We start from the raw sequence: 109,125 nt of genomic DNA, 5'->3' as shown, positions 1-109,125 counted from the left end.
AAGAGAAGAGAAGAGAAGAGAAGGAGGGGAGAAGGGGAGGTGAGAGGAGAAGAAGAGGAGAGGAGAGGAGAGAAGAGAAGAGAAGAGAAGAGAAGAGAAGGGGAAGGGGAAGGGGGAGGGGAGGAGAGGAGAGGAGAGAAGAGAAGAGAAGGAGAGGAGGGGAAGGGGAATGGGAGGTGAGAGGAGAAGAAGAGAAGAGAAGGAGGGGGAAGGGGAGGGGAGAGGAGAAGAAGAGAAGAGAAGAGAGGAGGGGATGGGAGGGGAGGGGAGGGGAGAGAGACACTTATGTTTATAGGGGCCTTGGGCACCTCTCTGCCCATAGACTTGATGCTGAGTGCCAGGAGGCGGTTTCTTCTCCCCTGAAGCCTGGGACTTCCAGATATGGGAGATGGGAGTAAACCTGCACCCAAAACCTGGGCTCAGCAAAGGGAAAGAATTGGCCTAAATCATTTACGTGGAGAGCTCTGGGCCCAGGATCAAACCCTGAGGTACCGCACTGCATGTGTCCTTCCAGGTAGTCGTAGTTCCATTGAGGACTACACGCTGGGTGCAGTCAGTCAGCCAATTGCACCTGGTGGTGGTACTCTCCATTCCTTGTTTTTAGATGTCCCTCAGGCAGCTGGCCGAGGTCTAGATGATATTGTAACTCCAGATGAAGGGCAGGATATGATATGGGGAGCAGTAAAATGATGGCATGTAATTAATTCAGTATACCTTCTGAGCAGATGCTGGGTCAATTGTGGCTGCTGAGTGAGGAGGACCTGTGTATGGAATCTCTACAACGGTGTATGTCTGCCTTCTCTTGATCTCTCATAGGCTGAGTGAAACAGAGAGATACAAATATTATATTACGTCATGCCCCCACATATATGTCACATGTTTTCAGTCCCTCCTTTGCATGAAACCTGAGAGGGGAAAATGCTTGGCTGGTGGGTGCTCTATTCTCCTCCCCTCCTCTTGCAATTAGGGCTTTGGAGGCAGCTCGGCATGCAGACCTTAACTGGTGATTAGCCATTAGGGCAAACCCCATCCCGAAGTCCCAACCCTGTTGAGGGGGGTCTCCAAAACAGTGGTGCTCACCAGGTAGGGAGGGGCCAGCTTCAGGACAGGAAAGTCCCTCTCCTTAGAGGCCCCAGTTATGAACTGCCACGGAGTGAAATAGGCTGTTGAAATACCCAATCTCTGTTCACTGAGATGGTCACACAGAAAAGCCTTGTCCTGCCATTATGAAGGACCCCTTTCTGGGACCCCTTCTCAGCAGTTGGCTCTTGATCGGTTTCCTTTGGAAAGGTTGCCAAGAAAGTGCCAGGAGGCAACACTGGTTCAGACATACACACTCCAGAAAAGAACACACCCATGTCCCCATTGGTTTGACAGATGTGCTCCATCACTGGAGGCTTTTAAGAAGAGGCTGGACAGCCGTTTGTCCCGAACGGAATACGATCTCCTGCTCGAGCAGCAGGTTGGACTAGAAGATCTCCAAGGTCTCTCCCCAACTCTGTTAAACCGTTACTGACACTGTCCGGCTTGTTAAGCAGCCTTTGGAATGCCTTCAACCAAACAGCTGGAGCTCTTTTTGAAGGTTTCTGAGGCTCCTTCCCAGCGGAATGGTGACTTGGAGGGATGGTCAGTTGGCCAAACCTTGTCCTTGGCTTCACCTGGAAGGAGCTTCGTGATGAACTGTCCCTGGGCGATGCTTCACCTGGGGACCTGACCCGTCGGCCTAATTTGTTAGGAAAGGAAGAACATCAACTCAAGAACAAAAGGTCTTCCCCCCCCCCAAGAATTTCTCCAGCTTAACCCAGCTTTTCCCACCTGACGTGCTCCAGATGTGTTGGATGTACAAGTTCCAGGATTCTTACTGAGGCTTCTGGAAGTTGTAAACTAATATTTTGGCAGCTGACAGGTGTTTTTTTTTAAACCCTTTTCAAGGTATGTTTTTTTTTCTTTTCCTTTCAAAAAGCTCATGGCCACCCACTGTGCCAAGTTATGAAACAGGCCTAATCAGAAGAGTTTGCTGTGCAAATCTCCTGGTTTTGCGGTGTGTGTTTTAATTAAAAACAAAAACACAACTCAGCTTTCTCTTTATCCTCCCTTACAAGAGAAACTCAGAAGGGAGTTTTAGGGAACATTTGGAAACATTTTTTCAAAGTGATTCAAAATACTTAATGTAAACAGTCTTTACACGGGTCTGAAGCAGACAATCTGATTTTTGAAAGCACAAATACTCAGAGTATAAAAACAAGTCAATCAACCCACCAAACCTCTCCCCCCCCCCACCCCAGAACGCTATTAAAACATTCATCAGGCACAAACTGATCTAAGAACTGTAATTCTGAACAAATCCAAGTCTTTGGTTTAGGAACTCACCACTTGTTAAGACGAGTTGCATAATAACAAGTAATGGTTGTGATATCCTTGTGGATTCAGCTGGAGACATGACGTCCCTCGGCTTCCCAAGAGCTGCTTTTGTTTGTGTTGGGTAGCTCACATTTGTCTCTGCAAAACAAAACTTTGCGTGGTTTGAAAAATGTCCTTTAGCAGAAGATATACAAAAGATAACTGTCTGCTCAGTTCAAGAACCCAGACTTATTTAAATGACTTTCGTCTGTTCTTCTTCTTCTTTTTTTGTTAAAGCCACTTTCAGCCTCCGTCTGTCTAGCTTTAGAGTTGACCCCCAAGCAGGCAAAATGTTATCTTTCTGCAACAGAGCATTCGAGATGCTGAATCTGCATCCCATGATTCTTCTTTCCAGTGTTTGGCAAGTACAATCCTCCCAGCCGTCACCTTGTGAAAGACTAGCACCCCAAGTTGTTTTTCAATTGGCTTGTCAATCGTACCTAAAAGAAAAGCTTCTGGTGTCATTAATATTTGTATCTTAGATATTTTTTGCATTGTCTTTTGTTATGTTTATCTAGTATGTTTTCAACTATTTGCAAAGACCACCGCATGTGATAAAATGAACCTGGATTTTGATGACATTTCCAGCACTTATTAGAAATCCATTTATACATTTTCGCTGGTCTATCTGTGGGGGTCAAGTACCAACGATACATCATTGTGTAAAAGTTTTCTTTCAAACTGTAATTTAATGTGAATTTTAGACCTTGGAGGTCTTCTAGTCCAACCCCCTGCTCAAGCAGGATTCCCTATGCCATTCCAGTCAAGTGGCTGTCCAGTCTATTCTTAAAAGCCTTGCAGTGATGGAGCACCCACAACCTCTGGAGGCAAGTCATTTCACTGACTAATTGTTCTCAGGAAATTTCTTGCTTAGTTCTAGGTTGCTTCTTTCCTTGATTAGTTTCTATCCATTGTTTCTTGTTCTGCCTTTAGGTGCTTTGGAGAATAGGTTGACACACACACACACCCTTCTGTGAAAGCCCTTCAAATATTGGAACACTGTTATCATGTCACCCCAGTCCTTCTTTTCACTAGACAAGACATACCCAGTTCCTGAAACTGTTCTTCATATGTTTTAGCTTATGTACATGGGCTTGACTGAAGGAAATTCTACATTAATTTGCATCCCTCTGCTTCACGTTATTCTGCATCTCACATTATCTCCATTGGTGAAGTGTCTGCAGATGCATTGCTATGCAGTGAAACGGTACCACCATAACAGTGGTGTTTGCGGTCTGCTTTTTCAGTATTCGTCACAGTTCATCTCCAACCTCTGTCCCTGAACCCAAGACACAGGAGCCGGCCCCTGGCATCCTCCATCTCATTGGCCCTGAGCCAGTGTTAACAATTACAGTTGCAGATGGGTTAGTTCACTTGCCAAGATTTGTGTGTGCAAAAATGCTGTTGGCAAGTACGACAACTGAAAATGATTTATGCAAGTGTTGAATGTGATTGTGAAGATGGTAACATGCATTTTGCAAGACACTTAATTGAAGAAACACCCAAGCAGTTGTAAATGAATGAATAATCTGCTATTCACTTTGTAGAGTTCCATATTTATATTCTGGAGCATCCAGGAGGGTTCAAAAAGTCAAAATGACTGGGTGGATCTTTGATCCCATGGCCAAGGCTGCCATCTTGACTTTGTTAGACCCCCCCACCCCACCCCTTCCCCATGGATTGCTTATCACAGGGCTGGTGGCTAGATCAGAGGACCTCCCAGGATTGCCAGCACTCCTGAAAAAATGGATGGCAAAGCTCCTTTTGTGCCATCTGGGACAGACGTGTTTGAGCGTAGCAGTCAAGGAATGGAAGCATAGGTTTTTCAGACAATCTCTGAAGAAATCCAGACTATTCTCATTTTTATATTGAGGGTTGGGAACCTTATGCGCTGGCAAGTGACTCATACTTACTGTAGTTGGTCACCAACCTCTCCAAGGAAGCAGGCAAGTATTTTTTTTTTGTTATCTGATGTTCTGGGAAACTTGCATCATTCCATGCCATAATGACCGAAGCTCATTTTCCCAGGGCATCTGCAGAGCGGGATGGGACACCTTGCTACAGCCAAGAAGAATAGAATAATAATAGAATAGAATAGAATAGAATAGAATAGAATAGAATAGAATAGAATAGAATAGAATAGAATAGAATAGAATAGAATAGAATAGAATAGGAGAGGAGAGGAGAGGAGAGGAGAGGAGAGGAGAGGAGAAGAGAAGAGAAGAGAAGAGAAGAGAAGAGAAGAGAAGAGAAGAGAAGAGAAGCGAAGCGAAGAGAAGAGAAGAGAAGAGAAGAGAAGAGAAGAGAAGAGAAGATGGAAGGGACCTTGGAGGTCTTCTAGTCCAGCCCCCTGCTCAAGCAGGAGAACCTACTACCAGTCCCCAAATCATTGTTGTTGCACTCTTTCTAGTCTTCTGTTGCTCCAATTTTAACATTCTAAAAGGTAAAGAATAGAATTTAGAATGGAATGGAATGGAATAGAATAGAATAGAAAATGGAAGGGAAGAGAAGAGTTGGAAGGGACCTTGGAGGTCTTCTAGTCCAACCCCCTGCTTGCATTGACAAGCAAAGTCAATGGGAGAAGCCAGATTCACTTAATGAGCACATGATTCACTTAATAACTGCTGTGATTTGCTTAATAACCATGTCCAAAAAGTTCATAAAATTGGTTGTGACTCACTTAATACCCCCCTTTCTTAGAGGTGGAAATTCTGGTCCCAGTTATGGCTGTTACTACCCGTAGGAGAGCTGCTGTCTCCATATAAAAGAGAAAACCTCCCCATGAGAAATGGTTAGAGAAGGTCATTTGTTTCCTCAAAATTGGTCACCCATCCGATTATTTGGCCCAGAAGTTGGAGGGAAACATCTGAAAAGTGATTTGCAGCTTGGAGCATAATGAATTCTTCTGTGCGCTCTCCTGACCAATAGGCATTTGTAGTGTGTGTGTGTGTGTGTGTGTGTCACAAGTTGTGTTCTCACACCAAGGTTGTGAAATCTGAAGAGCTTTCACTAAAAGCTTTGCCTTGGGACATGGAGCCTTTGGACGGAGTGCCTGGTTGGGTTTCCCCATTTCCTGGGGTGCAATAGCAGAACCTGACCATGATTGGTAGAGAAGAGCTGTAGGAGATCCCCAAAAGGACCCATCAACTTCGTCCTTGTTCTCCCCAGATGTTGCCTGCTGGTAGCTTCTTGCTCTACGCAACGGGAGAAATTCCCAAATTAAGGTGGGTCTTTTTTCCAGGGACACCTAAGGAGGTCTCATCTGAAAGGGTGGCAAGACACACATATTTCAACACAAGGGTAGCGAAGAGCACAGAAAGGGTTCAGCTGCTGTGCCAGTTAGCTTGCCCACCCAACAGCTGAGGTTGCACTCATGGGCATTGTAGTTTGGCTTTCTTTTAGTGCAGGGGTAGGCAACCTTGGCTGTTTTATGACTTGTGGACTTCAACTCCCAGAATTCCTGAGCCAGCCATGCTGAGGGAAAAGGGAGAGGTTTCCAAGCTGAGCCATGCTGGCTCAGGAATTCTGGGAGTTGAAGTCCACCAGTCATAAAAGAGCCAAGGTTGCCTAGCCCTGTCTTAGTGCATAATGGACAGTGGATAATCTACCACCCAGAGGCCTTACACACACACACACCAGCTCTGTATTTGCAGTCCTCTACATGCTGACTCCAGGCCACCAACACTGAATGGCCTAATGCTCACATGTCCTCATCCCAATCTTTAAAAATCCAAACTGGGGGAATGCAATAGGAAGCCGATGGAGCAGAACTGTCCTGCTCCCAAACCCCTGAAGAAGCTAAAAACAACAGGTCAAAATATTTCTCTCAACCTTTTTGAGAATATCAACTCACTGGGGTTCCTTCTGTAGCCCTGCTGAAGGTTGAAATGTTGAAAGGTGGCCTCCGAAGGGTGGCAAATCGGTCTCGACACCCACTGCTTCCTTTAAACTATTGTATAGCAATCGCAATAGCACTTAGACTTATATACTGCTCTATAGTGCTTTACAACACTCTATAAGTGGTTTACAGAGTCAGTGAATTGCCCCCAACAATCTGGGTCTCCATTTAACTGACCTCGGAAGGATGGAAGGCTGAGTCAACCTTGAGCCGATCAAGATCGAACTGCTAGATGTAGGCAGAGTTAGCCTGCAATGCCGCATTCTAATCACTGGGCCACCACAGCTTGGTAGGAAGAAAAAGAGGGAGGGAGGGAGGGAGGGAGGGAAGAAGGAATAGCAATAGCACTTAGACATATGTACCTCTTCACATTGCTATACAGCACTAAATGGTTTACAGAGTCAGCCTGTTGCCCCCCACAATCCTCATTTTACTGTTCTTGGAAGGATGGAAGGCTGAGTCAACCTTGAGTCAGTCAGGATCCAACTCCTGGCAGTCGGCAGTTAGCCTGCAATACTGCATTCTGACCACTGCATCACTGGGGCAGTAAGTGTAAACAGGGCAGTAAAAAGTAAACCCAGTCATACCATATTACCATATTAATTTGTACAATTTGATAGCTAATCAAGGATTCCTTTGGACTTCTTTAATTCATTCCACTGGAACAGAGGCTCCCAGATTATTCCTTGATATGCATCCTAATCAAAATCTTTTCTACTATGTATGCCATCCGCAAGACCAATACTAATAAGCATTTTCTTCTACTGGCATTTACAGGGCTCCAAAATTATATAAAAATGATTTATATGGCCAGAATCCCATCAAATGTTAAAATCTTGTGATTTCACCTGAATTCCTGCTGAGATCCCTTAGATCAAATCTTTGGATTTTTTCTTATTAGAAGCACAAGTGGCTTTCTTGACATAATGGGACCCTCTATTCAGTGTTTCTCAACCTTGGCAACTTGAAGATCTGTGGACTTCAACTTCCAGAATTCCCCAGCCAGCATTCCTGGGAGTTGAAGTCCGCACATCTTCAAGTTGCGAAGGTTGAGAAACACTGCTCTATTCAAGAGTAATCTGTTGCCTTTTCCAAATGCTTGTGCCTCTGTGCCAAAGAATTTTTTTCCAGCTTTTGAACATGGAAAGAAATTGGGTTGGAGTAGGAGGCAAGGAATTATTTCAAAATAAATAGAGGCTAGAATTCTAACCACAGAAATGTAATTTGTCCTGAAAAATCAAAATTCTCACATCTATAAAACAACATTTTTTTTCTTACATCACTCCGACCTCAAGGGAGAACAACCTTTTTGGCAGTCTGGAATCCAATGTTATTTGAGTCCAGAAACCAGGTTATCGGGGAAAGTTTCTTGGTTTTGTTTAATGAAACCATGTGAAGTATATTTTATGAATGTACAACACTGTTTCTTGCCAGTGGCAGCCAAGGGATATGTGAACAGATGATGATCATGATCAAAACTGATCCGCTTTACATGTATTACACATGAATCATATGTAAAAAGAAGAGTGATACTGCCATGGCAAGTTTTCAACACATTACACAAAATCAGAGGGAACAATTTTGAGCAACTGTGATCACAAGTAGTTCCAAGTGCAAGGCCTCAGGTGACTCCCCTTTCATTTACCCAGGAAAACCAATGGTACAAAAATGCCATTATTTCATCATAACACAGAGAACACATCATAACACAGAAGAATTAAGAGCAATTGGCCATACATTTAACATTTGACACATATGATGGTCCTAGGAAGCAGAGAAATTGCTCAGAGGAGAAAGGAAAACGAAATGAAAAACCTTTGGAAAGAGCAAGCTTTACACTTCTCTGTGAAAAACAAGTCACGAGGAACATTTAAGCGTTCTTTAAAAAAAATTAAGAGTGTGGCACAATTGGGCTGTGCAGGAATGCAATCAGATTTCACGGAACATGCTTAGATCACGCTGGGATAATTTTTCCTTTGGGAGATGACTGGATCAGAAGGGATTTTCCTGCTGCTAACTGTTGAGATTGAACATTGCAACCCCAGGCATGTATGAAATGTAGGCTAATAGCTAAGCCTCCCTATCAACTTTGGATAAGGCTCTGCTTTTGGTTTCTTGGCTTAACAGGTGCAGCCCAAGGTGTACAGTAAGGACAACCGACTCACAACCCAGAAATACAAGACTGCAAAGGGCAAGATTGAATTGTTCAACCTTTTTTGGTTTGATGGGGTGCTTGAGGAAACTTTTAAAGAGCCTTTTTGCAGAGACTTAAGGCCCTCATGATAGGTTGGAATGCCATCCTGCCTGAGATACGTCTCTGACTTCCATCTGAACTGAGTTCAGAAAGAGGTTTGCAAATCCAGACCTAGAGTGTGTGGTAGGTCCTGCCTCTCTTGATTGTCTTCAGTGTCTCTTAGGATGTTTGGGTGATTTATTTTAATTACATTGCATGACTGTTTTTGTTGAATGCCACCCAGGTTGTTGTAGAGCTGGGTGGCATTATACACACACACATATATACTGTATATTATAATATACATTTTCTTGTCTGGAGAGTTTTAAGGAGCAAAATGAATCCTTTGAGCTTCTATAAGCTTCCCCCTTGCCCTTTCTCTTCCTAAAAGGGGCCAAGCCATTGTGACATCATTGGCAAAAAACCCCTGTTGCCTTCAGCAAAAAAAGGTTGCCTTTTCTACCTTAGGACTTAGAATGCCTGAACGACACTAAATGTCAACAGACTCAAGTTTCATGGCTATATCTTAGAATCCTGAGTAGGAGACAAAATAGAAAACCTGCAGAGATTTTTTTGTTTTGTTTTGAAAACCAAAATCTGGAATCGGTGGATTGTTGGCAAGCTATACAGCAACAGATGGTAGAGATCTTCAACGTGTGTTTCATAACCTGCAAGAGTACAAGGCTGTAAAATATCAGTGTTAAGGGGTGGAAACTAGAGATGTAGAAATGACATGGTTTTACTGCTGGGATAATGTAGGAGAACGCCGTAGAGCGATCAAGAAATTTCAGCCATGTATTGGGTTATTCTCTACTGCAGTTTTGCAACCTCAGCAACAAAGATGTGTGGACTTCAGCTCCCAGAATTTCCCAACCAGCACAGCTGAAGTCCACGTATCTTGAAGCTGCTGATAAACTCTGCTACACTGCCTTGCTCTGTAAGGAATCAAAATATCACCCTTAACTTGATGACACAAACTCGAGAAGGGATGGTGTTCGGCAGTGCCAGACTCATTAACCACTTCTTGCAATTAAACTGTGGACTGCGGCAGATGAGGAGAGAGAAAAATCCTTCCTTTTTGGTCTGTTGAAGACTTGCCTTCTCCAGGCCCCAAGTCAGGTTCTGCCTGTTTTCCTCCAGCTTCAGGAGGAATGGATTAGGGATGAATCCCCGAAAGAGAAGAATGGTTGAAATTTCCATCAGTGGTTCTTTGGGAGATATGAAAACACACCACATTCTTAACTGATGGCTGAACCCCCACATTTAGCATATAGTATAGTGTTTCTCAGGCTGTAGCAGCTTTAAGATGTGTGGACGTCAACTCCCAGAATTCCCCAGCCAGGGAATTGTGGGAGTTGAAGTCCACACACTTCTTAAAGTTGCTAAGGTTGAGAAATGCTAGGTGCCTATAGGACAGGGAGGTCTCCAAACTTGGCAATTTTAAGACCTGCAGACTTCAACAACCAGAATTCCCCAGCCAGCCAACTTTCCTTCTCCACATGAAAGTGAGGTGAAGCGCTGCTGCAGTCAAACTATGATGTACATATATTAAAAGGCAGCTTATGGAGACAAATCAACACCTAAGGACACTTCCACATGCTCCTTCCTCTGAAATAGGATTACAGACTCAGTTTCCTCGTCTGCAGCCCTTGGTGTAAATGCCCGCTTGGTTTTCCCCCCTCTAATTTATGCCTTTTTTGTAGTTTTGGAAAGGACAAATGTATGTCTGCTGTGCAGCAGGCCAGTCTTCAAACCGTTTGGGAGACCTACGTACAAACCTACATATTGTGCCGAGAATAGCTGTTAGCTCAGGGGGCACTGAAGCCATATCCTGTCTCCAACAGAAAGCAACGACATTTCCCCAAAGCCCATGAGTAGGGATTGAGAACAAAGAATAATAAAGTTGGAAGGGACCTTGTAGGTTTTCTAGTCCAACCCCCTGCCAAGCAACAGCCTCTCATTCCAATTGTTCCTCGAAGAGAGGGAGGGAGGGACCCCCACCCCAGCATTTGTGAGCTCTTCCCAGGCCAGTGGGATGTTCTTTGGGTGAAGGACACCATTTCTGATGTTGAGGGACAACCAATTCCAGGTCCTGTTAGAAACAAAACTTTTAACATCTTCCATCCAAGATGACAAATGGATTGTCCAATATATACCGATGAAAGGGCGACCTTGAGTGCCAAGTGGCAGAGCAATTAGCTAAGGATAACGGGTAGGTTGTCATGATGTGGAAATATAAATTAGTGGTGCTTGGCAGACTTTCTTAGGGGAACCAGTTTGGTCTACACAAAGACTGCCTTTCTTGCTCTTTCTTCTTCCATGGTCTTCTCCAATTTAACTTCTCCAGAAGTGTTGGTCTACAGCACCCATGGTGAGTGGAAATAATGTGGCTGTAATCTAACATGACTTGGAAGAAACTGCAAGTGTCTCTGAAAACTGGAAAGGCTAGTACAGAATAGCATTTAATGCTACCAGTAAAAGCATACCATGGACCTTGTTTTACGTTCCTTCCTTAACCAAAAGAAAAAGGGATGAAAGTGAAGAATATCAAAGCAGAGATCTGGCTGTATTGGTGGATTCCTTGTCAGACAGGATCAATCATACACATGACAAATTTGTCTAGAGGCCCCTTAATATATAGCTGAAATGCTTTAACAACAGCCCCTTTAAATCAGGGCTTCCCAACCTTGGCAACCTGAAGATATGTGGACTTCAACTCCCAGAATTCCCCAGCTAGTAAGGACAAGTTGGGCAGAAAAACAACAGGTGAAGAAGACCTAGCCCTTCTTCTTGGGTGAAGTCACCATAGACCCATGGAGCTTCAGGCTTTATGGATACACATGTCCACGTACAGCTACCATATGGTCTCAAGGGAGCAGCCTTCCAACTTGAACCCATGGCTCTGCTTCTTCTTGGATTCTACCCAAGGGCTGTAGACTGTTGTATGAAGGAACATCCTTATGCTAAGATGGTCTTGGACAAATGCCCCGCTGCCACTCCTGTTCAAGGCAAGAAGAGACAATCTTGCTAGGAACACAGATTGTCCTAAGCTACATGCAAATCCAAAGGATGATGTACACGTCATCGTTAAATATGGAACTACATAAACAGAAGAACACTATTTTTGTTTCCTTCCGGCTACCTTTCTTGAAACAATTACAGTGGAGGATCAAGCAAGCCCTGAAATGAAATTCCCCCAAGTAAACAAAACAGAGAATCCAAGACAGCAGCTCAATCTTTTTGATAAGATCCCTCAACTGTATCCAGAAACGAGGAATTATTGCTCCTTTTGAGATACATTTAATATGCAAAAGAAATCAAACAAAGAATTCACAACCCAAAAGAGGAAAAAAAACAAACCCCTTAATATCTAATTGCTTGTTCAGGGACAGATTTTAGGGAGACAGGAGAAAAAGGTTGAACTTGCTAGTTGAAAAGTAAACTTTTCAGAAGAGAATTCAGAATTCAGCTCTTGTCCTTCTGTCTCCGTGACTAATCTACTTCTGAGAATTTGGCAGCTTCACAACTCGCTCCGGATGGAGTTTCCAGTGAATTTAAACTCCTTGTCGGCAAAATAACTAAGTATGGCTGCAGAATCTATTTTGGGGGGAAAGGAGAGAGGAAGTGGTCCAAGGCAATCTATTAAAATGTTATCACAATCATCTATGCATAATCCACTAATGTATTACCTGGAGGAAAAAAAATCACAGCCAGGACATAACCGAGGGAACAATGAAACAATGTTCAGTAGGAAAGAAAGAGGCGAAGGAAACTCAACTTCAACTTGAAAGCCAAGAATTTGACCAGGATTGACTTTAGTTTACCGACAGAGGGATCTTCTGTTATCACAGAAGAGGTTAAGTTCTCCTTTCAAAAGATCTCGGCTTTGGGGGGGGGATCAGAAAACCCTGCTGGTGACAGATGGGTAACCGAGAGAAGTTTACACCACAGCTCCCTCGGTGCTTGGAGCCCCCGGAAGGAGCCCTCCATTTGGGACCATCTCTGAGCCCAACATCTTGTCTTTTCCCGAATCCAACCGTTTCTTCTTGAGCTGATTCTGATGGATGAAGGGAACAAACGCAAGAATGAGGCCTCCAATTATTGGAGGAACGCCAGCAAAGTAGAAGGCAAGCTGGTAATTCCCAAAATGGTCATGAAGGAGTCCTGAAAAAGAAGAAAAGCAGGTAACGTATAACCAAAAGGGAAGGCTTTTGTCAGGAGGCTTCTGCCCTTCCTTTGTAGGATCGTTAACAATTTTGCTTTCTTTTTTTATGCCCAAAGGTAAAGAGGCGGAGGGAGAAGAAAAAGAATTTTGGATTTCAATAATTATGTGGATTTAAACTTTGAAGGAAGGGGTGTGATGGCGCAGCGGCTAAAGGTTTGAGACCCCAGCTCTGCGCAATGGGTGAGCACCCATCACATCCTCAGCTCCTGCCCACCTAGCAGTTTGAAAGCATGCAAATGCGAGTAGATAAATTGGTACCACTTCAGTGGGAAGGTAACAGCGTTCTGTGCGCCTTGGCGTATAGCCATGCTGCCCACATGACCATAGAAATTGTCTTCAGACAATGCTGGCTCCCTCAGCCAAGAAACACAGATGAGCACCATGCCCTAGAGCTGGACACAACGGACAGGGACACCTTTACCTAAACTTTGAAGTGATCATCAAAGAAACCAGGATTCTGCGTTCATGTCTGTTCTCAGCTCCAGGGACCAAGCTCAAAGGATGTTGGTCAGGTCAAGGAAGGACCACCTGAGTCAGAGCAGCTCTTTCTACCCTTTTGACTTCTGACTCCTGTGCTACTAGACTACAACAATCCTCTTGACCAGATGACACATTCACTGACTTAGCTGGCTGAGGAGTGGGTGTTGTAGTCCCACATATAGGAAAGGCTGAACTAAAATGTATCAAGTGGCATTTCGCAACCTCTCAAAAAGCTGTTTTCTGATCTTCACAGCTAAATGGCTCTGACCTTAAGACTTCCCCATTCTTTTTGTATAAGGCTGAGGATGGCAAGAAGGGAAGCGCAGCCAGACATGACGATGTCAAGCTTTGAGCTAGGAAAAGAACAGCTAAGAATCCACTGATTTCAGAAAGGTGAATGAAAAAGGCCTAGGATTTAAAACTTTAACCTAACGCACATGTACACAGAGGGCTTAATTCCAGTGTTCTACAGAAGGTTTATATCACTTCTTTCTTATTTACAATAAAAGCGACTTATCTAACTGGGCTGTATCCTTTAAGCTTCTACAGTTAGTTATTTGATGACAGGCCAGGTTTCAGGAAAAAAAGGAAAATTATTGCTGGTTCTGATATAAAATCTGACAGATGGTGACAATTTGCCATCAACTCCTTGACTCTGAACCGTTTGAAAAATACTGCCCACATTTTAATTGGAGGCATCCTGAACTAAATGATTTTTTAAAAATTCTTCATAGCATCGAGCAGTTCTGAGTCTTGAATTCAGTGTAAAGTCTTTCAATTTTGCTTTTAATGGGCTTTAATAAAAAAAATATCACTAAACGTTACTTATTCCAAATTCAGATGACCGGTTGGGGAGGAAGCAGTCTGGTTTTTAAAGAATACAAATTATTCCCAGAAAAAGAGATACAACTGGCCAAGATCTTTCCAGCTGCAGCACTTCTTCTGAAAATCTTTAGATCTTTTTAATCTGGGAAAATGGACTTTATTGAGCAACATTTGGCTATTTTCTAAGCAGTGTAATAATCTGGGCCTGTTGATCGTTGCCAAATTTAAAAAAAAAATCCAATACTTCAAAATCCAGCCAGCGTTTACACAGTGGCCAACAATATTACTTATTACCACTTACGAACCCCACTACAAGTTTTTTAGATTTTTCTTATACAAGCTGAAGCACAAAGAATGTGACGGAGGCTAGGGTTAGTCTGAGAGATGAATAATTAGTTAACAAATACTTCTGTTGGCTGGTGGGCTAATGCATCCTAACCTCACTTTTAGACATTTTAAGTTTAAGTTTAAGTTTAAGTTTTATTTAATTTGTATACCGCCCTTCTCCTTGGTAGGGACTCAGGGCGGTTCACAGGGCATATATAAAAAGACAATACAAAAATTAAAAAAAGATTAAACCCATGCCCAATTAAAACAGTAATACAAATCTAAAACAACAAATTAAAACCCATAATCCCCCGTCAGGCCAGACCAGCCATTTCAAATAGGTGGGTCTTCAGGCCACGACGGAAAGTTCGGAGGTCTGATGCCGTCCGGAGCTCTACCGGCAGTTGGTTCCATAATGCCGGAGCGCCCACAGAGAAGGCCCTCCCCCTGGGGGCCACCAGTCGGCATTCCTTGACTGGCGGCACCCTGAGGAGGCCCTCTCTGTGGGAACGCACAGGGCGGAGGGGAGTTGATGCCGGCAGCAGGTGGTCCCTGAGGTATCCCGGACCCATGCCATGTAGGGACTTAAAGATCGTAACCAAAACCTTGAACCTCACCCGAAAGACAACTGGTAACCAATGCAGCTCGCGGAGCAAAGGTGTAACATGGGAGTACCGGGAAACTCCCAAGACAACTCTCGCGGCCGCATTCTGTACCAGTTGGAGCCTCCGAGTGGTCTTCAAGGGAAGCCCCATGTAGAGAGCATTACAGTAGTCAAGGCGAGAGGTCACGAGCGCATGAGTGACCGTACACAGGGCATCCCGGTTCAGATAGGGCCGCAACTGGCGCACCAGGCGAACCTGGGCGAAAGCCCCCCTAGTCACGGCCACTATATGATCTTCCAAGGTAAGCCGTGAATCTAGGAGGACTCCCAAGTTGCGAGCCCTATCCACGGGGGCTAACAATTATAAAATACTAGGAATTACATAATTCAAAAGTAATTTACAAACATTATCCAAATCATATATGCATCAACTGAACACTTGGGGCTGCAGACAATCCCAGAATGTTGTGGGTTCTGCCCTTTGAGACCTTGAGCAGTTGAAATGTTAATGGAAGAGAAGGAAAGCTTTGATGACCACTAATTTTAACAAATGAAAATGAAATCAAATTAAGTTTGCTTCTGGCCTCTCCTACTAATTTTTTCAAATACAGCTACTTCAAAGTGAGAAGGGGCACCCCAACCACATTTCCTCCTTCTTCTTGCAACTAAGAACCTGCGAAATGGGTCCATTAGCTCACAGCATCTTATCAACCTCTTTAAATATGGAAAAATCCCAGAGAATCTGACATATCTGGAGGATGGGCGATTTAGGAGGAAGTATTTCTGTATACTGGCTCAATTTAGCTATCACACCAGGAAAATTTGCCTAGAATGTGACAAGAGAGCTGGAGTAATAATTAGCTGTCAAATTAACATCTGAGAACTGGTTTGCATAGTGATAAGCCAAATGAAGCAATGACCATTACTGTTGGGCCTTCAGGAGCCATCCTATCCAGGCAAATGGAAACCCCAAATAGATAAGCCATTCTCTATACATATGGTTTATTCACCCAATACATATTTGTCCATTTAACATTTAGGACAGTGTTATAATGAGTTGGTTGAGCTACTGACTGCTGGCCCAAGTCAAAGAAGCTACAGATCCTGGATTAAAGGTGAGAGCCAACTGTGAGGTTGTCCCTTGTCTACCAACTGTTCATACCTTGCTTGGAGATAAGGACTTTTTTAGACATATTGGAAACATCTTCCTGCCAAAATCATTAAGGTAGAGAATTCTCTCACCTGCAATTGGTGGGCCAGCTGACATGGGAATGGCCATGAGTCCCAGGAGATAGCCAATGGCTTGAGATGCCTCCATGGGCCCAACCAGCTCAAAGGCAATGGGGGCCATAATGGTGATGAAGAGTCCATCACAAAGTCCAAGGAAGAGGCAGACGATGATCACCCCCCAAAAGGCTTGGCACTGTAGCAACATCATGCACATGACACCCAAGGTGATGAAGGACGCAACCTAAAGAGTCAAAACAAGGAAGCTGTTCAGACAACCAGGACAAATGTGGAATTCCCTGAACAAGGGGACTGAGAGGATTAGTGAGTAGCACACTTTATAGGTGATGGATGAAGTGACTCTCTCTCTCTCTCTCTCTCTCTCTCTCCTTCCCTTCCTCCCTCCCTCCCTCATGAAATTACTCAAACTCACAAGGTTTCTGACATTCCATCCGAGATCCCATGTGAAAATGCAACACTTCATCATTCTTGCCTGGGAATACATGTGATTTTGGCATTCTCACCAAGCCATCTCACCACATTTTGGCATCTTCACCTGGAATCACTGAAATTTCACCAAGTTTCCTCCATGGGCTGTTAGGCTTTTAAATGGGACATAATCTTATGCATAATTGACTTGGGAGGCCGGTGTGTGTTGTAGTTGGTTCACATAGTGTGGTGGGATGGAGGGTTTGTTGTCACTGTGTGTTGGGGGGAGAGAGCACAGCGGGAGGCTCAGCTAATCTCAATGTACACATGTTGTACTTTGACAATAAAGGTTTATTTATTTATTTATTTATATTCATTTTTAAATTGAATGACATTCTACAAATGCTATTTCAGGTTGTTGCAGAAACCTTAGCATCTTTGATTAGATAGATAGATAGATAGATAGATAGATGATAGATAGATAGATAGATAGATAGATAGATAGATAGATAGATAGATAGATAGATAGATAGATAGATATGATAGATAAAATGCCTTCCCAATCTCTGGTTAAGAAGAATGAAAACCTTAGGCGACATTCACAGAATATGTTTAGAGAGCATGGTCCACTTTCCAGGCTTTCTAATCTGGCGGGGGGGGACAGGATACCCAAAATCTTTTCATGGATGCTCAGTTCTAGATGAAGTTTGGCTTCACCGTTAGGCAGGACAACCAATAGGTGGAAAACTTACTTTGAGTCTAGAAGTGTGTGGCAATGCCAGGATGATCAATCTTCTTTGTAAGAATATAAATATTGTCTTCCACTTTGATTTTGCTAGGTCTTCCATTCCTAAACCCCTGAACATTTCGCCTCCTTCCCAAGTCTGACAGGTCACCCAACTTTTTTTCCCATTTTTCTCTTCTGTTCTCCCCAAAGGCCACTCCTTGGTAGCAAATTAAGGAGGACATTTTAAGACCTCACAACTGGAGTACTTTAGTTTGTCTCAGGCCCCCAAGGCATTCAAAGACAATGTGCTCTAGATATCTGAGATGCACGGAGAAGGCTCAAGTTGCAGAGAACATGAAGAAATCGACCAAGAGGAGAAAGTTGGAAGGTGACAGCAACTCTTCTGCCATTCCCTCACTCTCAGCAAAGTGCTTGTGTGCAAACGCCATCATAGGGATTCATAAAGAGCCGTTTCCATCTGTTAAGTATATTTTTCTCTATTTAAATCATCTCAAATCTCTGCCATGTTTCCAAGTTTGCAATATACTCTCCTTGGCACTGAATGGAAGGTCAGCTCTAGGCCAAGGCTGGAGTTTGGGAAGGCTGATTTTTTCCCTTCAGACTTTCATAATGTTCACAAATGATTTATTTCTACCATTTTTTTTCCTTAACAAGTTACATAAAATAAGCTGCTTCTTCCAGCCAACAGTAAAGACTCCCATTATGGACTGCTTGCAGAACATCCCAAGGTCAGACCTGACCTAGGGAGTTGGGGCCATGGAATTCAACTATCTGAACCCAAAATGGCTTGGAATAAGATCACTTCTGCTGGGCCTGTAGAAATACTGGGGTACCAAACGTCGATATGCGCCCCTGGGTTGGCTGAAGAGCTACATAATACTGCTTTTTCCTTCCATTTAATCACGTCTGATTCTTGGAGACTGCCTGAACAAACTCTTGCAGTGTTCTTGTTTCAACATTGGTTCATCTTTGCCTGCTTCCTAGGGCCGAGAGAAGACCTGGCTAAGACCACCCATCTGGTTTTGTGCCCAGGCTGGACTAGAAGTCGTGGACTCCTGGTAGGTGGATTGACACCTTAATCACCACACCAAACTGGCTCTTCTACAGTTTTGCATGCTCAGCTTAATTAAGTTTCTTTGCTAATATATTTGGTTATTTATGGTACAGTGGACAGTATAAATTGGAACTTGTGTGAACAAGCTAAATTGGAAGAAGTTCTCTGTATTGTTTCTTTGTGCCCACATCAAAAACTACGTGGTATTCCTGAGCATTAAAAAGATCTTCTGGTCTCCAGGCCTGGCCTTTCCTTCACAGCTGCTTTTGTGAAATATCTTCCTTTTCTCCGAGTTCAAGAAGAGGAAGATGGAGGGGACATCTCTCTAATTTCACCTCTGTAAGAATCCCATGAGGTGGGTTGAGTAGACAATCACCCAGTAAGGTCCGCAGTGACTGTAGGCTACGCCCAGCGTTGTAATCACTCCACCACATTGCCTTCGGAATGAATAAATGAGCCATCTCTTTCGCATGAAGACTAGCCTATTGGACGATCCAATTGTCAATCTTCTCTGGCCTTTTGTGCCACTGAGAAAACAGGCTACAAAATAATATTGCCACAATATTGGGTAACCTGGCAGATCCAAGTAGACTGTGTATGGTTGTGCACCTATTTCATTATTTATTTATTTGTAACATGTATTGGGCGCTTATCTTACCACTCTGTCTGAACATGTGTGAATATGACCAACGTATAGTTACCCTCTTTTCCTTACTACACATTTATTACAATAATTGGTCTTTTAGTTGAAGTCTAGGATTTTCGCAGGGGTCCTTATTCAAACAAAATTGCAAAAAAATTCTTTAAAAAAACCCACCTGGATTTAGGAGAGGGAGAGAAGAACAAGAAAGTGAAGGAAATCTAAGGCATATCTTTGGTCTCCTAGAGGCTGGCCATTTTAGTAAGATGATAATGTTAGTAAGACAATAATATGTAGGGACGTGGTGGCTCAGGGGGTTAGGATGCTTAGCCTGTCGATCAGAAGGTCGGCAGTTTGGCGGGTCGAATCCCGAGTGCCGCGTAACAGAGTGAGCGCCTGTTACTCGTCCTAGCTTCTGCCAACCTAGCAGTTCGAAAGCACGTAAAAATGCAAGTAGAAAAATAGAGACCATTACGGTGGGAAGGTAACAGCGTTCCGTGCGCCTTTGGCGTCCAGTCATGCCGGCCACATGACCACGGAGACGTCCTCGGACAAGTGCTGGCTCTTCGGCTTTGAAACGGAGATGAGCACCGGCCCCTAGAGTCGGAAACGACTAGCACACGTGTGCGGGGGAACCTTTACCTTTAATGTTAATATTCTCTTCTGGCACATTAATATTTCCAAAAGAGTATTTATTTTGTTTCTGTTCCCTTGAGTTCAGAGGCCCATTTCCCAGCAGACAGTGGGCTCTGCTCTGAATTGTTGGAGTAATCAAGAGAACTTTCTACAAAGTTCTGACAGTGTTTCCCGACCTTAACCATTTTAAGATGTGTGGACTTCCCAGAATACCCCAACCAGGAATGGCTGGGGTATTCTGGGAGTTGAAGTCCACATGACTTAAAACAGGCTAAGGTTGGGAAACCCAAACACTATGTTGATTATGCACATTATGTTTGCTCAAACTTTAAAAGTAAGCATGCGTTAGGTCTCCACTGAAATCAGGGCATTATTTTATTTATTTATTTTATTTAGATTTATATACCGCCCCTCTCCAAGGACTCAGGGCGGTGTACAGGGCAATTAAAATGCTATAAACAACACACAGTGTATAAAAATTAAAATAAGATTAAATCAAACTAGCCCTAAACAATAAATACATTCTAAAATTTAAAATTTTTAAAATTTAAACTCTAAAACCCCAATCCCTCAGTCCAGGCCGGCCTGTTCAAACAACCAAGTCTTCAGGTCGCGGCGAAACAAGCGAAGGTCGGGAGCCATCCAGAGCTCAACTGGAAGCTGATTCCAGAGGGCAGGCGCGCCCACAGAGAATGCTCTCCCCCTGGGAGCCGCCAGTCGACATTCCCTGACTGACGGCACCCTGAGGAGACCCTCTCTGTGGGAGCGCAGAGGGCGATGGGAAGTTAACGCCGGCAAGAGGTGCTCCCGTAAATAACCCGGACCCATGCCATTTAGGGCTTTATAGGTCATCACCAGCACCTTGAATCTCACTCGGAAGACAACTGGAAGCCAATGCAGCTCGCGGAGCAGAGGTGTTACATGGGAGTATCGGGAGACCCCCATCACAACTAGCGCGGCTGCATTCGGCACCAGCTGGAGCCTCCGAGTGGTATTCAAGGGCAGCCCCATGTAGAGAGCGTTGCAGTAGTCTATCCGAGAGGTCACGAGCGCATGAGTGACTGTGCGCAGGGCATGCCGGTCCAAATAGGGCCGCAACTGGCGCACCAGGCGAACCTGGGCAAAACCCCCCTAGTCACAGCTCCTATATGATCTTCAAAATTGAGCTGTGAATCAAGGAGGACACCCAAGTTGCGAGCCCTATCTACGGGGGGTAACACCTCACCCCCTATAGATAAAGATGGAATAGAATGGACAACCCGAGATGCCGGTACGCACAGCCACTCAGTCTTGTCGGGATTTAGATGAAGCCTGTTCCTCCCCATCCAGACCCTCACCGCCTCCAGGCAACGGGACATCACGGAGAGGGCATCACTGAGTTGATCTGGGGTGGAAATAAAAAGCTGGGTATCATCAGTGTACTGATGATACCCCACCCCAAAACCACGAATGATCTCGCCCAGTGGCTTCATACAGATGTTGAACAGGAGAGGTGAGAGGACCGACCCCTGAGGGACTCCACAAACGAGAGGCCTCGAGGCCGACCTCTGTCCCCCTGTCAACACCGACTGCGAACGACCCAGAAGGTAGGAGGAGAACCACTGTAAGACAGTGCCTCCCACTCCCAACCCCCTGAGGCGCTGCAGTAAGATACCATGGTCGATGGTATCAAAAGCCGCTGAGAGGTCTAATAGGAGCAACCCTTGTCCCGAGCCCACCAGAGATTGTTCACCAGCGCGACCAATGCCGTCTCCGTGCTGTACCCGGGCCTAAGCCCGATTGGTAGGGGTCCAGATAATCCGCTTCCTCCAGGAACAGAGGAAGCTGATGAGCCACCACACTCTCAACAACCTTCGCTAAAAAGCGAAGGTTGGAGACCAGACGATAGTTATTTAAAATAGCCGGGTCCAGGGCAGGCTTCTTGAGGAGGGGCCTCACCACTGCCTCCTTCAAGGCGGCAGGGAAGCTGCCCTCTCTCAAAGAAGCAGTTATTACTGCCTGGAGCCAGCCTCATGTCCCCTCCCGCCCTGCATGGGTCCAGTAAACAAGTGGTGGAACTCAGCCTCCCCATGATCCTGTCCACTTCTTCCGGAGTCACAGGATCAAATTCTTCCCAAATAATATTCCCAAGACCGCTCGATTCCCCATCGTCAGACTCTGCCCAGTCGGAGTCCAATCCGGCCCGAATCTGAGCGATTTTATCCGCCAGATATTGACTAAATTCCTCGGCACGACCCTGCAGGGGCTCCTCCCTCACCTCCTGGTTCAGGAGGGAGCGAGTCACCCCAAACAGGGCGGCCGGGCGATTATCTGCGGACGCGATGAGGGCAGCGAAGTAATTGGACTTCGCTGCCTCCATCGCTGCGAGATAAGACCTCATGAAGGTTCTTAGTCGCAATCGATCAGAGAGAGGATAAGAGAGAGGATAAAATACATAAGAGAGAGGATAAAATACAAATGCAATTAGAAGCCACTACTTTACATCTTACACCTTCTTTTTAATTTTTTATTTTTCTGTATTTTTTTATTTTATTTGTTTACTACTTATTCACTACGTTTTTTTTTACTTTTCCTTCTCTTTTCAAATATCATTTTTATCTTGAAAAAAGTATTTAATAAAAAATAAATAAATCTGGACATAAGAGCAAACATAATCTGTGTCTTATTATGACCTTAAATAAAGCAAATGTTTGCCCTGCAAAAGGATTCCAGAGCAGAGTTTAAGTGTATTTAGGTTTTCTGCCTTTTAAAAAAAATTATTGGAAGAACTGAGAACACCACAAACTGCTAATTATTTGGATCAAATAATTGGACACACCCATAAGTATGGCTCTGTATTTCATCAGAAAACCTCATTGGCTACACAATTGCCAGATGTTAAGACTAAAATATACAGCAGAAAGCAGTAGCAATACCAATAGCACTTAGTCTTATATACCTCTTCATACCGCTTTATAAGCCTCTCTGAACGGTTTACAAATGTTACCCCCAACCATCTGGGTCTTCATTTTACCCACCTCAGAAAGATGGAAGGCTGAGTGAACCTTGAGCCGGTCAGGATCGAACTCCTGGCAGTAGGCAGACTTAGCCTGCAAATACTGCATTCTCATCACTGCATCACTACAGCTGCTGAAAGCAATACTCTATACCAGAGTTTTTCAAACTTGGCAACTTTTAAGATATCTGCATTTCAACTCCCAGAATTCCCCAGCCAGTGTCACCTGCAGATTTTGTTTGATCAACTGCAATGAAGCAGTTGGATTGAGGTCTTGCAGAGATGCTCCATTTGTGTTTCTCTGGGCATCGAAGCATCTTTGGAGCACGGAATGCCCAGGATGGCACAACCCAAAGGCAGAACCTAAAAAAATGCCACATGGGCAAAGTTCTGCTCCATGAAAAATGGAATCTTCTTCAACAGAATAACAGACTTGGAAGGATCTTGGAGGTCTTTTAGTCCGACTTCCTGCTCAAACAGGAGATCCTACCCCATTTCCCACAAATGGCTGTCCAATCTCTTCTTAAAAGCCTCCAGTGATGGAGCACTCACAACTTCTGGAGGTAAGGAGTTCCACTGGTTAATTGTTCTAACTGGCAGGAAAATTCTCCTTATTTCGAGGTGGGATCTCTCCTTGTTCATTTTCCATCCATTGCTTCTTGTTCTGCCTTCAGGTGCTCTGGAGAATAGGTTGACCCTCTCTTTTTTGTGGCAGCCCCTCAGATATTGGAAGACTGTCATGTCACCCCTAGTTCTTGTTTTCATTAGACTGAGCATACCTAATTTCTGCAACCGTTCTTCAGGTTTTCCCCCCAGCTGCCTCATCTTAAGTCATTTTCCCCAAGGACACATGTGGATGGTGGAGAATGTCTTATACACAGACATGGTGGTGATGACCTATAAAGCCCTACATGGCTTGGGTCCGGGATATCTGAGGGAACACCTGCTGCCGGCATCAAGTTCCCTTCATCCAGTGCGCTCCCACAGGGAGGGTCTTCTCAGGGTGCCACCGGTAAGAGATTGCCGGCGGACGACACCCAGGGATAGGGCCTTCTCAGTGGGGGCGCCTGCCCTTTGGAACCAGCTGCCAGTGGAGCTGAGGACTGCCCCCAACCTCCGTTCATTCCGCCGGGACCTGAAGACCTGGCTCTTCGAGCTCTCTGGCCCAGGCTGAGGATTAATCTTATTTTAACTGGGGTTTTATTTATACAGGGACAAATATAATTTTTTTTAAACTTGTTTTTAACTTTTGTATCTTGGTTTTTAATTACCCTGTAAACCGCCCTGAGTCCTTCGGGAAAGGGCGGTATATAAATGTATAAACAAAAAAAAACATTCAGGAGGAAGTGCAAAGTAATCAATAAATGTGAATTTGAAATAAGCACTCATCTCCTACCTGCAAATAAATCTTCTTCAATCCGGGGATGAGATCACCAATGGGCCCAGAGGCCAGGCGCCCAACTCCCGACATGGCTCCTATGCAAACAAGCACAATCCAGGATTTTTCCTTTTCTTGGAATTCCACTTCTACGAACTTCACCTGGAAAGCGGAAAACAGGCATTGGCCTTGCGTTTGTTCCAACCGGCCTCAGGGCTGCCGATCCCAAATCGGGAGATCCAGTGTGCGACTTGGTAAAAAGAGACATCTGCACACTGCTCCGGTTCGGGGTCATCCCACAAAAAGCAGGAAATGCATAAAAAGGGGACCATAAGCCTTTGTATATTTTTGGAGGGGTAAGGAGTGGGAATTTTAGGCCTGTGCTTTAGGCCTAAAGGCTTCAAAAGCTGGCTGAGTTTTTTATGGGGGTAGTTGAGGAGGTAATGGATAAAATGGGTGGTCTCTGCTTCTGGAAAGTCTAAGAGTGTTTCTCAACCTTAGCAACTTTAAGACATGTGGACTTCAACTCCCAGAATTCCCAGAATTCTCGGAGTTGAAGTCCACAAGTCTTAAAGTTGCCAAGGTTGGGGACCTCTGACTTAGATGATTTGAAATGGCTGCCTATCATTCCGTAAGGGCAGAGAGAGCTATAGGATCACTTTCATAACTGACATTTCAGGATGACCACCTTGGACTTCCGAAGCAGAAGGTCATCAGCCATTGGCCTGGTTTCAGCAGAAGGAACCTCTTGCTCCCATAGCGAGACCACACCTGTGGTGCTGCTGTATTAAAGACCAGCCCCATCACTTCGGGAGCCTCCCTCTGGAGAAGGAAGGGCCTTGAAGGACAGGAAGAGCTGCTCAGAAGATAAGGGTCAGATAAGAGAGGCCAAGAAGCTAACCTGAAACTACTCCAAGTTCATCTGATGATACAAGCAGTCATGACTTACAACCATTTGTTTAGGGACCGTTCAAAGTTACAATGGCACTGAAAAAAAAAGATTTGTGACTGGTCCTTGCATTTGTGACCATCACAGCATCCTCACGGTCATATGATCAAAATTCAGGTGCTCGGCAACTGGCACGTTGTTTACCAAGGTTGCAGTGTCCCAGGGTCACGAGATCTCCATTTGCGACTTTCCCAACTGGCTTCCCATAAGGGGAAGCCGGATTCACTTAATAGCCACACGGTTCACTTAATATCTGCAGTGATGCACTCAACAATCTTGTTAAAAAAAAGTTCGTATAATCGGGCATAACTCAACTGTTTGCTTAGCAATGGAAATTCTGCTCAAAATTGTAATGGTAAGTCGAGGGAGGGTGTCAAGCGCTGGGGAAATTAAATTATTAAATTAAATTAAATTAAATTAAATCGGGAGATTCAGGCAGTTCCAATGAGTGCAAAAGCAAGGTTTAGCTCTCTACAAGAATCTGACCAACTAACAGTCAAGGGAAATGAGCAGGAGATAAGAAAGGCATGCAAGGTGGGATGGATTCTTGTGGGCGTGAAGGGGCTCATGATTGATAAGGTGTTTCACTCCTCCCTCCAGCTCAGCCTGGTCATCTCCTATGGCAGTGGGGAGAAGGGGGGGGGGAGAAAGCACCCTTAGACTTGCAAGGCTCTGTTACTATACCTTTACAATAAAAGTACAGGGGTTCCTTGACTTATGACCACAATTTAGCCCAAAATTGATGTTGCTTAATGAGAAACTTGTTAAGTGAGTTTTGCCCCATTTTACGACTTTTCTTGCCACATTTATTAAGTGAATCCCTGCAATTATTAAATTAGTAACAAAGGTGCTAAGTAAATCTGGTTTCTCCTTTAATTTGATTTGTTACGAGGTCGCCAAAGGGGACCTCGTGACCCCAGGATACCGCAACCGTCATAAATATGAGTCAGTCACCAAGCATCTGAATGTAAACCAGGTGACCCTGGGGATGCTGCAACGGTCGTAAGCGTGAAAAATGGTCAGAGGTTATTTTTTCCTCTGTGCTGTTATAACTTCAAATGGTCACTAAGCGAACTGATGTAAGTCGAGGACTATCTGTAGTTTTGACCTAGGGGGCACCTCTTTCAGATGCTCTGGCATTCTGTTGGAGGGGAGGGGAAGGGGGCTCCAGGGGGAGCATTCTTTGCACACTTCTGCTTTTGCTGTAACTGGGAACGAGGGAGGGGGGAATCATCTGCAGAGATGGGACAGACGCCTCCCGTTCCAAAGTCGCTGCCCCTGAGGATGACCCCGTTATCAGGTCTGCACCTCAGCACTCTCAAAACACCCTTGTGGGCACTCCATGGGCTGCCGGTGAACTGGTCATGGTGTGTGTGTGTGTGTGTGTGTGTGTGTGTTTGGTTTCGAAATAGGAAGAATAGCTTGGTGCTTTGCGCAAGTCCCTTAAGAGCCACCTGACCTTACTGCCACCACTGTCTCTCAGTAAAAGTTCTTTTGATTGACCCCATGGTGTCAAGAGTCGTGCTTTCCTAAGAAGACTAGCCAGGGCCGGTCCTTACAATTGGGTTCTTAGTCTGCTCTCCCTTTTAGGTCTGACGTGGTCTCCTTCCCCCTCCCCCATTTGATGAGGAGCAAGCCCCACCTCCCTTCCCCTTCTCCATCTCACCAGATGCAGGTAAGGGACAAAGTATCCCAGGATGGCAGTAGCTATTCCAAAGGCCCACACTCGGTACGTCTTCCTTCTGAAGACTCGCAAGTTGAAATACTTCCGCATCTGTGACATGCACTGCTGCATCCAGCTCCGGCTGTCTAGCTTGACCTCCCTCTCTTGAGGACTCGAGGCGCAGGGCAATATCGGGCGGAAGGTCAGGGACAAGAAGATCTGAACCAGCATGAAGGCGCTCAGCATCTGGAAGGTGCGAGCGAGGCCAAGGGCCGTCCCCACGATTTTCAGCAGGAACGGGAGACCCACGGAGAAGAGGCAGCTGCCGGTTGTCACCAGTCCGTTGGCCAAACCGAGTCGTCGCTTGAAATAGTGGCCCAGGATGACCAGGGAGGGGTGGAAGGCGAAGGAGCTGCCGCAACCAAAGAGGATTCCGTAGGTGAAGTAGCGGACCTCCAGGGACCTGTGGAAAAGAGAGGACCACAGCAAGGTTTGGTGAGAAATTTTAGTGCTTTACCTTTTAGAAGGTTAAAATTGGAGCAACAGAAGACTCTAGAAAGAGTGCAACAATGATTCGGGGACTGGACGTAGGTTCTCCTGCTTGAGCAGGGGGCTGGACTAGAAGACCTCCAAGGTCCCTTCCAGCTCTATTCTATTCCATTCCATTCCATTCTATCCTACCCAACCCTATTTTTTTTAAAATTCCATTTATATCCCGCCCTTCTCCGAAGACTCAGGGCGGCTTACAAGCTTAGCAGTAGCCTTCATTCTATGTATATGCCTGCTTATTAAGGCTTTCACACACACCCCCAAGCGGCATTATTACAAAGTCAGCTTAATTGCCCCCAACAATCTGGGTCCTCATTTTACCTACCTCGGAAGGATGGAAGGCTGAGTCAACCTTGAGCCTGGTGGGATGCGAACCTGCACTAATTGTAGGCAGCTGGTGTTACTTAAGGAGGCATTAGCCCACTGCTCCACCAAGGCTCTTATTCTACCCTATTCTACCCTATTCTACCCTATTCTACCCTACTCTACCCTACTCTACTCTACCCTATTCTATTCTACTCTACCCTATTCTACCCTACCCTATATCCTACCCTAATTCTATTCTATTCTATTCTATTCTATTCTATTCTGTTCTGTTCTGTTCTGTTCTGTTCTGTTCTACTCTACTCTACTCTACTCTACTCTACTCGTATACTCTATTCTGTTCTAAAGAAGGGTTGCAGGAACTGGGAATGCCGAATCTAATGTCTCTGCTTTTCTTATGCCAACTGCCTGCACTCTTAAATCTTACCAAATTTGATGGGACAACATCTACCACCACTGAACAGTCTGCGGTGCATGGGATTTAAATAGAATCTGAAATTAACACCAAACAACTGCTATGTTTACACAATCCCTCAACTGCAAACAATTTGAACTGAGTTGTTGGCTCTAAAAATTAACCCAATTATGGAGGATTGCACAAACATTGCACGATTTTAAAAATAGAATCACAAGATTATTAATATTTATTTTCATATTATTCCAGGAAATTCTTCAGTTGAGTAATTGAGCTATAATTTAAATCAGAATCGTGTTAACTGTGGTTGAGGAAAGCTGTGGAAAGTTCAAAGAACAGCCAAAGACAAAATGAGAGATATTTTAAAGGGATAAAAATGAACAGTAGAGGAACCCAGTGTTTTGACCAGAGGCATATACTACAAAGGAGAAAATAATGTGAGATAAATGTATTCTTCTCCAAAAAATATTGCTTAACATCCTGATATTTAGAGCACACAGCCAAACCAAGTCAGCAAAGATGATTTGTCTTCATTCCACCTTGTAAGAAAACACGAATCTCCTATTCTTTCTTCAGAAATAAAGCCTTTTATTAATGGTGTCAATTTGGAATAGCATTTATTTTAAATGGATGAAAACGTTTTGGACAGGCCAATGACTGCAATGAGCCAGAGACAGCCAAGCAGGGAAATTCAGAAGAGAATAAGTTGGCTTGAGCCAAACTTGCTGCTGGTAGTCCAATTATTTCCCCAGTTTTCAAATAGACACACGTCCTTTGCAAGGGATAAAGATTTCTAGCCAGACATTTAAAAAAAAAAAGCTTTCTGTGCCTTCTGGGTGAGCCAGATATGTGTGAGCTCCTGTCACCTAAGACTGCCTGAGCTGGGCTACAAAATGCGGACCACGGCCACTTGTAAGAGAATGTGGACCTGGTGGTGGGAAGGGGAAGGCACGAGGAGACTGTGGGAGGTGGGGGTGGACTCAGATGGGGCAAAGAGAAACTACGCAGGATTCTGTTATTCTACCCTGCAAAGAGAGCAGCCTTCCAGGAATCCTTGCCTCTTTCTTGATCTGGCTGACCTCAAAGGGCCGATAGCAGGAAAGGGCAGCCTAAGGGTTGCTCCTGGGGATTTCTGTAGGCCAGCCGTGGTCACCTGATCCTCAGCCCCAGCCAGAGCAGCCCCACCGGAGGCCAGAGGGGCCACCTGGCCTCTTAGTGGTAGGGCAGGCGCCAGGAAGGAAGATTGGGAGGAGGGAGGAGGATGCAGCTTGAATGTCAGGGCAGGGCCACTGAGAAATAAATAAATGAAGAAATAAAGGGAGGGAGGGAGGAAATGGGAAGAGCAAGGGAAGGTAGGAGGGAAGGTAGGAAGGAAGGTAGGAAGGAAGAATTGATATGGGAAATGGGAAGTGCACGGAAGGTAAGGAAGGAAGGAAGGAAGGAAATGGGAAGAGCAAGGAAAGAAGGAAGGAGGGAGGGAGGGAGATGGGAAGTGCAGGGAAGGTAAGAAGGAAGGAAGGAAGGAAATGGGAAGAGCAAGGAAAGAAGGAAGGAAGGAAGGAAGGAAGGAAGGAAGGAGGGAGGGAGATAGGAAGTGCAGGGAAGGAAGGAAGGAAGGAAGGAAGGAAGGAAGGAAGGAAGGAAGGAAGGAAGGAAGGAAGGGAGGGAGGGAGGGAGGGAGGGAGGGAGGGAGGGAGGGAGGGAGGGAGGGAGGGAGGAAGGAAGGGTAAAAACATGGGAAGGAGGGAAGACAGGGAGCCATAGTTTTGAAGCTGAGTGCTTCTGGTGCAAAGAATGTTCCCTTCCAGAAATTCCAGGTGTTGTTGTTGTTGAGTCAGGACATTGCACTGACATTTTATAGAGCTCATCTGCTTATCTGCAGTGATGTCCATCACGAGCACCAAGCCTGGAAGATGTCTACGGTTTGTGGACCTCTGCTTGAAGGACCCTTGATGGGGGGGGGGGAAATGGGGCTTGCTTTGGTTGGAGGGCAAAGGGCTCAGAGACTGGAAGAGCCTTTGGGCCCTTCCACCCGCCCTCTCAGAACCTTACTTGGTGAAGGAACTGGAGAGGAGGCCAATGAAAGCTATGGCAGCTCCTGAGGCAGCGGTGGTCCGGCATCCGATCCGGTCGGTGAAGATGCTGACGATGGGAGAGCAAAAGAAAACCATCCCCATGCCGATGGATCCAACCAAGGCTGCAGGAGGAGAAAAGAAAGGAAAGGGGTGTCATCAACGTGGGTCAGCTTCTGTCAAGGGTCGGGAAGTGAGGGAGAATCCCAGGATGGCTGGTGGCTTGGAGAAGAAAAGCACATCGGATCTGGGACTTGGGAGCAGAAGGAAACGGTGTCTGTTAGGGTCCCCTCCTTGAAAGCTGGACCTGTGAGGTAGTCTAGATGGAGAAAGTGGCCCCCAGGCTCTCCTAGGCCTTTTCCGTGGCTGGGAGTGGACTCAATTCTGAGTCCTGCTTGCCAGTCGAACACCTGCACTGCTATGCCACTTCAAGAGTCCCAAGTCTTTTTTATTCACTTATTTATTTGAACCCTAATTTGCTCGTGAAAAAAGCTTCTCAGCTTTGGCTTTAAAAGAAGCAGCCACTGGCTGTAAATGTGGATTGCTTTATTGCAATTCCGGGATTTCCTCACTGCAAGGTGAATTCCCTTCTTGGTAGAGCCAACTTGGCCCAGATCTCCACAGATCTTCAGTTCACACCCACGCAGTATTGGATCAAAAGAGACAAGCCTTGCCTGATGTTGTGCTTTCCCCTTTCTTTCCATATTCATGAGGAACCCTGAAAACCCCTCCATTTCTCTGGGTGGACAGCCAAAGCGCTTAAAATTTATTTGCAGCCCCTTCCTCAACTGGCTGGGGAGGGGAATCTCACTCCCAGTGCCCTTGACGCTCAGATTTGCTAAAATTTTCATTGCACATGTTTATGTATACAAGCATATCTATGAATATATGCCCTGTTTTTCTTTTTCTTTCTTTCTTTCTTTCTTTCTTTCTTTCTTTCTTTCTTTCTTTCTTTCTTTCTTTCTTTCTTTCTTTCTTTTCCTTTCTGTCTTGCTTTGCTCTCTATCCTTCCTTCCTTCCTTCCTTCCTTCCTTCCTTCCTTCCTTCCTTCCTTCCTTCCTTCCTTCCTTCCTTCCTTCCCTCCCTCCCTCCCTCCCCTTCATGTATTGATTTCATGTTTTCCCTTTTGGATGGGCTCCCAATTAAGTGTTGGGTTTACTGATTTTTCACTGTAACCTTATGGATGGATAGGGAGGATGTTATTCTTCGAAAAAATATATTTTCTTCCAGAATTAAACACTTTTCGGGGGGGGGTGTGTTTGTGTGTTCATTCAGGTCCTGACCAGCTGCAAACTGATCTAGCTTTGAGTAAACCAGCTTAGTTGTGAAAAACAAAAAGAAAAAAAGTACAGGTACCCCTCAGCCAGATTCCTTAACAATGGTGTGATTCACTTAACAGCTGCAGCGATTCCCTTAGCAACCAAGGTCGTAAAACCGGGTGCCACTCACTTAATAACTTGCCTTACCTAGCATCAGAAAATGTGGTCTTAATTGTGGTTCTATGGGTCCGGGACAACCTGTATGGGTCCAGCCATCAATACATCCCAAAATCTCGTGCACAAATGGTTAGTTAAAGGCCTGTGAGAGATATTCACACAACACACTAAGTCAGGTAAGTGATAATCTGAGTTAAAAGGTTTGTACTTGAACGGATTATGTGAACCTGCTAGACCCACTTTTGGATAGTTTATGACTCAGGAGATTATGCAGATTCCCCAAAATGGACAAACCCAAAGGTTTATTTATGCCAAGGATCTTCAAACACGTCCCTTTTATGACTTGTGGACTTCATCTCCCAGAATTCCTCAGCCAGGCATGTGTGCCTAGCTGAGGAATTCTGGGAGTTGAAGTCCACCAGTCATAAAAGGGACAAGTTTGAAGACCCCTGTCTTAAAGCATCCTGGCTGAGGAATTCTGGGAGTTGAAGTCCACCAGTCATAAAAGGGACAAGTTTGAAGACCCCTGTCTTAAAGCATCCTGGCTGAGGAATTCTGGGAGTTGAAGTCCACCAGTCATAAAAGGGACAAGTTTGAAGACCCCTGTCTTAAAGCATCCTGGCTGAGGAATTCTGGGAGTTGAAGTCCACAAGTCATAAAAGGGACAAGTTTGAAGACCCCTGTCTTAAAGCATCCTGGCTGAGGAATTCTGGGAGTTGAAGTCCACCAGTCATAAAAGGGACAAGCTTGAAGACCTCTGGTTCATGCAAACACCAACCTAGGAAGAACCAACCGGTTTGCCAGCAATGCTTCCACTGAACGAGACAACCAAACTTCTGGTGTTTTTTTTTAAAAAAAACTTTATTGGTTTGTTTTTTCCTGAAAGAGAAAAGGGAAAGGAAGTTCTGTGCTTATCCTTCCCCACTGCCCCCCTCAATCCACTGGGGCCTTTGGCTTACCACTCCTGAAGTCTCGACAAAAATATCCCCTTGAAATAACCACTTGTGACAGGACTGCGAGGGCACTTCAAGTGTGATCGTGAGAAAGTGCCTGCTCCAGGGATTTAGCACTTCCCCTCCCCCACCCCAGTACAGGAAGGGGGCACAATGGCTCAAGGGCCCACACATCCTCAGCCCTGGCTGGAAACGGCATCAGCCGTTCCCTTGGGGGGCTTCAGCTAGACAAAGCAACACACCAACATAGGAAGGCACACCTTTGTCGCTCTCTTGTCCGAAGAGGGGCTTTGAAATGTTCCTCGACTTATGGCTGCAAAATGATCCCTAATTCAGCATTTCCCAACCTTAGGAACTTGAAGATGCGTGGACTTCAACTCCCAGAATTCCCCAGCCAGCATAGCTGGCTGGGAAATTCTGGGAGTTGAAGTCCACGCATCTTCAAGTTCCTAAGGTTGGGAAACGCTGCCCTAATTGAGCTGTTGTACGACCACAATTGAGCCCAATGTTCCTGTTGTTAAGTGAGACAGTTGTTAAGTGAATTTTGCCCCCTTTTAATAACCTTTCTTGCCGGAGTTGTTAAGTGAATCGCTGCGCTGGATAAGTTAGTGAGACGGTTGTTAAGCGAATCCTGGCTTCCCCATGGGCTTTGCTTGTCAGAAGGTCGCAAAAGGGGATCACGTGATCCCGGGATGCTGCAGCCGTCATAAGTACATGCCAGTTGCCAAGTGTTTAAATTTTGATCACGTGACCACGGGGATGCGGCAGCGGTCGTAAGTGTGAAAAACGTTGATGTCACTTTTTCAGTGCCGTTGCAACTTCAAAGGGTCACTAAATGAACTGTTGTAAGTCGAGGACTGCCTGGAATCAAGCAATCTTCCTCTGGTGGACTAAGACACCTCGACTGGAAAGAGCAAACGCTGAGCTACCTATCTAGGAAAGTTATTATGGGGTGCCTTCTGAAATGGTCCTGACCTTAGGAGGGATTTGGAGAAATGAACTGCCATCCAGCCAGAAGGAAAAACAACAACAATAATAAACTGCTTCTGCTGAAGCATATTTATTTATTTTATTTTTTTATTTTAATTCCATTTATATCCCGCCCTTCTCCGAAGACTCAGGGCAGCTTACAAGCTTAGCAGTAGCCTTCATTCTATGTATATGCCTGCTTATTAGGGCTTTCACACACACCCCTCCCAAGCGGCATTATTACAAAGTCAGCTTAATTGCCCCCCACAATCTGGGTCCTCATTTTACCTACCTCGGAAGGATGGAAGGCTGAGTCAACCTTGAGCCTGGTGGGACTCGAACCTGCACTAATTGCAGGCAGCTGGTGTTACTTAAGGAGGCATTAGCCCACTGCTCCACCAAGGCTGCATATAATTAGGAAGAGAAATCTGATTGTACAGTTATAGCCATCTTAGTTTTTTTTTATCCCCTCCATGGACACCCCTGCATGTGGTATCACCCTGCTTACTTTATGGCAATGTCGTTATGGGCTTGCAGAAAAGGGACATACCAATTGTCCACCTGGGATGTCTGCAGAAGATGGGGTGGGTGGAAATCAAGAGGATGGACACATTGGTGAGATCAAAGCAATACAATACACATAAAGAAGGACAGAGCTTCAATGACACTTTTGTGGGTGTCATCTTGACCACACCCTACATTCTGCTGTGTCTCATTGCAGGTTGACTTGCTATACACTAAAAGAAGATTTCTAGTTTCAGAGGCCAGCAATTCATTGCCACAATTGTAACACAGCTCATCTCTAACATATGAACTGGAAACTTGATTATTCTTTAGAATTATGACTTTAAAATTCTTGCTCTGCGACGAGTCGGCTTGAGTCCAAAGAAGATTTTGCAAAATTACACCCCACATCTCATTCTTGAGGTGTGGGGTGTAACAGATGAACATGAAGGATTAATGTGAAGGGTATGAAAGACTATTGCAGGATTTCCCAACTTTTAGACACGTGAACTTCAACTCTGGCTGGGGAATTCTGAGAGTCGAAAACCAGGGCTGAAATCAGCAAGAATGCTTCCAAACTGTACCAATATCCCAACTTCTTGCGCCTCAAATGAGTTGGCCAGTGAGTTCAGATGTCCAGTCAAAACAGCATCTGCCCCAAAGGCCTCTTTTCAAAAATGGGGAGAGCATCGTTCAAATGGGAAATGAAGACACTCTTTCAGATGTGCTGTGTCCATCTACAGCCCTCTTCTTTGGAAGACTAGCAAGAAATACTTGGATAAGCTTAGAGTCCGAGCAAAGGAAAAACAGCGTGCTAAAAGTTGAAAACGAGTCAGCTTCCTCCAACTCACATCATTAGACGCACCATTACGCTTGTAGCCGAGAGGGCCGGCACTTGCAGCCGAACTTCTTTGCAGGGCAGAAGTTTGGAGAAGAGGTCCTTTTGAGCAAACATCGACTTGGGAGGCCTCCTGTCCAAGAACCATTTTGAAGCCGCAGCAGGCCGGTGGAATTTAAGTTACAGGAACCTCTTTTTCATCTCTCTGGAAGGGAAATAATGCCCCTCGCTTCTCTGCTCCAAATAAGCCAGGTACTGTGTTTGGCCTGGCAAAGTCAACATTTTCTGGGTTTCATTTCCCACATCTCTAAAAGACAAATACGAGGAAATCTAACTTTCCCTAGAAAGCCAAACTAAGAATGAAGCTGACTTGGATTGCAGTTTCTGGTTTTGTTTTTTAAAATTTAGCTGTTGGAATTGCCACGTGCAACTGAACAAAATTGCCAAACCCCCACCGGGCTGCAGTTAAATGGCAGTGGTTTTTTGTTTTTTTTACAGTTTTACGAAATCCTATCAACTCAATGTTTGTAGTAAATTTCAGAGTCCGATTGTTCTGTCCCAGGCACTCTTTGCTTTTGCTTTTCCATATATTACTGGGGCAGCCAAACAGCCACGATTCCTCTGCACCACACACACTCACAAGTTTTGTGTAAATTTCCAGCCCTCAGTCTAGACCAGTCTATAAAAGCTCGTGATGCCCCAACTGAACTTATTAATCATGGAGGTGCGTTACTTGCTTGCAACAGACTAATAGGTATTTTCTTGCTTCAGTTGCTACAAACTAACATGGTTTTCTTTGTGTTGGCTGCCACAGCCTAACATGGTTTCTTTTGCTTTGGTTGCAACCTACTAACATGACTTCTCTTGGTTTGCTTGTAAATGACTATCATAGTTTTTTTGCAACAGACTAAAATGGTTTCTGTTGCTTTTGCTGCAAGAGACTAACAAAGTATTTCTGGCTTAGGTTGCGATGGATTAACATGGTTTCCTGGACATCAGCTGAGCAGTTCCCTTGAGCATATATACCTAGATCAGGGGTGTCAAACTCAATTTCATTGAGGGCTGCATCAGCATTGTGGTTGCCCTCAAGCGGCTGGGTGGGTGTGGCCAGGGTGGGTGTGGCCTACTGGGTGGGTGTGGCTAGAGTGTGTATGGCCTACTGGGTGGGCGTGGCCAGCTCTACATCGTTCGCATCAAGGGTGCCTATGGGGGCCTGGGCAGGAGTGGGACAGATCTGGGGGTCTCTGGCAGAAGGAGGGTCTCTGGGCCAGGGCCAAGGCAGCGGGGGCCGTTCCCTCACTGTTTCCAGGATGGCTTTGCGGGCCACATGAAACCACTTCGCGGGCCGGATCCGGCCCCCGGGCCTTGTGTTTGACATGTCTGACCTAGATCAATCACATATTATGTTGTACAGACCAGTGGCATTTTCCTTCCACTATTCGAAAACAGACACTGTCAAATAAAAAAGATGTTGAGACTCTGGAAAGAGCGGCAGAGAAGAGTGACAAGAATGATTAGTGGGCTGGAGGTTAAAACATATGAAGAACAGCTAGAGGAACTGGGCATGGCTAGTCTAGTGAAGGACCAGGGGAGACAGGATAGCAATATTCCAATATTAGAGGGGCTGCCACAAAGAAGAGGAGGTCACCCTATTTTCCACAGCACCAGAAAGCAAGACAAGAAACAATGGCTGGAAACTAACCAAGGAGAGAAGCAACCTAGAACTAAGGAGAAATTTCCTAACGGTGAGAACAATTAACCGGTGGAATGCCTTCCCTTCAGAGGTTGTGGGTGCCCCATCGTCGGAGGCTTTTAGGAAGAGACTGTTCAGCCATTTGTCTGAAATGGTATAGACTCTCCTGGACTAGAAGACCTCCAAGGTTCCTTCCAACTATGCTATTCTGTTAAATGGTGGGAAATGGTGCACAATCCAGAGGCATCGTCAAGGAGATGGTTGCCAAAAAAGTTGAGATGGCAGTCCCATCTGACCCATCTAAGCCTTGCCCCCCTGTCACATGCTTGGTGTCCATCAACGGGGGCCAAGGCTCCAGTTGCGTGGATGGTCACCATTTTGAGGCAGCAAAGAAATAAAATGGAAGCTGCAGACCTAACATAAACACCAAAGGGAAAAAACACGATTTCCTTGGCAGACCGTGGCGTGGTTTTCCCTGGACACACAAGTATTGTGCAAGCAGGATTGGAAGAAATCATCCCTATCCTGTTGCTGGCTTAGAAAACTTCAAACCCGGTGGTTGTCCTGTTGTGACATCCTTCCCCCACGGAAAAGGATGCTGTCTTCCTCCCACAGGGAAGTGTGGGAGAGTTGCTTGTCCACTGACATCACTCTCCTGTGGCTGAAGCTTTCTGGACCAGGTGGAGACCAACATGGCTGAAGTCCCAAATCCTGGAAATGTCAAATCCTGGAAATGTCAACACTACAGCCCTGGTATCTTCTTGACAGATGAATGTTCACAGCCGTTATGGTGTTGACATTTCCAGTGATTTCTCTCTCTCTCTCTCTCTCTCTTTCTCTCTCCCCGTGATCAGCTGGATGCTGGCTTGTTCCCAGCTGTGTCTGCAGGAGGGCCAGAAAAGTTAAAATAGTGGCTGCATCTGTGGGACTGAAGCTCACCCTTTGTGGAACCAGAGGTGATTGTGGTGATTTGACAACCCCTTGCCGATGTCCCTGCAAGTGCCTTGGTGGTTAAGTCCGACGGGCAATACATTACAATGTTTCAATTACATGATTGAATGTTATCCTTGTATGGTCCTAAATCTCTATGTAAAATAGTCTTGCAAATCTGCTTGAATATTCAAACATGCCCAGACTAATTGTGGTCCCTTTGTTCATACAATGTGCTCATTTCTGCTCATTTCTCACCAGGTTAGTGAATCAAAAGCAGCAAGCAGCTCTGCCAAAGAACCAAACCAACAGGATGGAGAAGATTCCATTTGCGCATCCCGGATCTGAAGTAAGATTTTTGTTTTCCTCTAGGCACACATGCGAATTTCCAGGCACATGAGGGACCAGGACCTCCTCGAACAATTCAATCAGACCTCTTGGGTGATTTGATCACCTGGTTCGATTGTCGTCCTGCGTTTCGAGCAAAGGAGAGACTCTTTTCCTTGACCACCTAAAGCCATGAATCTATATTGATTTTGTTAAACCCATAAGCCTTTTCTTTTAACAGATCTTCACACACACACACACACACACACACACACACAAATCAATTTTCAGAGTGTTCAGCTGCTGGTTTAGGAAGAGAAGTCCTTAAGTGAGATCAAGGATTATGGCCAATTTATGCTATTCACAGCTATTTCCCATGACACACACACACATACACACACACACACTTCCCACTCCGCCATCAACCAAGAGAAGAAGCTCAACAGGAATGTCATCAGAGTCATCAGAGCGGCTGGAAAAGTCAAAAGGTGTCACTGAAGCTCCATTTGTTTTTACGGGCACCACAGAGCTTGGATTGTTCCACCACGACTTGGTGGCCCACACCTTACAGACATTCCCAACCTTTTCTATATCCCTAACCCCCTAGTACGCTTCTGATATATTCTCACACTCCTTACAAAAGTTTGGAATAACGGTGTATTATGCATATAAACTATAATTTTGAAAAGCCAAGTTTTCACAACCCCTGGGAATATCAATCTCACACCCCTGGTTGGGAACCCCTGCCTTCAACTGAGGTTCAGCCTTCTCCAATCCTGCTTTCTAGCTAAAGGTAACCAATGCTCATCTCTGTTTCAAAAACAATTTGAAAACAATTTGAAAAAAATGTTCAAAAAGAATTCCGTGGTAATGTGGCCAGCATGACTACCTGCTGAGGCACACGGAATTCTGTTACTATCCCACTGAAGGTAAAGGTAAAGGTAAAGGTTCCCCCGCACACGCGTGCTAGTCGTTTCCAACTCTAGGGGCCGGTGCTCATCTCTGTTTCAAAGCCGAAGAGCCAGCGCTTGTCCGAGGATGTCTCCGTGGTCATGTGGCCGGCATGACTAGACGCCAAAGGCGCACGGAACGCTGTTACCTTCCCACCGGAGTGGTCCCTATTTTTCTACTTGCATTTTTACGTGCTTTCGAACTGCTAGTTTGGCAGAAGCTGGGATGAGTAACAGGCGCTCACTCTGCTATGCGGCACTCGGGATTCGACCTGCCAAACTGCCGACCTTCTGATCGACAAGCTCAGCGTCCTAACCCACTGATCCACCGCGTCCTTTATCCCACTGAAGTGGTACCTATTTATCTACTCGCACTTGCACACTTTCGAATCATCAGGTGGGCAGGAGCTGAGACAAGTAACAGGAGCTCACATGGCACTTGGGTCTTGAGCCCCGGCTGTCAGCTTTCCAGACGATAGGCTCAGCGTCTTTAATCGCAAAGCCATTGTGCACCTTTCGCTTTCCAGCTGTTTGGAACCCCTTCTCCTCTCCATGCAACCCTTCAACCCAGTGGCTGGCCACTGGGTAAGACCACAGCTGGAATACTGCATCCAGTTTTGGTCACCACCTTACAAAAAAGAGGTTGAGACTTTGGATAAAGTGCAGAGAAGAACAACTAAGACAGTTAAAGGCCTAAAACGTGAAGAACGGTTACAGGAACTGGGTATGGCTAATCTAGAAAAAAGAAAGGACTAGGGGTGACATGATAGCAGGATTCCAGTATTTGAGGGGCTGCCACAAAGAGGAGGGGGTCAACCTATTTTTCCAAAGCACTCGCAGGCAAGACAAGAAGCAACGGATGGGAACCAATCAAGGAGAGAAGCAAGCTGGAACTAAGGGAAAATTTCCTGACAGTGAGAACAATTAACAGTGGTGCGAGCGGCTTGCCTTCAGAGGTTGTGGGTGCTCCAACACAGGAGGTTTTTAAGGAAAGATTGGACAGCCACCTGTCTGAAATAGTATAGGGTCTCCTGCCTGAGCAGGGGGTTGGACTAGAAGACCTCCAAGGACCCTTGCAGCTCTTTTCTGATTGACTTTGGGAGCTGGGATCTTCCCACTTCTGGATGGCCCCAGGCTGGGGAATATTTAAATATTGAACCCAGCAAATGGATTTTCACAGCGGGCTTGTTACCTAACTTCTGGCTAGCAAAGGCTGCCATAAATCGTCTTGCTCCCTCTTAATTGTAATTGCTCTCTAATGCTCTCAGAAGGTACCGATCAGTGAAGAAATACCACCACAAGGGAAGAAATAGGGAACAGAACATGGGAGGGAATTATTTTTCTTGGCATGATATTAAACACTTCTTCGCATAACGTGAGCCACTTTTATCATCTGCAGGCAACAACAAGGAAATAATGGAACAAAGCATTAGCGGCCCGCTGCAACCTTGCTGGAATTGGCTGCCTGGATGACTCCGAACAGACCCAGCCAATAAAAATAAAAACGCAGTTGGACAAAGACGATGCATTATTTTTGACTTTTGCTTACTCTGTGCTGGTTTTTTTCAGCCATGAACGTCAAAATACATTGCAAATGCAGGAGGAATGAATACAGGTAGTCCTCGAATTACAACAGTTCATTTAATGACTGTTTGAAGTGACAACGGCACTGAAAAAAGAGACTTGTGATTGTTCTTCACACTTACGACCGTTGCAACATCCCCGTGGTCACATGATTGTGCTTGACAACTGGCTCATATTTATGATGGTTAATGTATCCTGGGGTCATGTGACCCCCTTTTGTGACCTTTTGACAAACAAAGTCAATGGGGAAGCCGGATTCACTTAACAACTGTGGCAAGAAAGGTCATAAAATGGGGCAAACCTCACTGAACAAATGTCTCGCTTAGCAACAGGAATTTTGGGCTCAGTTGTGGTCGTATGTCGAGGACTGCCCGTACTTTCCCAAACCCCAAGCTTATATCTAGGTCTTACATACGTTCCCACAGGCGTGATCAGAAACACAACACAGGTAGTCCTTGACTTACGACGACTGTCGGATCAGAATTTCCATGGCTAAGCAAGTGAGTCATGCCCCACGTTACAAGCTTTTCTGCCACGGTTGTTAAGCGAATCGCTGCCGTCGTTAAGTGAATCGCGCAGTCATTAAATGAATCCGGCTTCCCCCGCTGACATTGCCTGTCGGAAGCTGGCTATGAAGGTCACAAAGGTAAGTTTGTAAGGTCACTTAGGACCATTATAGCATCCCCATGGTCATGGGATCAAAGCTTGGATGTTTGGCAGCAGGCATGTATGGTTGCAGCATCCTGGGCGGGGGGGTCACATGATCCTCAGTGCTCACCTGAGCGTGGGGTTTGCTCTCTGTTTAGATACTTGTGGTTTGCCCTTTCAGTGTTGCCTGAAGAATAAACATGCTAAGTAAGCAACAGCCTAATCAGGGCCAAGAACCCTCCAATCAACGCTGGCAGGGCAAGCCGCTTGTATTCCAACAGAGAGCAAAGCCCATTCCTTACTAGCAGTGATGACGTTACCTAGTTGGGTAATGAGATGCCTGCAATAAAATAGCCAAGCTCAGAGAGCACCAAGGACCCCACAGTCCTCGTCGTCCTCCTCCTCCTCCTGTCGACAGACCCTATTCCCTTCTAGCACTGATGACGTTACCTAGTTGGGTAATGAGATGCCTGCAAGAAAACAGCCAAGCTCAGAGAGCACCAAGGACCCCACCGGAGCACAACTTTCGGACAGCCTCCAAGGACCAACATTCCCTTTCCTTGCGACTGAACGAGAAGCCAGGATAACTGCGGACTCCTGGACAGAGGATAGGATAATGGAAATCCTGACATTCCCACAAGGCTGTTGGCCATCTTATCAGAAAGCACACTGCCTCTCTAAGAGTGTTTCTCTAAAGTTCCCTTCTCTTTGGACAGAATTTCTACATTAAAACCTTTTTCAGCAAAGGGAATGAGAAATAGAGAAGAGGCTGCAGGAAATCTGTAGAGAAGAGCCACGAAGATGATCAGGGGACTGAAGATAAAACATATCAAGAACGGTTGCTGGAATTGGACAGATCTAGTTGAATGAAAAGAAGGACTAGGGGAGATGTGATAGCAGTCTTCCAATATTTGAGGGGCTGCCACAAAGAAGAGGGGGAGGGGGTCAAGCTATTCTCAAAAGCACCTGAAGGCAGGACACAAAGCAACGGATGGAAACACATCAAGGAGAGAAGCAACCTAGAACTAAGGAGAAACTTCCTAACAGCGAGGACAATTAGCCAGTGGAACGGCTTGCCTCCAGAAATTGTGGGTGTTCCATCACTGGAGGTTTTTAAGACAAGACTGGCCAGCCACTTGTCTGGAATGATATAGTAGGGAGTCCTACTTGAGCAGAGGGTTGGACTAGAAGACCTCCAAGGTCCCTTCCAAGCCTGTTATTCTATTATCTCTTTTTTTTCCCGCCCCCATTTGCCCTATCTGGGTCTAATCATGCGGGGTTCAAAACCAGAGTGAATATGGGACATACTGTAAATGAAACCGCGCATAATGCTCAGTTCTCTGTTGGCTGTCTTGAGCTCTCCACCTTCTGCTTGGCCCTTTTTCTGGTTTCTGAGGGCTTCCAAAAATCGAAGACAATCCTACCTTGTTCGAGTTCTTATAATGAGCCAAGAAAAGTAGGTCACCGCCGTCATCCACTAAGGCTAAGCTGGAAAACAAGCCCTCTTGCCTAACTTCTCGGCACGCACTTGTTTATTTATTTATTGGGTTTGCAAGGCTGCACAGTTCAAGAATAACACTGGGCAGTGCAGAATTATGAAAAATAGATAAAAACAACCAGGGAGCAGGGTGCAGTGCGACCTAGAAGAACCCAAAGCCAAGGGGCAGAAGGGACCTTAGAGGTGGGTCCATCTTGCTCTGCAGTTCAGAAGTACCAATTCCCGAAGCCTTCTTGAAGTTGACCCCCAAATCTTGGTGAATTCAGGTGAATTCAGGAACACTTTGGGGTCTTTTTCAAAATAGCAGGACAACAGATGGCTTGCTGTTATCTTCTGAAGTTTCCCCCCACCCTAGTTTCCCTGTCTAGCTGGCAAACCTCAGACGTCATGGTAGTCTCCCATCAAAATATGAACCAGGCCAAACTCTGCTTTTGCATCCAGGCTCACACAAGGCCAATTTGCTGTGGGCACCTGCTGGCCACCAAGACGTGTAGGAGAGCTACTGCTCGGACATTCTTGAAGGGGAGAAGGGTCCCCCTGCTTGAGCAGGGGCCTGGACTAGAAGACCTCCAAGGTCCCTTCCAGCTCCATTCCGTTCCATTCCATTCCATTCCATTCCATTCCATTCCATTCCATTCCATTCCATTCCATTCCATTCCATTCCATTCCATTCCATTCCATTCCATTCTATTCTATTCTATTCTATTCTATTCTATTCTATTCTATTCTATTCTATTCTATTCTATTCTATTCTTATTCTATACTCCAGTGGGCAGCTTCTCTCCTTCAGAAGAGAATAACAGAGTTGGAAGGGACCTTGGAGGTCTTCTAGTCCAACCCCCTGCTCAAGCCAGAGACCTTATACCATTTGAGACTGGCTGTCCAGCCTCTTTTTGAAAGCCTCCAGTGATGGAGCACACACAACTTCTGAACTTGTTCCATTGGTTAGGAAATTTTATCCTTAGTTTTAGGTTGCTTCTCTCCTTGGTTAGTTCCAACCACTGTTCCTCTTTTGGTTGACCCCTCCCTCACCTTTGTAGGAGCCCCTCAAATATTGGAAGACTGCCATCACGTCACAGCTAGTCCTTCTTTTCGTTAGACTAGGTAAAGGTAAAGGTTCCCCCGCACATGCGTGCTAGTCGTTTCCGACTCTAGGGGCCGGTGCTCATCTCCGTTTCATAGCCGAAGAGCCAGCGTTTGTCCGAGGACGTCTCCGTGGTCATGTGGCTGGCATGACTAGACGCCAAAGGCGCACGGAACGCTGTTACCTTCCCACCATAGTGGTCCCTATTTTTCTACTTGCATTTTTACGTGCTTTCGAACTGCTAGGTGGGCAGAAGCTGGGACGAGTAACAGGCGCTCACTCTGTTACGCGGCACTCGGGATTCGACCCGCCAAACTGCCGACCTTCTGATCGACAAGCTCAGCGTCCTAACCCACTGAGCCACCGCGTCCCTTCGTTAGACTAGACATACCCAATTCCTGCAACTGTCACACTTCCAACAGAAGCACTCAGGAGAAGAAACTGCCTATCAGGTTGCCAGAATCTTATCTGTTATTTTTTTTTTTATAAAAATGGGGGTAAAAGCGGGACGGGAATCTGACGGGTGCCCAGGTCTAGGGAGTTAGCTGGAAATATCTCAACATACCCAGAGTCGTTTCCATATGAGATGGGTGGTAAATAAATTCAATAAATACACAGATACATACATAGATGGTGGGAAAGTGTTAGAATGTGTGCGCGTGAGAGAGAGAGAAAAAGGAGGAGGGTGAGAGCGAGAGAACGAGAGAAGAAGAGAGAGAACGAGAGACGGAACTCTTTTCAATAAATTATGTTCTGCCTCGTCTTGCCAAATAAGCTAAAAGCAATGATGTTAAATTAATGTTTTCTTCCTCCTGGGAAGGATGAACAATCACAAGGATCATTTGATATTTTAATGGCTTTGGAGCCGGACAAATTGCACTCAGGAGTTTCATTGCGCTGGATCAACAGTCCACATTCCTCTGTAAGCAGCCAGCCTTTCGCCAAAGGCAGGCGGGGCCAAGAGTTGGCCCAGCACCTAATAATTAACTCTTGACTCTGCAAAAAATACTGGCTGTCTGCAGCACATTCCAGAAAGAGTCTCCCAACTTTCTCCCCGCTCCAGCCCTTAAAAAGCAGGGACCCCAGCAGAGAGGGGGCTCGGGGTATGATTAACCGGCTACCTATTGATGGGCAAACTTTGTCAGAGACCAGGAAGAATCACGTATTATTTGCCTCTCTCGGTCCCCGCTCAGTACTGGTGGAAAGTTCAAGGCCTCCAAATTTTGATCTCTGGATTTTCGCTAAAAGGTTCACTGCTCAGCCCGGATCAAATTGGAGCCAATTTGGCCAAAGGGCCGTGTTGACTGACTTAGGATGGAGCAGAGTCCCGGCCCCTTCAAAGGAGACTGTTTGGATCTGACCATCTCCCATTGAAATTAGTTTTGCGGGTGCTGAAGAATTACGTTAGCGGAACGGCTTCGCTCCAGAAGCTGTGGGTGCTCCATCACTGGAGGTTTTCAGGAAGAGACTGGACAACCATTTGTCTGGAATTGTGTGAGGTCTCCTGTTTGAGCAGGGGGCTGGACCAGAAGACCTCTAAGGCAGGGGTCTCCAACCTTGGCAACTTTAAAGACCTGTGGACTTCAACTCCCAGAATTCCTCTTAAAGTTGCCAAGATTGGGGACCCCTGCTCTAAGGTCCCTTCCTTCCCACTCTGTTAATCTCATGCTCTGTGTGATGGATTTTCACACAATTCTGGGTCCCCCTTGTTGAACTGAGAAGCTTCATCGAAGAAAAGAAATAGGCAACATTTGGGGCCAAGGATGAGGAAGGAGTAGGGGAAAAGCTGTCCACTTATTTATTTATTTATTTATTTATTTATTTATTTATTAATGGGATTTATATCCCGCCCTATCTCCCGAAGGACTCAGGGCGGCTAACAACAAAACATATAATAAGTACAGAAATTAAGATAAAAATAAAATTAAAATCATCTGTGCAATAAATTAAAATTAAAAACTAAAAATAAATTAAAAATTGTAAATATAATTAATTAAAATGCCTGTCAGTCTAGGTCAGCCTGGTGGAATAGGAGTGTTTTGAGGCCGCGGTGAAAGGATTGGAGATTTTGGGCCATCCGAAGCTCAGGGGGGAGCTGATTCCATAGGGTTGGCGCTCCCACAGAGAAGGCCCTCCCCCTGGGGGTCGCCAGCCGACATTGCCTAGCTGACGGTACTCTGAGGAGGCCTTCTCTGTGTGAGCGTACTGGGCGATGGGAATTCGTTCCCGGCAGCAGATGGTCCTGCAAGTATCCCGGGCCTAAGCCATGTAGGGCTTTAAAGGTAAGTACCAGCACCTTAAATCTCATGGACTTGGTTGTCGACCTTTACTTACATCTGCTAATGTGGTTTCTGCACAAACCAAAAAAAAAAACAACAACCCAAATGCACCTTCCAACTCGTCCTTGTTGAAGCTTTTAATTTTTACCCAGATCACTAACAGTACCTGCTCAACCCGGGGTGATTTTTTTTTTAATTATAAATCAGTTGAAATTTTGTTAAATGGGAAGCCGCAAACTAAAGGAAATCTCTGTGATGTTGTTAAGGTTGGAAAGAAGAAAACCAGCCAAAACGAAACAAAGGCAGTGGCCAATCGAAAATGCTACATGGGTACATCCATGAAATAAACCGCGGTTGTCTTTATTGTTCCTTCATTTCCATGATATTTATTTTTGGTTCTCAATCTCTGTGGAACAAGGAACTGATTAGAAATGCATGTGCTGCATATGCCCAGAGGGGGGAAAAAAACCTCTATGTCTGTTCACCACAATTGCTAATCCATTTTAAATCTTTCATCTTATTTTTCATTCCAAACTTAAAAATCTGCAACAAAATCTGATCTGGAACAGGTGGATCAAATAAATTCTTGCTGCAAAAAGGAAAGAAGTAAGTAAGTAAGAAGTAAGTAAGTAAGTAAGGAAGGAAGGAAGGAAGGAAGGAAGGGGAAAAAAGAAAAAAGGAAGAAAGGAAGAGGGAAGGAAAGAAGGGAGGGAAGGAGGGAGAGAAGGAAGGAAGGAAAGAAGGAAGGGGGGAAAGGAAGGGAAGACGGAAGGAATAGGGAAAGGAAGAAGGGAGGGAGGGAGGGAGGAAGAAGGGAGGGAGGAAGGGAGGAAGGGAGGAAGGAAGGAAGGAAGAAGGAAGGAAGAAGGGAGGGAGGAAGGAAGGAAGGAAGGAGGAAGGAAGGAAGAAGGAAGGAAGAAGGGAGGGAGGGAGGGAGGGAGGGAGGGAGGAAGGAAGGAAGGAAGGAAGGAAGGAAGGAAGGGAGGGAGGGAGGAAGGAAGGAAGGAAGGAAGGAGGGTCAATTGTTACCCAGAAAAGATGACCCATGCTTAATGTCTAGTTTTATGGTGGAAATTTCATGCCGATTAGCCATGTCTCAAAACATCCCTGAACACTAACACACTAGGTGTTCTAAATGATACCGATGCAAGCAACTCGTTTCATCTGGAACTAAAAATTGGCCTTGCCAATGTACAAAAGTGGCATCATCTTACATCTGTGACTCTACCAAGTGCTTTTCAAACATGATGCAAAAGATTTTACGGCAAAATTAGCTCTTCTTATCCCAAGAAAAGGATATTGTTCCCATTTCGTGGAGACTTGGCCCATTTTGTAGGTCAAGGAGCTGCAGGGGGAGGGGGACATCTGCTGCGTTTGCCCCCCAAATGGCACTGACCTTGGGTGTGGTGGGGGCAGGGCCCGAGCAGAGTCCCACCCCCTCGCAAATATCCGCTCCCTCCAATGCCAAGCGCTCCTTCCTGTTTTTGGAGCAGGCTTTGGGCCAGGATGCCGACCTCCCCCTTGCATATTGTCTCGGGCAGGATAGAAAACCACAGGGCACCTTCCCCTCTTGAGGGCACCAGGCTTGATACGGAGGGCGTGGCGGATGTGGTGACCTCACCAGGAGCCACTTGGGGGATGCGGTGCTGGGAAGACCCAGAGGACGCTGGAAACGCGGAGGGCTGTGAATCCCCCCTCCCCGCAAACTGGGCTGCAGATTCCAAAACAAGGAGGGTGGCCAGATAATGTCCCTTAAGGAGAAGAGCAGGAAAGGCCAGGCAGCAAATGGCAGAGAGGAGCAAGATGGTTAAGGAGGAAAAAGAATCCCTGGCTTTCTGCCCATGTGGACCTGTGGGAGAAAGCTTCTCAAGATCAGAGGAAGACATCGTGGACTGGTGTGTGTGGGGGGGGGGGTCTTTTGACCCCCTGGGAGTTGTTTTAATAATAATAATAATAAACCTTTATTGTCAAAGTACAACATGTGTACATTGAGATTAGCTGAGCCTCCCCCTGTGCTCTCTCTCCCCAACACACAGTGACAACAAACCCTCCATCCCACCACACTATGTGAACCAACTACACCACACACCGGCCTCCCAAGTCAATTCTGCATAAGATTATGTCCCATTTAAAAGCCTAACAGCCCACGGATAAAAGCTATTTTTCAGCCTGTTGGTACGGCTGGCTATATTCCTATATCTCCTACCGGATGGTAGGAGAGTAAAGAGATACCGTCCAGGGTGTGAGTCATCCCTGAGAATCTTCCTCACTCTTCCAAGGCAACGAGCCCTGGTGATGTCATCCAGTGGTGTCAGGGAACAGCCCACAATGTCTTGTGCTGTGCTCACCACCCTCTGTAATACTTTCCTATCCGCGGCTGTCAGACCAGCATACCAAACCACAATACCATACGAGAGGACCCTCTCTATAGTAGACCGGTAAAAGAGGGTCATTAGCTGTTGTTCTACCCTGTTCTTCTGCAAGACCCTAAGAAAGTGAAGCCTCTGTTGGGCCTTTCTGGCCACCTGAGTTGTGTTAACTTTCCAGGTCAGATCTTCACAGAGATCAGAAATTTAAAGGAGGAAACTCTCTCCACACAGTCCTCCCCGATGTAAAGTGGGGCAGGTTCCTCCTTTTTCCTACGGAAGTCTAGCACCATCTCTTTCGTCTTGCCGATGTTTAGGTGCAAGTTGTTGTTACTACACCATATGGATAGTTTTTGTACCTCCGCCCTATATGCTGTCTCATCCCCACCTGTAATAAGACCCACCACAGTCGTATCATCTGCGAACTTGATTATCGCAGTGGATGGGTCAGATGATACACAGTCATATGTGTATAAAGAGTACAGGTAGGGGCTAAGCACACAGCCCTGTGGCGTGCCGGTGCAAAGCTTCAGGGGGGTGGACAAAGCAGACCCGACCCTCACTGTTTGTAACCGGTCCCTAAGAAAGTCTTGAATCCAATTGCAGATGGCGGGGGAGAATTTCAAAATTTTCTTTTTCCCTCAACCAGGGAAATGTGCCAGCCAGGGGCAGGGGTGGGGGGTGGGGGTGGGGGGGTATTCTTGCCTGGAGTCTGCAGATCAAGAATTGGTGAGTCTGTTGAGGCATCAGACATGATTTTGTGAATGGCAACAGGTAACCGGATAAAAATAAGCCCGTTCTCTCCTTGCACTAATGATATCACCTAGCTGAGTTATGAAATGTCTACAAGAAAACCGCCAGGTTCAGAGAGCACCAAGGAGCCAACAGTTTTCCTTCTCCTTCTCCTCCACTCTGCAAAACCCCACTGCCTTCTAGCACTGACAATGTTATCTAGTTGGAATAATGAAATGTCTGCAAGAAAACCGCCAAGCTGGTTGTTATCCTCCTCCTCCTCCTCCTCCTCCTCCTCTGCAAACCCCACTTTCTTCCAGCACTGATGATGTTACCTAGTTTCATAATGAAACATTTGCAAGAAAACAGCCCAGCTCAGAGAGCAGCAAGGACACCAAAGTCCTCCTTCCCTCTCCCCCTCCTTCTGTCTCCACTCCCTTCCAGCACTGATGTTATGATGTAGTTGGGTAATGAAACATCTGCAAGAAAACAATCAAGCTCAGAGAGCACCAAAGACCCCAACGATAAAAACAAAACAACTGGGACGATTATGCAAGATTTAGCAATCCACCCGTGCTTTTCTACCCATTCTTCTGTGGCTGGCTGATGAATGATGCAGCGTGCAGGGCTCTGAAGCCCGTTGGCCAAATCTTTTGCGCTTCAGAGGAAACCTCTGGAAAATCATTTAGCTGGTTGTTGGTTCCCAATTCTCAATCTCTCGATCTGCAGCCGCAAGCAATGACTTCTGGTTGCCAACAGCCCACTCCAAAGACTGTTCTTTTCCACAGCCAAGTAATGCTTCATTAGTGTTTACCTATGACGTAACGCCTTTCATCTTTCCGTTTTGCTTGTACCTGTTGATTGGGTTGCCATGGTGAAGCATCCCCGTCTTTTCCCATGTGGATTTTGGAGACGGGAACAGGATGCTCAGCACTTTTTGCACCAACCTTGAAATTGTGGGAACATTAATCCTATCGTGGCTGTCCCTCGGGGTATGGCATGATTAAGAAAGGTTTTGATCACGCTATTGTGACCGCCATTTTGTTTTGTTTTTTATCACACCCGATAGACACTGGGTGTGGCAAATAAAGGAAACAGGAGCTCCTGTTGACAGCTGGAGTTGAGAACATCAGGACAAAAGCAGGAATGGTTTATCTTTCAGAGTTTTTTTTTATAATTTTATTCGTTTATAACATAAAATATGAAAATATAAAAGCAAATAGTAAGGAACAACGATAGGGAAAGGGGAAAAAGAGAAGTGTGGAAAGGGGTGGGAGAAACAAAAGGCATTGACTTCCGACTCCCTCTGTTGCAGTAAAATAAGGCATTAAGATTGAATCTCAACTTTTTACATTTTTATAGCAGTATGCACTAGCCATTTCTATATCAACAAATCCACCTAATCAGTAAAACCCAAAATCTTATTATCATTTTTTTTCCAACTCAAGCACCAAGTCCAGAAGCGGTTTCCAAGTAGAAACAAAAGTACTTATATTCTTTTCTTTTATCAAAACAGTCAGTTTAGCCATCTCTGCTAATTCCATCAGCTTTTGTAACCATCCGTCCACGGTGGGAATCGAAACATCCTTCCATTTTTGTGCATTGAGCAGTCTTGCTGCCATCACCGTCTACAAAATCAGAGTATCTTTCAGAGTTATTTCTCAACCTTGGCAAGATTAAGAGGTATGGACTTCAGCTCCCAGCTCTGCTGGCTGGGGAATTCTGGGAGTTGAAGTCCACACTTCTCAACCTTGTCAAGGCTGAGAGTCACTGATCTATCATAATGACTTGAGTGGGCACCATTAACCAGCCTTCTAACCCTGCAAAATAACAAATGGAGAATAGCCTGCTTTCAAGACCAAAAGGCATCAGCGGTTTTTAAAGGCATCAGCGTTTTTTTAGTGGATAGGGCAGGATGACCCTGGTTAGTTAAGCTGCCCTTTACTCCAGGGTTCTTCACAGCCAGTTAAATCATTGTCATCATTACAGGAAACCGGTGAACTTCAGTCCAAGTCATTGGCAATCTGATGCCTCTGTCCCCAAATCACCCAGGTTGCACAGCTCAAAACTTCATTTCTGGGGACTGTGCAGGTGGAGCTGCAGCTGGTGGCCAGAGAAGACTTCTAAGGGCTGGGTTTGCATGGTGGGATCTGCTGACCAGCTTTTGGAAACTTTTCAGGCTGGGCTTGCTCCGTCATGCTCCTCTTACGCTAAACCTCCCTTAAACTTCAGGACTCAAGTTGCTTTGATCCAGCATGTCGCTGGCTCAAACAACTAAACAAATCACTCACCTATTAAAAAAGAAAATCTGCCTACCTCTGCTACCAATATTATTTTTAAACAGTTGACGGTAATGTACGCTCATGTAAAAAAATGGATGCAAATCTTACTTTTCCCTTCTTCATTATCCTGGTGGGATAATGCCAAGCGAGCAGGGAATTTTGGATATCACAATTGTAACGCGTCCGAAAAGCATCAAAGGTTTGTACCCTGGGCCTGCTCCAGACTTTCTCCCTGAATCTTAATTTTTACTGTGATGGAAGAGAGAAAGTACCACATGGATGGGAAGTAATATGAGTCTAATTAATACAATGACAAGGTTCAGTCCAACAGTACAACCCCAGCCCTCGAACAATGAAGGATCAAACCGTCCAGAAATAAGCAGCAGACTAGCACTGAGTAGAGTAGCCATGAACTTATTCAGAAGCTGTGACATGTCCATATTTATAAATATCGAAATAATACAAGTCATGGTGCTCCCTTTGACACTCAATGGAAGTTAAGGAGCCATGGTGGCACAGTGGTTAGAATGCAGGCTAACTCTGCCGACTGACAGATGTTCGATCTGGTTCAAGGTTGACTTAGCCTTTCATCCTTCTGAGGTTCGTAAAATGAGGACCCAGATTGTTGGGGGCAATAGGCTAACTCTGTGAACTGCTTAGAGAGGGGCTGTAAAGCACTGTGGAGCAATATATAAGTCTAAGTGCTATTGCTATATATAAGAGCCATAGTGGCACAGTGGCTAGAATGCAGTATTGCAGGCTAACTCTGCCCACTGCCAGGAGTTTGATCATGACAGGCTCAACCTTCCAAGGTCAGTAAAATGAGGACCTAGATTGTTGGGGGCAATAGGCTGACTCTGTAAACTACTTACAGAGTGTTGTAAAGCATTATAGAGCAGTATATAAATCTAAGTGATATTGGTACTGCTAAAATTGGACTCTGAAGAAGTAGGATTGGGGGCAATAGGCTGTCTCTAAACTACTTAGAGAGGACTGTAAAGCACTATGAAGCAGTATATAAGTCTATTGCTATTGCTACCTTCCCTGTCTTCCCCATTTCCTTCCTCCCTCCCTCCCCTTTTTTCTTCCTACCGAGCTGTGGTGCCACAGTGGTTAGAATGCAGTATTGCAGGCTAACTCTGCCGACTGCCAGCAGTTCGATCTTGACCAGTTCAGCCTTCCATCCTTCTGAGGTCAATAAAATGAGGACCCAGGTTGTTGGGGGCAATGTGGGGACTCTGCAAACTACTTAGAGAGGGCTGTAAAGCACTATGAAGCAGTATATCCATCTAAGTGCTATTGCTACTGCTAAAGTTGAACTTTGAAGAAGTAGGATTGGGAAAGTATCAACACTTTTGACTTCTGGTATTGGAGTAGACCAGGGGTGTCAAACTCAATTTCATTGAGGGCCGCATCAGCATTGTGGTTGCCCACAGGGGGGCGGGTGGGCGTGGCCTACTGGGTGGGCGTGGCTAGAGTGCGTATGGCCTACTGGGTGGGCGTGGCCAGCTCTACATGGTTCACATCAAGGGTGCCTATGGGGGCCTGGGCAGGAGTGGGACAGATCTGAGGGTCTCTGGCAGGAGGAGGGTCTCTGGGCCAGGGCCAAGGCAGTGGGGGCTGTTTCCTCACTGTTTCCAGGATGGCTTTGCGGACCACATGAAACCACTTCACGGGCTGCATCCGGCCCCCGGGCCTTGTGTTTGACATGTCTGGAGTAGACTCTTGAGAAAACCATGGACAGCCAAGAAAACAAGCAAATGGATCATCAAATGAATCAACCCAGATTTTTCACTTGAGGCATGAATGACCAGGCTCAAATTACGGACAGTTTGGACAAGGTGGAGACCCAGCTCCCCGGATAAGGTTCTAACCCTGGGAAAGGTGGGGAGAAAGAGGAGAAAAGGATGTCCAAAAGCAAGGTGGATGGACTTGGTTACAGCGTTGATGGACACACTGCCTGAAAATGCGAAATGTTAGAGACGGATCATCATGGAGAATATCCATGTGGTTGTCAAGAGTAATCTTGAGTTGGTGGCTTTTAAATCACTTTTTTCTTAGGATGTTCTCTCTTAGTCTAGCCCTCCACACAGGAAAACAGGAGAAGATAATGCTATACACTTTGCCACCGAATTCTTTCAGGAATGGTAGGAGGAAGCATAAGGGACGGATATACAAAATACATGTCACTGTTCTGTTATGACAATGATGAAAGACCTTTGCAGGTTTGTAAAGCAAAAGAAAACCGACGTAAGGTTATCACCACAATCCCAGTTTCCATTAGCGGCTGCTCCCATTAACAACCAAGTGCCAAATGTGATTGTTAAATGAAGACGACCTGTAAAACAAGGTATATTCCCCTCATCATCTTCTCTTTCTTAACAGATGGTATCCTTCTGTTCAAAACCAGCTAGATTGGGGGTGGGGAACCTTGGCTCTTTTATGACTCATGGACTTCAACTCCCAGAATTCCTGAGCCAGCATGGCTCAGCATGGAAACCTCTCTCTTTCCCCCTCAGCATGGCTGGCTCAGGAATTCTGGGAATTGAAGTCCATGCGTCATAAAGCGGCCTAGGCCTAGGCCAGGGGTAGGCAACCTTGGCTCTTTTATGACTCGTGGACTTCAACTCCCAGAATTCCTGACCCAGCATGGCTCAGCTTGGAAACCTCTCCCTTTCCCCTCAGCGTGGCTGGCTCAGGAATTCTGGGAGTTGAAGTCCACGAGTCATAAAAGAGCCAAGGTTCCCCACCCCTGAACTAGATAATGACATCAATACTTTCCACCTGGCCTGTGCACACACCACCATGTGTTCTTCTTACCAGGAGTGACTCTACTCTCTGGAGAATGACAGCACTTGATAACCCCTAGGCAATAACTCTTAAAGAAAGTGGGTCAATGTGCTTAGTTGCTTAGCACCCTCATGGAGGACTGGTGCCGTGGGAGTAACAGCTACAGTGTTTTATGAGAGCATTACATCCGCCTTCTCCACTGCTACTCGGAGGTGTATTTAAAAGAATAACAAAATGAGTTGGAAGGGACCTTAGAAGTCTTTTAGTCCAACCTCCTGCACAAGCAGGAGACCCTATACCTGACAAGTGCCTGTCCAGTCTCTTCTTGAAAACCTCCAGTGATGGAGCACCCACAACTTCTGAATGCAAATCGTTCCACTGGTTAGTTCAGGGGTCTTCAAACTTGGCCCTTTTATGAATTGTGGACTTCAACTCCCAGAATTCCTCAGCCAGCTTTGCTGGCTGAGGAATTCTGGGAGTTGAAGTCCACAAGTCATAAAAGGGCCAAGTTTGAAGACCCCTGGGTTAGTTGTTCTGACTGCCAGTAAATTTCTCCTTAGTTCTAGGTTGCTTCTCCCTTGGATTAGTTTCCATCCGTTGTTTCTTGTCTTGGTGCTGGTGCTTTGGAAAATAGGTTGACCCCTTATTTCTTTGATGCTCCTTCTTGCCCTCTCCTGCCATCATGCATTCTAAGGATCTAGCTCATTTCCTCAAGCTTAATAATTTAAAGATGTGTGGACTTCAATTCCCAGAATTCCCCAGCCCAGCCATTCCCCAGAATTCTGGGAATTGAAGTCTACCATTTCTTAAAAATGCCGACATTGAGAAATACTGAGCTAGCTGATGTTGAGACTCTAGAAAGAGTGCTGAGAAGAGCAACAAAGATGATTAGGGGATTGGAGGCTAAAGCATATGAAGAACAGATGCTGGAATTGGGTATGTCTAGTTTAATGAAGAGAAGGACTAAGGGTGACATGATATCAATGTTTCAGTATCTCAGGGGCTGCCCCAAAGAAGAGGGAGTCAAGCTATCCTCCAAAGCACCAGCAGCAAGACAAGAAGCAATGGATGAAAAGTAATCAAGGAGAGAAGCAATGTAGAACAAAGGAGAAATTTCGTGACAGAACAATGAATCAGTGGAAGAATTTCCCTTCAGAAGTTGTGAGTGCTTCATCACTTCAAGAAGAGATTGGACAGCCATTTGCCTGGAATAGTACAGGATTTCCTGCCTAAGCAAGGGGTTGGACTAGAAGACCTCCAAGGTCCCTTCCAACTCTGTTATTCGGTTCTGTTCTGTTTGTCTTAATCATCAGTTTCTCCAAATGCTCAGTTCCAGAGAGAGGTCAACGTGTAAGATATTGGCTTTGAACTGAATGCTGTGTGTCTGGTGTAAACAGTTGCACTAACAACTCTTGACTCCTACAATTGGACAGTCACTATTTGCCAAATGAATTATAACTAACGCTTGCTTACAATACCCGCTCTTAATCCTTGGGAGGGTCAAAGTCAGAATCATTTGGATGCTTGCATCCAGCTGGGGCTCGGACTTGATGGCCTCAAGGGCCCCTTCCCACTCTAGACTCCTCTTGGCTTGTGGGAGGGAGCAGTGTTCATCTTACTTCATTAAGACATTGCCATTAATATTTTGCATTTCTTTGACGGGTCCATTCCAGTCTTTTCCACACTTTTCACCTTCCTGAAGCAAGACCCGTTCGCCAGACCTGATTAATAGCTGCAAACATGGACAGTTCTGCCTTTGAAAGTTGCTTGAAATTAAGGTACTTAAATTAATAGCAAATAAAAAAAGAACACGAGATTCCAAGTGAGCCCCATTTTGTATTTTAACTCACACGTAGCTCCAGGAGAGGAGAATGCTTGCCAAGACTGATTTCAAATACCTAAAGGAGATGGTATTCTGAGCATGTGCAATTTCGCATTTTAAACCTGCTTAAATCTAAGCGGGGTGGGGAGGGGAGGACTGCGAACGTTGGCCAGATCTGAAGTCAAGCCCCCATTGCATTTTTGTATTTAGAAAAATGATGGTCAAATCTACTTTTAAAACAAAGGAACTGCTCTTGGGAGCATCCAGAGCTTTGCACGTTAACCTTTCTGAAATAAGAGCAGCCTCAAGTCTGCAAGAAAACATGGTAATTGTGTAGAAAAGGGTAACAGGCCTTTAAAGCAAAGGTTCTCAGATGTTTAGGTCTCAGGACCCCTTTACATCCTTAAACATAATTGAGAATCCCAGATCTGTCTGTCTGTCTGTCTGTCTGTCTGTCTGTCTGTCTGTCTGACTGTCTATCATCTATCTATCTATCTATCTATCTATCTATCTATCTATCTATCTATCTATCTATCTATCATCTATCTATCTATCTATCTATCTATCTATCTATCTATCTATCTATCTATCTATCTATCTATCTATCTATCATCCATCTAGCTATCTAGCCATCAGATCTACAGTGAATATTTATAAACATTTACTGTGTTAGAAATAAAACAACTGAGAAATGATAAAATATCTATTTAGTTGGCTTTGCAGACCCCATGAAAGGCTTTTGGGGACCCCCGAGGTCCCCAGGCCATTCTTTGAGGAGCGTTGTTTTGAAGTATGAATCATAAGATGAGAAGCAGCCATTTACAAGAAAGTAACCGTGGCAGCAGCTGCTAGACGTGTCATTGCAGGAATTGTGCCACTTGCTTTATTATTATATACACAAAAATGCAAAATCACAGCTGGCAGTTGTTTAGCTGCGTTGGTCCTCAGACACATTGTAAACGACATAGTCTATGTGTGGATCCAAGCCATGTAGCTTTTGCAATTAACAGATGGAAATTTAGACCACAATCTTTCGATTTTGATTTTCTGATCTTGATAATTTGTGGTCTTAGAACATACGTAGAATAATAGGCTTGGGAGGGACCGCAGAGATCTTCTAGTCCAACCACCTGCTCAAGCAGGAGACACTATACCAGGGGTGTCCAATCTTGGGAACTGTAAGACTTGTGGACTTCAACTCCCAGAATTCCTCAGCCAGCTGTGCGGAACCCTGGGAGTTGATGTCCACAAGTCTTAAAGTCCCCAAGGTTGGACACCCTTATCCTATACCATGGGTCGGCAACCCGCGGCTCCGGAGCCGCATGCGGCTCTTTGAGCCGTCTCCTGCGGCTCCCAGCTGCCCGGTGCGCGCGCACCTCTTCGAACGGGCAGTGGTGCGCATGCACCTCTCCAAATGGAGAGTGGCACCGCCCGTTTGGAGAGGTGCGCGTGCACCTCCCCAAACCTTTGGAGAGGTGCACGTGCACCTCTGTGCGAACGGGCAGCAGCGCTGCTCTTTGGGAAAGCTGCCGTGGCACGTTTGCAGGCTGCCGAAAGCGGCAGCTCTGCAAACGGGCCGCGGCAGCTTTCCCAACAAACGGCGCCGCTGCCCATTCCGAGAGGTGTACGCGCACCTCTCCGAACGAGTGGAGGTGCGCGCGCACCTCCCCAAACCTTTGGAGAGGTGCGCGTGCACCTCCACGTGAACGGGCAGCGGCACCGCTCTTTGGGAAAGCTGCCGCGGCATGTTTGTAGGCTGCCGAAGGTGGTAGTTCTGCAAACGGGCCGTCGCCGTCGCGCAACTGGGAACCAGTTCCATCACACATAAAAAAAATGGCAACTGCGCGCGTCCGCGCATGCGCAAGAAAAACCCGTTTTGCGCATGCACAAAACGTTTTTTGCGCATGCGCGTGCATGGACGCACGCACGCAGCTCCCACTTTTTTTTATGTGTGATGGAACCGGTTCCCAGTGGCTCTTTTCCTTTTTCAGGTTGCCGACCCCTGTCCTATACCATTCCAGGCAAATGGCTGTCCAGTCTCTTCTTAAAAACCAGTGATACAGCACCCACAACATCTGCAGGCAAGTCATTCCACAGACTGATTGTTTTCACTGCCAGGAAATTTTTATTTAGTTCTAAGTTGGATCCTCTCCAATTCTTTGTCTTCTATTCTTCTGTTCCCTATATTGCCACATCAATTATCCACACGTTCTTCTTTTCAACCACAGCTATATCTGGTCTGTTGAGAGCCAAAATTTCATCTGTCTGCATTTGGAAATCCCACAGTATTTTAACCCACACCATTAGTAGAGAGTGTTTTGTATTAGATTTATTGTATTATTTGTATTAGATCTATTTTGCAATGGTTTAATAAAGCTGAAGAGCCAGCGCTTGTCCGAGGACGTCTCCGTGGTCATGTGGCCGGCATGACTAGACGCCAAAGGCGCATGGAACGCTGTTACCTTCCCACCGGAGTGGTCCCTATTTTTCTACTTGCATTTTTTACTTGCTTTCAAACTGCTAGGTTGGCAGAAGCTGGGACAAGTAACAGGCGCTCACTGTGCTACGCGGCACTCGGGATTCAACCTGCCAAACTGCCGACCACACACACACACACACACACACACACACACACACACACACATATATATATATATATTATAATAAAGGTTGATTTGATTTCACCTGCTCATTTTTGACTATTTGCTCAACTCTACATTCCTGTTCTGTTCCAGCCTACGACCATCCCAGTTTGCTTCAAGGACAACCCCTTTTTTCTTTTTAAATCAATAGGCTGGAAAAACCCCAACCCAAATTTATTTACAGTTCCAAATAATAAAGTCCTTCAAACAAAAAAACCCAGCAGAATATTTTCCTTAACAAAAATCAATTATTCAAACCTCAAACAAGAGTCAAACAGGAAGATTAGCAGGAACAGACCAGGATTTTCTTTGGATTTCTATGAATGGTTCCCTTCAGCAACCAGCACCGCCCACACCTTCCCCTTTTATTAACAGCCCCAAGGCGTGGCTTCTCAATGCCTTCTGCTCCTTTTGCTGAGTTACTTCATAGACTTCCTCTGGTCTGGTCTGCTCAACTGCCTTCTGCTTCTAGCATCTCTAAACAGATTCAGCTGTGACTCCTCTGAGTCTGAACCCTCCTCCTCACACAGCTGAGCCTCATAACAAACACGACTGGATGGGCCAGGCTCTTCCTCTGACTGAAAGTCTTGCAATGCATCAGAGCCTCCCTCCGACACTGAAGGCTCTCCAAACCCCTCCTCCTCCTCCTCCAATCCCTCGGACTCAGCTGCTGGGAGCACAGGCTGACCCAGAATCACAACAGTTCCCGCCAATTTTTCATTATTGACACATGATATGTTATCTATTCAGTTATGTCTGACTCTTGGCAATTTTGTGGGCCAGGTTTCTCCAGGTCTTCTGATCTTGCATTACTTCTTTGAGTTGTTCTATGCTCTGGCATCAGCTTTCAATCAGAATAGAGTTGGAAGGGACCTTGGAGGTTTTCTAGTCCAACCCCCTGCCCTATGCCATTCCAGACCAATGGTTGCTGTCCCATCACTTTTTAAAAGCCTCCAGTGATGGAGCACCCACAACTTCTGGAGGCAAGCTGTTCCACCCGTTAATTGTTCTCACTGTCAGGAAATTTCTCCTTAGTTCTAGACTGCGTCTCTGCTTGGTAAGTTTCCATCCGTTGCTTCGTCTTGCCTGGCATCCAACACCATGTTCTTTGGTGGCCTGATTTCTTTTACTGCTAACTCTTCCCAACACAACTGCTTTCTCCAGCGAATTCCCCTGCATAACATGGCCAAAGTAAGCGAGACACAGTTTTGTGATTATTCCTTCCACTGACATATCTGGTGTTAGGCGTTCCAGTACTTACTTGTTAGTCACCTTTGCTGTCTGAGGCATATGCAGGAGCTTTGATAATTTTTAGAGTATTCCAGTGAATCGTGTTGGCCACTGTGTTGTCATTGTTTATAATCAGTTTGTGTGATCTTGTTGGACAAACGGAGTATGCAAACTATTGTTTCTTCTGCTTCTTTGCACAATCTGCACTTTAAATCTTTTAACTGTTTTTGGTCTTGATTGCATCCATTTGAATAGCTTCCTCTTTGTTGTTATATGCTTCATCTTAGCATTTGATATTTCTGAATAATGATTAGTAAACACCCCTCTTACTTATTGTTTGCTCCCCATTATCTGATGTTCACTGACATCACTGGGAACAAGGTTCCTGCTTTTGCATTAGAATCTACTCAATGTGGTTTGTAAACCATACTTATTGTGCCAATTAGATTCTGATTAAGCAAACAATGGCTTAGGGCAAAGTTGAATCAGGTCTATGTTTACAGAGGTTATCCTTTCTCCCTTTTATTTCAATATTAAAGAAAAATCAAGGTCATGTGCTGACAAAGAGTAAAAGAAAGAAGAAAGAAAAAATAAGGAAAAAAAGAAAGAAGAACGGAATGAAGAAAAAGAAGAAGAAAAGAATTAACAAAAACCATGCAAGTTCTTTTTTTCATTCTTGCAACTGTTCTCATGTTGCCTCCCAAACTACGGAGCTCGATCCAAAGACTAGAAAGTTTGAAGATCTCTTCTTGGGGACTCAGCAATGGAGGGATGGATGAAACAAAGAAGAAGAAGAAGAAGAAGAAGAAGAAGAAGAAGAAGAAGAAGAAGAAGAAGAAGAAGAAGAAGAAGAAGAAGAAGAAGAAGAAGAAGAAGAAGAAGAAGAGGAGGAGGAGGAGGAGGAGGAGGAGGAGGAGGAGGAGGAGGAGGAGGAGGAGGAGGAGGAGGAGGAGGAGGAGAAAATTGTTGGAGAGAGAAACAGCCCAGACTATCACTCCCAAGGAGAAGGAGACAAGAGTAATTTCACTGGCTGCCAGCAATGTGCACAATAACAACAGCCTTCCAGGAGTTCCATAAATAGAGAGGCATGCACCTGTTTAAAACAATAGATGTGTGTGCTCATGGTGCCCGGGGAGAGGTCAAAAAAGTCAAAATGGTCAAAAACAAGTCAGCTTTCGTCAAATGGTTATCCAGCATTTCAAATCCAGGGGTGATTCTTGGACAGAACAGGCAGAGTTAGGGTGACTGTAGGGTGACTGTAACTTCTCCACTGTACCCTTTAGGTTTTACCTCTTCAATTTCTATTTCATAATATTTTCATAAAATCTTCCCCTGAACAGAAACACCAGATCTGGTCAAGTTTTATTTAATAATCCAAAAAATTGTCTGGGGGGATTCCCAGTCATCCCGGTCATAGTTATCTCAAAGATACTTTTTCAAAAGGCAACTGAACTGGTTTTTTTCCAGCAGGAGGAGGAGGAGGAGGAAGAGGAGACATTTTGCTTCTCATCCAGGAAGCTTCATTGGTTCAGCCAGGAACCCACCAACCTTGGTGGAGCAGTGGGCTAATGCCTCCTTAAGTAACACCAGCTGCCTGCAATTAGTGCAGGTTCGCATCCCACCAGGCTCAAGGTTGACTCAGCCTTCCATCCTTCCGAGGTAGGTAAAATGAGGACCCAGATTGTTGGGGGCAATAAGCTGACTTTGTAATAATGCCGCTTGGGGGGGGGGGCGAAAGCCCTAATAAGCAGGCATATACATAGAATGAAGGCTACTGCTAAGCTTGTAAGCCGCCCTGAGTCTTCAGAGAAGGGCGGGATATAAATGGAATTAAAATATAAAAAAAACCCTGCCAGAACCGATGAAACGTCTTGGATGAGAAGCAAAATGTCTTCTTCGTCAAAGAAAAACAGTCCCGTTGCCTTTAGAAAAAGCACCTTTGAGATTTCCATGAAAAGTTTCAACGCAGTCTCCTTATGATGGGCTTTTGCAAAACTGCATTTCAGCAGGTTCTGTACTTTAGAAAAAGGAACACTTCCTACTGTGGCTGGGCCCGAAGCACCAAAATTATGTACTTTGCAATAAAGTAGAACAAAGTCTGCAAACATCCAAGCCAAACATGTTCGAGGTTTTGGCACCGTCTCTCACGGATTGGCGCAAGGAGTCAGGCGCCGTTGATGAATCACGAGAACAGTTTTCCAGGGAGCTGGCAGTGGAAGAAAAGGAAAGGAAAGACCCAAAAGGAGAATGTGGAAAAATCCTGAAAGCCGCTGTTGAAGGGCGAAAGAGGGAACAGCAGCGTCCCCCACATCCTGTCACTGAGAATGCAGGCAGAAGAAAAAGAGTGAAGAATATGAGCCAGCCGTGTGCTGCAGCTGCCAAAAAAGCCAACACAGTGCTAGGCTGCATTAACAGAGGGACAGAATCAAGATCACGTGAAGTACTAATACCACTTTACAATGCTTTGGTAAGGCCACACCTGGAATACTGCATCCAGTTTTGGTCACCACGATGTAAAAAAGATGTCGAGACTCTAGAAAGGGTACAGAGAAGAGCAACAAAGATGATTAGGGGGCTGGAGGCTAAAACGTATAGGGAACGGTTGCTGGAATTGAGTATGTGTAGTTTAATGAAGAGAAGGGTGAGGGGTGACATGATAGCGGTCTTCCAGTATCTCAGGGGCTGCCCCAAAGAAGAGGGAGTCAAGCTATTCTCCAAAGCCCCTGAAGGCAGGACAAAGAGCAATGGATGGAAACTAGTCAAGGAGAGAAGCAACCTAGAACTAAGGAGAAACTTCCTGGCAGTTAGAACAATTAACCAGTGGAACAACCTGCCTCCAGAAGCTCTGAATGCTCCAACACTGGAGGTTTTTAAGAAGAGACTGGCCAGCCATTTGCCTGAAATGGTATAAGGTTTCCTGCCTGAGCAGGGGGTTGGACTAGATGACCTCCAAGGTCCCTTCCAACTTTTTATTATTATTATTATTATTATTATTATTATTATTATTATTATTATTATTATTATTATTATTATTATTATTATTATTATTAATTTCATTTTCTCAGAATGATAAATCAAACAAACACATTTTGTGTTAATACAGGCAGTCCTCGACATACAACTGTTCATTTTTGTGACCGTTCAAAGTTAGAATGGAAAAAGTGACTTTTAGAATGGAATATAGAATCAAATCAAATAAGAGTAGAATAGAATCTGGAAGGGACCTTGGAGATCTTCTAGTCCAGCCCCCTGCTCAAGCAGGAAACCTATATCATTTCAGACTTATGACCGTTTTTCACATTTACAACCACTGCAGCATTCCCCAGAGTCACCTGATCAAAATTTCAACGCTTGGCAACTGACTCACATTTACGACGGTTGCAGTGTGTCCCAGGCACACGTGATCCACTTTGGCGACCTTCTGACAAGCAAAGTAGAGCCTTGGTGGAGCAGTGGGCTAATGCCTCCCTAGGTAACACCAGCTGCCTGCAATTAGTGCAGGTTCGAGTCCCACCAGGCTCAAGGTTGACTCAGCCTTCCATCCTTCCCAGGTAGGTAAAATGAGGACCCAGATTGTTGGGGGCAATTAAGCTGACTTTGTAATAATGCCGCTTGGGGGGGGGGGCGAAAGCCCTAATAAGCAGGCATATACATAGAATGAAGGCTACTGCTAAGCTTGTAAGCCGCCCTGAGTCTTCGGAGAAGGGCGGGATATAAATGGAATTAAAATAAAATAAATAAATAAAATAAACTTGGCAACTGGCACATATTTATGACGGTCACAGCGTAACAGCGTCATGGGAACTACATTTGTGAATTTCTCGGCTGGCTTCCAACAAGCGAAATCCATAGTTGTTAAGCAACTATGGACTAACAATTGTAGTGCTTTGCTTTACAATGGTGGCAAAAACAATTAAAGAATTGAGCATGACTGGCTTAACAAATGTCTTGCTTAGTAATGAAAATTCTGTCTCAATTATAGTCCTAAGTCAAGGACTGCCTATGCTACATTTTCTTCCTCAATATTCCTTGCTTTTAAAAATTTGGATTTTTTGCTGGCGTTTTGGCTTAGCTGCATAGATTCTTCCGTTTCTTTTAAACTTCCAGGTACTAGAAAGGAAGTATTTAACTTTGGAGATGGGAAACAGGGCCCAGGAATTCTACCAACGGGCAGAGAAAACACGCAAAGGAAATAAACTACAGTAGAAATATCAAGCTGGTCTAACCCCTCCCAGTCCAAATGCCCCACTTGTATAAAACAAACTCTTTTGTCTTTGGTGGGAACATTTGCTTCAAGCAGGTTTAGACCGCATTATTCAGCAGGAAACTAAATCTCTCCCAGCCCTTTGCATGCCAGCTTCTCTCTTGAGCTGTTCAACGAAGGCTCTCTAGTCTAGCCGTTAAAATGTAAGCCAACAATTGGACCCTCCTGGTTTGTGACAGCAACAGGCAAGAATTCCCATATATTAAATTTGGGGGCAGGAGTGGAAAACGGGCCCCTCTAATCAGCTTGGTGCGTTAAAAGCTGATTAGGTCTGATGCTAATGATTAAAAAGGGGGGAAAACAGGAGGTGCCATTCAGGAAGGTAGGAACAGAGATTTAGAAAAATGCAAAAAACCAAGTTCCTGAAAGGGGTCAATAACAGAATAATAGAGAAAGGACCTTGGAGGTCATCTAGTCCAACCCCATGCTCAGCCAGAAAGCCCTATACCAGGGGTCAGCAACCTGAAACAGTGAAAGAGCCACTCGGAACCGGTTCCCTCACAAAAGGAAAAACTGGGAGCCGCAAAAAATGTGTGTGCATGTCCGTACATGCGCGCATGCGCAGAACAGGGGTTGACTGAAGAGTGGAGCCAAGGCGAGAGATGCACCTACCCTGCATATTTGAATTGATTGGTTGAACTTTTTTAGTCCCACTGGTTTTTTTTTTGGACTGCACATGGCAGAGGACTGGGAGCCGCAGGAGACGGCTGAAAGAGCCGCATGCGGCTCCGGAGCCGCGGGTTGCAGACCTGTGCCCTATACCATTTCAGACAAATGGTTGTCCAATCTCTCCTTAAAAACTTCCAGTGTTGGAGCACCCACAACCTCTGGAGGCAAGTTGCTCCACTGATTGTTCTCACTGTCAGGAAGTTTCTCCTTGATTCCAGGTGGCTTCTCTCCTTGATCAGTTTCCATCCATTGCTTCTTGTCCTGCCTCCTGTGGCAGCCCCTTAGATTTTCTCCAATTCTGGAGAAAAGCCTACAAAAATTTTACGAGGGGATCCAATATAAATTGACTTTACCCGCAAGTTAAAAGATGTTGCTGTTTTTCCCCACAAATGCAGTCCCAAGTTGTATTTATTCGGCAGTAACCCTTATTTTTGAAAGCTGAACTGTGCAAACCTCATCACCTTGCTCTAAAAAATATTCCTGAATTTAAAAATTGCTTAGTGGGGGTAGCAAGTCTGTTCTAATGAGGAACCTTGGAAATCTAACTTCTTAAGTTTTGTGTTGTTTTTTTTTTAACCTTTAATGCTATATACGGGATATACGGAAAAACAAACAGACTGTCTGCTATAAAACTCTTTCATCTGGAACTTTCCTTTCTGATCTCCAAGGATCACACAAACGTTATTTGCAGGAGAAATGTGCAAAGTTTGCTAAGTGAATTCAAGTACCTCGATGCAAAGAAGTGACCTTGGAGGATTAAAAAAAAAGGAGATGGTGTCCATGATTGTGACTTATGAGCACCATCTTGCCTTCTTTGACCTCTCTGCAGATGTGCCTGCTCCTTTTTTTAAGGCAGCCAAAGTTTTGCCTTGATCCTCGTCCAGATTTACTTGCTTTACGGCAAGGGCGACCCATAGGAAAAAGCCCTCCAAGCATAAAGAATGTGCAGAATACAACTAGTCTTCAAGCTCCATTTTTTATATTCATTGACTTTTTTGACCTTACATGGCAGACCATCCCATGCTGAATTTCTTTGGGACAGTTTGAACAACCCCGACACAATCGAAGAAGATGCAGCCAGGATTCTTGTAAAGAAATCAACATTTTGCACAAATTAATGAGACAGACAGGGGGATGAGAGAGAGAGAGGGAAGGAGAGAGAGGGGGGAGAGAGAGGGAGAGGGAGGGAGAGATTTCATGGACACATCCATGCAGCTTTCTACACGATAGGAGGAAATAGTTTGCTATTCCCTTCTTCCAAGACTTTTTTTTTCTTACATTCCAGCCTTGCTTTCTGCAGACTTGGGATCACCTGTGGGTCTCCGGCCCAGCTATTATCCAGACCTAACCCTAAATAACTTGCTGAGACTGCTGCCACCAGTTGGGCCGAAGAGAAGACTCATTGGCAAGTCAAAGTCAACTCCCTGAGCAGTCTGGAGAGCAAATTAACAGCTTTTTTCATGTCTGGGAAGCAAACTCAAGAGCAAAGGCAGCAGAGACTTCTGCCAACTGGGCTGCAGCCAATGGATGTGCCAGCCACAAGGATTCTGCTCAAGGTCGGAGCATCGACATGCCTGCAGCTCCTGGCCCAGTGCAGCTATAGCAGAGGTCCCCAACCTTTGGGGCGCCAGGGGCCGGTTCCGTGGAGAGAGGTTTTTCTGCGGACCAGAGGGGGCCTGGCTTTGTGTGCTGCCTGCATCCCACAGATGGGGCTTTGCTTGTTTGTGTGGACCGGTTACTGGCAATGCTGCGGCCCGGTACTGGTCCACGGACCGGGGGTTGGGGACCCCTGATTTTCCCACACCAAGAAGGATCTGGATATGTTCAACTGTGTGCCAGATGAGACTCTATCTGTGACGGTGTACAGGCAGTCCTCAACTTAAGACCACAGTTGAGCCCAAAATTTCTATTGTTAAGCGAGACATTTGATAGGTGAGTTTTGCCCCACTTTTCTTGCCACAGTTGTTAAGTGAGCCACTGCAGTTGATAAATTAGTAATAAGTTAGTGAATCTGGCTTCCCCATTGACTTTGCTTGCCAGAAGGGACAAGCTGATCCTGGGACACGGCAACCGTCATAAGTGTAAACCAGTTGGCCAAGCATCTGAATTTTGATCACGTGACCATGGGGATGCTGCAAAGGTTGTAACTGTGAAAAACGGTCATAAGTCGCATTTTCCAGTGCTGTTGTAACGGTCACTGTTAAGTCAAGGACTACCTGTATTGTGTGAATCCAGTTACCACATTGAACAGTTGCCCACTGCCTTCTTCCCCACAACAGAAAGCAAGAGTACCATTGCCATGGATTTTGGGGTACGGTCTACAAATTCATCTAGAAAAAAAATGCAAATCGGAGTAACTAACAGGATTAAAGGCCTGGAGACTAAAACATGCGAAGAACGGTTGCAGGAAATGGGAATGGCCAGTCAAGAGGAAAGAAGGACTAGGGGGGACGTGATAGCAGTATTCTAGTATTTAAGGGGCTGCCACAAAGAAGAGGGGGGTCAGCCTATTCTCCAAAGCACCGGAAGACAAGAGGGCAGGACAAGAAACAATGAATGGAAACTAATCAAGGAGAGAAGCAACCTGGAACTAAGGAGAAACGTCCTAGCAATTAACCAAGGGAACGACTTGCCTCCAGAAGTTGTGGGTGCTCCATCACTGGATGCTTTTAAGAAGAGACTGGACAGCCATTTGTCTGGAATGATATAGGATCTCCTGCTTGAGCAAGGGGTTGGACTAGAAGACCAACCTTTCCAACTTAGTTATTCTGTGATAAGCAAAATATGGGCATGCGCAGAAATGGATAATTCAACTTTGGAATTAAAAAAATAAAGAACAGTCAGAATATTATAAAATCTGGAACAGATTTTACCTATGGTGGGAACAGAAAGGAAGGTCTTAATAGAGGTATACAGGATTATGAACTTAAGCAGCATTAGAATAAGGTGGATGACAAGATTGAAGAAAGTTATTGGCATAAATGTATAAATACGTTTAATGTGCACAATTGTATATAAATGGTATGTAAATAAAATGTATATAACACACAAAAGTGATAGAAGAGAAGAAGGTATGTTAGACCGATAACACCATGTCCAAAGTTTCTAAATATTTTAAACAATAAAATTTGGGGGGAAGAAGAAGAAGAAGAAGAAGAAGAAGAAGAAGAAGAAGAAGAAGAAGAAGAAGAAGAAGAAGAAGAAGAAGAAGAAGAAGAAGAAGAAGAAGAAGAAGAAGAAGAAGAAGAAGAGGAGGAGGAGGAGGAGGAGGAGGAGGAGGAGGAGGAGGAGGAGGAGGAGGAGGAGGAGGAGGAGGAGGGGGAGGAGGAGGGGGAGGAGGAAGAAGAAGAAGAAGAAGAAGAAGAAGAAGAGGAGGAGGAGGAGGAGGAGGAGGAGGAGGAAGAAGAAGAAGAAGAAGAAGAAGAAGAAGAAGAAGAAGAAGAAGAAGAAGAAGAAGAAGAAGAAGAAGAAGAAGAAGAAGAGGAGGAGGAGGAGGAGGAGGAGGAGGAGGAGGAGGAGGAGGAGGAGGAGGAGGAGGAGGAGGGGGAGGAGATTGGACAGCCATCTGTCCAGAATTGTATAGGGTCTTCTGCTTGAGCACAGGGTTGGACTAGAAGACCTCCAAGGTCCCTTCCGGCTCTATTCTGATTGACTGATTTCTGTCCCTATCTATCCCATATCTAGGAGGCTTCCAGGCAGTCGTCCAGGTGCGTCCTACGTGCATTGTGTGCAGATCAGTGTTCCTCCGGGCCACCTGCCCTTGACACATCAAAGCCCCTGTCTAGCCTGATTTGTAAACAAAGGGGGTGATGAGCAAAAGGGCCTCTTCGATCTCCTGGACAGGAAGGAGGTGAGGTGGGTCAGAGTAAACAGAAAGGGGGGGGGTCAACAGGAGCAGGGCTGGAAATGTAACCCAACAGGATGAGGATCTTGCCCGGCATGTCACTCGCTCCACGCCTGCAAAAACCCAAACAGGTCGGCTAAACGGAAGCAGGGGAAAAAAAAATAAACTGCTACTTCAGTCAAAGAGGAAAGGAAGCCAAACAACAAGACACACCCCCCCCGCCACTACCCCAAGGATGGAAAAAAAAATTCAAGATGCAAGAAAGCATCTGGGATACAATTAGTCCTTGATTTACAACCACAACGGAGCCCAAAGGTTGTCCCCAACGTACAACAGCTTGTCTAGTGACTGTTCAAAGTTACGACGTCAGTGAAAAAAGTGACATGACCGTTTCTCGTACTTAGGACCGTTGCAGCGTCCCCAGGGTCACGCGATCAAAATTCAGACGTTTGGCAGCTGACTCATATTGATGACGGTCGCGGTGTCCAGAGGATTCACGTGATTCCCCCTTTGGCGACCTTCTGACTAAAGTTAATGGGGAAAGCCAGACTCACTTAACGTCCGTGTTACAGATTTAGCAATTGCAGTGATTCGCTTAACAACGGTGGCAAGAAAAGTCGTGAAGTGGGGCAAAACTCACTTAAAACATGTCTCACTTGAGCAACATAAATTTTGGGCTCAACTGTGCTCGTAAGTCGAGGACCACGCTATTCCAAATTAGAATGGACTTCAAAAAAGCTACTTACAACCCATCTTTGAAAGTGACGGCTGCTGCCGCTGCCCAAGAAGCCTTGGGACTCCATTTTGGGCAGCTGCCACTGCTTGCCGTGATTTGCAATGTTTTTTACTGTTTTCAGGCAGAAAATGGCTAAAAATCACCTCCTATTGGATATGCTCGATTCAATGAACAATCTCCTGCTTTGCTTAACAACCATGGTGGCTGGCTTTATAACCGTGCTAAAAATAGTAAAATCGAGTCAGGTCATGTGGTGGCCCACGTAACAACTGTAACAATTTACAACAGAAATTTCAGGTTTAATTGCGGGTCGTAAGTCAAGGACGGCTTTCATGCGCAGTTAAGCAAAGTGACTGGTAGAGGCTTTGCTTTCCTTTATCTGCCAATCACAGCGTGGGAGTAGGATTGAGGAAGGGTCTGTTGCAGGAGTCAATTAAGTTCAGAAGAGAGCTGGAAGGGACCTTGGAGATCTTCTAGTCCAACCTTTATACTGGGGTCTCCAACCTTGGGAACTTTAAGACTTGTGGACTTCAATTCCCAGAATTCTCCAGCCAGCACTTGAAGTCCACAAGTCTTAAAGTTCCCAAGGTTGGAGACCCCTGCTCTATACCATTTCAGACACGTGGTTGTCCCGTCTCTTCTTCAAAACCTCCAGTGATGGAGCACCCACAACTTTTGAAGGCCAGCCGTTCCACTGGTTCATTGTCCTCACTGTTAGGAAGTTTCTGCTTAATTTCTTTGGTCAGTTTCCAACCATTGTTTCTTGTCCTGCCCTTTGGTGCTTTGGAGAATAATTTGACCCCCTCTTCTTGGTGGCAGCCCCTCAAATACTAGAATATTGCTATCATGTCCCCCCCTAGTCCTTCTTTTCTCTGGGCTAGCCATTCCCAAATCCTGCAACTGTTCTTCATATGTTTTAGTCTCCAGGCCTTTAATCATCTTAGTTGCTCTTCTCTGCATTTTTTCCAAAGTCTCAACATCTTTTATTCAGTTTGTCATCTTGAGGGTCTTTAACAGAATAACTAAGTTGGAAAGGACTTTAGAGGTCTTCTAGTCCACCCCCTGCTCAAGCAGGAGACCCTATATCATTTCAGATAAAATCACTGTCCAGTCTCTTCTTAAAAGCCTCCAGTGCTGGAGCATCCACAACTTCTGGAGGCAAGTTGTTCCACTAGTGAATTATTCTCACTGTCAGGAAATTTCTCCTTAGTTCTAGCTTGCTTCTCTCCTTGATTAGTTTCCATCTGTTGCTTCTTGTTCTGCCTTCAGGTGCTTTGGAGAATAGGTTGACCCCCCCCACCTCTTCTTTGTGGCAGCCCCTCAAATATTGGAAGACTGCTACTTTGTCACCCCTAGTCCTTCCTTTTTCCCTTCAGACATACCTAATTCCTGCAAATTCTTGCAAATGAGAACAAGCATCCTTCTCATGCTCCAACCCATTCTTTCATACAAAATTGAATAAATCTGAATAAAACAACAGATCAGCATCAGAAGCAGGAATTTTAGGATGTACATTTCCTTTCTTTTTTTTTTGTAAAGGCAGCACATCTTAACCTTCAGATTCCTATCTGCTCTATCCAAGAGGCCGTGAGAAAGGTGCACGATCCCGTTAACCCACCAATTTAGCTTTATGCAAGACCAATTTCTCAACCTTAACAACTTTAAGATGTCTGAACTTCAACTCCCAGAATGCCCCAGCTAGCAGAATTCTGGCTGGAGCATCCTGGGAGTTGAAGTCCAGATATCTGAAGGCTCCCAAAGCTGAGAAACATCATGCTGCTGGCTGAGTAGTCTGTGCTATTCCACAGTTCTGATAAGCCACAGCCAGTCTTCGTTCTGTGGAAGGTCTAAAATGGGACATTGGTGTGTCTTTTGTGTGTGCGTGTGTGTGTGTGCGCATGTGAGAAACATCTGTGAGTCAGTGTTGACTCCTGGCAACTGCCTGCAATTTTCTTGGCAAGTTTTCAGAAGTGGTTTGCCCTTGCCTCCTTCCTAGGGCTGAGAGAGAGTGACTGGCCCAAAGCCACCCAGCTGGCTTCGTGCAAAAATGCAGGAGTAGAACTTCTTGCATTAATCGCTTACTCCAAACTGGCTCTATAAAATAGATGTTGTGGGTGCCCCATCCCTGGAGGCTTTCAAGAAGAGACTGGACCACCCATTTGTCTGAAATGGTACAGACTCTCCAGCTCGAGCAGGGGATTGGACTAGATGACCTCCAGAGACCCTTCCAACTCTGTGATTCCATGTTCTATGTGTACTTGTACTGAACTATCGCAGACCTGGCAAGGAAAGCCCTGGGCTGAAACTCACAGCCAGTCTGAAGGATCAACCCTGGTCTTGGCACGTCCAGTTCTTTGGGAAGACCCCAGCAGATGAAGCTGACCATCAGCCAGAAGAAAAGGTGACCAGCATCAGCCTGACCCCTGACCATGAACCCTGCTTCAGACGCAACTGGTGGCAAAGCAGAACAGACTCTGCAGACCCTGCAGCTGTTCTTGGATGTGACCAGCTCAAGAGGATAAACGCTATTTTAATGTCAGTACAGCTAAGGACTTAAGCCAGGGGTAGGCAACCTTGGCTCTTTTATGAGTCGTGGACTTCAACTCCCAGAATTCCTGAGCCAGCATGGCTCAGCATGGAAACCTCTCCCTTTCCCCTCAGCGTGGCTGGCTCAGGAATTCTGGGAGTTGAAGTCCACGAGTCATCAAAGGGACAAGGTGGCCTACCCCTGACTTAAGGAGATGACACAATCACAGGGAAGGAAAGATCTGCCTCAGCACGGTGGAGCCGTTTTTGGAGCAAGTGGGACAGTCCTAATACAGCCAGTCCTCGGCATACAACAGCTCATTTAATGGCAGTCTGAAGTTACCATGGCACTGAAAATAGGGACTTATGACCCTTTTCACTCTTATGACTGTTGCATTTTCTCGATAGTGACCTAATGATAATTCAGACACTCAGTTAACTGGCTCACATTTATGACGGTCACGGTGTCCCCGGGGTCACGTGATCCCCTTTAGCAACCTTCCGACAAGCGAAGCCCATGGGGAAGCCGGATTCACTTAACAACCCCATTACTAAATTAACAACTGCAGTGATTCACTAAACCGCTGTCGCAAGAAAGGTCGTAAAATGGGCCCAAACTCACTTGCTTAGCAACAGAAACTTTGGGCTGGATTGTAGTCATAGACGGAGGAGTATCTGTACCCAGTTCTTTGTGTCTGCCTTGCCTGTTCAAGCCTTCATCTCCAACAAGAAAACCGATCTTCCAGATGCCTGGCTAAAGTTCACCTCTTTCTCCACTGCAGCTGAAGATCAGATGTTGTTTTCTTAAAGCTGAGGCAGGCAGGGTGCACAGACTTTCTGGACCCAGTTTCAAAACGCTCCACTGAGAACATAACCAGCTCTTGTTTGCTTAGACCGCCCTCATTTCCACTTCAGTTGTGCTCCCTACGGTTGGCCAACCAAATCCTGGGCTACAAGCCTTCTTCCATCTTCCAGCCAAAAAATCTTGTATAGTCCTTGGTTGTGTAAACAGAGGCGTAGAAGCAAAATGAGGTGAAGCATTAGTACTACTTTATAAAGCCTTAGTAGGGCCACACCTGGAATGTTGCATTCAGTTTTGGTCACCACGTTACAAAAAAGATGTTGAGACTTTGGAAAAAGTGCAAAGAAGAGCAACAAAGATGATTTAAAGGCCTGGAGACTAAAACATATGAAGAACGATTGCAGGAATTGGGTATGGCCAGTCTAAAGAAATGAAGGATTAGTGGGGACATGATAGCAGTCTTCCAATATTTGAGGGGCTGCCACAAAGAAGAGGAAGTCAACCTATCTTCCAAAGCACCAGGAGGCAAGACAAAAAACAATGGATGGAAACTAATCAAGGAGAGAAGCAAATTAGAATTAAGGAGAAACTTCCTAACAGGGAGGACAATTAACCGGTGGAACAGCTTTGCCTTCAGAGGTTGTAGGTGTTTCATCACTGGAGCTTTTTAAGAGGAGACTGGACAGTCACTTGTCTGAAATGGTTTAGGGTCTCATACTTGAGCAGGAGGCTGGACTAGAAGACCTCCAAGATCCCTCACAGCTCTATTCTGTTTGATTGATCTCTTGCCACGAGGATCACAGTCTCTTCTGCTTGGATAAATAAGATAGATTCTTTCTTTTTTCTGCTAAAACATGGAGAATAATTGCTGGCTGAAAGTGAGGAACATCACAACGGGTACAGTCTTTCATCATTTGCCAAAAAAAGGCAGGCAGGAATTCATGTTATACATTATTATTATGCAACAATTTCCACGAGTTGGGTTTGCTGTTCAGGGGCTGGAGGACTTTGCTGACTCAAGGTAAGGGGTATGCAACTGGAGTCTCTATCCATCCTCCCACACTTTCCAGACACCCGGGTCTCTGGTCTCTTTGAGCTGTTTTCTGTCTCTAGAAACTTGGTGGGTGAGCATAGAAGGTCTCTCTGTTGGCATGGCTGTGACCAGATGTTGGTCTGTTGTTTCACGGCTGGAGACAAACCACAATGCTGAGAAAGGGAACAGTTGCAGCAGCAGGTTATTGCCCACCTACCCACCCCAAAAGAAAAGAGCCCCACCAGCTTCTTCTCATCTCAAGGAACTGAGGACAAGATGCCGAGCACCCAGCTATGGACTGAATCTGCTTAGGCTGCTTAGGCCTTCTGGAAAGGTCTGACTGCAAAATGCAGGCCTGAATGCAGCTGCAGAACCTCGGCCCCAGAAGAGGTGGACCGGCTGGGTGGGGCTGTTGGTGCTGGAGGTGAGTTAAAACCTACCCAGAAAATAAGACCTGGTGCCACTTTTGGAGGCAAAAAAAAATAAGACCCAGTCTTATTTTTGGAGAAACAGGGTAGGTATGATAATGGTTGTAGCACGGGGATGCCATTTGCGACTTTCCCACCTGGCATCCAATAAGCAAAGTCAATGGGGAAAGCTGGATTCGGTTAATGCCCGTATGATTCACTTACAACTTCAGTGATTCACCTAACAAATGTGGCAAGAAAAATCATAAAATGAGGCAAAACTCACTTAACAAATTTCTCACTTAACAACATAAATTTTGGGCTCAGTTGTGGTCATAAGCCATGGAGCACCTGTATCTGTATATAAAGGGGGGGGGGCAGAAAACCAATGGTTTCTTTTTTTATACATTTTTCTTCCTTCTTTCGATTTCTTTGCTATTTTAGTTCTGATTACATTTGCTCCACTTATCTATTTTCCCTTTAATTAACATGTATAGACACACACCAGAACATAAAGTAAAATAGAATAGATACCGTATTTTAATATTTGGCAATTAGTTTAAATAGCAAAAGGTCTATTATATAACCAAATGTGAATCAAAGTGGTTCTTTTTTTTTAATGTTATACTCAACTTTGGATGAAAAAGCCAAATAATTTTATGCTTATAAAATTGATGTATCCTAAATTATAATTAATACTGATAGAATTTTCTCCTCTTCTCCTTTCTCAATATTCTAAGCTATCTAGGTAATAGAAAGTTAATATTCTTTAATCATATTGTATACGCATCACTCTATTGAAATAATGCAATGTATCAAGATTTATAATACCATAACAAAAAGGAAAGAAAATTCACTAGCTAGCTTTAATAGGATTGACAGTACAGCCATCTATATTTGGGGAGGGTGTCACAAAGACTCCCGACAGAGAATCCTCTCCCCCTGCCCCCCAATCATTCCAGGGCTTTGGCCACTAGTCAATTTGGAGGGGGGGACTGCCAAGGAGAGGACATCTTTAAGGCCACAGAAGAGAAGGAGCAGGAAAGCAGGGCTGGTCAATGTGAAGAACGGTTGCAGGAACTAGGTATATCTATTCCAGGGGTAGGCAACCATACCTCTTTTATGACTTCAACTCCCAGAATTCCTGAGCCAGCATGGAAGAACTATGGCTCCTTTATGACTCGTGGACTTCAACTCCCAGAACTCCTGAGCCAGCCATGCTGAGGGGAAAGGGAGAGGTTTCCAAGCTGAGCCATGCTGGCTCAGGAATTCTGGGAGCCAAAGTCCACAAGTCATGAAAGAGCCAAGGTTGCCTACCCCTGGCCTAGGCCTTAGGCCGCTTTATGACTCATGGACTTCAACTCCCAGAATTCCTCAGCCAGCCATGCTGAGGGGAAAGCCAGAGGTTTCCAAGCTGAGCCATGCTAGCTCAGGAATTCTGGGAGCCGAAGTCCACGAGTCATGAAAGAGCCAAGGTTGCCTACCCCTGGCCTAGGCCTTAGGCCGCTTTATGACTCGCAGACTTTAACTCCCAGAATTCCTGAGCCAGCCATGTTGAGGGGAAAGGCAGAGGTTTCCAAGCTGAGCCATGCTGGCTCAGGAATTCTGGGATTTGAAGTCCACGAGTCATAAAGGAGCCATAGTTCCCCCATGCTGGCTCAGGAATTCTGGGAGTTGAAGTCCACGAGTCATAAAAGAGCCAAGGTTGCCTACCCCTGATTCTAGTCTAATGAAAAGAAGGTCTAGGGGTGACATTATTGCAGACCTCCAATATTTGAGGGCTCCTACAGAGATGAGCAGGTCCAGATATTTACCAAAGCACCTGCAGGCAAGAAAAAGAACCAATGGGTGGAAACTAATCAAGGAGAGTAGCAACTGAGGAGGAATTTCCCAATGCTAGTGTTTTGTCTGCCAGGACAAAGATTCGCGGCAGTGTGCCAGGGACCCATCATTCAAAATGGGGTAGCTTCCCACAACTGTGTTCTCTGGGGGCTTCAAATACTTATGCATAAAATCACTTGTCTTTTGGTGCCCCTAAAAATCTCTGCAACCGTTGGACAATGTTCACTCTCATCTCAAACCAAATTAAGATAAGATAGATAACTTTTGTCATTTTTTTTCTGTGAACACACTGGCACACATTGAAAATCAAATTCTGTTGTCTGCTCTCAAAAGTGTGTGTGTATATATCTATATCTATATATCTATATCTATATACCGTATATCTATATATCTATATATATCTATATATATCTATATATATCTATATATATCTATATCTATATCTATATCTATCTATCTATACACACACACACACACATGCTGTATATATACATATATGTATGTACACACCTACATATATCAGTATATAAGTTCCTGGCTTTGTTGCCAACGCTCCAGCACACCCAAGAGGCAAGAAACACTTAACTCAGTTTATATCAGGCAGAGTTGCCAGGAGACAACTGAGCTAGACCATAAATTTCTATAGTGCATTTAATGAAAGGTTTGTCCCAACATCATGTCACTGTCCTGGTGTTCAGCATTAATTAACTGCTGTTGAACTAAGAGCTCTGTTACCTTCTTCTTAGCAGTATTTCATTAGCTTATATAACAGCTGCTTCACGCTTGGCCTTAAATAAAAATGCATTTTCTTTTTGGCTCCACACAAGATATAAAAAACCCAGCTGTTCTGTTTTGTAAGCCACAGGTTTTGGCATTCTGTTATCTGTGAACCTGGCTGCCCTGGCTTGTTAAAAAACATAGCATGACTTTATGGGATGCATGAGCCAATGGGTTGCTGTCAATGGCTTGCTTTCTCTCTCTCTCTCTCTCTTTCTCTCTTTCTTTCTTTCTTTCTTTCTTTTTCTTTCTTTCTTTCTTTCTTTCTCTTTTCTTATTTTTCTTTATTTTTCTTTTCTTTTCTTTTTTCTCTGTCTCTTTCTTTCTTTCCACCTATCTCCCTCAATGGGGACTATATATTAGTGCCAGCCAGAATTGTAAGAGATAGCAGAGATCTGGCAAATCCTGCACAGGTCAATACATAATGTTAATGAGTTGTAAGTTGTTCAAAATGGGCAACAATTTATTCTTGTAGTTAATTTAAGCAAAAGTGACTGCAGAGGCAGCTTAAGAAAAAAAAATCAAGGCTGAAACCCTACTCCTTTTTATATACACATGTAAAAAGAGAGCATGCTTTAATCCCTTGATTCCAGCAACCATCTTGACTTTCTTTCCAAAATGCAGCCAGGGCTTCTCCTATAGAATACAGGTAGTCCTCAACCTAAGATTGTAATGAAGCCCACCTTATTTAATAACTCCCACCCCTGCTCTCCCCAATGTGGTTGTTAAGCAACTATGGGGGCCAGTAGGAGTGGGGTGGCCCCAAGCCCCCCTCTACCCCTGCGAGAACCCAGCAGGGCAGGATGGAGGGAGATGGGGGGAGAGGCTACAGCTTCCCCGTCGTTGGTCATAAGGGCAAATCTGCCCAAATTTTGTTCATGTGACTGCAAGGGCCCCATCTTCACTATCCAGCTGCAGGCTAAGATGTCTCTTCTCTGACCAGTGCCTTGACAAGCGTATTGTCACATACTATTTACAAGAATGCACATTGCACACTTGACTAGTTAATTGTTCTGCTTCCTGGAAATTCCAAGGAGATATCTAAAGCTCTACACAACTTGGTTGAAATACATAAAATAGCATCATCTTCCATACGTGCCCAAGTTTTTAACATGCTGGAAGAGGTTTTCTCTTCTTTTCTTGGAGAGGGAGAGGGGGAAGGAAGAGGGAGAGGAGGGGAGAGAGGGGGGGAGAGGAGAAAGAGGGAGAGAGAGAGAGGGAGAGAGAGAGAGAGAGATGTTCTGGTGTTTCCTCCCAACCTCTGGCAATCTACCTCTTTCCCTTTCTGTTATAATCAAATATATATGTTGATGCCGGAAGGTTTGGGACTTCTAAACCATTTGCTGATCTGGGCTTTACTTAAAATGCATGCATTTTGAATAGATTTGTTTTGATCCTTCAGTTATTCTACATTTCATTCTGGTTAGCTGCCTAGGATGAAAAAGCAAATAAAGATATTAAAATGAGATGGGCAGCTCTATGAAGATGGTAAATAAATTAACATTAATACAAAAATGTTGGGACCAAGCTTCGTGATCCCAGTTCTCCAAAACAGACTAATATTGTTCTTGGATATGCCCCTACCTGGAACTGCTCACCCTGACCCGTTAAGGGTGTATCTCAGTCCCTCCCCTCCCCCCCAGTTTGCTTATGCCTTTTTCTTCCTGTCCAAACTCCAGCGGCATTTTTCTCATTCTTTAGCTGTAATTTCATGGAAAGGCAACTCTGGGTGGGCTTGAAAAAAAAGAAAAAGATGGACAACGTCTGGCAGCTGTTGGCATTTGAAGAATCGAAACACCCCTTGGCATTTCAAGTGGAGTCGGTGGTTGGAAAGCTTGTCTTAAGCAAAAGATTTTGTGCGATGATTAAAACACAGGGACATAAATGAAGACAGTTACATAAATAACAGGATAACAGAGTTGGAAGGGACTTTGGAGGTCCTCTAGTCCAACCCCACCCCCCACCCCCCGCTCAAGCAGGAGACCCTAGCCTAGGCCATTACAGACAAATGGTTGTCCAATCTTTTCTTGAAAACCTCCATTGATGGGGCACCCACAACTCCAGGAGGCAAACTCTTCCTAATTGTTCTCACTGTCAGGAAATTTCTCCTTACTTCTAGGTTGGTCTCTCTTCAATGATCTTCCACCTATTACTTCTTGTCCTGCCTTCAGGTATTTTGGAGAATGGGTTGACCCGCCTCTTCTCTGTGAGGGTGGTCTTAAATATTGTTGTTACGGTAGTTGTGAAGTCATGTACGACCCATCGCGACCCCATGGACAATGTTCCTCCAGGCCTTCCTGTCCTCTACCATCTTCTGGAGTCCATTTAAACTCACGCCTACTGCTTCAGTGACTCCATCCAGCCACCTCATTCTCTGTCGTCCCCTTCTTCTCCTGCCCTCAATCTTTCCCAGCATTAGGCTCTTCTCCAGTGAGTCCTTCCTTCTCATTAGGTGGCCAAAGTATTTGAGTTTCAGCTTCAGGATCTGGCCTTCTAAAGAGCAGTCAGGGTTGATCTCCTCTAGGACTGACCGGTTTGATCGCCTTGCAGTCCAAGGGACTCGCAGGAGTCTTCTCCAGCACCATAGTTCAAAGGCCTCCATTCTTTGGCGCTCAGCCTTTCTTATGGTCAAACTTTCACTGCCATACATTGCAACTAGGAAGACCATATTGGGCAATTAATTAATTAATCTCTTGCCAATGCTACAGCCTTAAGAAAAGGGCAGCAGAGTAAGCCTGTCACCTGCATTCTTTAGGTGTTCTGAGGACCACAGACTGAAGCTCTTCAACACAGAAACTCTCAATATGCTTCCACGTCCCTGGATCGTCTACAAGACAGGCTAGCTGTTTTCCACAGGTACCGGTTGTCATCAATTTATGGCCACAATTTGGGTCACTCACACACACACACACACACACACTCACACATAGAAAGAAAGTCCAGTTGATTTTTGAAGAAAAAAGCACCTTTGTGGAAACCATGACTGAGAATCTCCACAGATAAATTTGGACCAGAGTTTGTTGCTAAGGAAGGTGGTGGTGAAGGCCTGATTTTACAACCCTTTCGGCCATGGTTATTAAGCAAATCTCTGCATTTGTTAAATGAAGCAGGAGGTCGTTAAATGAATCTGATTTCTCCCATTGACTTTGCTTGTCAGAAGCTGTCTGGGAAGGTTGCAAATGGAGATCACATGACATGGAGACACCGCAATGTTGTCAAGCACCAAGATTTTGATCAAGTGACCGTGGGGATGCTACAACAGTCGTAAATGTGAGGACCGGTCATAAGTCACTCTTTTCAGTGCTGCTATAACATGAAACAGTCACTAAACAAATTATTATAAGCTGAGGACTAATTGTATGCCTCAACCGATCTGAGGTTGACCATCTCCCCCAAAACCGACTCAACTAATCAAAGATTACCCCCAAATGTGGTGTTGGCTACTGGCTTGGCCGGCTTCAAAAAGGGTTGGACCATTTATGTGAATCACTGGATCAATGGCTCTTAGCTTTGATGGCCTGGATCAGGGGTAGGCAACCTCGGCTCTTTTATGACTCATGGACTTCAACTCCTAGAATTCCTCAGTCAGCATAGCTGAGGTCCATGAGTCATAAAAGAGCCGAGGTTGCCTACCCCTGGCCTGGATGATCCAGAGGGGCATTGGTCAAGATTTCTGGAGAGCGAAAGATTTGCTATTCCGTCTATGCTACCTCCTCCTAAATGTCTATGGAGATTCTCAGTCATCCAGGTGGTTTTTCACGAGGCAACTGGACTTGTTTTTCTTTGAAGACGTTTTGCTTCTCATCCAAGAAGCTTCTTCAACTCTGACTGGTTGGTGGGGAACGGCAGGATTTATACTCCTTGCAGACAGCTGGTCACCTGCATTCTTTTAGAGCAGACATGTCAAACACAAGGCCCGGGGGCCGGATCCGGCCTGCCAAGTGGTTTCATGCGGCCCGCAAAGCCATCCTGGAAACAGTGAGGGAACGGCCCCCACTGCCTTGGCCCTGGCCCAGAGACCCTCCTTCTGCCAGAGACCCTCAGATCTGTCCCACTCCAGCCCAGGCCTCCATAGGCACCCTTGATGCGAACGATGTAGAGCTGGCCACGCCCACCCAGTAGGCCATACGCACTCTAGCCACGCCCACCCAGTAGGCCACGCCCACCCTGGCCATACCCACCCGGCCCCTTGAGGGCAACCGCAATGCTGATGCGGCCCTCAATGAAATTGAGTTTGACACTCCTGTTTTAGACAGTGGTTGAAGCCTCCTGGAGGTCTATCTGTGGGTGTGGAGCCTCCTTGGAACTGCTGAAAGGACGGTGTTGTAGACTGGGGATAGACGATGTCGTATCCCTCCCCCCTCTGTTGAGAGAGGGCGGTTCAGTTTTGACCTAGACGGCCTCTTGGGCCCCTCTTTCAAACCACCCGTCCTCTCTGTCCAAAGTGTGGACTTTGCTGTCTTCGAAAGAGTGGCCATTTTTTCACACAACTGTTCCAGCATCTCCATGATTGTGTGATCAAAATTCAGATGCTTGGCAACTGACTCATATTTATGACGGTGTCCCAGGGTCATGTGATCCCCTTTTACGACCTTCTGACAAGCAAAGTCAATGGGGAAGCCAGATTCACTTAACAACCGTGTTACTAACTTAACAACTGCAGTGATTCACTTAACAATTGTGACAAGAAAGATAGTAAAATGGGGCAAAACTCACTTAACAACTGTCTCACTTAGTCAGAGAAATTTTGGGCTCAACTGTGATCACACGTCAAGGGTTACCTGTAATTTTAATGGCATAAAACTTAACAACCATGCTTTTCAGGAAATTAAGGATTCTGTTTAAAGTTGTTGCTGAAATTAAAACAAACTGTGGACTTTTTGCCTGGGAAAAATGATGAACATCAGACAGTTTCTGCAGTGCAATTTTCCCAGAAAGAAATTGTGGTCGATCTGGGGGGTGAGATCCATGGGCCTTTATTCAGCTAGGCTTTCAAAATGGCCATCCTCCCTTCCCACCGTATCATTTAGGGTTTTCTCCGTGTTGGCCACAGAGCCAAAGGATCTCACACAGAAACATCCCAAGGCTGCATTTTGGTTGACCTCTAGAAAGCCAGTATAAACCGTATGAGCTGCGTTCAAAGACTAAATCACAGTGCCTCATTTTGGCAACTTTTTCCATGCCCGGCCTAACTCCCAAGCTGTCAAATGTGAAGTCTCTAAAGATACTTCACTCAACTCAAGAGTTTCCTAACCTTTTTCTTTCTTTATCCAGAAGTGCATATTAGAATGTCCTTCTTTAAACGTCCCTGTTCTGATTGAGTAATGAGCTTGTGGGTCGTTACCCAAACAAAAAACACGTTTACCCAGTTTGGGGTGATATAGCCAGGTTTGGGAAGCACAGACTGGTTTTGGAGACACCCGACCTAAAGGAATTGGATGTCAGCTCATTTTGATCCTGAAAAGAGTGTGCTGCTCAAAACTCTGCACACAGCACTACAGCGTCCTAATTAGTGATATGTCCCCACCTCACTTGATTTTCTTAATTTAGTTCAAACTTTTTTTTTTAATTAATGAGAGGCTAGAATATTACCGTGCATCAACCTGGAAAAGTGTTTCTCAACTTTGGCAACTTTTAAGATGGACTTCAACTCCCAGAATTCCCAGATAGGAAGACAACAAAACTTGTAACCCTTTGGCCCAAAGAAAAGGAAGACCCGCAGTTTTGGTCACCACGATATAAAAAAGATAGACTCTTATCTTTTGAGACTCTAGAAAGAGTGCAGAGAAAAGCAACAGTTAGGGGACGGGAGGTTAAAGCATATAAAGAATGGTTGCAGGAACTAATCTAATGATAAGAAAGACTAGGACTGACATGGTAGCAGTCTTCCAATATTTGAGAGCCTGTCATGGAGGACGGGGTCAACCTATTCTCCAAAGCACTAGAAGACAGGACAAGAATTAACAGATGGAAACTTATCAGCCTGGAACTAAGAAATTTCCTGACAATGAGAACAATTAATCAATGGAAGCATTTGTCTCCAGACGTTGTGGATGCCCCATCACTGGAGCTTTTTAAGAAGAGACTGGACAGCCGTTTGTCTGGAACTGAACAGGGTCTCATGCTTAAGAAAGGGTTGGACTAGATAGAAGACCTCCAAGATTCCTGCCAAATCTGTTATTCTGTATTCTGTAACAGCTGTATAAATAGCTTCTGCTCTTTCGTTTGCTATAAAAGCTTCCCTTATCATGGTGTGTGTTTTTTTAAAGCAAAGGGACGTAAACTGAGAATGGAGACAGGAAGCAGAAGAGACAGTGCTTTTCGTGTCAAAGCAGGTGCCTACAAATATGGTACCCGGGCTTTAGCAGAGACGTTGCACAGCACAACTCCATGGCCTCTGTGTAACAACCAAGTAAGGGCTTTCTGGCATGCAGAACATCTGGGCCTGTATCCTGGCATTCCTGACTCAGTCGTCCAGGTCATAGTTATCCCAAAGGTGTTTTTTTTCCAAGAGGCAGCTGGACATTTTTGGGGTTTTTTTGAAGACATTTCGCTTCCCATCCAAGAAGCTTCTTCAGCTCTGACTGGATGGTGGGGAATGGAAGGATTTATTTTCCTTGCAGACAGCTGGTCACCTGCATTCTTTTAGAGAGTGGTTGAAGCCTCCTGGAGGTCTATCTGTTGAGGGAGGGCTGTTCAGTTTTGACCCAGATGACCTCTTTGACCCCTTTCAAACCAGCGGTCCTCTCTGTCCAAAATGTGGACTTTGCTGTCTTCAAAAGAGCCGCCTTTGTCTTTTAAATGCAGATGACGAACTGCTGAATCTTGTTCCAATGGGTTTGTTCTCCTATGTTGTGCCAAGTGTTTGTGAAGTGGTTTGTTTTGTTTCCCCAATGTACAGATCTGAGTCTTTTGCTTTCTCCAAATGTTTAGGGCAGCTTTATATGCAGGTTTAGCTAGATATCGTATTATCAGGTACACCTTGAGTTATGACTGTAATTGCCTCTATTAATTACGATTGTTAAGTTGCAATGCTCGTATAGCAAGTCATGATGTGACTAGACCTGATTTTATGTCTTTTATTGTGGTGGTTACATGAATGCCATGATCTTTAAGTAAATCCATTGTTTTGCTATTGGACAGGTTTTTTTTTCAAGAAACTGCAAGTAAATGCCAATTTCCAGAAACACTATTGCCAATCGTGATCACATGACTGCAAGACACGGCAAACAGATATAAATGCAGGGCGGTTGCTGAGCCTTCATGATGCAGACCCCTGACCGCAGGGAGGATCCTACCCTGTAACTTTGGAACTGAGTTGAATGTAGCTAGGTGGTGGGGGTGTCCATTGTAACTTTGAACGGTGCCTGTACATAATGGTGAAATGAGCCTCTTGGATCATGGCTGGCTCAGGAATTCTGGGAGCTGAGGTCCACAGTTGCCCCACCCCTGCTCTAGGGGCTTTCAAAAACAATGCATAATCCTGCTTTTCCCAGCCTGTGCCTTCCCAGAGGGGTTGGACTACAACCCCCATCACCCCTCACCGGCCTTGAAGGATATCCGGTGTGAGAAAGCGAGCGTAAACAAAGTCAGAAATAAATCCTGGTGTTTCAATCTGTAGCAGCAAGGAAGGCATCCGTTCCCAGGACAGTAAGGATTTGGGGGTGGAAACTGCCTGAACTGGAGCAGCCCCAGACAGGACAGGATTCTCTGGATTCTTATCGCAGGAACCACCTAAGCGAACATGCAAATGTTGAAATAATCCAAGCCTCCAGGTGAGCCTCAAGAGCTCCTGTTTTACTCCGGCGTTACAGGGAATCCTCAGCTTCCAACCACAATTGAGCCCAACATTTCTGTTGCTAAGTGAGACAGTTGCTAAGTGAGTGAAGAAGACTGTTGAGACTGGGAATCTATGAAAGGGATAAGGATGAAGTGTAGACATTTCATTGCTACGATAGTCCTCGACTTGTGACTGCAGTTGAGCCCAAAATTTATGTTGGTAAGCGAGACAGTTGTGAGTTTTGCCCCATGTTATTACCTTTGTTGCCCACAGCTGTTAAGTGAATCACTGCAGTTATGAAGTCAGTAACATGGTTGTTAAGTGAATCCAGCCTCCCCATTAACTTTGCTTGCCAGAAAGTTGTAAAAGGGGATCACATGACACCCTCCCCCCCAGGACACTGGAACCGTCATAAATACGAGTCAGTGGCCAAGCCTTTGAATTTTATTCACGTGACCATGGCGATGCTGCAATGGTCGTAAATGTGAAAAAACAGTCCTAAGTCCCTGTTGCAACTTTGAACGGTCACTAAACAAACTAATGCAAGTTAAGGACTAACTATGATTTTAGGACATTTGAATAAGTGAAAACCTTGCAAGGATGGAAAAGCTGAATTAGCAGGCCAAAGACCTCCGAGATGATTTCCCCAATCAGGATTGGTAAAAAAAGAATAGGATCTGGACCTATGGTATCCCACGGTGGAAGCTTTCTGGTGCCATCTGATGGCCGGAGAGAGGAACACCCTACTTGCCCAAGAGGCATCAGGGACCAAGATGGAATGTGGAAGGCTCTGAATATCTATCCTGTTGTTAGCTGTCGTGTCCGACCCATCGTGACCCCATGGACAATGTTCCTCCAGGCCTTCCTGTCCTCTACCATCTTCTGGAGTCCATTTAAGCTCAAGATAGATGATAGATACATATATAGATATATAAAATGGATGGAAGATGGATGGATGGATAGAGAGAGAGATAGGTAGAGGGAGAGATGATGGATGGATGGATAGACAGACAGACAGATGATGTTGTTGTTAGTTGTGAAGTCATGTCCAATCCATCGCGACCCTATGGACAATGTTCCTCCAGGCCTTCCTGCCCTCTACCATCTTCTGGAGTCCATCTAAGCTCACGCCTACTGCTTCAGTGACTCCATCCAGCCACCTCATTCTCTGTCGTCCCCTTCTTCTCTTGCAACCTTTCCCAGCATTAGGCTCTTCTCCAGCGAGTCCTTCCTTCTCATTAGGTGGCCAAAGTATTTGAGTTTTAGCTTCAGGATCTGGCCTTCTAAAGAGCACTCAGGGTTGATCTCCTCTAGGACTGACTGGTTTGATCGCCTTGCAGTCCAAGGGACTCGCAGGAGTCTTCTCCAGCACCAGAGTTCAAAGGCCTCCATTCTTTGGCGCTCAGCCTTTCTTATGGTCCATCTATCCTACCTTCCCAAAAACGCCGTGTGCCCATTTTTGACCTCCCAGGAATAAGCATCAATCCACTTACTACCCAATGATGTTCTCACCCATTTAACCATCACACTTCATCGACAGTAGCCAATCCACCTCCAGCATCTCTCTACCGCCCCTTGAGGGTTATCCAAGAAGGGAGACAGCTTACTACAGTTAATTTAGTGACCATTCAGAAGTTACAATGCCACTGGAAAAAGTGACTTATGACCATTTTTCAGACTTACAACTGTTTTTCACGTGATCAAAATTTAGACGCTTGACAACTGACTCATATTTATGATGGTCCCAGCGTCCCGGGGTCACGTGATCCCCTTTTGCGACCTTCTGACAAGCAAAGTCAATGGGGGAAGCCAGATTCACTTAACAACGCTGTTGCTAACTTAACACCTGCAGTGATTCGCTTAACGGCGGTGGCAAGAAAGGTCCCCAAGTTCATTGAACAACTGCCTCACTCAACAATTTTGTGCTCAAGTGTTGTCGTAAGTCGAGGACAAACTGTACAAACTAAAACATACCCACCCATTGCCTTCAAACGTACAAGAGTCCTACAGTATCCACGTCCCACATCGTGAATGTAGATATCTGTCATTTTAATCTCAATTTCCTCTTAGGAGCTCAGGGCAGAGCAGATGACTTTCTGAGTCATCACTTTCTGAGCCTCAGCCTGACAAAGGAGACTCTCGAATGAGCTTCACAGCTAAGTGACTAAGTTTGTTTGCTAGGCCTCCTTAGTCTTTGTTGTCACTCATTTCAATCCACAGGTCAGCAACCTTTCTAAATGCCAACGCACCACCTTTCTGGGATGGGGTGATGCCAAAATAAAGATTTAGAAAGGACTGGGATGATAGCCATCTTGCGCATTCTTCTTTGGAATCTCGTCTGTCCTCCTGCAAGCAAACAGAAATCTTGCCAGGATCAGGTGAAGCACCGGCAATTCTAAACAAGAGTCCATTTGCTCCTAGCAGCAACTGGTGGTGGCTTGCTTAAACCCTGTTACAAAAACTGCATTAATCTTAGAGCGAAGTGATGCCAATGCATATTAATTTGCCTCCGGAGCCTGACAGATTCCACGTTGCACCCCTGACCTTTCCTTAAGAATTCTTTTCATTAAAAACATAAATGGGAAACTGGCTTGCTATGAACCAATTCACCGGCACCCCGAGCTCTTATTTCTTTATAGGAAAGTTTTCAATTTCTCCCCAAATCCCACTATGATGGCCTAAAGCATCCCCAGTGGCTGCTTCCCCTTCTGATAAATAAGTTTTGTAAGTAAGCAATGGCAGCCATTTTGTGACTGCGCCCACGTTCCCCAATGTCAGCTTGGAAAAAAAGCAATCACATGCATATTATTGTGGCATGAAAGCCCTGAGTAATGGCTTAGTAGGCTGCTTGAACTCAGCCAATTGTAATTTATTCAGCTTACATTTCTCTGTGTTTGCATCTGTGTGTATTTGTAAGCCAGGAGGGGGCTAAGCACGGAGCCTTAGCAGCCCAGATTGGCTTAGCAATTCTCACCAAACTGAGAGCTTAGAAACTCATTTTTTTTCTCTCCCTCTTATTACAAAGTGAAAAACCTCTGGCTAGCTGAAAAAGACATCCATTAAAAATACGTAAGAGCTAGAATAAATCAATGCACACGCATAGACAAACCCAATTAAAATGACATTTTCGTTCAGCGAAGCAAGTGCAAAAAAACCCGCTGAGATCATTTTAGAAAAACTACGGTCTCCATCCCATCTCCCCAAGCGTTCCTCATTTTACCACGTTCCAACTGTACCAACTCCGGCCCCGGGGTTGGTTGGCCTCAGCCCCCTCCCTCTGGCCTGCTCCTTCCACCATCAACTCTTGGGTAGGGTGGGTTTTCTGCACCCTGAACCAGTGGAAAAATCTAGAAAAACCAAACGGAGCTCTGCATGCTTTGATCACCCTCTCTCTGAATACCCAGTTTTTCTTGGAGACGGGCTTTCTGCTCTTAAAAGCACACCCAAAGCAATAGGAGTATGTGTATTTCTGTGCGAGCCTACGCCTGTATCTCTGTGTGTCAGTCAAGAGCCAAGCAAACAGCACAAAATGTCAGGCAAGCTCTTCCCACTTTCAAAATCACACACATACGTAATGGCAGAGAAGTTTCTGGGTCCACAAGTGGCAAATGTTTTTTGTTTTTTTTTAAAGGGGTTCGATGGAGACTGGGAAACAGATTTAATACATCTAATTGAGGAAGAATTTTATCTGTTTTTTGGGGGTGAAGAATGATTGGCTTTGGAGACTGGGCTCACCGTACTCAATCAATCAGCAATTGATAGAAGAGATGCTATGAAGAAATAAACCTGGATTAGGGTTAATATTTGGGATGATTGGGGATGGAAGCCATGGTTACTTTTTCTACAAGTTGATTACAATAACAATTTGTCAACAGAGGCTTCTGGAATTTCAATCTTGTCTTTATTACTGTTCACAATTTTTATTGCTTTTGTATTTTTACATAATGTGTTCATATTATTGGTTTTTCTGTTAACCACCTTGTTATTAACATAGCCTATAGATGACAGGCTACCCATTTGTAAGTAGATTTAGTAGCTTAACAATTTGAAATTCTTCTGGCTTGTTTCACAAGGGGTGGGAAACCAACATTGATGTATTATACTAATCAGCATTCAGCTGGAGAGGATGTTATGTCTAAGCTTCTTTTCTTTTTTTAAGACACTTTTTTGGGGTTAATGTCTTTTTTTGTGGCGTGTTTTATTTCCTTTTAAAAATAGTTTGATGGTTTGTATTTTAATCTCCTTTGAACAAACTAAAATTTTCATAAAAACGAAAAGAAAATCACGCAGACAACCGGAGGGGACCTGAAGTGTTAGCAAAAGCTCTTATGGCCTTTTTTGCTCTTTCTGCTTCGTTGGCTTTGAACTGCTGTTGCTTCGGGCAGAGCACTTTAGGAAAAAAAAAGGGTGGGTGCACATAAGAACACCACAAAGGCATATCCAGCATTTTGTTCCTGGCGGGGTGGGGGGGCTGAGAGACCAGAGGCATGTCTGGAAGCAGAAGCAAGAGACTGACTAAAGCCCTTTCCAGCTGTCACTTCCCTGCAATTGGCATTCAAGTTAAACTGAATAGAACAGGATAGAACGGAGTAACGGAGTTGGAAGGGACCTCAGAGGTCTTCTAGTCCAACCCCTTGCCCAGGCAGGAGATGTTATACCAGGGGTCTTCAAACTTGGCCCTTTTATGACTTGTGGACTTCAACTCCCAGAATTCCTCAGCCAGCCATGCTGGCTGTGGAATTCTGGGAGTTGAAGTCCACAAGTCATAAAAGGGCCAAGTTTGAAGACCCCTGTGTTATACCATCCCAGACAAACTGTCCATTTTTGAAACCGTCCAATGATGAAGCACCCCCAACTCACGGAGTAAAATCTCTGCAGCCCACTTTTGGACTGCAGAACCAATTCTGGCTTCTCATCCTGTTTCATCTCAAGTGAAAAAGTCAGGCATGCGTGGGTCTGCAGAGCATGGTCAAAAAAGTCAAGATGGTGGCTACCATGGTTCAATCGAAGCACAGCCTGATTTTTATCACTATCTATCGTTCTATTTCTGATTCTGCACAAACACACCCCACTACGTTGCAATTTATTCATGGCTTGCTTATACTCCTAATAAAATATAACTAATGGCAAGCAACTGCATACCCTTAGCCATTTCATTTCCATTGGCAAATGCCATTGGAAGAGATCAACAACCCAATCAAGGAAATATCAGTTCCCACAAACAATCAAGCAGAAGGAGAAAACCGCATCCCACCAACTCTGACAGGGCAAGTTAGTGTATACAAATAGACAGCGAACCTCACACCCACTGGCAGGTTAATGAAGTGTCTGAAAGCAAACAAACAAGCTCAGAGAGAGTGCCAAGGCCTCCACAGATCTTCATATGCTAAGGATGCACTTTGCTGTAACCTAAGAGGACTTTCTCGATGGAAGGGTCCTAAGCCATGGCATTTGTTCCCTGATGGGTTACAATCTAGCCCTTGAAAGCCATCGTTTATGTGGACCTTGACTTGATAACCAACAACTAACCGCCTCTTCATTCCAGCTGTTCTGTACATTCTCTTGTATCGTGGAGATTTTGCATAATTTAGGATCTCTTTGAACTGTTTTAGGGCAGACAGGTTTTTCAGAGTGAATTGCTTGAATTAGTTTGCATCCTCAATTCTGCCCTCACAACTACCTCCAGAGGTTGTGGCTGCTCTAACTCTGGAAGTTTTCAAGAAGAGACCGGACAACCATTTGTCTGAAATGGAATAGGTTTTCCTGCCTGAGTAGGGGGTTGGACTGGAAGACCTCTAAGGTCCTTCTGTTATTCTGTTATTCAGTTTGTTGATAGCTTCAATGAATAGCGAGAGCTTTCAGGTGCTACATTATTGCGCAACTATACATCACAATAAAACCAATATAAAACCAGACACATCACCAGAAGCCAAAATAACAAGACTACATCTGATTTACTTTGCCAATGTCATGTGTGCAAATTCATTGGAGAAGGCAATGACCCTAGGAATTGTTACTGGGGCAAGAGGTAGGGGCAAGCAAAAAGCTGGCTGGCTCCATACCATCAAAGCTGATACAAAGATGAACATCCAACAACCGGAGAAAGCTACGCTTGACACAGTAGCATGGAGAGCACGTGGCTATAAGCTCACTAAGAGTCGGACATGACTAAATGGTTAAAACAAACAAACAATATCACAATACACACAGCCAGCTGACAATCCTGGTCTCAACTTATCTGAAAAGCCACAATGGCTCTTCTAGCTGAGTGTACAAGAAGGCTTCCTGAAACATCTTTGCAAAAAAATCCAATGTGAGAATATAAGCACTCCTTCCCAAATCTATATTCCCATCAATCCAAAAAAGGGAATTCTTAAAAAAAAAAATCCGGGTGGTTGGTGATTATTTTTAATGAAAAGGTGATTTAGCAGATCAGTTTAAATGGGATTTAACAAAAATTATGACCTCTTAAACATAATCTCAAGGGACGCGGTGGCTCAGTGGGTTAGGACACTGAGCTTGTTGATCAGAAGGTCGGCAGTTTGGCGAGTCGAATCCCGAGTGCCTGTTACTCGTCCCAGCTTCTGCCAACCTAGCAGTTCAAAAGCACGTTAAAAAAAAATGCAAGTAGAAACATAGGGACCACTACGGTGGGAAGGTAACAGCATTCCGTGCGCCTTTGGCGTCTAGTCATGCCGGCCACATGACCACGGAGACATCCTCGGACAAACGCTGGCTCTTCGGCTTTGAAACGGAGATAAGCACCGGCCCCTAGAGTCGGAAACGACTAGCACGCATGTGCGGGGGAACCTTAACCTTTTAAACATAATCTCACCTATGGAAATGACCAAAGATAAGATAACTAAAGGAATTTAGGACTGACCTTGGAGAAAGAGAAAACTGGAGGAGGTCCTACACGGAGACTGAAGGAAGCATGAAAAAGAAACTCAAAATAACAATCTTTGATGAAGCAGAGAGAAATTTAGAAGGCTTTCAAGATTGTGTTACTCTACTCTGCGACAATACACAGCTTTCCTGGAATCACATCTGTTTCTTACCTGCCTACCTTGAAGGGCTGATATTTGGAAATATTTTTATTTGGGGGGGGGGAAATAAGAGAGAGTAAGAAAAGATGAACTTACTGTAATGGAGAAATGCAGGATCTATCACCAGAACAACATTGGCGAAAAATCCATGATAGACAAAGAATTCTGTGATTATAGCCACTCTCAACCAAAGTAGTTTTAGCCTCCCCGAGAAGTACATTTCTTGGACTGGTCTACTCAGTGGAGCTGCTGATACAGAGACTTGTGCCAGAGACTTCTGCCGGTGAGGATGTGGTCAAAAAGATCATGATGACAAATGATAATCAAAGCTCTTCCCCTTTTTCCTTTGTGTGTATTCTTGATAAAATTGCTTCAGTTTCTCTCCTTTCTTGCAAGTAGCTGGTTGGCTTTGTTTAAAATGTAGCCAAATGTAACCAAAAGATAATTAGTGACAAACTTTGTTGGGCTCAAGGCTAGGCAGGGCTGACTTCACCCTTACTTCCCATAATCCTTATCCCATCAAGAGTGAAGGAAAAGCAAGATTATTAGGCCAATCCTAACAATGGCGACTAATTTCTACAGCTGTTTCCAGGTTGGGGTCCTCCAGCTGTGCAGGACCACAGCATTCAATGCACGACCAATGTAGGCAAATGCAGAGAAGCCTAATGTGTTGGATGATGGCCACACTAAGCTTTGCACAACAGGCTGAAATCCATGCTCCAAAACGAGGCCAGCACAGAGCTGATTTGGGTGATAAAAGGGGTGAAAAGGCTGCCTGAAATATCTGAAAGATTTACAAAGGCCATTTCGCTCTGTAACGCCCCCAATATGAAATACAGCCTATATTTTTGATCCAGTGGGGAGGGGAAATTCTTGGGGGAGGGGCATCAAAGTCATGCGTGTGGCTTTTATTACTAACCACTTAATAGAAGTAGCATCCTAGCAGCAAATGAAAAAAGGAAAGAAGTATTTTCAGGCATATAAAGACAGTCCTCAATCTATAGCCATTCATTTAATAACCATTTTAAATTTATGACAGCACTGAAAAAAAAAGTTATTTAGGACTGGTCCTTGCACTTACGACCACTGCAGTGTTGGCCAGCAATCATGTGGCCAAATTCGGGCACTTGGCTAGAGGATATATTTCTGACAGCTGCAACATCCTGGGGTCATGTGATCGCCACTTGAAACCTTCCCAGCTGGCTTCGAACAAGCAAAGTTGGGAGGGGGGGGGCAAATTCACTTAACAACTGGCTTAAGGACCACAACAAAAAGGTTGCAGAATAGGCCACAACTTGTTGAATGAGTGCAATGCTTAGCAAGGGACGTTCTAGTCCCAACTGTAACAGAATAACAGACTATACCAGGAGTAGGCAACCTCGGCTCTTTTATGACTCATGGACTTCAACTCCCAGAATTCCTGAGCCAACCATGCTGGCTCAGGAATTCTGGGAGTTGAAGTCCATGAGTCATATAAGAGCCAGGGTTGCCTACCCCTGGACTATACCATTCTGGGCAAATGGCTGTCCAGTCCCTTCTTGAAAACCAACTTCTGAAGGCAAGCCGTTCCACTGATTAACTGTTTTAACTGCCGGGAAATTTCTCCTTAATTATAGCTCAGAGGTCCCCAACCTTTTGGGCACCAGGGACCGGTTCCGTGGAGAGAGGTTTTTCTGTGGACCGGAAGGGGCCGGGTTTTGTGTTCTGCCTGTATCCCATGGATGGGGCTTTGCTTGTTTGTGTGGACCAGTTGCTGGCATGTCGCAGCCCAGTTCAGGACCACAGACCAGGGGTTGGGGACCCCTGTTCTAGCTTACTTCTCTCCTTGATTAGTTTCCAACCATTGCTTCTTGTCCTGCCTTCAGGTGCTTTGGAAAATAATTTGCCCCACTCTTCTTCGTGACAGCCTCTCAAATGTTGGAACACTGCTATCATGTCTCTCCTATTTCTTCTTTTCATTGCAACTGCAACTTCCAATTCCTGCAACTGTTCTTCATATGTTTTAGCTTCCAGCCCTATCTCTAACATAGCACCCCCCTCCCCCTTTTGGGCACCAGGGACCAGCTCCGTGGATATTTTTTTCTGGACCAGAGGGGGGGGGTGGTTTTGTGTGGTGCCTGCATCCCACAGAGGCAGCTTCACCTGTCTGAGCAGCCCGGTTCCTGGCGTGCTGTGGCCCAGTGCAGGTCCACAGGCCGGGGGGGGGGGGGGTTGGGGACCTCTGCACTAAGGCCAAAGATAGGTGTGTTGGAGCAAACATGTTGATATGAACTCAAAGAGTTCCACTGCTTCCTTTGCAGGCAGCCTCCTCCCCAGCCCCCAAGAGGGCAAACAAATGCAAAGCGTGGATTGTTGGGGAAACAAGAACAAGACAGCCAGGACACCGAATCTGAGTTTTGATTGGGCCAAGCTCAGCAAGGGCACCAAAGAATCGCCTGAAAGAGCATCGCCTGCCTTCTCTTGCACTTGACCTGAGAGGTCTTCCGTCCTCCCTTTTAAAGGAAAGGCGGGGGGGGGGGGAGAAGATGGGGAAGGGCTGAGCCCCACGGCTTCCACCGTCCTGCTCTCAGTCTGCAGGGTTTAGGCCAGGGGTAGGCAACGACAGAGAATGAGGTGGCTGGACGGAGTCACTGAAGCAGTAGGCGTGAGCTTAAATGGACTCCAGAAGATGGTAGAGGACAGGAAGGCCTGGAAGAACGTTGTCCATGGGGTTGCGATGGGTCGGACACGACTTTGCAGCTAACAACAACAAGGCAACCTTGGCTCTTTTATGACTCGTGGACTTCAACTCCCAGAATTCCTGAGCCAGCATCACTCAGCTTGAAACCGCTCCCTTTCCCCTCAGCATGGCTGGCTCAGGAATTCTGGGAGTTGAAGTCCACAAGTCATAAAGGAGCCAAGGTGGCCTACCCCTGCCTTAGAAATATGGACTTCAACTCCCAGAATTCCTGAGCCAGCATGGGGGAACTATGGCCCCTTCATGACTCGTGGCCTTCAACTCCCAGAATTCCTGAGCCAGCATGGCTCATCTTGGAAACCGCTCCCTTTCCCCTCAGCATGGCTGGCTCAGGAATTCTGGGATTTGAAGTCCACGAGCCATAAAGGAGCCAAGGTGGCCTACCCCTGGTTTAGGGCAACTCTGTTCAGAAAAGATCAGAGACCCCACCAGGCGCAGGAACCACAAGCAGTCACTAACTGGCACCCACAGCACTAGAAACCTCAGCACAGGTATTCCTCGATTAACAACCAACCGTTCATTTAGTGACAGTTCAAAGTTATAACGGCGCTGAAGAAAGGGACTTATGGCAGTTTTGCACTCTACCGTTGCATCGTCCGTGGTCACGTGATCAAAATCCAGATGCTTAGCCACTGACTCACATTTATGACAGATGCAGTGTGTCCCAGGGTCATGTGATCCCCTCTTGTGACCTTCTGACAAGCAAAGTCAATGGAGAAGCCAGGTTCACTTAAAACCACATTACTAACTTGATAAATGCAAGTTAGCAAACTAGAAAAAAAGTCCTACGCATATTCATCTCCCAAGGAGAATTAAAATGGTTTTCAGGAGACCAGGGTGGACATATAAATTACAGCTTGGAACTGGAATGTTTGTTGCTAAGTGAGGCAGTTATTAAGTGAGTCATGCCCAATCTTATGACCTTTTCTGCCATAGTCATTAAGTGAATCACTGCTGCTGTTAAGTGGAGCATGTGGCCACTGAGTGAATCCAGCTTCCCCCACTGGCTTTGTTCGTCAGAAGCCGACTGGAGAAAAAAAAATCACAAATGGCAATCACATGACCCAGGACACTGCAACCATGTGACTGCATAGACACCGTGACAGTCATAAGTGCGAGGACTGATCATAAGTCACTTTGTTCAGCATCACTGTAACTCTGAACGGTCTCTCAATGAATGGCTGTAAGTTGAGAACTACCTGTGGCTGTTTCTCTTTCCCTTGGAAGCCATTATAACTTACTAAATCAAAGATGAGCATATTGGAAAGGAAGCAATAGCTCCCAAGTGGGAAGAAGATATTTTGAGGCATTGTTTAAAAACCTTAAACCCATCCCAGGGTTGACTCCAAATGTTTATAGAACACTAACTCAGTCTGTGGAAGAGAATTCCCGTGTCAAGAGGGGGGGGGGGGAAATACAGTAAAATGAAAAGTGTTTCGTATATGAAAAAATAATGCTGCCTGACTAATTTATGGCCTATGCAAGAAGCAACTGGTGGTCCTAAGATTATTTTGAGTGATTTTACAGGAAGGTATCTTCCCGTAGCATGGGGCAATTCACTCCAAGCCCAGGTCTTCTGGTCCCATTTTGATCAGTTTTGAAATGTTGGCACAGTTCCAAATCTTTTGTTTGCACGATGGCAATTTCCCTTTAAAGAAGGAGAAGAACCTAAAATACTTTGGCTTCTCTAGCTTCCAGGTTTGACTCTAATCAGCTAGGCTACAATTCCCATTAGCTCCAAAGAGTTCAAAAACGCCAAGTCTGAGACAATCCATTTTAACGCACTACAAGGCAAAACGCCAGGATGCAACCTTGAAGATAAAAACCCAACTATTTACTGCAATATCCTCTGAACTCCATTTAAAACAAAATATCTTGGAACAATCACATTCATATTTTTGTTATATTTTCTATAAATGTATATCACCCATTTTATATCAGTGCCGCTATGCTTTGGGCGGATGTGTTTAGTATAACAATAGCAGCTACAAGCTTTATTTTTTTTTTCCCTGTAGCTTGAATTGTACGCTGATTCCGGTCATTCTATAACACCGCATGTCTCTTGGAGTATTTTCTTTCAAGTCAAGGTAGCATATGATTTCATAACCCCATTAATTCTAAGACAACATCCAGGCCCAGATGCAGAGTTTGCTCTCACCTATGATCAGGTTAGCCTGAACTGGCTATGCTCAATCAAGCAAATTATTCTGATGTTTTCACAAGAAGTTGTGTACAAAGGCAACTACTCTGATCCTGATGCTGTTTCTGACACATCTCAACTGGCCAACAGGTTCTAATTCAGTCCGTGGACTAAAATCACAAGAAACCAGAGCAATTTAAGTCTCAGGGCCAACACGGTTGGCTTCTCATTCATAATTCACTAATAAAGGAGAGTGTTTGTAGCTCAGGGTTGACACGAGGAGTCCTTGACACGCTCTGAACTTGGTTGTTTTCTTCCAAACATTTCATTACCCAAACTGGGTAACGTCATCCGTGTTAATCAACTAGCACACATGATGTTAGCTAGTTTGGATAATGAAACATCTGCAAGAAAACAACCAAACTCAAGGACTCCTCGTAATTCCCTGCGTGGGCTAGAGGCTGAACCAGTTTCTACAATCTAGAGAACAATTAAAAGAGGTTTTCTGTTATCTATTTTTAAGCCAGGTTCTCCGTCCACATTACAGCGGGCTTCGGCTAACAAGTCAGAGCGAAAAGGAAGCAGACAGTTCTAAGTAGAAATTCTATTTCCAAGAGGGCCCATTTCAAAACCATCAACCTTTAAAACCATTCGGCATAGTTTGGGGCCCTGTGAAAAGCCAAGAGGGAATCCTGGACACAGCCAGACCCAACCTGTCATCTTCCCTAGATGGCCATAGTCCACCACCCCAAGTCAACGCCACCTCACAGGATGATAGGAATTGTGGTCCAAGAAATTTAGCAGGTTGGAGACGGAGAGTCAGAGTGGGACTTCTTCTTTCTTGACCTTCCCTTCCTGGTCAATCACACTGGATCTCCCCCACCCTTTGAACTGAGCCCGTTGTAGCCCAAGCAACGTGGGGCGACCCGCGTGGACCCCCGGCAGAGCCTTTCCTGAAGTCCCCCAGCGGTGGGGAAAGGATGAACCTCTGGAATCGTAGAGCAACACCGTCTTGGGTCGGTTTAGGCAGCAGCCCAGCCCGGCGGGAGCAAGGCGGCTTTTCCTCGAGGCTGCCTGGCAGATTTCCTCCTGCCGTCCCCCTTGGCTCGCCTGGCCCGGGAGAGACTCGGGAGGTCCTTTCAGGGCCAGGAGACGGTCGGCTTCAGCCCGGCGCGGCGGCGGGCCGGCCTGCGGGGCGCCCTTCCCTCCGGACGGGACAGAGCGCGATCCGCCGGGCGTCAACCGGGCAGGAAATCGCGCCGGCCGCTGCCCGTCGGAAGGAGCCGGGAAGGGGCTGCACGAGCGGAGTCCCCAACCCGGCTCTCCTCCGCGCGGGGCGGGAGGGGGGGAGAAGGAGAGCGCGGGGCGCGGCTGCCGTCCCGGGCCGGCGAAGGGGCGGGAGGGTCCAGCCCGACGGGGCGGCGGCGCCTCACCTGTGCGGAACTCCAGCGCGGGGTCCTTCTCGGCGCCGCCGACCTCCTTCAGGAGCAGGACGTAGAGCATCCCGAAGGAGTTGTGGATGCCGAAGATGGAGCCGTGGCACCAGGTGGCGGCCAGCACCACCACCCAGCCGAAGCCGCCGTCGGGGGGCGTGAAGTCGGGCGCCGGCGCGGGCCCCGGCCGCCTCCCGCGGGCCCCCGACGTCGCCCGGCCGCCGCCTCCGCCGCACTCGTCGTCCTCGTCCTCCTCCGCCGGCTCCTCCGCCTCCAGGGCGCCCTTCTCCTCCGACAGCGCCTGCTCCTGCCGCCGCAGCGCCATCGCGCGCGCCCCCGACCGGCTCAGATGCGCGGGCGGCCGGGCCGGGCCGAGCCGAGCCGAGCCGAGCCGGGTCTGGGCCGCTGGTGGCGCTGCCGCTGGGCTGCTCCGCCGCTGCTGGCTGAGCCGAGCTGCGCTGCGCTGCGCTGCGCTGCGGCGGCCGAGCCGGTCCCCACGCCTCCTGGCTGCCCGGCCGCGCTCCGCCCCCGGCCGCCCTCCGCGCCGCGCCGGAGCCTCCCCCGCGCCGCCCGGCCCGCCTCCCGCGCCGCCGGAGGCCGCCTCGGCCCTCTGGCGCCCGGCGCGGCCCTGGGGCTGGCGGGCGGGAGCGGCTCCTTCCCGGCGACGGGCCTCGGAAGCGGCGAGGCGGCGGCGATGCCCGCACGTGAGCCGGAGGCCAGACGGCCGGCCGGCCGGCCCGGGACTGGGGGGAAGCGGCGCCTTCCGAGCGGGCGCTTCGGCGGCGGGGCTCCGGCCGCGCCCCTCTCGCCTGCGACCAGTCGGGGGAGGCCGGCGGGGGGGAGAAGGGCTCCGCGGCGGGGAAAGCGGCTCCAGCCACTCCGCCGCGGCGGTGGCGCGCAGGAGGCTGGAGGGGCGGGCAGGTCCCGGGGGGGGGCGGCGGCTGGAAGAGGGTCTGCCGGGGGCGGCGGGGTCTGGTGGCAGGACTCGCGGGGGGGGTGGGATCCCCAACCGGCGGGGAGTGATCCCCCACGCGTGTACGGGGAGCCCCCCTCCCTTTCTCTGCCCCTTCCCCTTTCGTGGCCGAGGTTAATCAAACACCCTTTTTCTCCCCCTCTGCCCCCCCCCATCGTTTAGACCGTAGAATTACACGGAGCGGTTCCGATCACCCAGGTGCATCTTCGCTTGGCTCTTTATTCGGCCAAGGTTAGCAACGCGATTGCACGAGAGGAGCCGCGAGTGGACAGGGGAACCGAGAGAGACGCGTGTCCCGCGAAGCCCAGGATCGCTTTCTTTCCAATGCCGGGACGAGGATGGCGGGCTCCAGGTTGGCGGCCGGCGGCTCCCCGGCGCGCGTCTGCTCCGCGCGGCTTCCGAGGCCCGCTGGGCTCTCCGCCAGGCCTCGGTCCTGCCAACCGGAGGAGCCGCTTCTGCCACCGGCGGGCGCCTCTCAGCCTCTCCGTCCTCCCACCCGCGGCTTCCCCCGGGGGATTGCGCGGAGCTGCTTTTGCGTCCTTGGCACCACCTGCCGCAGGGGTCTTCAAACTTGGCCCTTTGATGACTTGTGGACTTCAATTCCCAGAATTCCTCAGCCAGCGTGCCTGGCTGAGGAATTCTGGGAGTTGAAGTCCACAAGTCATCAAAGGGCCAAGTTTGAAGACCCCTGACCTGCGGGAAAGGCTGGGTGCCAAGGCCGAACCCCCTGCTTCTCCTACCGCTTCTCCCCCCCCCCCATTGGTGAAAGAGGCCGGCGCGGTTTCCTTTCCCTGGTTCAGGGGTAGGCAACCTCGGCTCTTTTATGACTCATGGACTTCAACTCCCAGAATTCCTGAGTCAGCTACGCTGACTCAGGAATTCTGGGAGTTGAAGTCCATGAGTCATAAAAGAGCCGAGGTTGCCTACCCCTGCCCTGGTTCCTCTACGCTGGAAATGAGGACAATTTGGCCTGCTTGATTACCGGTACCTGTTGCTTGTTTTATTACTTGTTGCTCTCGCTGAAGCGGGGGAAATGGGTTCAAGTGATTTTCAGGAGCTGCAGAATGCCTCCAAGGAAAGCCACAGCAAATAGCCGGCCCACTTTCCCTGCCAGGGCATCTGTGTGCGTCTCCAGGCCTTACTGGACTACCGTCCCCAGCAGCCCTAAAAAAAAAACCGCACTGTGGAAGAGTGGAGAATGCTGGGAGTTGTAGTTCGTCAGCATCTGGGGAAACATGGCTCTGCAAAGATCCTTCCTTCCTCTTCAATCTCCATCTCCTTCCTTTCCCCTTCCATCTCTCCTTCCTTCCTCCCTTTTCTCCTTCCCCTTCAATCTCCTTCCTTCTCCATCTCCTTCCTTTCCCCTTCCATCTCTCCTTCCTTCCTCCCTTTTCTCCTTCCCCTTCAATCTCCTTCCTTCTCCATCTCCTTCCTTTCCCCTTCCATCTCTCCTTCCTTCCTCCCTTTTCTCCTTCCCCTTCAATCTCCTTCCTTCTCCATCTCCTTCCTTTCCCCTTCAATCTCTCCTTCCTTCCTTCCTTCCTTCCTTCCTTCCTCCTTCCCTCCCTCCCTCCCTCCCTCCCTTCCCCTTCAATCTCCTTCCTTCTCCATCTCCTTCCTTTCCCCTTCAATCTCTCCTTCCTTCCTTCCTTCCTTCCTTCCTCCTTCCCTCCCTCCCTCCCTCCCTCCCTTCCCCTTCAATCTCCTTCCTTCTCCATCTCCTTCCTTTCCCCTTCAATCTCTCCTTCCTTCCTTCCTTCCTTCCTTCCTTCCTCCTTCCTTCCTTCCTTCCTTCCTTCCTTCCTCCTTCCCTCCCTCCCTCCCTTCCTTCCCCTTCAATCTCCTTCCTTCTCCATCTCCTTCCTTTCCCCTTCGATCTCTCTCTCTCTCTCTCCCCTTCCTCCCTCCCTCCCAACATTTTTGAGCAAGGAAGCGTAAGCTTCTCCAGCCAGCTTTGCTATAGCTGAAAATATGATTGGAATCTGAATATATGGGGTTGGGGAGATCTGGAATAAGTAAATGTCATTTTAAAAAAAACACAAAAAAACTCCCATAGATTTGGAAAAGTGCAAACAGCTGGGATTGTCCCAGCAGGGGTGGAGCCTTTAGGGTAAGGGTGGAGCCTAGCAATACCACCTGCTGTGGTTGGAGCATGCTCAGATCATGGTTGATAGGCGCTAGGGAAGCAGGCTCAATGGAAGGCAAGCAGAAAGTCAAGCTGTCTTTCAGAATCGATCTTTGGGACATAACCAAATCCGGTAGGATCTGTTCATACTGGATTTCAGCCATTGTTCAACGCAGGTAGTCCTCGAGTTACAGCCATTCGTGGAGTAACCATTCAAAGTTACAATGGCACTGAGAAAAGTGACTTATGAACGTTGTTCACACAACCGTTGCAGCATTCCCATTGTCATGTGATCAAAATTTGAATACTTGCAAGTGGTTGGTATTTATGACTGTCTTAGGGTCCTGGCGGTCACGTGATCTCCTTTTGCCACCTTCTGACAAGCAAAGTCAGTGGGGAAGCCAGATTCACTTAACAACTGTGTTACTAACCTAAGAGCTGCAGGGATTCACAACTACCTTGCTTATCAGCAGAAATTGACACAAGGGTAGGTTTTTCCCCCATGCCATCACTGCTAAACAACTAATTCCCACAACACAGTCAAACAACCTAGTAAGGCTGTATTACTGGTACTCTCATCTTCCCTATTGTCTCTATCTCCTGATCTTCTTAGAACTATAACTTTGTTGCTTGTATCTTACGGTTTATATTAATTGTTTTATTTAGTATCCTAGTATGATTTATGTGTTTGCTTATTTAGTATCCTCTGACTATCACGGATGAGTGTACTGTACCTTATGATTTATGATGAGTGTATTTTTATGATGGTTTATCACCTGTTGCTTGTATGTACACTAAGAGCTCCTGCACTGGAGACAAATTCCTTGTGTGTCCAATCACACTTGGCCAATAAAGAATTATATTCTATTCTGTTCTGTTCTATTCTATTCTGTTCTACTCTACTCTACTCTACTCTACTCTAAATTGTGGGCTCAATTGTGGTCGTAAGTCGAGTGCTCCCTGTAAGCTCCTGTTGGCTGTCTTTACAATGCATGCAAAGCCATCATGGCTTTGGGGATTGTGTGACATCTGCTTTCAAGGAAGAGGGTGATGACCTTGCAGGATTAATATTAACATGACATCTGCTCCCAGTTGTTATAGCGTACAAGTAGTCAACTTTCAATCATGTATTTAATAACTCTTTGAAGTTACGATGATGCTGAAGAAACTGACAACTGGTCCTCACGCTTCTGACCAACGCAGTCTCCCTGTGGTCATGGGATTGCAATCTAGGCACTTGGCAACCAGTATATATTTATGACAGTTGTAGCATCCCGGGATTACGCAAGCACCATCTGCAACCAGCTTTCTAACCAGCTTCGGACAAGCCAAGTCAATGGAGAAAGCTGGATTTGTTTAACAACCATGACCAAATGTTGTAAAACAGGCACGAGTTACTTCACTGTATTGTTTAGTAACGGAAGTTCCGGTCCCAATTACATTGTAAGATAAGGACCTTTTGTAGTTCCCTAATCTCCTAATTTAATCACTTTATGAAAGAAGGCAAAGGTTCGTCATATGTCTATGGAGATTCTCAGTCATCTCGGTCATAGTTATCTCAAAGATGCTTTTTCACGAGGCAACTGGATTTTCTTCTTCTTCTTTTTAAGGCATTTCGCTTGTCATCCCAGCAGCTGAAGAAGCGAAATGTCTTCAAAGAAAAACAAGAAAGTCCAGTTGCCTCGTGAAAAAGCACCTTTGGGATTCGTCCTAGGCTTCTGTGGCTGCTTCTCCACATGCTTCAGTGTTCGAAGCCCAGCTCCCACACCCTTCCTTGGCATGGTTTGACCTTAACTCAATCTCAGACTTGTGGATTTCAGTTCCCAGAATTCCCTGGCCAGCTATGGGGAATTCTGGGAGCTGGAGTCCACAGGCCTCAAAGTCGCTGAAATTGTTTCTCTGCGACTTAAACCAAGACAAACATTCCTAAGCGAGCAAACACACAAGATGTGACACACCCAAATCCGCTTTTCTGTTGCTCCAGCTCCGACCTAAACAAGTCCTGGTTAGTCCTCAAAGAGGACTCTAGCAGGAAGTGCAATGACAATAGGCTAAACCGGGAATCGAAAGAAGCTGTTTCATCCAGGAAAAAGGGGTTTTGGTGCCTCAGCCAAGATCACAGCCTGGAAGTTTCCGTGAGGAAAACTTGACTCAAAGCTGTTCCGGGCTGAGCAGCTGTTTGCAGGGTGAGGATCGATTGGGTTGGAGCCAATATGGGTTTGACAGAAGAACCACTGTTATCCCAAAGATGCTTTTTCCAGGAGGCAACTGGACTTCCTTGTTTTTCTTTGAAGACGTTTCGCTTCTCATGCAAGAAGCTGCTTCAGTCACGAAGAAGAGCTGAAGAAGCTTTTTGGATGAGAAGCAAAACGTCTTCGAAGAAAAACAGGGAAGTCCAGTTGGCTCTTGTAAAAGCATCTTTGGGACAACACTGACCTGGATGGCTGAGAGTCTCCATAGACAAGGACCACTATATTACGAGGCGTCTCTCAAAGGCGGATTTAGCCTTTACAACCTGGCACTTTTTAGGGGTGTTTGGACTGAGGACCACAACCTCAGGTGGGTTAAAAACATCCCAGTGATGTGATTCAGACACAACCAACAAAATGGTATAAAATGGATGCAAAATTTCAGAGAAATGTAACTGCTGGTTCTTTCACACCGTTTGTGATGTTTTTGACTCACCTGATTCAGGAACTCTGAGATTGTGGTTCAAACGTATCCCAAGAGTGGTGGGTTGCACGGGTTAAATCCGGACTTTGAGAGATCTCTCGTAGTTCAGTGGTTCAATGGGAAGAATGATGGACTAAATCTACCAAAATTGTACCCAGTTACAAGTAGTCCTCAAGTTATGACTCTGCCTGCCCATTAGGGTCATAAGTTGTAACGTTTGCAAGACCAATTTTACTATGTTTTTTCAGCAAATGTGTCAGTGAATGTGTCAGTCTTAAGTGGAAACACTACAGTTGTTAAGCAAAAGTTGCGGTTGTTAAATGAACCCATTGTTTGCTACGGCCTGGTTTTGCTTCAAACAGAGGTACCAGTTTTTGGCAAAACCATCATAAAATGCAGGCATGTAACTGCGGGATACTGTGGATGTGGTCATGTTGCTGAGTGACCGAATTGCTGTCACACAACTGAGGTGGGGGGGTGTCGCTACCATCAGAACCTCAGATCCAGGTCATAAGTTCCCTTTTTCAGCTAGGAATCAGGGGTAGGCAACCTTGGCTCTTTTATGACTCGTGGACTTCAACTCCCAGAATTCCTGAGCCAGCATGGTGGAACTATGGTCCCTTCATGACTCGTGGACTTCAACTCCCAGAATTCCTGAGCCAGTATGGTGGAACTATGGTCCCTTCATGACTCGTGGACTTCAACTCCCAGAATTCCTGAGCCAGTATGGTGGAACTATGGTCCCTTCATAACTCGTGGACTTCAACTCCCAGAATTCCTGAGCCAGCATGGCTCAGCTTGGAAACTTCTCCCTTTCCCCTCAGCGTGGCTGCCTCAGGAATTCTGGGAGTTGAAGTCCACGAGCCATAAAAGAGCCAAGGTTGCCTACCCCTGAGCTAGGTCCTAATTCCAAACAGTTGGAAGTTGAGGACTAAAGGTAATGGTTACAAAGTATTTTAACAATGTTACACAACCCATCAATAACATCAAAGAGACACAAACCATGCAGTAACATATGCCTGAAATGATTTGAAACACAAGGAATGATTTATCACATGTGGTAGACATAAAAAAACCAAGGACAAAGTGCAGAAAATTTTCCAATATAAATATGAAAGGCAACCACAACTTTCCCTATTAGGTATATTTTCAGAAAGCATTAATACCAAACATAATTTAATGAGATACAGGCTCACAGCAGCCAGAACAAACAAGCATTACAATAGTAACCACAAATGTCCACCAAAGTTCCACAGTACATATAAAACAAGCGGAACTCCCATTGCAGCCCCCATTTTGACTTTTTTTTATTAAAGAGTTTTACAAAAACAAAGTTTTACAATATATCCCCAAATCCCCCCCACCCCAAACCTGCCCACTTCCCCCCCCCACTTCCCAGAGCTAAATGCAGGATTATAGTTACAATAATCATATTCTAAATAAAAATTATGCATAATATACAATTAACCAAATTCATAATGTGCTTTTAACTCCCCTTTAACATAACTATAAACAAAGTACCAATAACAATATCCCACTAAAATCTACTCATAAGCTAAATGGAACTTTTTAGTCCCATATTTGTTCTGAATATAATTTATCCATCTCCTCCAAACTGAAATATATCTTTCCTGTGAATGATCTTTCAAATAAGCAGAAATCTTAGACATTTCTGCAAGTTTCGAAACTTTAAACACCCATTCTTCTATAGTAGGCAAACTATCCTTCTTCCAATATTGTCCCACCAGTAACCGTGCTGCTGTTATCATATTCAACATCAAATTAGTTTCTTTAACATCACAATCTACAACAATACCCAATAAAAACATTTTTCTCTTAAAAATCTTTTGAATGTTCCACCAAATTTTGATCCAAAAAGCTTTTATATTTCTACAAGTCCACCACATGTGAAAATAGGTAGCTTCTAAACTACCACATCTCCAACATTTAGACTGTAAATTAGGATACATGTTGGACAACTTCTTGGGATCCAGATGCCATCTATAAAACATTTTATAAAAATTTTCTCTTAAGCTTTGAGCCTGAGTAAATTTAACATTTCTGACCCAAATTATCTCCCAGGTGTCCAACGAAATTGGTTCCTGAATATTTTGTGCCCACTTTATCATACAGTCTTTAACCAATTCCGTTTCCGAATCCAATTCAATTAAAGCATTATATATCCTCTTGACTTTTTTGACCATGGTCTGGGGACAGCCCTGCCAAACATCATAAACAAGGCTTTGGAATCTGGGATTTCCCAGCCAAACTCACCCGAGACGGCTGATCTTCTTACACTTGGTAAGCAAGCAGTCACATATAAACAGCCACAACTTGCCATCATGTGCTGGTATTTCCCATCACTTTCATCCATGCATGGATTTAAAAAAAACAAACCCATGCCTTGCGCTTCAGAAGGTAGCAATAGTACTCGGACTTAAACGCCATTCCATAGTGCCTTACAGCCCTCTCTAAGCGGTTTACCAAGCCAGCATATTTGCCCCCAACAATCTGGGTCCTCATTTTACCAACCTCAGAAGGATGGAAGTCTGAAAACAACCTTGAGCCGGTTAGGATCGAACTCCTGGCAGTGGGCAGAGTTAGCCTGCAATTCTGCATTCTCACCACTGCAGCACCAGGGCTCATACGACTGCAAGGATGGTCCAGAAAATGATTGAGAAGAGATTGGTGTTGTGAATTTACCCTCATACAGGGGAAGTAAGAACAGTAAGAACTACTGCAGCATTGTTTTTCAACCTTGGTAACTTTAAGATGTGTGGACTTCAACTCCCAGAATCCCCTAGCCAGTGTCCTTTGGGGGGGTGGGTTGTGTTTCAACTAAGACCATGATGCTCAAATTTTTCAACAAGATGAGGGCCTTTTCTTTGCCTGGGTAACGCATGCAACCACCTCCAAAATGGGAAAAGGTGTTTGATCACAGTCACTGTTTTTGACTTTTTTGACCCCTGTCCAGTGGTGGGATTCAGCCGGTTCACACTGCTTCAGCAGAACCGGTAGCTAATTTTTTGTTGTACAGGCCCAGAATGGATTTCCGGAAGTGGCATCCACACAGAACTGGTTGTTCACCTATTTGAATCTCACCACTGCCCCTGTCCATGTATACCTGTGTTCATTATCATATGAAGATCATGGGTGTTAAAATCTCCTGTCATTTGTGATTTACTCACCGTGTTTCCCCCCACAATGTATGTGAATGCAAACCACACACCGCACAATGGGAATGCTTATCCAATGTGTGTAGTATAGTTTTGTTACCATGCTGTTTTGTATTGCTTTAATTTTTTTTCAAGAGAAGGAAAAAAAAATAGCTAACTGCAGTAATTAATGATAATGTAATCAAGCAGATGAAGCTAAGCTAGAAAAGTTCTAAAGCACAGAAGAAAAAATAAGAAAATGGAGACAACAGCCAGCCACAGCAATCAAAATAACAAAAATAAATCTGGGTTGTTGCTTTAAACAGAATCTCCATCTATTAACAGGCCTTCGTTAATGTTCAGATGACATCCTAATGTAGAATTACAGTACTTTTCAAGTTTCAGAGATGTTCACTCTCCCGGGAGCTCACATTGCATGTTATGCTAAAGTCACAAAAGTACCAACCAGGCTTCCACTAAGCAGGTTAATCAGCCAGGCAGCTTTTACAGCTGGCCTGTATCTTAATCCCATTTTAGCTAAGGTTTCAGTCTGGCAGAGCGCATCCATGAACACCAACTAACAGTCAAAAGGCATGACAAAAATTATTTAATTTCACAACATATAGACGGATTTAAACATACCGGTAGTTTCAGTTGGGGAAATGTGACAATCCTAGACCAGGCCAAATCCAAAAATGCCAGGAAATTTCTAGAAGTCTGGCACTTTGACAAATCAGCCATCAATAGACACATAGACCTTAACAACATCTACAGACTATGCAAAAGAAACAATCAACCAGCCGAATTTAGAATAGAATAGAATAGAATAGAATAGAATAGAATAGAATAGAATAGAATAGAATAGAATAGAATAGAATAGAATAGAATAGAATAGAATAGAATAGAATAGAAGAATGGATGAGAATGGAACAGAATAGAATAGAATAGAATAGAATAGAATAGAATAGAATAGAATAGAATAGAATAGAATAGAATAGAATAGAATAGAATAGAAGAATGGATGAGAATGGAATAGAATAGAATAGAATAGAATAGAATAGAATAGAATAGAATAGAATAGAATAGAATAGAATAGAATAGAATAGAAGAATGGATGAGAATAGAATAGAATAGAATAGAATAGAATAGAATAGAATAGAATAGAATAGAATAGAATAGAATAGAATAGAATAGAATAGAATAGAATAGAATAGAATAGAGCTGGAAGGGACCTCGGAGGTCTTCTAGTCCAGCCCCCTGCTCAAGCAGGAGAGAGAAAGAGAAAAAGATTCCAGCACTTCTCCACCGGGAATCGGCACTCGGATCAGCATAGACTAATTCCAAGGTCACCTTCAGACCAAGAATCAAGGAAGCAAGACCCCAATCAAGAAATTGCCACAGAGCCATCTGTACACAGCCCAACCAAAGAATCCCTAAGGCTGCCCCCCCCCAACCCAGACAGGCAAGAATATAAACTGATAGCAAACAGCACTTCTGACCAGCACTGATCATCTTACCTACTGGTTAGGGTAATGAAAGGTCTGCAAGAAAACAAGCAAGCTCAGAGAGCATCAAGGAGCCCTCAAGTCACTCTGTGGCTGTTTAACTCGATTCCTTCTGGTGGCTCGGACAGATTGATTTACCTGCCATCAAGTCATTGTCGACTCTTAGCGACCACACAGACCGAATTTCTCCGTGATGATCTTATCCCCACTTTGCTCCTTCAGATCGTCCCGTGCTGCGCTATAGGATAGTACAAGCCCTTCTCAAGGACCACGACTCAGCTCAAAATTTCCCTTGTTAAGCAAGACAGTTATTAAGTGCATTTTGCCCCATTTGATGACTTTTCTTGCCACAGTTGTTAAGTGAATCACTGCAGTTGCACCGTTGTTAAGAGAATCCTGGCTTCCCCATTAACCTTCCTTGTCAGAAGTGACCCTGGGGCACTTGCAACCGTCATAAGTACAAGCCTCTTGCCAAGCGTCCGAATTTGGATCACACGCCCATGGGGATGCTACCACGGTCGTAAGTGTGAAAAACGGCCATAAGTCACTTTTTTCAGTGCTGTTGTAACTTTGAATGGTCACTGAACGAACAAAGACTACACGGACAGGATAATCTGTATCTCAAATGCTGACTCAAGGATTTGGGAGTTTTTGTTGTAAGACATTTCACCACCTGTGTCCAGTGGGACAACTTTAATGCTATTTTTCCATCTGGCCACTTCATAATGATGTAAAGGTCTTTGTGGATACCTGGAGGGGAAAGTATCAAGAGCGTTTAGCAGAAGCCAGCATCAAAGCAACTAGCCATTGTTCTGAGCAGGAAGGTTGGCTATTTCCAGGTTTTGTTTTCAGACTGTATCTCAACCCCGCCATCTTGTGGTCAAAAGAAGGATTACATGCACATTTCAAAACTTGCTCTGATTTTATACATTGCATCAGCCACAGTTTGTATTAATATGGTTGGTTGGATTAAGCCTCCATGGTGGAGTTGCACATCATGCTAAAACATAACCTTCAATTTAACAACCCT

At 45.5% G+C, this 109,125-nt stretch overlaps 1 protein-coding gene across 1 annotated transcript; it reads right to left on the bottom strand.

The window, feature by feature from the left end:
• Positions 1 to 7,468: 7,468 nt before the first annotated feature.
• On the bottom strand, positions 7,469 to 98,142 carry SLC16A2 (solute carrier family 16 member 2). Its single transcript, XM_081336569.1, has 6 exons — positions 97,665 to 98,142; positions 30,052 to 30,196; positions 26,715 to 27,174; positions 24,118 to 24,261; positions 16,235 to 16,463; positions 7,469 to 12,695 (listed from the first exon to the last, which is right to left on the bottom strand). Exons 1-6 carry the CDS (start codon positions 97,987 to 97,989, stop codon positions 12,472 to 12,474), a joined length of 1,527 nt encoding a protein of 508 aa, XP_081192695.1. The 5' UTR covers positions 97,990 to 98,142; the 3' UTR covers positions 7,469 to 12,471.
• Positions 98,143 to 109,125: the final 10,983 nt, after the last annotated feature.

This window comes from Vipera berus (assembly GCF_964194415.1).
Source record: "Vipera berus genome assembly, chromosome: 11".
NCBI lineage: Eukaryota > Metazoa > Chordata > Lepidosauria > Squamata > Viperidae > Vipera > Vipera berus.
This window is presented reverse-complemented; position numbering and strand designations above follow the sequence as displayed.

What these genes read in the sequence shown, in the direction of transcription:
- SLC16A2 (XM_081336569.1), bottom strand. Translation starts at nt 97,989, where the DNA reads ATGGCGCTGCGGCGGCAGGAGCAGGCGCTGTCGGAGGAGAAGGGCGCC. An exon ending in TGAAGAAGATTTATTTGCAG is followed by an intron (nt 16,464 to 24,117) that starts GTAGGAGATGAG and finishes TTGACTCTTTAG; the next exon opens with GTTGCGTCCTTCATCACCTT. An exon ending in AGCTGGCCCACCAATTGCAG is followed by an intron (nt 12,696 to 16,234) that starts GTGAGAGAATTC and finishes CTTCTTTTTCAG; the next exon opens with GACTCCTTCATGACCATTTT.